This window comes from Thamnophis sirtalis, unplaced genomic scaffold, assembly GCF_051295495.1.
Source record: "Thamnophis sirtalis isolate CommonGarterSnake01/CBP01778 unplaced genomic scaffold, rThaSir2_p1.2 scaffold_2, whole genome shotgun sequence".
NCBI classification, from domain to species: domain Eukaryota; kingdom Metazoa; phylum Chordata; class Lepidosauria; order Squamata; family Natricidae; genus Thamnophis; species Thamnophis sirtalis.
This window is the reverse complement of record NW_028261382.1, coordinates 77,959,667-78,089,353: the sequence shown is the minus strand read 5'-3', so window position 1 is coordinate 78,089,353 and position 129,687 is coordinate 77,959,667. Positions and strand designations below refer to the sequence as shown.

The 129,687-nt window shown below is 43.3% G+C and overlaps 2 protein-coding genes across 5 annotated transcripts; one reads left to right on the top strand and one right to left on the bottom strand.

Moving 5' to 3' along the window:
• Nucleotides 1-34,458: 34,458 nt before the first annotated feature.
• Nucleotides 34,459-78,562, top strand: LOC106548010 (tumor necrosis factor receptor superfamily member 10B). 2 transcript variants are annotated; one of them, XM_087706180.1, is made up of 10 exons: nucleotides 34,459-34,739; nucleotides 59,624-59,753; nucleotides 61,604-61,735; nucleotides 62,919-63,033; nucleotides 65,075-65,163; nucleotides 66,895-67,011; nucleotides 68,155-68,180; nucleotides 72,099-72,275; nucleotides 74,692-74,755; nucleotides 76,041-78,562. In XM_087706180.1, exons 1-10 carry the CDS (start codon nucleotides 34,692-34,694, stop codon nucleotides 76,328-76,330), a joined length of 1,188 nt encoding a protein of 395 aa, XP_087562306.1. In that variant the 5' UTR covers nucleotides 34,459-34,691; the 3' UTR covers nucleotides 76,331-78,562. The 2 variants fall into 2 exon arrangements, with proteins under 2 accessions (XP_087562306.1, XP_087562308.1); XM_087706182.1 differs by lacking the exon at nucleotides 72,099-72,275.
• A 4,177-nt stretch (nucleotides 78,563-82,739) lies between these two features.
• On the bottom strand, nucleotides 82,740-127,733 carry RHOBTB2 (Rho related BTB domain containing 2). Of its 3 annotated transcripts, XM_087706172.1 has the most exons (11): nucleotides 127,577-127,733; nucleotides 115,092-115,172; nucleotides 96,180-96,381; nucleotides 95,269-95,372; nucleotides 93,980-94,165; nucleotides 91,692-92,689; nucleotides 88,486-88,604; nucleotides 87,133-87,283; nucleotides 86,333-86,421; nucleotides 84,420-84,525; nucleotides 82,740-84,115 (listed from the first exon to the last, which is right to left on the bottom strand). In XM_087706172.1, exons 2-11 carry the CDS (start codon nucleotides 115,145-115,147, stop codon nucleotides 83,889-83,891), a joined length of 2,238 nt encoding a protein of 745 aa, XP_087562298.1. In that variant the 5' UTR covers nucleotides 115,148-115,172; nucleotides 127,577-127,733; the 3' UTR covers nucleotides 82,740-83,888. The 3 variants fall into 3 exon arrangements, with proteins under 3 accessions (XP_087562298.1, XP_087562300.1, XP_087562301.1); XM_087706174.1 differs by lacking the exons at nucleotides 115,092-115,172; nucleotides 127,577-127,733 and adding an exon at nucleotides 107,202-107,417; XM_087706175.1 differs by lacking the exons at nucleotides 115,092-115,172; nucleotides 127,577-127,733 and adding an exon at nucleotides 102,651-103,069.
• Between the last annotated feature and the right edge of the window lie 1,954 nt (nucleotides 127,734-129,687).

Below are 129,687 nucleotides of genomic sequence, written 5' to 3'. Positions count from 1 at the left end.
GGAAAACTATTAAGCATTAACATTTATCACGTTCCGTTATACTTCTATTGCAGGCTGTGGCGATCAAAAAGGACCATGCAACAACAGCCCTGCAATGTTGATCGTTGTTAATTACTGCAGTTTTAAACATGGCAAACCATTTTTGGTCCATCCCAAATGTGCTTTTTCAAAAGGCAACTGGACTTTGTTTGTTTTTTTTCTACTTGAAGACATTTTGCTACTCATCCATACTCAGCTCTGACCTGTCGTTGGTCTAATTTTCTTTTTTTTTTTTTTGCTCCCTTTTCTATGAGGCTTTTAGTGAATGTTCTCCTTCCCCTCCCCACTTCCCACAGCTAGATAAAAGTGAAGTTTCCAAGAGTCTTGGCCACACCTAACCATGGTTTATTCAGTTAAGAATCGGAGGGGCTGCCTTTGGATTCCAGCCCTATATGTTAATCTGGGGCTGCAAGATGGACATCTGCTGCTCTCGATGTGCATGCAGACAAACCCCAACATTTATCCCCAATTTCCAGGAAAGAATTCTCATTTCAGCCTCAAAGCCAAACCCAAACAAAATGAAAGAGAAAATGGAATTCAAACTTTCTGCAACGGTCCCTACTGAACTTTCATTGCGAAAGTGAAATGTGAAAGCAGAAACAAGAACAAGAAACGTTTAAGAACAAACTGGCAGGAGGTGAGGGGCTCTGATCTAGGTCACAAAAGCACCAAGGGGAGCAGAAATCCAGCACAGTAAAGTGGAAAAATGGCCTTTTTTATTGTCCTTGGCTTCTCAAGGTCATTGAGGTAAGAGTACTTTTCCGCTTCCTCTGAACTCATGTACAGCACAGGGACCGAGGGCGAGATTCAGGTTCCTGATTTGTTTTTCTTGCAAAATAACTTACTTATTAATAACTGTGATCTGCAATGAAAACGATCTTTGAATTTTATACATCCAAGGAATCTCTGTGGATGGAGGCCTTTCATTATAGACCTCTGCAGTGCTGATCTTACCAGGGCAGTGGCTAAATTCAGAGTTTCTGCAGTCAACCAGTGACCTAAAAAATGATCTTGATCAGTTAAGATGACCCTGTATCCCTGATTCCTGTGTTATTTATATAAATAATTGATTGTTCGATAGTGAGTGGATGGAAGAGACAGAGATAGACCTGATGCAATGCTCTTTATTACTGTAGGAAGTTAAAACCCACCCCTCTCCTAGAAAAATGAAATATCCTGAGAAATATTGAAAAGGCAGAATATTATATTTCTCTGGGTAAGAAATGGAGAAACATGTTTTTAGGCAGGAAACTGACTCACCCTTAATAGCCCCCACCTTTGTCAATTGGGCATTAAAAGGCCTGAGTCAGTCTATTCTACATAACAAAGATATCCCCCGTCAGCTCCAGGGTGATGGGATTAAGGCACGATAGTATTAGCCCTTTACCCATCTCACCACAGGTAAACTGTCACCTCGCCTTTTACAGGGAGCTGTTAGCCGCTTCAGTCAATAGGAACAAACTATTTTTTCCCGCCTTTGTGGCGGACCTGAATGAAGCTTTTATTTACTGGCTTCCCTCCTTAATCTGGATACGTAACAAACCGATTTTAAATTTCTGCCCTGCCTAACCAAAAGTGTGTGGGCTTGGTTGCCCATGTGTTCCTTTTTAATTATATTCGTCTAAAAAAGATAACGGTTTTGTGAACATTGAGTGAATTAATCAGACCTTGAATGATTTGGGGAAACGTCATAGTGTTGTTGTTGTTTTAATGTTGGTCCCTGCTCCAGGGACCATCAGCTACACTTTAAGTGATCTGCGGAGATCTCCAGAACAAAGATTAGAAGCCACTGGTTTGCGTTTGGCTCTGAGACCCAAACATACGAAGAAGAAAATCAGTTAAGAAATTTTCGATAGGTACGGGAAGGCATGTTACATCTGTGTACACACATGCTCCTGGGCACAGCTTATGTCACTCACACACTCACAGCCACAATCCGTTCACTTTCAAACTTAACGCTGAGGCATAACCCAGTACAATTTTAAATAACAGCAAAATTTGACTTGTTACAATTGCTTTCCCCACACGCATTCATCCATAACTTACCCACATCTTTCTCACCCAGGCACCTCCAGGTCTGGATTCAAAGCTGAGTGAAAAAGAGTGGGTGGGCTTCAAGACTCCTTTTATCACCCTAGTTGCTTTGTTGATTCCCAAGACTGTCCACCACTGATGGGATTAGGGGAAGGGAGCTGCTATGTATTCAGGCCAGGCCTTTGTTTGATTTGGGTGACATTCTTGCATTGTTTCTTTAAGGACTTGGTTCTTTATCTGTCTCCTGAATAGACAGGACTTCTGGCTATCCCTCTTGCTTTGTCTTAGGCATAGTAGCTTCAGCCTAATTTCACACTTTCCCTCCTGGAACCAAAGCAAACAGATCTGATGAATTCAGAATGTCTCTTAGCATTTTTTTTTCTTTTTTTTTGCTGGGCTAGGCTGTCAAAGCAGTTTTTATCCATATTCAAAATCTTTATTTTTGCAACGCCTTGATTGCTAAAACCTGCTTGAGATAAACTAATAAATGACAACAGAAGCAATAGGAAAATAGTAAGGGTAATGTAAAAAATCAAATTAAAAAGTTGCATCTGAATAATTCTTATAAAAAACAGAGGGTGGAGGGAGGTGGAGTTCCCCATTTTTTAATTGTGTTATATCCCACGTTTATTATTTTTTTAATAAATAACTCAAGGTGGTGAACATATCTAATATTCCTTCCTTCTCCTATTTTTCCCTGCAACAACAGCCTTGTGAGGTAGATTGGGCTGAGAGTGACTGACTGGCTTAAAGTCACCCAGCTAGCTTTCATGCCTCAGGTAGAACTAGAACTCACTGTCCCCTGGTGATCCCCTGGTCACCCAGCTACCTTTCATGACTAAGGCAGCACTAGAAACTATCTCCTGTTGATTAGCTTAAAGTCACTCAACTGGCTTTCATGTCTCAGGCAGGACTACAACTCACCGTCTCCTGGCATTTGGGCACAAATCACTTTTCATGCCAAAAACAGTACTAGAACTCACTATCTGCTGGTTTCTAGGCCAGCACTTTAATCCCTACAACCAACTGGCCATATTCGTCATGATATATGAAGATCCTTTGTACCAGCAGTTTTAATGCATTTATTCTGAAACCAAGTTATAAGTGTTCTCAAAGAATTGCTGTCATAGATTGGTTTAGTTCACCCACAAAATGGTTGTCAGTGTGTGTGTGTGGCCAATCACAAAATAGTCATTTCCAAAAAGTGATGAAATTGCTCCACAGCATTGTCCTTAACAATCCTGTTGCCCTTTCCATTAGCCATCCAGCATGCATAATCCATTTTTGAGGGGAAACCACTAATGGCTATTTTGAGGTGAATCATAATTCAGTGGAAAGTGATGGGGAAAATAGTTCTTGTAATCCAGGCGGAGTAGGGAATGTTGGATTTTAAACAGGCAGCTCTTCTTACGGTATGGTTATCAGGATGATCGTTTTGGTGGAATCCAGAAATGTGTTAATTTTTAATGTTGAATTTTTTTCAAATGATTTAGTGTTAGGGATAAATGAGAAATATAAAAAAATATATACTTTTTTTGCTTTGGAAGAACAATGAGCTTTTTCTCCCTATAACGAACTGTCCCATCCCTTCTAAAAAAAAAAGTGTGTCTTGGTAAAACAGGGGAAAAAATGGCTGTGACTTGGTTGAATATTCCATGTGTTCGGAATTTATATTCATTCCCGAAATGTCTTTTTTTTAATCAAATTAAAATCAACAATGCCTAAGTGTACCTCAGCAGCTGAATGAATCAAGTTACTCAAGAGCAGTGATGACTAACCTTTGGTGCCCAAAGTGCGCCCGAACCCCCAAATGCAATGCGTGCGTAGCCTCTGTGAATGTGCCCTGCCTCTGCACACACGTGCATGACCCCCGCATTCACCCCACCCCACAATTGTGCACGTTGGGGGTCCCGCCCATCCCCGCCCCCCGATGCATGTGCGCAGAGACCCAAAGACCAGCTGGCTGGTGGGAGGTGCATGCGCAGTGGAGCTGAACTTGTGTGCCCACAAAGAGGGCGCTGCGTGCCACCAGGTTTGAAATCACTGTTATAGAGAGCTGAGTGTAATTAGCCTCAATGAGAGATTTACATGTGCAAATATGTTAGGCGTACCTAGAACACGTTATTCTTCATGTTCTACCTCAGTAATCAAAATGTACACACACTGCCTCCTTGATGAAGGATCAGTAGCACCTCTGCCTTCCTTGTCTAAGAGAACATGAGAGCTGGGTCCTTCCATAACTTCCAAAGTTTCAGGAGAATCAACTGAAGAAGCCAGAGGGCAGGAAACGGGCAAATGGCACTTCCAGGGTAAAAGGTCTACTGGTTGGCCAGTGTTTATCACTGAGGGATGTCGGCAGGAGGAATCCAAAGAACTGTGTTGTTGAAATGCTGAGGATTTATTTCTGGAAGTAGCCTCAGCCAAACAGGACTGACCTGTAGTACACAGCATGGACTTTGGTTGTCAGGGATCAGGGGAAATAGGCTCCTATTGGGTAGAGTTAACTCAAAGGAATGGCTCTGCAAAATTCACCCTTGATAGCAGTGGAGAAGGTTCACAGAATACAGAATAACAGAGTTGGAAGGAGCCTTGGAGGTCTTCTAGTCCAACTCAATTACTCATTTCTAATGATTTATGAATGAGATAATTTACTCATGTACTCATTTCTAAAGATCACTTCTAATGATCTAAGTGCCAGAGCTCACTGTAACAGCATTGCCAAAAAGGCATTAAGAGTTGTTAACCTAATCTTACAAAGCTTCTTCTCCAGTAATATTGTATTGTCAACTAGGGCATATAAAACCTTTGCTAGACCTATTCTCGAATACAGCTCATCTGTCTGGAACCCGCACTGCATATTGGACATTAATACAATTGAGTGAATCCAGAGATATTTCATGAGAAGAGAACTCCACTTCTCTGCTCGCAATAGAATCCCTTACGCCACCAGGCTTGAAATCTGGGGCTTAGACAACTTAGAACTACACCGCCTTCGGTATGACCTGAGCGTAGTACACAAAATTATCTGCTACAATGTCTTACCTATCAAGGATTATTTCAGCTTCAACTTCAATAACACACGGGCAAACAATAGATACAAACTCAAGGTAAACTGCTTGAAACTTGATTTACCCGCCCGAGTGTTGATTGCTGAACGAAAGTTGTGTTTTATTATTTTTCTTTGTTCACATTTTGTTGAATACTAGCGCGGGAAGTAAGATCTCCCCTTCTGATTGGTTCTCGGGCGAAGCCGGTTCAATCCTTTCCCCGATTGGCCGAGTTACTCGACGCCCCATTGGCTCATTGTTCAAACCTGGGGGTATAAATGTTTGGCGCGAACCACGCCACGTTGAATCGTAGTTACTCTGCTTTGAATAAAGGTTGCTGCTTTTACTACCTCTTGTCGCGTCCTCTTCCTTCGCTCCAAGATGCAAAACTGGCGACGAGGATGGGATAAGATTCCCGCGACCACGGAGAAGAACAAGCCAGCTTGCCTCCGCGTCTGAACCAGCACGAACAAGCTCCTCAGGTCAGGCACGTCGGCAGCGAACGCAAAAATTTTCTCTGTCTTCTTCCTCCCCCTCTCTGGCTTCGCACCACAATGGCAACAGCGCTTCCTCCTTTCGCGCCGTTTGGGTCCGCCGGAGAATCATGGGATGGCTTCATGGAGCGTTTCGAGTGTTATTTAATCGCGTCAAAGAACCGGGCACAGACCGACGAGGGGAAGTGCAGCTTTTTCCTGTCCTGCTGTGAGCCTTCCATGTTTGCTTCTGCGAGAGCCCTGGCCGCTCCGAGGCCAGCCTACAAACTTGGGTGGGACGAGCTGATGTCCAGGCTGAGGGACCATTACGCTCCCTCACCTTCTTTGATCGCACGTCGCTTCACCTTCCGCCGCCGAGTGCAGAAGCCCAACGAATCCATCAGCCAGTTCCTAGAGGCATTGCGCACAGTGGCTGCCCAGTGCGATTTTGCAGACCTGGAGGAGAACCTCGTGGAGCAGTTTGTATGCGGGGTCCGCGACGTGCAATTGCGCAGCCGTATGCTCCGGAACCACAAAATTACCTTGGTGCAGGCTGTGGAGACCGCGCGAGCAGCAGAGCTCTCCGAACAATCCACGGCCGACATGGAACGCCTCCAGCTGAAAACCCCCACGCAAACTGCTGTGGGGCCTTCCAATCAGACGAACCTCGTCGACGACCTCTCCCCCACGGAAGATGAGGAGGAGGAAACCGTCGGACAAATGAGGACGCAGCCGAAGCGGAGGCCACACCAGCAACCACCGACGCCCGCTCAGCCAGCTTCAAACGTACCTTGCCGCGGATGCGGCGGCCGCCACAGCCGCGCATCCTGTCCATTCCGTTCCGCCGTCTGCCGCCGTTGCCGAGGAGAAGGACACCTCGCCAAGGTCTGCCGGGCTCTTGTGCCTGCCCCCTCGTTCATGCAGCCCAGCGACCAGCGTCAGACACCGCAACGCCGCCAACAACCACGTCTTGCAAGGCGAGCTGAGGACTGCCATTCAACCTACCAGCTCTCCAGCGCCGACTGCGTGGTCCATCAGGCTTCCCACGTCCCTGCCGGCGGTCGCAAAATTAGCACCGCCGTTCGTCTTGAAGGTCAGCTTTGCCGAATGGAGGTGGACTCGGGGTCTTCCCATTCCCTTCTATCTTGGGCTTTGTTTTCCCGCCTTTGCCCCAGGGTTTCCCAGAGTAAATTACGCCCCGCCCGGGTCTCCCTCCTAGATTACCAGGGAAATGGGATTCCCACGGCAGGAATATTCCACATCCGGGTGGAATACGGAGATTTTAAGGGGAAACTCCCCGTTTTAATTGTTAGGAATGACCTGCCCGCTCTTCTTGGGTTAGATTGGTTTCCCGCTTTGGGCCTCACCATAGAAGGGGTGCACAGGGTAGTCCCCCGTACCGTAGATAGCGTTTTAGATGAGTTCGCAGATGTGTTCGATGGGAAATTGGGCTGTTATAAGGGCACCCCCATTTCCCTTTGCCTCGATCCCCAGGTCGCGCCTATTAGGCTGAAGGCACGTAGGGTTCCTTTCGCATTGAGAGCAAAGGTAGACGCTGAACTGGATAAGCTTATAGAGCAGGGGGTAATCGAGCCCGTAGATCACGCCCGTTGGGAAACCCCCATAGTTCTCCCGGTCAAACCCGACGGATCGGTGAGAATATGTGCCGACTATAAGTCGACCATCAACTTGGCCCTGCAGGCAAATCCATATCCCGTTCCCGTAGTGCAACATCTACTCCATTCTTTAGGGCAAGGCCGCATTTTCGCCAAGCTGGATATGGCACAGGCCTATCAGCAGCTTCCCGTAGACGATGATGCGGCTACAGCCCAGACTATTGTCACCCACCGCGGGGCTTTCCGTTGCCGCCGCCTCCAATTCGGCGTTTCGGTTGCCCCGGGGATTTTTCAGAGCCTTATGGAGCGGTTGCTCCACGGGCTCCCAGGCGTCGTTCCTTATTTTGACGACGTCCTGGTTGCAGCCCCTAGTCACTCGGAACTCCTAAAGATACTGCGGGAGGTTCTCACACGTTTTAGGGAGGCCGGATTGAAACTAAAGCGCAGCAAATGCGAAATTGCTGTTCCCCAAGTAGAGTTTTTGGGATTTCTCATCGATGCACAAGGCATCCACCCCACTCCCTCGAAAGTTGCGGCCATCAAAAACGCTCCTGCACCCACCTCTAGGGCGGAATTGCAGGCGTTCCTGGGGCTTTTAAACTTCTATGCCCCTTTTATTCCCCACAAGGCGTCGTTAGCTGAGCCGCTACACCGACTGCTTGATCGGTCAGCGGCCTGGAAATGGGGTAGCCGTGAAGCGCAGGCGTTCGCGGCTATAAAAGATATTTTAACCTCGTCGGCAGTCCTAATTCAATATAGCGATAGGATGCCCCTAGTTTTAACGTGCGACGCCTCCCCCTATGGCATAGGGGCGGTCCTGAGCCATGTTTTCCCGAACGGCTCAGAGGCCCCCATAGCTTTCTACTCCCGGACACTTTCTTCAACGGAGCGGAACTACAGCCAAATTGACAAAGAAGCCCTGGCTGCAGTGTCCGGCATTAAGCGATTCCATGACTACCTTTATGGTAGGAATTTCACCCTTGTCACGGATCACAAGCCGCTCCTAGGCCTATTGGCAGGCGATAAGCCAACCCCCCCCATTTTGTCTCCCTGCATGACACGTTGGACTGAGTTTTTAGCGGCGTATTCGTATACGCTGTTATATCGTCCGGGTAAGCAGCTAGGGCACGCAGACGCCCTGAGTCGCTGCCCCTTGCCACAGACGGACACAGCCCACGTGCCCTCTCTCTCTATTTTGTCCATTGCTGAATCCGACCTCCCCGTCTCAGCTGCGGATGTTGCAGCTTGCACAAAGGCCGACCCCGTTTTATCCCAAGTAGTTTCATGGGTGTTGAGGGGGTGGCCCGTAGAAAAGGTAGCGGAAGAATTCCGACCATTTAAGGCACGACAAGCTGAACTTGCCCTTCACGGGGGTTGCCTTGTCTGGGGGGATAGGGTAGTGATTCCCACAGCCCTGCGGGCACGAATCCTGCCCGCACTCCATAAAAACCACCCAGGCATTGCGCGAATGAAAGCCTTAGCGCGTAGCTATGTGTGGTGGCCCTTGCTAGATTCGGAAATTGCAGATTACGTAGGTCGATGCAGGATATGCCAAAATTCCAGGCCGAATCCCCCCACAGCCGCCCCTCGTGAGTGGGAAATTCCTAGAGGCCCATGGTCCCGTTTACACATTGACTTTGCCGGCCCTTTCCACGGCCGAAATTTTATGATAGTAGTCGATGCTTACTCCAAGTGGGTGGAGCTGGTAATCATGACCTCCACTACAGCAGAGAGCACAGTGAGGGCCCTTCGTAAGATGTTCGCCACACATGGGCTACCGGATGTGATAGTTTCAGATAATGGGCCCCAGTTTACCTCCACCACGTTCCAAGAATTCCTGGCCGAACAAGGAATTAGACACGCAGCTACAGCCCCTTATCATCCAGCTAGTAACGGCCGGGCGGAGCGCGCAGTTCGCTCAGCCAAAGAAGCCTTGGGCTGCATGGACCAGGGCGACTGGCAGGAAAGAGTGGCGGCTTATCTCTTGAGCCAGCACTCTATACCCTGCCCAACGACTAATAAAAGTCCTGCGGAGCTCTTGATGGGTAGGAGATTGCGAACCTCCCTAGATAGGCTCCATCCACTTTACGCAGGGGATCTGCCGAGCAACCTGGGGGCCCTCCCTTCCCACACGTTTAAGTTAGGGGATCCCGTATGGGCCCGTTCATTTTCTGGGGATCCACGGTGGGTGCCCGCAACCATCACAGCTCTGACTGGCCCCTGTTCCTTCAGGGCCGGCCTGGCCGACGGAACGCAATGGAGGCGCCACCTGGACCAGTTAAGGCGACGCCTCCCCGCGGAAACAGATGGCCCGAGCCCTTCAGACATTCGCCCTCAGCATGAGCTACCCTCGATGACTTTTTCCCCAATGGACCGTCTCCACTCGGGGAATGGGGGACAAGCCGATACGAACTTTTCGGACAGACGCGCCTCATTTGGTTATTCCTTTCCTCGAAGCCCTTATCGAGACTCTGAACCTATATCCCAACCAGATTGCACGGGTCCATTGTCGGACACTCCTGTTGTCACGGAGACGCCACCTTGGACAAATGGAGCGCCATTTCTCGGGGCTGCGTTGCAGAATCACCGTTCCGCCACGAATACGTCCCCGCCGGCGATTCCCCCCCCGACGACAACTGCCGGGGAGCTACGAAGGTCGGGACGAGAGCGTCACCGTCCCACCTACTTACAAGACTATGTCTGCCCTTCTTGAGGGTACTCTTTGACTAGGGGGGGAGGGGTGTTGAATACTAGCGCGGGAAGTAAGATCTCCCCTTCTGATTGGTTCTCGGGCGAAGCCGGTTCAATCCTTTCCCCGATTGGCCGAGTTACTCGACGCCCCATTGGCTCATTGTTCAAACCTGGGGGTATAAATGTTTGGCGCGAACCACGCCACGTTGAATCGTAGTTACTCTGCTTTGAATAAAGGTTGCTGCTTTTACTACCTCTTGTCGCGTCCTCTTCCTTCGCTCCAAGATGCAAAACATTTTGTTTTGTTTTTTGATACTGCACCCCCCTCCCTTGTGATTGTAAGCCGCCCTGAGTCCCCTCAGGGAAAAGGGCAGCCTATAAATTTTAATAAATAACTAAATGACTAAATGACTAAATGCAGAAAATACGACTTCAGCAACAGAGCGGTTAATGCCTGGACTGCACTACCTGACTCTGTTGTTACATGCTCAAACCCCTATAATTTTAACGTTAAACTGTCAACCGTGGACCTCACCACATTTCTAAGAAGTCTGTAAGGGGCGTGCCTAAGCACTCTGATGTGCCTACCATCCCTGTCCTACTGTCCCCACTTATTTGTATCCATTTTCTGTGTTCATAATTATATTTGTTATCTTATACCTGCTTGACAAAATAAATAAAATAAAATAAAATAAATAAACCCCCTGCTTAGGCATGAGACCCTCCACCACTTCAGACAAATGGTTATCCAACTTCTGAAAATCTTCCAGTGTTGCAGCATTGACAACTTCTGGAGGCAAGCTGTTCCACTGATTAATTGTTCTAAGTGTCAGGAAATTTCTCCTCAGTTCTAAGTTGCTTCTCTCTTTGATTAGTTTTCACCCATACATTTTAGCCACCCTCTTTTTATGACATTTGATCCATACCTTATTTACAAAAAGAAAAAAAGTAACCTATTTCCAGCCGTGTTCGTTTATGATTATCTTGTACATACTCACATTTATCATTTCATACACAATTCTAGTCTCCATTCTATAAATCTTGGCTCAGGCCTATTTTGGGCATTCCCTTATATATTCCAACCATCGATAAAATTTATCCCACATCTTATAATATTCTGATTCATCTTTATCTTTCATCTTTCCCACTTCAATTTGTCCGTTTCAGCACAGATCAAAATTATCCTAATTATTTTTCCCCTTCATGTGGAGTTTCCCTGTTTTTCCAATTTTGGGCAAAGGCCATTCTTGCTGCCGTGATAATACTTATAGTTAAAAAGATAACCCCCTTGTTGTGTTTCTTGTTTATAATTCCCAAGAGAAATAGTTCCGGTGTGAATTCTATTTCCTCTTCAGTTATCTCTATCAACCACTTTTGGATATTCTGTCAGTATATTTTGGCTTTTTGGCACGACCACCACATACGGTAGTACTTACCTGGTTCTTGGTCACATTTCCAGCAGTTTGGCAATGAATTTCTAAACATTTTGGTGATTCTTGCGGGTGGAAGGTGCCACCTGTAAAACATCTTATATAGGTTTTCCTTATACGGTATTGACAATGTTATTTTCCTGTTCCTTTCCCATAGTCTTGCCATCTGTCCAAATGTATATTATAACCAAAGTTTATCGCCCATGCAGCCATTGTCTCCTTGACCTGCTCTTCTTCCATATTGTATTCCAATAAGAATTTGTAAATCTTCTTTATCAATTTATCATTTGTCTCCAAAAGAATCTTGTCTATTGCCACCAACTCCCCACTAATACCCCACTCTCTCATATCTTTTGAGTAGCATGATTGGATTTGGAGGTAAGACCACCATTCCAGATCTATCCCCTGTTCTTTTAAATCTTGCCTCAATCTTAATCTCCCTTCTTTATCTAGTATATCTTTATAGGTGACCTATTTTTCCTGATCAATAAGATTGGGATGCACTACTGCTTCTAGTGTTGATAGCCAAATGGGTACCTTGCCATAAATTTTCCTCTTAAATTTATTCCATGTCTCTAATAATGCCTGTCCTTGGAAATATTGATGTGCTATCTGTTTCCTGTACCACAGGAAGGCATGCCATCCTAGATGCAAATCATGGCCCTCAAGTGTTAACAATCTATTATTTTTTAAATCGATCCATTCTTTTACCCAGGTTAGCGTTGCTACTTCATGGTTTAATTCCCATTCTGTTCCACCGAATCCTCCTCTTTTCTTTACGTCTTGCAAAAGTTTAAACTTAATCCCGGGTTTCTTCCCTTGCCAAATGTATTCTATGTTATTTTGTTCAGATTTGCGACGTAATTTTTATCTAATTTTATGGGGAAGTTTTGAAACAGAAACAATAATTTCAAAAACATACTTAGCAGGAAATGCTTTCTACTCTCTTAAACAATAGAAGTCGTATGATGGCCGATAAAATTTGTTGAATAAGCTGAGTCATTGCTGTTTGAAAAAAATGTCTGAGAGTTTTGTTTTTTTCCGGTCCTGTGAAAACATTGAACATTTCTTATTTAGTTTACTTTACTTTATTATCATTGCACCACATACAATAAAATTAAATCTTCAGTGTATATCCTGAAGATCAGAATCCCAGCTAATCGGGAGGAAATGGGAATTTTGCAGTAAACTTTCCCTGCCACTCCCACAGAACCAGTAGTTAAAAAAATATTGAATCCCACCACTAGTATAGGCATACATTTGTATTTATTTATTTATTTATTTATTTTGTCATGTGTATGTAGCGTATATTGGAGGGGGTGTCCCTTTGAGAGCTTGTATGCAAGGAAATTTCATTTTAATATGCATTCCGATTAGTGTACATTCAGAGTGACAATAAAGTTATTCTAAGTCTAAAGTTACAATGGCACTGAAAGCAATTCTTGAGGATTGTTTTTCACACTTATGACAGCATCCCCTGCTGCTAGATAATCCTATAATGTCCTGGAGGGGTCATATCTTAATCCCATCACCCTGGAGCTGAAGGTCTTTTGTCTTGTAGATAGGTTGGGCCAGTCCTGCTGGAGCTATTAAGAAAGGTGGGGGCTTCTTTCCAAGAGCATGTTTCTCCTTTAGGGAAATATAATATTCTGCCTGTTAGAATAGAATAGAATTCTTTCTTAAGTGTGATTGGGGACACAAGGAATTTGTCTTTGGTGCATGTGCATGTGCTCTCAGTGTAAGTAAGGAGAATAAAATATATTCATCAAGAAATAAAAGATACAACACTTAGTGATAGTCAGGGTTACTAATAACCTATCAAATCATACTAGGAAACAATATAAATTGTAAACATACAAGCAACATGGTTATAGTCATAAGTGTGGAGAGATAGATACTAGAAAAGACAAAAATAATAGTAATACACTTAGTAAATTATCGACAGTGTTGTGGGAATTAGTTGTTAAGCAGGGTGATGACATTTGGGAAAAAACCTGTCCTTGTGCCTAGTTGTTCTGTTGTGCAGTGCTCAGTCTATAGCATCGTTTTGAGGGTAGGAGTTGAGACAGTTTATGTCCAGAATTTGAGGGGTCTGTAGATATTTTCACAGCCCTCTTTTTGACTTGTGCAGTATACAGGTCCTCAATGGAAGGCAGGTTGGCAGCAATTGTTTTTTTTTGCAGTTCTAATTATCCTCTGTCTTGTTGGGTTGCAGAGCCAAACCAGACAGTTATGGAGGTGCAGATGACAGGCTTTTATAATATTTCCCAAAATATTTCATTCTTTTAGGAGAGGGGTAGGTGCTGCTAACTTTCTACACAGCACACCGTGGAGGACAGGGGAGCCTCGTGACCCGTCAAAAGCGCGGACGACAAAAGCGTGATCGACAAAATCGCGCCTTTGACGTCATCACAGCGCGACGAAAAAGATCGAAAAATTCAAATAAAAATTAATAAAAATTAAATTAAAGCAAGCCGATTCACATAAAGGTAAGGGTTAGGTTTAGGGTTAGGGTTAGGGTTAGGTTAAGGGTTAGGGTTAGCTTTAGAGCGTTAGCGTTAGCGTTAGGGTTAGGTTAAGGGTTAGCGTTAGGTTTTTCGTTACTTTAACGGTTAGGTTTAGGGTTAGGTTAAGGGTTAGGTTTAGGGTTAGGTTTAGGGTTAGGTTTGGGGGGCTTAGGGTAAGGTTTTCGCTTTATTTTTACATTTTTCGAACTTTTTCGTCGCGCTGTGATGACGTCACAGCACGCTTTTGTCGAGCGCGATTTTGTCCTACGCGCTTTTGTGGTGGAACCGGGGAGCCTAGCATGCTATTATCCAGGGGGTTGCAGAGTCAGACACAACTTAGCAACTAAACAACATTATTCACTGGTAATAAATTTACTGGTGGCTGCAGACTCTGTCGCTTTAGTTGCAAACATTTGACAAAGGCAATTCCCCAGAAATAAGATTCTTTGTAGTTTTGCTATTATTTATATTTAGTATCCAGAACTTTGATTCTTCTCCCATCCCCAACAGAAGAGTCTCTCTCAGAACCGTGTGTGTTGCTAACACTAATACTCCTACCCAGGGGTGGGTTCCGCTACTGCCGGTTCGCTCAGGGACGCGTCACCCACCTGCGTGCATGCGCAGTACAACAAAAATTGCTCTGCGCACACGCAGAAGCAAAAAGGCGCCACTGGGAGAACCGGTTTGGGGGCATAGCAGGGCTGGGTCACTGCCGGTTCCAGCGACCCAGGCCACCAAGCTACTACTGGTTCAGCTGAACCAGTCAGAACCGGTAGAAACCCACTTCTGTTCCTATGTCCTTGGGAAACTGAAATTAGGGTATCGAGCAGGCTTACCTTGAAAACATAGAACTGGGTGCAGTGAGATTTGTTTTTGAGTCAGTGCAGAGACATGTTGACTATTACAAATCATTTCCTGGGCTCCACATAATAGAAAAGGAACTTTTCTAAGGCCTCTGGAGTTGAGCAGCTAATCTTAGGTGTGGTTGCTCATACTGTATCTACCTTCAGCAAAGTTTATATGAGCAATTTCTCAAGGCCAGTTTGGGGTTGTTGTTTTTTTAAGTTCTGTGGCAAATTTATCCCCAGCTGTGCTTCTGACATCAGGGTAGTCCTTTTTTTAGTTGTTATTAAAAAGTTTAGTTCTACTCTCAAAATGACACTGCACACCAAAACAACGAGACAAAAGAACAGTTTTCCCCCCGAATGCTATCACTCAGCTAAATAACTAATCCCCACAACACTGCCAAATTATCTACTAAGTCTGTATTCCATCCTTCTTAGTACCTATCTCTTTCCACTTATGACTGCAACCATGTTGCTTGTATCTTTAAAAATTATATTGTTTTATTTGTTTCCCAATATAATTTGATTGCTTATTAGTAACCTATGAGTATCACTAAGTGTTGTATTTTATGATTATTGATGAATGTATTTTATTTTTCTTTATGTACACTGAGAGCATATGCACCAAAGACAAATTCCTTGTGTGTCCAATCGCACTTGGCCAATAAAGAATGCTATTCTATTATAAAAAGATTGTGTTCGTCATAAGAAATTCATTCAAAGAAAAAAAATATAGTACATGTGATAAAGAAAAACAGAAGAGATAAAGAAAAAAGATTTAAAAAGATCAGGAAATGTGTCTATACACACACAAAACCCCAAAGATATTTTTTAAAAACCACAAAATGCCTGTGTGTATGCGTTTTCCATTCTTGTTTTACACGTTCATATTCTGTTCTCTTCCGTTGTATTATATCCTTTTTTCTTTATTGCTTGTTTTTTCTTTATCCTGTACTCTGTTTTTTCTTTGAAAAAATGTATTTCTTATGTGGATAAGCTTTTTTTTTCAGGTCCATAATCATCATCTTTTCTTTTCTCTCTCTTTTCCTTTATCTCTTCCTGTCTTTTATAAACAAATTTCTACAAAATTATTCTTCCTAACCCTCAAGACTGTAAGTCACAAAATCATTTTACCTTTTTTACCCAGAAAAGTCACATCTCAGTAACATATCAATAACAGCCTTTCTCTAATTAAGTCAGTTTGGCCATCTTAGCAAATTCCATCAACCTCCCCAGCCATTCCTCCATGATGGGTAATGCTAATTTTTTCCATATTTGCACATTTGCAGGATTCCACATTCATTAGCCAAGGGACTTCTATTTGCATAGCCTCTGGAGTTTAGCAGCTGGTTTTAGGTGTGGCTCTTCATATCTTTACCTCCTTCTCTGCCAAGTTTATATGGTTTGTCAAGCCAAGATTTTTCTAAATTGTATAGGAAGTTTCTCTCCATATTACCCTTCTCATATACTTGTCCTCCACTTATCTTTCATTGTAATTTCTCCCTCCCTAAATTTGGTTAGTTGATGGATCTTCTTTTTTTTAGAAGCCACATCGTTTTTAATAATTTATAATATAAAGTACAAAAATACTAAAGGAAATAGTGGTACAATAAGAGAGGGAGAAGGGAAGGGAAAGGTCTACGGCAAAGGGAAAAAAAGGGAGTGATGTGCCAGTCATGTGAATGGGTGGGCGTAGTCAACTTGTAAAATGTGGTGAAACTCACTTAATAATGCTCTTGCTTAGCAAACAAAATGTTGGCTCGGAAACTCTGGCATTTGAAGCACACAAGTCTTAAAGCTGTCAAGTTACAAGACCCTTGCACCCCTAACCCTTTAGAAAAAAAAACCTGACAGCTTTAAGATTTGTGGACTTCAACTCCCAGAATTCCTCCTCCAGTCATGTTGGCTCAGGAACTCTGGCATTGAAGTGTGCAAGTCTTAAAGCTGTCAAGTTACAAGACCCTCGCACCCATAACCCTTTAGGAAAAAAAAAACCCAGGGGTGTTCAAACTTGACAGCTTTAAGACTTTAAGGTTTAGATAGGACTCTTAGAGGTGGGCGGGGTGATTGGTGAGCCAGCCAATCAGTGAGCGGCAGGCGGGGCAAGCGTGGTACGGGCGGGCGGGAGAGGGAGTTGGAACCGGTTCTAAACGGCACGGTAGATTTGTGGAACCTCTTCTATAGAAAAGGTTAGAACTGGCAGGAACTCACCCCTGCTCCTATTCCGATATTTCTTTGCTTTATCACATGCCCACCATAAATGATAGAAAGATCCTTTCTTTACATTTGCATTTCCAACTTTCATTTGCAACACTTTTATGCATTCTTGATAGCTTATCTGGTGTTAAATACAATGATGCATCTTATAATAATTCCATTTTGAATTACAATTTAGTTGAAATTCTAAATCTTTCATTCCGCTGTTCAAGCATTATATCATATACAAATGTTAATTGATGGAGCTTCTGTAGAGCAGCTAAAGAAGGGGAAACTGGTGTCTTGCTTTAAAATTAGTGCTACCAAGGTAGCTTAATTGATATACGACTTTAGTGATTATTTCCTTCTCTGCAATCTTCTAATCTTTTGATGTTACGTGTTTATGTTTAGAGGGATAAGTCATGTATGCTACTTAATCATAATATGATATTTGCGGCTTTCTCTTGTTTTTCCGAATGAGCCAGCCAGTTGTAATCAAATAAATCAGATAAATAAATCTTGATTTCTTATATCTGTCAGGGGAAAAAAAGCAAGGATTAAACTGAAAGTATTACAGAACAGCAAATAAAAAGGAGGCCTAGCGCTCCCAGATTGGGAATTGTAGTATCAGGCAGCAGCGCTAACGTGGGCCAAAGATTGGATAGAGCTAAAAAAACAAGAGAATCTTGATATTAGAAGGCCATGACCTCCAGGTAGAATGGCATCATTCATCTATAGTAGTAACTGTGAGAGAGTCCTAATGGATAACCATTTAAATAGGAGCCAGCCATGTGCAGCAGCTGCCAAAAAAGCCAACACAGTTCTAGGCTACATAAACAGACGGATAGAATCCAGATCATGTTAATACCACTTTATAAGGTCTTGGTAAGGCCATACTTAGAATACAGCATTCAGTTTTGGTTGTCACGATGTAGAAAAGATGTGGAGACTCTAGAAAGAGTGCAGAGAAGAGCAACAAAGATGATTAGGGCACTGGAGACTAAAACATATGAAGAACGGTTACAGGAACTGGGTATGTCTAGTTTAATGTAAAGAAGGACTAGGGGAGACATGATAGCAGTGTTCCAATATCTCAGGGGTTGCCACAAAGAAGAAGGAGTCAAATTATTCTCCAAGGCACCTGAGGGTAGAAGAAGAAGCAATGGGTGGAAACTAATCAAGGAGAGAAGCAACTTTGAACTGAGGAGAAATTTCCTGACAATTAGAACAATTAATCAGTGGAACAGCTTGCCTCCAGAAGTTGTGAATGCCCCAACACTGGAAGTCTTTAAGAAGATGTTGGATAGCCATTTGTCTGAAACAGTATAGGGTTTCAGGGGGTTGGACTAGAAGACCTCCAAGGTCCCTTCCAACTCTGCTATTGTATTGTATTGAATGTTGATCTGGGATGAAAAAAATAGATCTCACAAATACTTCCAAAGACATTTGATTAGGAATGTGCTATTACAGGTCTGGCAAAAAAAATAAAAATAAAATCATTATACTAAAATACCAAATTGGTTATCCACAATAGAAGCACCGAAACACCCAAATTATATGGATATGGACAAACTATTAAGATATAAGATTTAATAAAAGAACAGAGTAATTTGAAAACCAAACAAGAATTAAAAGACCAGGGCATAAATATAGATTTGTTCACTTACACACAAATTCAGAGCAGATAGGCCTCCTCCAAATTCCATCCGCCAGCCAGTGTCAACTGGTGACTACCCGGAGGAGAGCCTTCTCTGTGGCTGCTCCGACCCTCTGGAACGAACTCCCCGTGGAGATTCGTACCCTCACCACCCTCCAGGCCTTCCGCATAGCCCTTAAAACCTGGCTGTTCCGACAGGCCTGGGGCTAAAGACTCGCTGCCCCATTTCGAATGGTACGATTGTTGTGTTTTTAACTATGTATGGTTTTTGTGTTCTTGTTACTTTGTTTGTATTTTCCCCTCCCTTTTTGAGTTGTGAGCCGCCCTGAGTCCCTTCAGGGAAAAGGGCGGCATACAAATAAATTAAACAACAATTAAACAATATAACAGGGATATTAAAATGTATAAGTTTCAGAAGGAGCAGCAGGAATTAGACAAAATACTGCAAGGCACACACAAAAAATTGAGTAGGAAAATATATAAATTCTTGCTGAGATATAAAATGGAAGATGACGTCAGAGAAACAGTGATTAGGTGGGCAAAATTTTTTGATATAGTATAGATCTGGAAAAATGGGAAAAACTCTGGGAAACAAATTTGAAACTGACTATGTCTGCGGCATACAAGGAAAACCAATACAAGATGTTCTACAGATGGCATCTTCCCCCAGCGAGGCTCTCAAAGATGTTCCCAAAGATATCACCGATTTGTTGAAGGTGCAAAAAATCATATGGGACATTTATGGTGGACATGCGAAATGGAGAAAAATTACTGGACCAAAATTAAAAAGTGGCTCGAAGAAATAACGGGAAATTATATAGATTGGAAACCAGACCTATTTTTATTGGGTATTATTACACACACAAAAAATACAGTAGAGAAATACAATACCTAATCCTTTATATTATAACTTCAGCCAGAATATATACCCAAAATTGAAAAAACAAGGTAGTACCAAAGGAAGATGAGGTGATAAGAAAAATTTTAGAGTGTGCAGAGATGGACAAACTGACAAAAGAAATACAAGGAAAGGAAGAATCAGAATATGGAATAATTGGTATAAATGGTTAGAAGAGAGAAATGAGAAATAAGGAAATATAAAATAGCGACATTGTAGAAATGTTAAGTAACTAAACGATAGCAGATATATAATGTACAGTATAACGATAGCAGATATATAATGTACAGTATATGTAAAGTGATATTCTGATATAAACAGTTGAGTATAAACAAATATGGAATAATATGCACAAATCAGTAAAGACTACGAATGTAAGATATGAATGTGTAGGGGTGAAAACGCAAACTGTAAAGACATACTGATATGAACTGCTGTATGATGGAATTATTTTGTTGTTGTTGTTTTAATCTATGTCTTGCTTCATTTATGTGTCTAAAATAAAATTTCTAAACCTAGCTATTTGAAAATTCTAAATTTACCTGACTTGAACATTCTGATTCTACAAAAAAACCACCCTACTTGGAACAGCTTATATCCTCCGACGTTACCTTAAGAGTTCCTAGGTCCTTGGTTAGGACTTGAACTGTTGAGCTGCCAACCAGCCCTAAAGGCTGTGAATCTCACCAAAGATTAACCACATCTGTGCTAGTGAAGGCATGCTAAATCAGTACAGGCTGGGAGGGGTCGTGTTTGAAACATGGCCATACATAAACAGGAGAGAATTAGCAGCAGAAAAGTCCGTTTCAGTCTCTCTCCCCCTCCCTTCAATTTCTTACTGCCTCCTAGATCAAAATATTTTTTCCTGATTTATTTTTCTTTTTGCTCATTGAATCCATTAATCTGGAGCAGGATGAGAAAATCAAACCCTGGAATGGTTAAACCTGGAGGTTTAACTGATGATTGGTTTCACTGCTTTAGAAAGAGAGCAAGGGTCCATCTGATTGTTTCTAATAGTGAATCATATTTTGGACCCCTCCACAAAGTTAGGATCACTGCCTGACCTCCTCATAAAGGCTTCGCTTGACCTTTATTTGATCATCTTCTAAGATGCGGCAAACCAGAATAACAGAATAACAGGTTGCAGGTTGCAGAATTACAGAATAACAGATGTGAAAGGGATTTTGGAGGCCTTCTAATCCAACCCCCTGCTTAATCAGGAGACTCTAAACCATTCCAGACAAATGACTGTCCAAACTCTTCTTAAAAACCTCCATTGATGGAGCACCCACAACTTCTGGAGGCGAGCCGCTTCACTGATTATGGTAACTGTTCTCACTGTTAGGAAATTTCTCCTTAGTTCTTGGTTGCTTCTCTCCTTGATTAATTTCCATTCATTGCTTCTTGTCCTGCTGTTAGGTGTTTCGGAGAATGGATTGACACCCCCCCTCCCTTCTGTGGCAGCCCCTCAAATATTGGAAGACAGCTATCATGTCACCCCTTCTCTTTGTTAGACTAGGCATTCCCAGTTCTCACAACCATTCATCCTGTGGTTTAGTCTCTAGACTCCTAACCCTCTTTGTTGCTCTTCTCTGCTTTTCTCAAGCTTTAAATAGCAGTGGAAAGAGAAATGAGTGAGCCTGCTCTGGAGAGATAAAGTTTAAGAAGGAAAATGGCATATTTTCAGGGACGTTCTCAAGATTATGCATAAATTTGTTTGGAAAGTCCCAGGTTAAAGGATGGCTCACTCAACCACAACATGGATGTAGCAATCCCTCATAAAAAGGTTGAATTAAAAGGTTTACTACACAAACATACAGACTTAATTTAACTCACACTGCCCAGAACAGAGGTGGGCGGATCAAGTAGAGGTTCTCCTGGGATCAATTGCATTCAAGTAGACCACACTTCCGTTTACAGTTTATAGAAACATCATAATCATAACACCCCACCCCCATTTTGCCTTGCTAATGTAACATTTTAGCTTCCTCTTCTTCAGACTGCAATTTTTTAAAAAGTTATCATGACAAATGCCATGTGTCACCTATGTTTCACTGCACTCTACAGAAAACCCATCTGACTTTTGACTTTTGATGTGGTCATGCTGCACTTCCAGAAAAGAGTGAAATGTTGAACTCACGTTTTGGTCTCACTGTCAGTCGATGTTTTCTCAGGAAATGGTTTCAGTTCTTTCTGCTTAAAGCAGTTAGTTGTCATAGCAAAATCATTCTCCCCCAGCCCGATTTCTTGAGTATTCTAATTCTGATGCCTTTGGTTCTGCTTGATTAATTAAGTAATAATTAATTTAATAAGTATACTTGGTCCTTAACACCAATAAGACCAAGGAGCTTATAGTGGGCTGTAGAAGGAATAGATCAGACATCCAGCCCTTGCCTAACAATGGAGACCGAGTAGAGCAAGTGGCCAGTTTTAAGTTTCTGGGTGTTATCATAAAAGAGGATCTGATTTGGGGCGCTCACATTGCAGCACTGGTCAAAAGGGCCCAGCAGAGATTATACTACCTGACGCTTCTCAGGAAACAACTGAATGAAAAAACTGCTGGTGACCTTCTACCGCTGCATCATAGAGAGTATTTTAACTTAGTGCACCTGTGTATGGCTTGCCAATTGCACAGCTGCAGATAGGACAGTGCTCCAGAGGGTTAACATCATTGCCCAGAGAATCATTGGTTGCCCTCTCCCCTCTTTGCAAGAGCTTTATAGCTCCCGCTGCCTTAAGAAAGTTCAAAACATCCTTAAAGATCCATCTCATCTTGGGCACCCCCCTTTTTTTTTTTTTGAACTATTACCATCTGCCAGATGGTACAGAACAATAAAAATGAACACAAATAGGCTGGAAAACATCTATCTATCCCAGAGCAGTAGCTATATTGAATTGTACTGTGTAGTGCAATATTAATGCAATATCAGGAGTTTTCAATTCAATTGTATAGAATGTGAAGGGTGAGTGCTTGTGTTTTTATTTTTATAGTTTTCTTATGTATGATGTACACCAAAGATGGCATTTAATTTTGTTATACAAGGTGCAATGACCATAAACTAAAGATAGGTAGGTAGGTAGGTAGGTAGGTAGGTAGGTAGGTAGATGATAGATAGATAGATAGATAGATAGATAGATAGATAGATAGATAGATAGATAGATAGATAGATAGATAGATAGATAGATGTTTATGACTGTTCTATATGTTTCTCATATGTTTCTTCTCATATGTTTCTTCATTTTTGCATTATTTTATATTTGGAAAGTTTCAACCAACAGCAGGTCAAGCAAAATCTTTGGGAATGTCAGATCCATCTGATTCAGTCCTTTCAGCCCAATCTGGTGGGTATTTTCCAGCTGCTTGGTGACATTGTAAAGCAAAAGGGGCAGCATTTTTTAAATTTATTTTTAATACTCCTTTATTATAGTTCTAAATAACTCAGGGTGGCCAATATACCTTCTTCCTTCCCCCACAACATCCTGTGAAGTAAGTTGGGCTGAGAGAGAAGAACTGGCCCAGAGTCACCCAGCTGGCTTTCATGCCCAAGGCAGGACTAGAACTCACAATCACCTGCTGATTGGCCCAAAGTCAGCCAGCTTTCGTGCCTTACAGTTTCCTGTTGATTGGCTCAAAGTCATGCAGTTAGCTTTCATGCCTATGGCAAGACCCTTGGTGATTGGTCCAAAGTCAGCCAGCTGGCATTCATGCTTAAGATGAGACTAGAAGTCACAGTCTCCTAGTTTCTAGCCTGGTGCCTCCACCACTATATCCAAACTGTCACCATGCCTATAGTGACCAAGGCTGGCATAAATTAGGCCTTGCTTTTTAGCAGGCATTCACAACCAAGTAGGATAAGAATATTTAGGATGGGATAGGAATAGGATAGGATATTGATATGGAAAGGACCTTGGAGATCTTCTACTCCAGCCCCCTGCTCAAGCAGGAGAACTTATACCATTTCAGACAAATGGCTGTCCACTCTCTTCTTAAAAGCCTCCAGTGAGGGAGCTCCCAAACCTCTGAAGGGCAGCCATTCCACTGGTTAATTGTCCGCACTGTTAGAAAGTTTCTCCTTAATTCCAGGTTGCTTCTCTCTTTGATTATCCAAATTGCTTCTTTTTGATGAGACAGTTATTTTTACAATGGCATTGTTTTGTGTTGACCCAAGAAAGAATTGGACAGTAAGTTTATTCATTCCCAGGCATATGTTCTGGGTTTATACTACCGACAAAGAGCAAGTAACCGCAACTTGAAGGTAGTCAATGCCACTCTCAGAAATGATTACTCATAGATTTCTAGGACATTCCTCCATTTCTCCTTTGGTATGCCGCCTGAGTCACTGATGATCATTAGTTCTTACACACACACACACACACACACACACACACACACACACACACACACACACAAAATATTAATCAAACCTAACAGATGGTTTTGCTCAAAATACAGGTAGTCCTTGACTTACAGCCATAACAGAGCCCAATTTTTTTGTTGCTAAGTGAGACAATGGTTCAGGGAGCTTTGCCCCATTTTGCAACATTTCTTGCTAAGTCAATCCCTGCAGTTATTAAATTAGTAACACGGTTGTTAAGTGAGTCTGCCTTCCCCATGGACTTTGCTGGTCAGAAGGTCGCAAAATGGGATCATGCAACCCCGGGACACTGCGACCATCGTAAATATGAACCAATGGTCAAGCATCTTAATTTTGATCCCATGCTGCAACGTTTGTGTGAAAAACGGTCACAAGATCTTTATTACGGTCAAAGACCAGCAATATACATTTGTCTTTACACTATATTAAAAATACTACGGTCACAAGTCGATTTTTCAGTGCTGTTGCAAATTTGAACAGTCACTAAATGAACTGTTGTAAGTCGAGGACTACCTGTACAGCATTCTGAGGAGCATTTCACATTTCTTTCCAAACTTCCCGTTCAATAGGACTCTTTTCCCGTGAAGTATTCAAAGGACGATAGACCAGCCGATTATTTTTTTTAGCAAGTCTTTTAAAATAAACAAACGGCCAGTGACTTAGTGAGTGGCATTTGTTTACTGCTATATTTTACCGCAAGTGTTTCTACATTTTCGGGCTTCAGGGTGTAACCCCACTGTGGGAGGCCTTTTCCAGGCACACGGGAATTATCTTAAGGAAATGCATGTTCCTGTGCACAAGCCAATAGGACGCTAGGTTTTTCCGTAAGTGAGGAAAATAAAATAGGCTGGGCCTTTCAAACAAAGGCCTAAAGGACATGAAAAAAACATTTACTGGTAATATTAAGTCATGTAGATCAGTGTTTCTCAACCTTGGCAACTTGAAGATGTCCGGACTTCAACTCCCAGAATTCCCCAGCCAGCGAATGCTGGCTGGGGAATTCTGGGAGTTGAAGTCCGGACATCTTCAAGTTGCCAAGGTTGAGAAACACTGATGTAGATCGTGAGCCTGTTTGTGGTTTGTTGGAAGTGAGTCTGAACTCAGTAGGTTTTTCCAAGGATAGATTTGCCCCAAAACAGAGAAATGCCTAGAAAAGGGGACAAGAAATGGCATTCTGGAATAAAATCCTGTTGATATCGGGATGAAGTATCTCAGTTCAAATCATGCATAGAGTTTGTCGTTGTTCAGTTGCTTCCCTGTACATCGTGGGTAAAGTTATTTACATATCAAGTGACTACCATATTTTTCGGAGTATGAGACGCACCGGAGTATAAGACGCAGCAAGGTTTTGAAAAGGAAATTTTTTTAAAGAAAGTTTTTGCACTCTGCAAACATACCCAAAATGGCCCGTTTTTGGTGAAAACGGGCCTGTTTTTTTTTTTTTTTTCAAAAAAAGGGCATGAATAGCCCTTAGGGGGCTTGTAGAGTGCTCCTGGGGAGGTGGAGGGGGCCAAAAACGAACAAAAAATGGCCCTTTTTTTGCAAAAACAGCCCTTTTTTTGCATGGATAGCCTTTAGGAAGCTGATAGAGTGCTGCTCGGGGCTGGGGGGTACAAAATGGGCTGTTTTCCCCTCAATTCTGCTCTCCACAACCCCCAGGAGCTCTCTGAAAACCTCCTAAAGGCTATGCACAGCCATTTTGGTAAAGGGGGCAGAGTTTCAGGAGGCAAAAAATGCTGTATTCAATCTATACAGATTTTCAGTCTCTTTTGAGGGAAAAACATGCGTCTTATACTCTGAAAAATACGGTAATTTTAATGGTTAATAATTGTATGCAGTTCATTAAAAACATTGGCTAAAGTGACAGGGAAATCAGGAGAGGTTCATAGAGAGCAATGGAACCGAAGTTGCCTTCAGAAGTTGTAGGGGCTTCATCACTGGAAGCTTTCAAGAAGAGACTGGATTGCCATCTGTCAGAAATGGGGTAGAGCAGGGGTGAAATCCAGCAGGTTCTGGCAGGTTCTGGAGAACCAGTAGCGGAAATTGTGAGTAGTTTGGAAAACCAGAAAATGCCACCTCGGCTGGCCCCAGAGTGGGGTGGGAATGGAGATTTTGCAGTATCCTTCCCTTGCCACGCTCACCAAGCCACGCCCACCAAGCCACACCACCACCACCCCAAACCACGCCCACAGAGTTGGTAGTAAAAAAAATTGAATTTCAACACTGGGTAGGGTCTCCTACCTGGGCAGGGGGTTGGACTAGATGACCTACAAGGTCACTTCCAACTCTGTTAATCTGTTAAATCTGGTGGCTTCCTGCTTTTGTTTTATCGCTTCTGCTTTTATTCACGTTTTAATAAATGAGATACCGAGTAAAGAGAACTGTGCAAAGCAAATAGCTACAGCTATTTCTTAATCTCCGCAGCTTGAACAATGGTGAACTTCTGGCTGTGGAATTCTAGGAATTGAAGTTCGCCCATCTTAAAAATTGCCAAGGTTGAGAAACATTGAGCTAAAATAAAATGAACCGTGAGTCACTGGCTGTTGTCGGTTTAAACCTGGACGAATAAAATAAAATGAAACTTTAGTCACTGGCTGTTGTCGGTTTAAACCTGGACGAATAAAATAAAATGAAACTTTGGTCACTGGCTGTTGTCGGTTTAAACCTGGACAGAAAATCATTCAGAGATCAAAGTGTTTTTTGAGATCAGTGGAAACTGAATTCAGTGTCAAGGCTGCCTGCTTGAAGCATCTGTGGAGAAAATGATCAGAGCAGTGAAGAGGTTGCTGAACCCATGCAACTGGAGCAATGTTTTTACACATTTTGTGACTCACACACACAAAGAGCAGGGATTACATTGTGGCGTTCCAATCCTTATTGTGACTTTTTTATTTGTTGTTGTCACCTGTCCTTTCCCAAACAGAGATTATAGAGATGCTTTTTGCTTTAAAAGTCCTTATTCTTATCACAGAGGCTAAGACCAAGTATGGTTATTACACAATTGTGTTATTTTAAGAGAGGTTTGTGGAACATCACCAAAAGTTCATTTCTCAAATTAGGGATGTGGCTAGAGACCGAGAAATAGTTTCTTCACTTCAAAATGTTTGCGTGGCTGGTTTCTACCCATGGCCTGTGAATTGTTTGCACAGAAACTTACTGATCGATTGGTTTTATAGAAATGACTAGTTTATACTATTATGTAAAAGTAAAAAGTTGAGGTTTGACGTTAATGCCTTATTCTACTGAACCAAAGGGTGTTAGGAGTCAGTGCCCTTTTTTTTCTTTTCCCCCTTTTCTTTCCCTCACTTTTCTCTTCCCTATTTTCCCTATTATTTACTTTTGTATTTTCTTTGTATGCTATATTATAAATAAAAACTGTTTACCAAAAAAAAACCACATACTGACCCATTGTGACCTAATATGATGCCTGAACTCTAGAATAAGGTAGGCCAGAATAGTATAGTATAGTATAGTATAGTACAAGACAAGACAAGACATGATACCAGGTGGATAAAAATCGATGATTTTTTAAAAAAAATAAAAAATGGATTTTTAAATTTTAAATCAGATTTTTTTATTTAAATTGTTTTTTTATTTTTATCAAATTTATTTTAATAAAATGTTTTTTGAGTACAAATCTATCTAAATAGAGTTTTCTATTTACGACACATTAATAATTTAGTTTATTCAGCATGAAATGGAGCTTAGTTATATAACGTGAGGCTGTATAGTCTGCAATATTGGGACTGTCGGTGAGTCAACAGTGGGTTAGAGGAGGAGTTACTGTGGGACGGAGAAGACAGTTGCTCTCTAAAAATTATGACTTAAATCGAGTTGATTTAAATCAAGCCTTTTTGGACTTGCACAGAAGCTAAAAGGTATTGGACTAAAATCCACATGTGGTTGGAAAAAATGACACAGAAATGCCATAGAACCAGAGACTTTTTTATTAGGTATTATACCAGATACATACAATAAAGACTTGAAATATTCGATCGTAAATATTTTAACGGCAGCCAGAATTATATTTGCAATAAACTGGAAAAATGAGAAAATACCAACGCAGGAGGAAGTTATTCAAAAAACAATGGAATGTGCTGAAATGAGTAAATTGACATTTGAAAGCAGAGAACAAGAGGATGAACAATGTTATAAGATTTGGGACTTGTTTTATCAATGGATACAATTACCATAATCTTGAATTGTAATAATAGAATATGATAGGAGGTATTATAAAGACATATTACTTTTATATAGATTTTATAGATTTATAACAATGTAATGGAATATTGGTATATATAGTTACTTAATATCAGTCAAATTATTCTCCAAGGCACCTGAGTATAGAATAAGAAGCAGTGGGTGAAACTAATCAAGGAGAGAAGCAACTAAGAACTGAAGAGAAATTTCCTGAAAGTTAGAACAATTAATCAGTGGAACAGCTTGCCTCCAGAAGTTGTGAATGCCCTAACACTGGAAGTCTTTAAGAAGATGTTGGGTAGCCATTTGTGTGAAACGGTATAGGGTTTCCTGCCTAGGTAGGGGGTTGGACTAGAAGACCTCCAAGGTCCCTTCCAACTCTGCTATTGTATTGTATTGTACACTTATACTTAAAATGGTAACTAATCTGAATATTCAATGTATACAATACAGATTCATTCACAGTTCATTTAATGACCATTCAAAGTTAAATCGACTTGATTTAAATCCAATCCATCCTGATAAATGATAGGATATAATACATTAGGCTAAAATCAATCCTGACTGTTCTTTGGAAGGACAGATACTGAAGCTGAAGCTCAAATACTTTGGCCACCAAATGAGAAAAGAGGACTCCATGGAGAAGACTCCTGATGTTGGGGAAGATGGAAGGCAATAGGAGAAGGGGAGAGCAGAGGATGAGATGGTTAGATAGTGTCATTGATGCAACAAATATGAGTTTGGGCAAAGTCAAGGAGACAGTGGAGGACCGGGGGGAGGGGGGGTGGTATGCTGTGGTCCATTGGGGGGGGGGGGGTCACAAAAAGTCAGACAGCAACAAAGAACATGATCTTTTATATGCAGTGCGTTATATGGACATGGGCACTCAGGCTATGAGTCAGCCTTCCATCCTTCCGAGGTGGGTAAAATGAGGATCCAGATTGTTGGGGACAATATGCTGACTCTGCAAACCTCTTAGAACAGAGGGGCCCAACCTTTTCTATGCTCTGCACCCCTAGAACGCTTCTGATATATTCTCGCACCCCTTACAAAAATAAATAATTATATACATATAATTATGCATAGACACTATAATTTTGAAACTTCTAAACCCAGGTTTTCACACCGCTGAGCCATTTCTGAGGACACATGAGGCGTCGCCCTGTCAGCTCCAGCGTGCATGTGCATCCTGGCCAGCTGATTTTCGGCCTTGATTTTCAGCTGTTTTTTGCCCTCCGGAGGGGAAAAAACGGCCCAAAGAGCAACCCGGAAATCCGTTCCTGAACTTCCAGTTTTTGTGCTGAGCTGTTTTTCGCCTTCCCCAGGCTCCTACAAAGCCTCTAGAGCCTGGAGAGGGTAAAAAATGGACCTACTGGGCCCATGGGAAGTCGGGAGACGGGCCGTTTCTGGCCTCCGGAGGGCCTCCAGGAGAGTGAGGGAGGCTATTTTCGCCCTCCCCGGGCTGCAAGAAAGCCCTGTATGCATGCACAGGGCAGCCGGGGGTGGGGTGGGTGTTCCACACGTGCATGCGCAGGAGGCATGGTGTGGGGGGGCATTAAATTATGGAGGTGGGTACACAAGTGCTTTTGCCACCCGAAGCGAAAAAGGTTCACCATCACTGGTCTAGGTGCTATTGCTATGTTGTATGTCAAAACCATTGCTTATGGGAGATAGAGTTTGCACCTGGAGAACTACTTTTTTTTTAAAAATTCAGAGGTGATGCTAGAGTTGAAGAGGATGTGGCTAAAGCTTTGTGTGACGATATTTACTGAATAACACTTGATAACACGTTTGATAACCACAAACATCTGCCCTGCACATTAAAAGGCTGAAACGGTCAGCTTTTCCTTCCTATCAGCCTGTGCAGTTCATCGGTGACTACGGGCTGGGTTCATGCAATATGCGAAACTAAAATATGCCTAGATTGTTGGACAAACTCAATCAGTTAATTGTTTCACAGATTACTATGATATGAGCCCAATCAATAGAGTTACATCAGTAAACAATGTAAATCATGGGTAAATCATGGGTCAGCTTGCTGTACTAACATTGCTAGGTGGGCAAGAGTTGACTTGAGTTGACTGGCTATTTTCCAAGGCACCCGAAGGCCAAATAAGGAATAATGGCTGGAAACTGATCAAGGAGAGATTCAGCCTGGAAATAAGGAGAATTTTTCTGACAGTGAGAACAATCAACCCATGGAACAGAAGTTGCCTTCAGAAGTTGTGGGAGCTTCATCATTGGAAGCTTTCAAGAAGAAACCGGACAGCCATCTGTCAGAAACGGTGTAGGGTCTTCTGCTCGCGTGGGTAGTGTTGGTGTTGGACTAGATAACCTACAAAAGGTCTCTTCCAAATCTGTTAATCTGAGTTAACTAATTTTAGCCTTGGCTAAACTGAAAGCCCTTCCAGCAGATGTTACTGAAGGGAGACACCTAAAGATAACAATGTGGTGGAGAAACTGGAACACATTGTTTTGTTCCCTCTGTGCAGGTGCTCAGGAATTATCTTCATTTTTCAGTAAACATTCTTGCCATTCTGCCTCTTTCTCTCCTCAATTGTTACTATCTAACCACAGTACTTGGCTGTGATCAACCAAATAAAATCACTTTATTTTGTTGACCACAGCCAGGTTCTGCTCTATGGCTTGTAGAGTACATCAGAGTAACTCCTCCAACTTTTCTTAAGTAATGAAGAATTTTTATGCACTTCTCTATTTTATCTGGTGACTTTTGTTTGGTTTGATGGTCTGCGGCCAAATAAAAATCAATTGCTTTATTGATACATTGCAATAACTGCTAAATAGGTTTTTTCCCCCCCTTTGTACGTGTGTCATTCAAGATACTGTGGTATGAACAGTAACCCAAATATTACAAATTTGTGATGTAAAAGAAATACGGAACTCGATCAGGTTTGATTTCATTTAAAAATTGAGTGAGAAAGAAAAAAATTGGCAATATGTTTCATACTGACGATTCTTTGAAGATGCAAACTTTGCGTCCATAGAATGCAGATCGAAAAGAATAGAGTAAAATAGGATAGGATAGGATAGGATAGGATAGGATAGGATAGGATAGGATAGGATAGGATAGGATAGGATAGGATAGGATAGGATAGAAAAGGAATTCTGTATTGGCCAAGTGGGATTGGACACACAAGGAATTTGTTTTTGGTGCAGATGCTCTCAGTGTACAATAAAAAGAAAAGATACATTCATCAAGAATCATAAGGTACAACACTTAATGATAGTCATAGGGTACAAATAAGCAATCAGGAAACAATCAATATCAATATAAATCGTAAGGATACAAGCAACAAAGTTAAAGTCCTGCAGTCATAGGTGGGAGGAGGTGGCTGATAGGAATGATGAGAAGACTAATAGTAATAGTAATGCAGACTTAGTAAATAGTCTGACAGTGGTGAGGGAATTATTTGTTTAGCAGCGTGATGGTGTTTGGGAAAACTTTTTCTTATGTCTAGTTGTCTTGGTGTACACTGCTCTATAGCGTTGTTTTGAGGGCACAAGTTTGAGATGCGGATTTAATTGGATTACACCAGTGGTGAAATTCAATTTTTTTTTACTACCAGTTCTCTGGGCATGGCTTGGTAGGCATGGTATGGCTTGGTGGGCATTGCTTGCGTGGCATGGCAGGGACATGGTACTGCAAAATATCATTCCCACCTCACTCTGGGGCCAACCAGAGGTGACATTTGCTCATTCTCCAAACTACTCAAAATTTTTGCTACCGGTTCTCCAGAAGCTGTCAGAACCTGCTGGATTTCACCTCTGGATTAAGCTGTTATGGATAAAATACAAATCCTGGGTTTGTGGAACAAAGGGACAACTAATGGTCAACTCCCTCGGAGAATGCAAAACCCAGAAGTTACTGAAATCTGTATTCAATATATCTCAGAGATATCTTTTTTTGCCAGTCAAGCAAGAAAGGGGGGAAATTACATCACGGTAATGAATTGTTGCTTCTAGTACTTGTATTTTCAGGTTGCTGGGAAGGAGTCAGCTTTTCTTCTTGTTCTAGAAAGTCTCGGAAGAACTTGAAAAATCTCCATTTAATCAAAGTTATCCCTGTACATACAGTCAATATTCTCTAATAAAGGAGAATATTTGTAGATCAGGGTTGATATGAGGGGGTCCTTGGTGCTCTGCTTGTGTTCTTGCAGACGTTTCATTATTCCAAACTACTGTATTTTTCAGAGTATAAGATGCACCAAGATTTTGAAGAGGTACATTAAAAAAAAAGTTTTTGCACTCTGCAGGCCTCCCAAACCCTTTGCACACCTTGTTTTTTTTTGTGAGAGTTTGAGAGGCTTGCAAAGTGCTCCTGGGGGCTGCAAGGGGAAAAAATGAGCAAAAAATGGCATGTTTTTCACAAAAACGGGTCCATTTTTTTTTTTTTTTTTGCAAGAAAACGGCATTTATAGGCTTTGGGAGGCTTGTGGAGTGCTCCTGGAGGCTGGGGGGGGAGGCCCATTTTTTGCTAGTTTTTGCCCTCCCCAGTCCCCAGGAGCACTTTGCAGGCCTGCCGAACCCTCTGGATGTCCATTTTTGCAAAGGGGGCGGGGTTTTGGGTGGCCAAAAATGCTGTATTCCGTATATAAGACGCACCCAGATTTTCACCCTCTTTTGGGGGAAAAAGGTGCATCTTATACTCCAAAAAATACAGTAGGTAACATAAGTGCTATTCCATTAATTACTAGCACTGATGATGTTACCTAGTTTGGGTAATGAGATGTCTGCAAGAAAAGAAGCAAGCTCAGAGAGCTCCAAGGGCCCTTAATAGGCTCTAATTTCCCTCCTTTCCATTGAAGCAAGCAGGTTTTCCTATGTTACCCAGAACATTTTTCTCTCCCTTCTCCCCAATTTATTTTGCTAACCTGGATTGACCGAATGGCCATCAGAGATAAAACTGGAAAACTTGGCTCGCTCACCACCCTTATTGTTTAGAGCCCAATATTTTACAAAACAGGTTATCTGAATAAACAACGATCCAATCCAACCAAAGGATAACTTCCCAAAAGGTGCTTTTTCAAGAGGCCATTGGACTTTCTGGTTTCTCTTTGAATACATTTCATTTCTCATCCAAGAAGCTTCCTCAGCTCTGACCAGATGAGAAGCGAAATGCTTTCAAAGAAAAAAAAAACAAGAAAGTCCAGTTGCCTTTTGAAAAAGCCCCTTTGGGACAACCATGACCTGGATGACGGAGAATCTCTACAGACTTAGCTATACAATTTGGGATTGACACCCTTTGAATCGGGCATGAAATTCAGCACGTTCTGACAAGTTTTGGAGAACCGGTAGCAGAAACTTTGCGTAGTTTGGAGAACCGGCAACATGGGTTAACACCAATTAGTATAGGGCCCCTATGCCCGTGGGACCCACAGGCAAGTGCCCATCAGGTCCAGGCAAGACAGCCCGAAGATGCCAAAAAGGGGGGTTTGGAAGGCGGGAGCGGGGAACCTGGGCAAATGCCACCACTGGCTGGCCCCCGAGAGGGGTAGGAATGGAGATTTTGCAGTATCCTTCCCTTGCCACACCCACCAAATTTGAATTTCACCACTGCTTTTGAATGGTATGGGAGTAGGAATGGATTTCCAGAGGGGGGGGGGAATTGCAGACTACGGGACCCATTAGCACTACTCTAGGACACAGATAAATCTCCAAGTGCTTCAAGGACCCTCTAAAGGGATGCAAAGGACCACCTGTCTGCAAGGACTATAAAGCCTTCCATTCCCCATCATCCAGTGAGAGTGGAAGAAGCTTCTTGGATGAGAAGTGAAACATCTTCAAAGAAAAAATCCAGAAAGTCCAGTTGCCTCTTGAAAAAGCACTTTTGGGACAATCATGACCTGGATTACTGGGAATCTCCATAGACATTCAAAGCAGGGGTGAGATCCAGCAGGTTCTGACAGGTTCTGGAGAACCGGTAGCGGTTCGGAGAAACAGCAAATACCATCTCTGGCTGGCCCCAGAGTGGGGTGGGAATGGAGATTTTGCAGTATCCTTCCCCTGCCACGCTCACAGAACTGGTAGTAAAAATAAAAATAAAAATGAATTTTACCACTGAGTTAAAAGATAGCTTGTGGCGAGGCAGGAGTGGATAAGTGAGTAGAGAAGGTCTTCCAAGCCTTCTACCCGAGTCATAACAGGCCTGGAGAAGCACAAACCAAACAGCCACGCATTAACCTGGTTTGTCGCACTGATTCAGTGTTTAAAGAAGCTTCCAGCAAACGTGCATTCTTATCCTTCCAACAGGTAGCCAGAGTTGGCGGGGTTTCAACCCTAGGAAAGCCCCAGATGGGAGGGGGGGGGGAGAAAATTCTTCCCGCGGATCGAACACGCCAGGAGGAGGGACCTGCCTAACTCCTCCTAGCTCCTCTTTAAAAGCTGGCGCCGGAAACTTCAAAAGCTTAATCGTTGCGCAGCTGTGCAGCTACCAGCCGTCTCGCGACCAACTTTCGCCTACTTAAGCCCACTTTCTCCGCTCTCGATTTTAAAGCGCGGTGCGCGGTGCGGCAGCCTCGGACCATTTTACTTTGCGGAGTCAGCAGCCGCTTCCCGCTTTCGCCCTTCCCGAGAGCCGTTTCTCCATCCGGGAGCGCAGACACCAACCTCCGTCCGTCCGCCGCCAAGACACCGCGGACCGCGTTCCATTTTCCGCGTCGCCATGCGAGCCCAATTCCTTCTGACGCTCTGTATCGTTGCTTCCCTGCGGGTGAGTGAGGGCCAGCCTTCCCCCAGCGGCGCCGGCGCTTCGGGCTTGCCTACCTGCGGGAAGGTGCCTACCTATTTCCCCTCCGCCCACTCGCGAAAAAGTGTCTTACTTTTTTCTGTATTCCACGGATCTCCCGGCGTTTGGAAGGTGCGCGTCCAGATCCACGCGCGTCCCTTCCCCTCCCCGGGAGGAGTCCCCGGGAGAAGGAGGCGACGCGGTGGCCTTAGGAAAACTGGGTGGGGGGGGGCGTCTTAACAGCATTATGGGCCCCGGGCAAAGAGGTATAACTGGGGGGGGGGGGCTACGATCACTAGTCGCAGGAATAAAAATGTAAATAGTCGGTAAAATGAAACTATAGTTATTTTATTGCTTGAGTGAGTGAGTGAGTGAGTGAGTGAGTGAGTTAGTTAGTTAGTTTGCCACTCATGTACAAGATAACAGGAATAAGGATAAACATGAACAAGAAGGAAGGAAATAGGGACAAATAAATGGGGGACAGTAGGACAGGGACGTTAAGCACGCCGGTGCGCTTATCAGTGTTAATTTCTATTAATGCACGTTAGTATTGATGGGAAAAAAATGCAATAATATGCCATAAATATGTCGTTGTATTTCTATGAAATAGCACAAGGTGCATTGAAGGGTTAATTGAAGGATTAGTATAGGGCCCCTTTGCCCGTGGAGCCCACGGGAAGGACCCATCAGGCCCAGCAATTGAGACAGCCCTGAAGGGAGGGATCGGGGGAGGGGCGCTCTAAAACTTGTACGGGGATGTCTCCGGCCGTGTTTTTGTTTTTGTTTGTGTGTGTGTGTGTGTGTGTGTGTGTGTGTGTGAGAGAGAGAGAGAGAGAGAGAGGCGGGGGTGGGTGGGAGAGGTGGTCGGGTCGATCGCCCTGTAGGGGAAAGACCCTCGCTTCGATGCCGAACATGTCCGGGCAAGTACCTTTTCCTTCCAGAAGCGCGACTGCTTCGCTGGCATTGCAATTGTAACCCGGCGCGATTGACGTTTCCGTGGACTTCGTGTATTGTACTGTAGCCGGGCTGTTTCCTGTCGCGCGCGTGGATTTGGGATGGTGCGAGTTACGGGCGTCCGACCCGCAAGATGGGAAAGTTTTGGTGCTCCAAAGCAAAGACCGGGTGTTCACACGTGACTTTGAAAGCCTGCAAGGCGAAGCAAAACCTCGGCTGGACTATGAAGCAAAGGAAGGGATCGTCCCCGCATTTTTCCCAACCTTCCCTTAACGAACGGTGTTCTCAAGTGACTCAATGTTAAGGCAGGAACGACATTCCTGCACTTTTCCCACTCCTGGGTGTCCCAAAGACAACTGGACTTGGGATGATGGTGATTATACTTTGAGTCATTAAACATGAAACTCAAATCAACTGAACATTTAAAAATGTATCACAAATATAATTTACTGGCATTGATGGTTGATACAGGCTGCTGCCAGCATCCTAGGTATCAACTTGTTATTATATACTTTATTCATTAAACATGAATCACAGCCAACTGAACATTCAAAAATGCATCACAAATACCAGTAACTGGTGCTAATGGTTGATACAGTTTGCTGACAGCATCCTAGGTATCAACCAAGGACCTTCTTAAAATATAAGACCTTCCGAGTAGCGCAGTTTTTTGCAGTTCCGCTGGTGTTATTGCAGGAAGCTGCAATTTGTGGGTGTATCTTGTAAAATTCTTGGACATGGTGCCAAGTGTCCTGATGACAATGGGTATCACTGTTACGTGCTTCATCCATAGCCGGTAGTTTCGATGGCCAGGTCATGATATTTCATGATTTTTTCTAGTTCTTTTTCTTCGAATGGCATCTCCAGGAATAGCAATATTAATAAACTGTACACTTTGGCCCTCCACAACCCTGATATCTTGTGTGTTGTGCTCCAAATGACGATACGTTTGTATCCCACAAGATCTTCACCTTCTCATTTTCGATAACTTTTTCCACTTTATGTTCCCATGACTTTCTGGATATAGGTAAATCATATTTTTTACATAATGACCAGTGGATTAATTTAGCAACTCGGTCATCTCTAGCTTTGTAATCAGTTTGTGTGATTTTGCTGCATTCACATATTAAATGTGAAATAGTTTCATCTTTGTTATTGCAAAGTCGCCAGTTTGGGTTGTCAGTGGATTATTGTATCTTTGCTTCCATGGCATTAGTAGTAGTAGTAGTAGTAGTAGTAGTAGTAGTAGTAGTAGTAGTAGTAGTAGTATTGTATCTTCACTTCCATGGCATTATTATTATTAGTAGTAGTAGTATTGTATCTTCGCTTCCATGGCAGTAGTAGTAGTAGTAGTAGTAGTAGTAGTAGTAGTAGTAGTAGTAGTAGTTGTTGTTGTTGTTGTTGTTAAAGACTTTCAGACCTGAAGAACCTTCTTGCACCAAAGGTGAAAAGTTATTTTTTTAAAGAAAAAAAACCCAAGAAAGTCCAGTTGCCTTTTGGGGGGGGGGGGAAGCACCCTTGGGACAACCATGACCTGGATTATTGAGGATCTCCATAGACCTACTCCTAGGATGTTTTGGGAGAAGGACATCTGGGTTGATAAGAACCGGCTAACAGAGGCCTAATCCAGGGTGTTTGAAGAGGCTTAGGAAAAGGGGGTGTATCCAGGTGCTGCAAGAGCCTTGCAGGAACCTGTTAGTCTGAGAGTGTTAACAGTGCCTCAAGAATGCAATTCTGTCCTGCATAAAAATTCCTGGCCTGCACTTTCATTGTTTGCAAACACATTCAACTAAAGTGAAAGGAGAGACGCCCACGCGATGGCTTTTTTTTTTTCCTGGATACCCAAATCCAGAAGAAAATTTGCTCCCCTCCCCCTTCTGACTGGAGAGACAACCCCCCCCCCCAACTGATTTGTGGTGCTGGGCTAAGTTAGAAGCCGTGTGAACGAACTTCACATTGTAGGGGCAAACAATGCAAACCGTGAGGGCTGACAGCAGATTTGCTGCCTGGGATTTTGGAAACTCCAAGATGGAAAGCCCCCTGATTCTGGATCCTCCCTTGAAGCCTCTCTTCATCCCAGACCTGGCTGCTGGGAACCTCCCCTTTCTCTCCTTTATGATGCAACGGCAAGCAATACTGCACTCCTGAGTGCAGACGATATTTGCTAACGCACGTTTTTTCTCCTTTTTTACTTGCCAGGTTTTAACTGAAAGCTGCAATCTTGTATATATTTGTACTGGGTAACAGTGAATCGGCTTCCACCGCTGAACTACACCAAAAATAATTACAGTTCAGTCGTGTTTGCAGTGAAGTCCCATTAGAATTGCTGCTTTTGAGAGCATTGATATACAATTATAAACCGTGACTTATAATTTTCTCCATGGAACTTTCACCTACATTTTCTTTTCTTTTCCTTGCCTCATCATCCTCATCCTTAAATCCTAAATCAATTAGGACCCTTCCAGATGTCTGATGCAGTGAGTGACAGCTTAGTAAAGTTTGTGCCTTATATTAATATGTGTTTTGTGCTAATCTTAAAAGATGCTACTAAACTTTTTAAATTTTGGATGCCTTCAGTTTGCACTTGGATATTTTGCTTTCCAGATTGTTAGAATGTTTATCGATTATTTATGGTCACCTGGATTGCTAGGGAAAATTTCAGTATTGATTATTAGCTGTTGAAAGTGATAGTTTTTAGGGACAAAATCAGTGGATCACTTTTACATTGAAACTTCACTGAAAAGAAATATGGATCTGCTTAACATTAGGGCTTAAGATGGCGGGCAAGCAGATTTAATAAATATCATTCTGGTTAACAGCAGATGGAAATCTTAGAAATCAGTTGATTTGCTTCAATCACCCAGCAACGCATTCAGTTGGGTTTTGCTAATTATGTAGGTTTGTTATAGTAATAGATAATATATTTATATGTGTAAAAGTTGAAGTTTTACGTTATTCTCCTGCATCAAAAGGAGTTGGAAGTCAATGGTGTTTTTTTCATTCCCCCCTTATTTTACACTTTTTTCTCTTTCCTTTTTATTTTCCCCTTATTTTCATTTTTCTTTGTCCTTCTGTATTTTATATTTCAATAAACTAATAAAATATTTGAATTCAAAAGCAATGCATTCAGTAAGCTAAGCAGTGATTAAATTGGTGCTGAATCAAATTTATTGGTGATGGATTTCAGATTATTACTTTTATGCCAGTTTTTTGGAGGACTAATTTCTGAATAATTTAGAACGTGGATTTTATCAATTTGGTTTTGACTCGCTAGGTTCATGTAACAAAGCTCAACTAAATAAATCCTAGTTTCATGAAATAACTGAATTCCCAGGTAAACTATAGAATTATGTACTGTACTCTTGTTTTCCTGACGTGCTATTTATGACTCTCCTGTGGTTTGCAGAATTAACCCAGTTATCTAGAATTGAATATGTGGGTGAAGCTGCTTGGCTTTAACTGATGTACAGATTTTAGGATGGTGTCTCTGTGTTCACTCAAGAAATTTCCTGACAGTTAGAACAATTAACCATGGAACAACTTGCCTCCAGAAGTTGTGAATTCTCCAACAGTGGAAGTTTTTAAGAAGATGTTGGATAACCATTTTTCTGAAATGGTAGAGCAAGGTTTGCTGCCTGAGCAGGGGGTTGGACTAGAAGACCTCCAAGGTCCCTTCCAACTCTGTTATTCTATTCTAAGTTAAATTCTGATCCCACACCTAGATTTCACAAAGCATTCCCAGACTCAAATTGCAGTTTGTTTAGTTTAAATTGTGTGTGCCTGTAAATTTGCTCATACTCATACTTGTTTAGAATGTTGCGGGTAGTTTGTGTCTTGGGAAACTGAATTACACTACCTTTTGGTAACATACAAATGAAATAGACAATTGTTTGACGGTTTTATGTACAATCTAATTGGAGAAGGAAGTAGATGCAACTATGCTAGTGATTTATTTCATTGTTGTGCTGGCTCAAAGTAATAGGCAAGGCTCAAATGGGAATGGCCCAAGGCAGTCTAAATGCTTGCTGATTGATTCCTTTTAAGGGACTCTACTAAAAGAGCCTTGAATTTCTGCAGCCAGACTTTCTGTTAAAATTTAACAAGGTAGAGCAGCGTGATTTGATGCCCTCCTTGTTTTACACAATCAGGTGCTCTCCAGGAAGCAGCTAGGATTCCATCACATGCACAACAGCAAAGGGCTTGGCATGGTTAGGGTCACGACCCTGCTAGATAATTAGTGGCTTCATTTATTTGCTCATCAGTCATCTAAGATCGGTGGTGGTCAGTAAAGAACGTAAGGAAATACATTGGGGTTTTTTTCTCCACACTTATCTGACAAACATAAAGTCTCCCTTGAGTTTAAAATTGGAAAGTGTTTGGTTTCATATTAACACAATTCATTAAAAGGTGTGAGCTTTTGTGAACAGTGGTTTATTTCATTAGATGCGTGGGTGGTTTTAACTGATGTAAGATCTAAATAGTAAGATAAGCAGGGAATAAGGGAAGATTACGCACGTTACAAGTTTACAGATACTTCATCAGTGAGCAATTATACTTGACTCCTAGTGACTAATTCACTCTTTCCTTTTAAGATTTTTTTTTTTTGTCAGTTTCTCAATTTAGTCCACAGACCTGTAAACTCACCAGCACTGGGAGTTAAACTTCGCACACCTTAAAGTTGCCAAGGTTGAGAAACATTGCTATAGAGCCATGATGGCAAACCTATGGCATGCGTACCACAGGTGGCACGCAGAGGCCTCTGCGGGCACGCAAGCCATTGCTCCAGCTCAGTTCCACTGTGCATGTGCGCACACCTTCCGCTGGCCAGCTAATTTTTAGGTCTCTGCTGCGCATGTGTGTGTGGGGCACATGTGGGAGATATGCATGGGGGAGGGGGGTCATGTCCATGCGTGAAGGAAAGGGGGGAGTGCAGGGGCACGCCCCCCCTCCACTGCATCCTGTTTTTGCTCCCAGGGGGCTGTAGGGAGGCTTTCTAGGCCCAAAATGGGTGGTGGGCAGTTGCAAGGGCATGTGCGGGGAGAGTGTGGGGAGGTCATACATGCATGCGCAGGGGATGGTGCACAGGAGGTGTCACGCGCACATTGCATTATGGGTGCAGGCACACACGTTTTTGGCACGCAACGACAAAAAGTTTAGCCATCACTGCTATAGAGCATGGTTTCAGACCATGCATTCTTCAGCATATTTGTAAATGACTTGGATAAGGTGTTAGAAAGTAAGCAGATAAAACAAAGATGGGATATAACAAGGGCCTGAGAGGATGTGGGATCAAGCTAAGAGGAGAGTTTTGAGAAGAAAGAGTGCAGGGGAAGAGCAACCAAGAGGATTAGGGGACTGGAGGCTAAAACATATGAAGAACGGTTGCAGGAACTGGGCATGGCTAGTTTAATGAAAAGAAGGACTAAGGGAGACATGATAGCAGTCTTCCAATATCTCAGGGGTTGCCACAAAGAAGAGGGAGTTAAACTATTCTCCAAAGTACCTGAGGGCAGAACAAGAAGCAATGGGTGGAAACTAATCAAGGAGAGAAGCAACTTAGAACTGAGGAGAAATTTCCTGACAGAACAATTAATCAGTGGAACAACTTGCCTCCAGAAGTTGTGAATGCCCCAACACTGGAAGTCTTTAAGAAGATGTTGGATAGACATTTGTCAGAAACGGTATAGGGTTTCCTGCCTAGGCAGGGGGTTGGACTTTGTAGTCTGAGGGTCCCCAATGAGGATCACATGATCCCTGGGCACTGCAACCATCATAAATACGAGTCAGTTGCCAAACCTCTGAATTTTGATCATGTAGCAAAGGAGGAGGCTGCAATTGTTGCTGTAAATGTGAAAAATGGTCATAAGACACTTTTTTCCAGTACTGTTGTAACTTGGAATAGTCACTGAGAGAATTGTTATAAGTTTTGGACTTGAAGACAGCTAAAATCCTCTCATCACTTCTCCAGGCTAAACAAAACCCCACACCCGAACGTGTTTTTCTTCCCAAGTTGCTTATTTTCTATTAACAAGATATCAGTTAATCAGTGGAACAACTTGCCTCCAGATGTTGTAAATGCTCCAACACTGGAGGTTTTTAAGAAGATGTTGGATAGCCATTTTTCTGAAGTAGTGGAAAGTTTCCTGCCTAAGCAGGGGGTTGGACTAGAAGACCTCTAAGGTTCCTTCCAACTCTGTTATTCTAGTCCATTCCATTCTATATTCTGTTCTCCTCTGACACATTCTGATTTATTAAGTCTGGCCAACTTAGAAAAAAAGAGCAAAATTGTTCAAAGCGATTCCAGAAAGTCCCAAAGGTGCTTTTTCCAAAGGCAACTGGACTTTGTTTTTCCTTGAAGATGTTTCGCTTCTCATCCAAGAAGCTTCTACAGTTCTGACTGAATGGTGGTGAACTAAAAGAAGGTTCTTGGATGAGAAGCGAAACATCTTCAAGGAAAACCAAAATCTAGCTACTTTTGGAAAAAGTACCTTTGGGACAACCATGATCTTGGATGACTGAGAGTCTCCATAGACATTCTTCTAGAAAGTCTATTTAAGGGAAGTAGGCTGCTTTTGGCCCTTCCTTCCTTGAGTCGGAGTTAAAAACTAACATCTTGTAAAAATGGGGGAGATTCCTTATTGCAGAGTTGATCCTCTGCATAGCTTCCTAATCCTCTAGTAAACGTTGAGAAAGGGACAGTGCTTTTTTTTACGTCTGACTTGTTTGCCATGAAGGGCTTCCTGCTTACTTGACAATCTTTTTCAAAACGGTTCGGCTTGTTTTTATTTGTCAAAGCGCTAATGCCTGTCGAGTGGTGGGTTCCGGATCCCGTTCCAACCAGTACGGTTGAAACGGGCCCGGTGTCGCCCACATGGACGTGTGTGGCCCGCACGTACACACATCGTACCTGCTTGCGACATCATGAGAGCCATGCGCGGAAGTGCCAAAGGGTTAAAGCAGTGTTTCTCAACCTTGGCAACTTGAAGATGTCCGGACTTCAACTCCCAGAATTCCCCAGCCAGCATTCGCTGGCTGGGGAATTCTGGGAGTTGAAGTCCGGACATCTTCAAGTTGCCAAGGTTGAGAAACACTGGGTTAAAGGACAGGTAAGGAGCTCAGGTGGGCCCTCTGGAGGACCGTACCGGAACGGTACCCGGTACTTCGGGCAGGCTCTGGTACACCCATACTGGGGTGTACCGCCTGCAACCCACCACTGTGGCTGTCGCTCTTTTGTTGTGTGACTGTGTGTGATGTACACACCTTACCCGGGTTGTGAAATACATCGATATGTTTGTTTTCTTCTCACTTTCACTTTGACATGAATATTTTCCACTTCATGGTGTTTTTTCCTGTGCTGCTACTCTGCAGCTGTGTTTGATTTCTTAGAGTATTTAAAGAAAAGGCCACGCTGACATCCTTCAACAGCTCCCCTTAAGTGTCCTCCGTGTTTTTATTTGTGTTGAATTTCATCCCCCCCCCCCGAGTTTCATTAAATGACCGTTTTCTTATCCTTATCTCCTTGTCCCATGCCATACCCGAACTGCGTTGGCATTAACTGAAGAAGATTCCTCTGTCTTAGAGTAGGTTATCTCCCCCCAAGCTGTTCTCCTTGTGTTAGGATTAAAGATAATGGTTCCCCATACACATATGTGCTAGTCATTCCCGACTCTAGAGGGCGGTACTCATCTCTGTTTCAAAGCCGAAGAGACATTTCCATGGTCATGTGGCCAGCATGACTAAACGCCGAAGGTGCACGGAACGCTGTTACCTTCCCAACAAAGGTGGTCCCTATTTTTCTACTTGCATTTTTTACATGCTTTCGAATTGCTAGGTTGGCAGAAGCTGGGACAAGTAACGGGAGCTCATTCTGTTACGCATCACTAGGGATTCGAACCACCGAACTGCCGACCTTTCTGATTGACAAGTTCAGCATCTTAACCACTGAGCCACCCTGTGTTGAGATTACATCTCCTATAATTCCTAGACAGCATGGTTAACATCAATATTAGTGGCTAAGGTCCACTTTTCTGTATTGCCAAATGTCTACAGAGATTCTCAATCACCCAGGTCCTGATTGTCCCAAAGGTGCTTTTTCCAAAAGGTAGTTGGAATTTCTGGGAGTTGGAATCCGTGCAGCTAAAAGTGACTGAGGTTGGGAAACACTTTTAATATATAATATATAACAACAGAGTTGGAAGGGACCTTGGAGGTCTTCTAGTCCAACCTCCTGCTTAGGCAGGAAACCCTACACCACTTCAGACAAATGGTTATCCAACATCTTCTTAAAAACTTCCAGTGTTGGAGCATTTACAGCTTCTGGAGGCAAGTTGTTCCACTGATTAATTCTTCTAACTGTCAGGAAATTTCTCCTTAGTTCTAAGTTGCTTCTCTCTTTGATTAGTTTCCACTAATCACTGGAAATCCACTGTCTTACCCTCAGGTGCTTTGGAGAATAGCTTGACTCCCTCTTCTTTGTGGCAGCCTCTCAGTCTTTAGTCTGCCTGTACTAAATCTCATAAAACAGGTGTGTTGACGAAGCTACAATTAGTTGGGTTCACATAGAATGCTGAATGGTACTATAACTTCCCTGGCCAGTAGAATCCCCATGCAGCATTTTGTAAAAGGAAAGCAGGCTTATTTAGCCAGTTACGATTCACTTTGAAGCAATCCCAAGCACAAAGGGGTGAAGTTTGCTCCTGAACAGTTAGCAACAATTTTAATATGTTTATCTTTGAGGCAAACGTTCGCTGGCCTTTTATCTTTTTTTGCCTTTCTGTGCAAGGGAAGAGGAGCTGACTTCTGCATAACAACTGAAGGGCAAAGATAAAGAGAGGGTGATGTCATCCTTTTTTCTGCAGGGAGGCAAAGGCAGGAAACGGGATTGCATCAGCAAAGCTCTGCAAGTGTGTGATTCCTCCCCCCCCCCTTCTTTAACATTTACTCTAAGACAGGGGTGACAACTTTAAGACATGTCTTCTTCAGAATTCCCCAACTGGGAATTCCCCAACTGGGAGAATCAAGTTGCAAAGAATAGAATAGAATAACAGAGTTGGAAGGGACCTTGGAGGTCTTCTAGCCCAACCCCCTGTTCAGACAGGAAACCCTACACCACTTCAGACAAATGGTTATCCAACATCATCTTAAAAACTTCCAGGGTTGGAGCATTCACAACTTCTGGAGGCAAGCTGTTCCACTGATTAATTGTTCTCATTGTCAGAAAATTTCTCATTAGTTCTAAGTTGCTTCTCTCCTTGATTAATTTCCACCCATTGTTCTTGTCCTGAACTCTGGTGCTTTGGAGAATAGCTTGACTGCCTCTTCTTTGTGGCAACCTCTGAGATATTGGAAGATTGTTATCATGTCTCCCCTAGTCCTTCTTTTCATTAAACTAGATATGCAACCGTTCTTCATATGTTTTAGGCTCCAGTCCCCCAATCATCTTTGTTGCTCTTCTCTGCACTCTTTCTAGAGGCTCTACATCTTTTTTTACATCGTGGTAACCGAAACTGAACACAATATTCCAACTGTGGCCTTACCAAGGCATTATAAAGTAGAATTAATTAAAGGTTGCTCTGAGAAGTAGAGGAAGGTGGGGAGATGGAATGACATCATTATATTTTTTCTCCTGCTCCAAGGAACTTCTTTATGCTGAGCGCAAGGCTTGTGGCTTTCGAGGTGTCCTTAAGATTAGGTTATCTCAAAGGGAGTTGATTCAAGGTCTCTTTGCATTCTGTGGTTGATTAAGTTTAGAAACCCATCTCTCCTGCACTGAGAAACTCTGGGTGGTGTAGAGATAAAATGTTAAAATAATCAACCTCATAATTATATGCACAATACTGGAAAAATGCAGAAACCCTACAGGTTGTATAAGGGGGTGAGAGATAGGCATCTTGGTCCATATACCATATGAATGACCCATTGGGATTCCCATATCAAAGCAACTTACTTTATGTGCAGCCAGAACTGGGAAGTAACATTTAACACAGCACAAGTACTTAAACAAAATGGTTCGGTCGAGATCTGCATACGTGGGACTGATTGGGGTAGATTGTAAGGGTGACACTGAAATATAATTTTATCATATTCTGTCTATATCTTAAATTATTTTATTCTATTCCAATTCCATTTTAAATCGTATTTTATTCCAATTCCATTTTAAATTGTATTTTATCCAATTCCATTTTATATTGCTTTTATCAAATTTTGGTAATAATTTGTTCCTGGAACTTTACACTTTGACATGGCCCAAGGGCTAATCTATAAAGACTCGATGTCAAACCCCTACAGATGATAATATAATAAAAAAAAATATGGAATGTACAGAAAAGGATAAGTTAACCTTAAAAATCAAAGAAAAAGAAGATTCAGAATATTTTGTGACATGGGAACCTTTCTGCAAATGGTTAGCTGACAGATACAGAGGTTAGATGAGTAGATTTATGTGAAATAAGGACTGCATGAGAAAGAAGAAAAATTCTTAGTACATATTTTGATGGTTACATAATTGATATTTTTAATGGAAGATAGTATACTTTTCAATAACACATATATGTCTATATGTACATGATTATAATGATTATGATGTTTATATTTTAACATGTTGGACACTTAGAAACACACTGTTCAATATAGAAATGGAATGTGTGATATAAAACAATAAAAATATACCCTGTTTCCCTGAAAATAAGACCTCCCCAGATAATAAGGCCAATCAGGCTTTTGAGCGCATGTGCTAAAATAAGCCCTCTCCTTCCGGTCCTGGTGATTTGAACTCGTCTAGGGTAGACAGGTGCTCACTTACCATTTTCTTCCCTATTTCAATTTGTGTTCCTAATCTGATTTTTGTGGTGCTGTTTTTGATAGGTTGGACTGTTTTATCCCTTTGTGTAAAGACAGATGCAAAAAATGAGTTAAATAGTTCTGCTTTCTCCCTGTTTCTTGTCACCTTCTTGCCACTTTCTCCCAGCAATGGATCACTTGTTTCCTTAACCTTTTTCTTGTTTTTAACATGTTAGAAGAAGCTTTTTTGGTTATTTTTTACTTTTGGGGCAAGCCTTTCTTCATTGTGAGCCTTAGCTTTCCTTACTTCATCTTTACAGGCTCGGGCTATTTGCTGATATTCTGCCTTAGTTATGTCCCCCTCTTTCCACTTTTTATACTTAACTTTTTTGCCTTTCAATTTTTCAGAGAGTTCTTTATGCAGCCATGCTGGTTTCTTTTGGGAGCTGTTATTTTTCTTCTTCATTGGTATTGTATTAGACTGAGCTTTTGTAATCTCATTTTCAAAATTTCCCAAGCTTCTTGAGTTGTTTTCCCCTTGAGGATTTTCATCCATGAAATCCTTCCCAAGTTCTCTCTAAGTTTATTGAAATTAGCTTTCTTAAAATCCAAGACTCTAGTTTGACTTTGTTCTACTACTTGTGTTTGCATAATGTTGAATTCCAATATTGCATGGTCACCTGCCCCCAGGGTTCCTATGGCTTCAACACCTTCTATCATTTCCTCTCTGTTAGTGAGAATTAAGTCTAATATGGTCGGTCCCCTTGTTCCCTTCTCTACTTTTTGGGAAACAAAGTTGTCTGCTAGGTTCATTAGAATCTGTTGGATCTTCACTTGGTGCAGAGTTTGTTTCCCAGTTGATGTCAGGGTAGTTAAAATCCCCCATTACTATTGTGGTGTGTTTCCTACATACCTTAGTTAGCTGACTAGCAAAAAGTTTATCTACTTCCTCTGCTTGGTTGGGTGGCCTGTAGTATAGACCTGTGACAATGTCATCCCCCCCCAACCTTTAATATTGAACCAAATGCATTCAAGATAGTTCTCATCATTGTTGTGCACTATTTCTGTAGAGATGTAGTTATTTCTTATATATACTGCAACTCCACATCCTCTTTTATTTGGTCTATTTCTTTTAAATAATTGAAATCCTTCTAGCTATATGTTCCATTTGTGGGTTTCATCCCACCAAGTTTCTGTAATGGCAACAATATCATATCTGCCCTCATCTACTTGAATTTCTAATTCACCCTGTTTATTCCTCATACTCTGTGCATTGGTGTATAGACATTTGAATCCATTTTGATTGACCCTGTGTTTACTGTCTACTGCCTGACTGCCCCTATTTTCTTGCCACTTGTATGATTCATGCACATGGTATGGCACTCCTATTAAATGCTTGGTTTTGCTTGACAGCAGGAGTGATAGTAAGATTATCACTCCTGCTGTCAAGCAAAACCAAGCATTTAATAGTGAGTGCCATACCATCTTACCCGCACAGACATCTATGTTACATGCACTGATAACCCTATGAGTTTTAGATTGCTGGGGACAGAAATGTTCTGTATCAATTAATTCTCTGTCCCCGCTGTTCAGTTTAAATGTTTATCCAGAAAATCTGTGAATTTAATGCCAAGTAACTCAGTCCCTTGCTTTGGATGGGTGCAAACCATCTCTGGTTTCTGGTTGTGGTGTGCATGTGTGTCTTGGGGAGGTCTGGGGTGCTTGGTTGGGGTTGTGTTCCTCTGAGATGGAGGCGGGACCTCTGCAGACCCCCTGATATTTGTTGTAATTCTTCAGCTTCTAGGACAGTAGTTCTCAACCTATGGTCCATAGACCCTTGAGGAGATGCGATGTCATCCCAGGGGTTTCGCGAAGGCTTGAAGAAATGTTATGCTTTAAATCTTGAGTCAAGTCTTGAGGGTCCGTGGCCACAAAGGGTATTTAAAGGGGGGGGTCCATGGTGAATACAACTGTTCTAGGATACCCAAAGGTGCTTTTTTGGGACTTTTTTTTTTTTGCAGACATTTCGCATCTCATTCAAGAATCTTCTTCAGTTCTGACAGGAAAATGGAGAACGGAAGGATTTATATTCAGCTGTCAGCAAGGAGTACAAATCCTTCTATTTTTTTGCTATCCAGTCAGAGCTGAAGAGGCTTCTTGGATGACAAGCGAAACATCTTCAAAGAAAAATGAGAAAGTCCAGTTGCCTCTTGAGGGGAAAAAAAGCATCTTTGCTTTTCTCTACAGATCTCTTGTTCTAGGATACATATTTTCTTTGGGAAAGAATTGTCTCATAATGGTAATTTCAAGCCATGAGTAATTTCACCAGAAGTAGACTTGCTAATGTTGTCAAGTTCTACTGTTGTTTTACAGTGACAGACAAAATGGCTGTTCCCCGGGAAACTCTGCCAAATACATTCGCTGGACACTACCTTTTATCGTTTCAGAAGATTCAGGGTTAAGCTGGAATGCAGGGGAGTGTCTTGGCTTAAGGAGCATATCATTATAATTATCCACTTGGCTTTTTGATAGCGTCTGGTAGCATTGATAGCTGAAAGCTGAAATGTTTTCTTCTTAAAATGAGAAGTCCTCAGATGTACAACCAAAATTGAGCCCAAAATTTATGTTGCTAAATAGGTTTGCCCCAGCGATGGGCTTCACATTTTATTGCAACTGGTTCGCTGCGCACTTTCCCGCTTGCTTCGCCTCTGCGTGCTCACTTCACTGGCGCATGCACCCCTTCCACACATGTGCCCAGCCTTCCATGCATGCGCCCAGCCTAAAAAATGTGCCTAAATAGGACGGCATCGAGCCGGGTGGATGGGTGGCTCACCCCCCACGATAGCAAACCGATCTGAACCAGCTGAATACCACCTCTGGTTTGCCCTATTACATGACCTTTTCTTGCCACAGTTATTAAACAAATCATGGCAGCCATTAAATTAGTTACACGGTTATAATGTGAATCTGACTTCCCCATTGACTTTGCGTGCCAGAAGGTCACAAAAGGGGATCACATCAGAGGTGGGATTCAGCAGGTTCTGGCCTGTTCTGGAGAACCAGTAGTGGAAATTTTGGGTATTTCAGAGAACTGGTAAATGCCACCTCTGGCTGGCCCCGCCCCAGGGGTGGGTTCCTACCGGTTTGGACCGGTTCGGCCAAACCGGTAGAGTTTTGGTGGCCTGGGTCGCTGGAACTGGCAGCGACCCAGGCCTGCCACGTCCCTGAATCAGTTCTCATCTTGTTTTTTGCTTCTGCACATGCGCAAAGCAATTTTATTGTACTGCGATGTGTGCACAATGCACATCATGCACGCGTGTGGTGCGGCCACGAGCGAACCAGCAGTAGTGAACCTGCCGCAACCGCATCTCTTCTCTGCTTCCCAAGTCCCAGCTGATCAGGAGAGAATGGGGATTTTGCAGCATCCTTCCCCTGCCACGCCCACCAAGCCACGCCTACAGAACCGATAATAAAAAACTTTGAATCCTACCACTGGATCGCATGGGCCACAGGACGCTGCAACTGTCGTAAATATGAGTCAGTTGCCAAGCGTCTGAATCTTGGTCACGTGATCAAAGGTGTTTCTGCAATGGTCATAAATGTGAAGAACAGTTATAGCTCACTTTTTCCAGTTCCATTGTAACTTCGTCACTAAATGAATGATTTTTAAGTCAAGGGCTACCTGTTTATGCAGGCATTTTGTCAAAATATATTACTGTAGCAATCTGAAATAATATGATTGCTTCTTCTGTATACATTATTACGGTACTCTTGAGTTCGGCAACAGTAATTGCATTAACTGGTTTTTGTGGCAAGAGATGTGAAGTAATCCCATCTTTCTTAATATATTAACCTGGATTAATATCAAAGGCTTGTCTTGTAGGGTTATTTTGAGGAGTGCGTTTAAAAAAAAGGATGTCCTTTGCCAATGAAAATAATCGCTATCTGGACTATCTGATAAAGGCCGGTAAACGACTAAAAACTGTGTTTCTGTGTGTGTGTGTGTGTGTGTGTGTGTGTGTTCTGAATAAATAGCTTTGATTGCATTATCTTTGGCACCATCATTCTTGCCAAACACAAAAATCAAGTCGTGGAATTTAAGGCAATTTCTTTTTTTTATTATTATTATTTTAAAATTTTAATTTAAAACAAATACAACATCCTTCTTTACATGCTATAGAAAGTGTATCAGTTGGTTACAAATAGACTTTTGTGCATCTCTTCCACAGTCAACAAATATAATTCATGTTAACTCAAGCATTTAAACTCAAATATTCATACATGTCACCATCATCATATATCCATTTTCATTTGACTATAATTGTTATTAAAAAAATAATAATAATAATTTTTGTTACTTAAACACTTTACTTAACACAATTACTTAAGGCAATTTCTAATGCATTTGAGAATCTGGTTTGAATATCTACAATATCTGTCAGAGGAATTAAAATATGAGTCTAGGGCTGAGAATAGATATTCCATAACCCGTGCTATTTCTATCAACCTGTTTTATATTTTATTTAAAATCAAGTTTGGAATGTAAGGATTGAGGTAACTTCTAATGTAATTGACAATCCGGTTTGAATATCTAGAATATCTATCAGGGGAAAATAATATAAATCTAGGGCTGAGGGTAGATATTCCATTGTGTTGTTAGTTGCAAAGTGGTATCCGACCCATTGCAACCCCATGGACAATGTTCCTCCAGGCCTTCCTGTCCTCTAAAAATCTCTAGAGTCCATTTAAACTCACGCATATTGCTTCCAGTACTCCATCCAGCCACCTCATTCTCTGTCGTCCCGTTCTTTTGCCCTCCATTGTTTCCAGCATGAGGCTCTTCTCCAGCGTGGCACGACATAACCGCGAAAGTCAAAAGCGCGCCGACAACACCGCGGTGCTAAAACCGCGATGTCAAAAGCGTGCGACAACAGCGCGCCGACAGAAGCGCGATTTAACTTAAGGTAAGGTTTAGGGTTAGGTTTAGGGTTAGGTTTAGTTAGGTTTAGGGTTAGGTTTAGGGTTATTTTTAGGGTTATGTTACAGTGCGCTTCTGTCGGCGCGCTGTTCTCAGCGCGCTGTTGTCGCGCGGTTTTGACGGCGCGGTTTTGTCACCGCGCTTTAGTGACACGCGCTTTAGTCGACCGCGGTTTTGTGGTGGAACCCTTCTCCAGTCAGCCCTTCCTTCTCATTAGGTGGCCAAAATATTTGCGTTTCATCTTCAGGGAGTTGAAGTTCACAAGCCTTAAAGTTGCCAAGTTTGGGGACCCCTGATCTAAGACTACTAAGTCTTAAGAACCTTGGCTGAGAGTTTTCTGCTGTGACACTTGTTGCTGTTTTTTTTTTAATGCTATGATCTTTTGGAAGAAATGTCCACCAGGCTTCAGTTCCAAGTGGGAACAATCAACTAATGGAACAGAAGTTGCCTTTGGAAGTCGTGGGAGCTTCATCACTTGAGACTTTCAAGAAGAGATTGGACTGCCATTTGTCAGAAATGGAGTAGGGTCTCCTGCTTGGGCAGGGAGCAGGGGTTGGACTAGATGACCTATAAGGTCCCTTCCAACTCTGTTAATCTGTTAAAGATCTGTTAAAGGCAAGGTGCATGTTTGAGAAGGCAGAGTTTTAACTTCAATAATCTTGATTACTGGCAGCTTTGGTGACTCATGCAGGAAATATCTTCCAAGAGAAGAAAGGAAAGGGGCAGGAAGGAGCGGCACAGAAGTGCTGCTGAATCTGACTAGTGAGTTGGGAGTAGGAGAGAAAAATTAGAAGCCAGTGGAACACTTTGGTGTTTGAATGAAGAAGGGCTCCCCCTTGGGACAGTTCTTTGGGGTGGGGGCTTTCAGTCCCAAGAGCCAAGGATGTAATGACACCTGTCTTTTCTCACCTGCAGGAAGACTAATAAGTCTTCAGGGCATCCCTAAGAACAGGAAGCCAGCATGTGGTTTGTTTGGCATTATTGCTGGATGGCAGCAGTTCAAATGTAGATTACATAGCTCAATAGGCAACCTTGAGACAACCACTATTTATCAGCCCAGCTGATAAAGACTCTAGTTTTTAATAACTCTACGGGGAGTTATCAGCTAGATGAGAATGAGGGCTGCTCCCTTCTTTTCCCCCACGGCATGTAAGCTGTCCCAGAGAAGAGGCATGAAATGTACATAAGTAACAAATAATGCCAAAGGTTGAGACTGCAGCTGGGCCTGTATGCAAGCATTAGGACCGCAGCTTCCTGTGAAAGTCCCTCCCAAGTTATTTGTTTTTAAATTGATGTATGGGTGATTTCCACAGAGCACAAGAGCACTGGAACAGATGAAACAATGAATTTAAAGGAGCCTGGGAGCTTAAACCCCGTTCCCTATACTTCTTCCTCTTATGTTCAGGTGGCAGAGATGGCTTCACCCATTCTTATCCTCATGACAATCCAAGGATCAAAGATAGTGGCTGGCTAAAGCCACAGTGCTCTAATCTCCCATAGCAATGGCAAAAGCACTTAGACTTATATACCGCTTTACCATGCTTTACAGCCCCCTCTAAGTGGTTTACAGAGTCAGCCTCTTGCCCCCAACAATCTGGGTCCTCATTTTACCCACCTTGGAAGGATGAATCAACCTTGAGCTTTGAACTGCCAAATTGCAGGCAGCCGGCAGTCAACAGAAGTAGCCTGCAGTACTGCACTCCAACCACTGCGCCACCAAGGCCCATAATCCACGGTTATTGGTTATGTTGGCTATAATAAGTATACAGCCAGCATGAACCACTAACTGGAGTCTACAACATGTGAGATGAGTAGTATTAAGCAAGCTTAAAAATACAGAACCATCTACCACTTAAAGGGTACAGAATGTATTATACTTTGCAGCCTGTGATTTCCTGACAATGAGAACAATTATTCAGCAGAACGACGTACCTCCATAAGTTGTGAATGCTACAGCACTGGAAGTTTTTAAGAAGATACTGGATAAGCATTTGTCATTTCAGACAGGCAGTTATAGGATTTCCTGCTTGAGCAGGGTATATGTGTATCATGTGGGTTGGTCTCGGTTTGGCCGGATCGGCTGAACCAGTAGTAGCGGTGGCAGGAAGCTCCGCCCACCCACCCAGAGGCTTCTGCACATGTGTAGATGTGTCGCACGCACACGAGAGCGCGCCCGAACCGTTAGTAAAAAAATTGGCAACCCACCTCTGATGTGTATGTTAGACAAGAAGAAGTCCAAGATCCCTTCCAACTTTGTTATTCTAATATTCGGTTAGGATCACTACTGTTGTACACTCTTGAAACAGTCTCTCTTTTATTTCATTTTATTCTTTTGTGTTTTATACCCGGGAATAAAAAGGCAAGTTGTAAAGTAGTAGTAATAAACATTATTCAATTCAAAAGAAAAAAAACACATTTCTGAACAAGTAAAAAACCATAACAATAATTATAAAACTAGTGCAATGCATGGCCTACTTTACGAACAGCAAATCAACATTAACTACATTTAGAGAAATAAAATTACATTGGTTTAATTGAAATTGATTTATTGTTGGAGAAATATTAGCTGTAGTCACCCTGCTTTATCCTAAGGCCATTATAATACAAGATAGGTTAATTTTCAGGAACTCTTTCACTACAGGGACAAAAATCTTTGTTCATATGGGTTACCCTCTAATTTCCTCTCAAACAGATGTTGAGATAAAATCTCAGCAGGGTTAATGTTTCCCTCAGCTTGAAAACTTTGTGTGGCTTAGCTATCTGGTTGGTTTGGGGGAAAAAAGTCATATGCCAAATAGCATATCTTTGGATAAGGCTGCCAGAAATTGTAATAATTAACCAAGAAATACAGTGATGCTCGTCATTAAGTGTTTCCAGGTGGTATGATAAGTACTTAAACCAATTTTACCCATAAAAGGAATAGCATAGTGAGTCACAAGGCAGCTGACATGAGTTCTAACTTATGCATTACCTACCAAACAAATGATAAGTACCGGGACAACATTTTCATGTCGAAATAGGTTGACGAGAACAAATTCAATGAGTTTCAAAGCAGTTGAGTACCAAGGTACTACTGTAAAAATAATTTTAATGTTGGTTTTATTTTATTTCTTTTTGTTATTGAGTCATTTTGTTGTTATAGCATTTAATTGAGTCACGCAGATGAGATGGGCGGATTGATTGATGATTATGAATGAATGAATGGATGGATGGATGAATGAATGAATGAGCTGGCTTTACCTTTGTTTGGGTGACGATACAAATAGTCCAGAGACCTTCTGTTGGCAAGGAGTGTTCATGCTGAGTGAGCTCCCATGGGGTTCATCTGTGTGGAGATCCCTGCAGGTTGTAAATAGATTTGTCAGGAGCAGAAGTGAGTGTGGACAATCCTTTTCCTCCCTCCCTGATTTCTTTCCTCCCACCTTTTCCTTCTCTCTTTCTTCCGCTGTCCCACTGCTGCAGGAGTTAGGCAGGGCGGGGGTGGATACAGTGCTTTTCAGAAGTTAATGGCTGGCATTCCATTGCCCCTTCCCCTGTTTTTCTAAGCTCCCCCTGACGCATTTGCAAACAAAAGCCGTGTTGACATAGAGCTGATCACTGTTACGCCAATATAGAGGACCTAAAGGCGTGGCAGAGACTTCTACTGGCCACATGAATTCAATCATGCAGTTTCTTGGCAGTTCTTTAGAAAGTGCTTGGTGCATAGCAGTATTCCAGTATTTGAGAGGCTGCCACAAAGAAGAGGGAAGTCAATTTATTTTCCAAAGCACCAGCGGGCAGGACAAGAAAGAATGGATGGAAACTAATCAAGGAGAGCAGCAACCTGGAATTAAGGAGAAACTTCCTAACAGTGAGGACAATTAACTAGTGGAACAGAAGTTGCCTTCAGAAATTGTGGGCGCTCCATCACTGGAGGTTTTTAAGAAGAGACTGGACAGTCATTTATCTAAAATGGTATAAGGTCTCCTGCTTGAGCAGGGGGCTGGACTAGAAGACCTCCAAGGTCCCTTCCAGCTCTATTCTGATTAGTCATTACAACTTATGACCACAACTGAGCCCAACATTTTGATTGCTAAGTGAGACATTTAAGTGAGTTTTGCCCATTTTTACGACTCTTTTCGCCACATTTGTTAAATGAGTCACCGCAGTTGGTACATCAGTCACACGGTTGCTAAGCGAAACTGGCTTCTCCATTGACTTTGCTTGTCAGAACGTCGCAAAAGGGATCGCATGACCCCAGGACATTGAAAGCATCCTAAATACGAGCCAGTTGCCAAGCATCTGAATTTTGATCACGTGACCATGGAGCAGTGGTGGATTATGGCTGGTACGCTCCAGTATGGGCATACCGGTCCTGCTGGGAGCTCCGGTACGGTGCTCCAGAGGACCCGCCCACTGTCCTTACCTGTATTTGACCCAACCAGGCCATTTGGGCATGCGCACTGAGTGTACGGCACCTGCATGATGCTCCGCCAAGCAACTGGAGTGTCACGGGCAATGGGTACGCATGTGTGCTGCGCTCACGGCACTCCAGCTGCTTGGCGGGGTGTTGCGCAGGCGCCGTATGCTCTGTGCGCATGTGCAAATGGCCCTGTGGTAGATGCACGTGGTGGACGCCCGGTCCCGTCGCAGCGTACCAGTTGCAAACGGGATCCAGAATAGTCATGTGATCAAAATCCAGACGCTTGGCAACTGAGTCCTATTTAGGATGGTGGCTGTGTCCTGGGGTCACAGGATTCCTCTTTTGTGACCTTCTGACAAGCCAAGTCAATGGGGAAGCCAGCTTCACTGAAGATCCATATTACTAACTTAAGCAGTGATTCATTTAACAACCGTGGCAAGAACAGTGGTAAAATGAGGCAAAATTGAACTGGCGAATACCACCTCTGGCTGGCCCCGCCCCCATCTATTCTCTGCCTCCCAAGTCCCAGCTGATCAGGAGAAAATGGAGATTTTTGCATTAATCTTCCCCTTGCCACAGCCACCAAACCACATCCGCAAAACCCCACCACTGACTCAATTTTGCTAATTGTACTAATTTGGGCTAATTCAAGGACTACCTGTAGCTCATTAATGAACAATTGCAATATGTGAAACTGGCATCCTTGTTTGAACTGCTCTGAGGTTGGTTTCTAATTGATTCTGGGGGTTGATTCCAAACCACTTGAGATTCTCCTTATGATGTCTGGTAATCAGTGTTAAAATGCCGTGAGGAACTGCTCTTTGCATATTTATCAGCACACTCATGAAAGTCCTTATCAGCTAACCATAATTACCTTTGAAAAAGATAAGCCTGCTCATCAGACCTTGTAGGGAGACCACAAGTGACCACAAATTGAATAAAGCAGCTCTGTAAGCTAATTGGGACGTTGAGAGTAACATTTTGGAAGAAGATAATGGAAATGTCCTCCCATATCATGCCAAAACAAACCTGCATGTATATACCTGAAGTCAGCAGGAGTTGAGCTTAATCTAAGGGAAACTTGACTCCTTTTTTATTAGGGCGACACAGAAGAAATGAGGAGAAGGAAGAGAAAGGAGGGAGGGAGGGGAGGAGAGAGAGCAAGCAAGTATTGTTTCCTAATTGTTTCCTAAAAGACTAAAACAGACTTCACGCATGAATAAAGTTATATTTCTAGAAGGTTATTATCAGCGCCACTCATGGTAATTGGGAGTTAGAATCTGCAAAATGGAACAGTTTAAGCTCATTATATTTAACTGGGACTGGGTTTAAAGGCATCCATCTGTGAGGTTTTGTTTTGTTTTTCTAAAACGGGATAAGCCTATTGTAGTGTTTGAACTACAGCATAGGGTGCGTGTTTTGAAACTTATTGTTTCCCATAATCAAATGATGGTTACTGTTGTTTTTTTAGTAATTGTGGCTTTCAAAAACTGCAAAGAAAAAAAAAATTGGAGACCAAATCTAGCCTTAAACTTCATTCATGCTATAGCTTTAGCTCCATTAATCATAGGTTTTTTTTTCCACCTTTATTTTATTTTTATTTTATTTGTTTTTATTTTATTTAGTTTGTCAAACATGTAAAAGATAACAGGTAAAGGTATTGTGTTTCCCCCAAAATAAGACAGGGTCTTATTTTCTTTTGACCCTTGAAATAAGCGCTTGGCCTTGTTTTCAGGGAGTTCTTATTATTTTTGAGGTGCAGGAGGCAGCGAGCGGGATCACCTCATAGTTGATAGTAAAGTGGGTTTACTGATGAAGCACATGGGTGATTCTGGGCAGCTGACCACATGGAGTTGAGAGTGGGGTTTTTTTTATACCTCCTCTTGAGCTTTGCACTTGAGCTTCCTGTTTCTGTGCAAGAACATGTATTCTATTGACTGTGATCAGATTCCCATGGGGCTATATGGGGGTTATGTAGGGGCCATAGTTGGCTCTATAGGCAAAATAGAAAAACAAAAGTTTCTGAGGGTGATGGAATGAAGGGACTTACGTTCTGAAAGAGTGTTGGGTAATTCCCATTGTGGTTTAATGTCTTTTGCCTGTGAGATCATGGGTGAGGATATTTGCTTATGAATAGAGCTATCTTTTTCTTTACCTCTTAAGCGTTGACATCTGCTGTGGTCTGTTAAGAAAAGGTGGGGGCTGCTTTCTCCCTCTTAAAAAAAAACATGTTTCTCCATTTCCTATCCAGGAAAATACAATATTCTGCCTTTTTAATATTTCATTCTTCTCGGACAGGGGTTGGCAAACGTAAACACTCAAAGAGCCATTTGGACCTGTTTCCCACAGAAAAGAAAACACAAATGTCCTAACTGGAAGCCCCCTGTTCAATTCTGGAGTTGACCGGAAGTTCAGTTCCCCCACCATAGAGTCTCCTCCTAGTGCAGCGTACTTTTTCCTCTACCTGTCATAACCGAAAGCCCTATCAATTGTGGAGACAACTGGAAAACCCTCCCATTGCCATAGAGTTTTCTCCTGGCGCACTGTGCTTCTCTCCCCCACCCCTTTGGAAGCTCCTCTCAAAATTGTGGCGCCAACCGGTGACGGAGCCGCAGCAGAGGGAGGAAAGAGCCACATGCTGCTCCACAGCCGCAGTTTGCTGACCCCTGTTCTAGGAGAAGGGTGGGTGCTCACTTTCTCCAGAGGGATATACAACATGAATTGATTTCTACCAGGTGAATCTCACTAGATCTTCATTGACCTCCAGCACATTCTCTAAAACATTGGGCAAAAGATTTCATCACCTGCTAGATAGCATTTCTTCTACAGGTAGTCCTCATCTTATAACAGTTTGTTTAGTGGCCATTCAAAGTTACAACGGCACTGAAAAATGTGACTTATGACCATTTTCCTCACTTACGACCATTGCAGCAACCCCATGGCCACCTGACCAAAACTCAGATGCTTGGCAACTGACTCATATTTATGACGGTTGCAGTGTCCCAGGGTCATGGGATTCCCCTTGTGCAACTTTCTGACCAGCAGAGTCAACGGGAAAGCCCGATTCCCTCAACAACCATGTTGCTAACTGAACAACTGCAGTGATTCACTTAAGAATTGTGGCCAGAAAGGTCATAAAATGAGGCAAAATTCACTTAGCAACTAAGAAGGCATCCTTACAGCTGTAGCATAAGAACAATAATCCTTCGGCAATGTTGTTGTTAGTTGCAAAGTCACATCTGACCCATTGCGTGGACAACGTTTCACCAGGCCTTCCTGTCCTCTACCATCCTCTGGAGTCCATTTAAGCTCACGCCGATTGCTTCGGTTACTCCATCCAGCCACCTCCTTCTCTGTCGTCGTCTTCTTCTTTTGCCCTCCATCTTTCTCAACATTGCGCTCTTCTCCAGTGAGTCTTTCCTTCTCATTAGGTGGGCAAAGTACTTGAGTTTCCTCTTCAGGATCTGGCCTTCTAAAGAGCAATCAGGGTTGATCTCCTCTAGGACTGACTGGTTGGATCGCCTTGCAGTCCAAGGGACTCGCAGGAGTCTTCTCCAGCACCAGAGTTCAGGGGCCTCCATGCTTTGGCGCTCAGCCTTCCTTATAGTTCAACCTTCACAGCCATCCATTGCAACTGGGAAAACCATCGCCTTGACTATACACACTTTCGTTTTGGCAGTAGAAGTCTTTATTTATGCTTTCTTTCCAGAGAGGCGCAGGCTAAAATTATCCTCTATTTCTCCTCTTTGTTTCCAGCATGAAGCCGCCACGGGAAGACTTCCTCGAATGCAGTATCCAAAGGTTACTGCCCCCGTGATACCAGATGTTGATGACACCAAGGAGTTTTACGCTGCTGTGAACCATGAGTGCAAGAAATGTCCGCCAGGTATCCCATGATCATCAGTTCGACCTGAGCCTTTGTAGTAAGGCTCATAGTCAAGACATGTACACAACCTGCTCCTTTTTTGAGAAAGATAAACTGGACATTTCTTTCTCGACAACCCCATGGGGCAATCGTTTCATAAGACCACGCCAAATAATGATTTTCGCACCATTGTTCTTAGTTCTAAGAAATGTGCACGAGTGGAGGCAAGTGGTGGTTGGAACAGTGAAAAAAACTGCACAGAAAATGAACTGTGCTAGAAGTCATTGGAAGGAGTAGATAACAGCAGAAGCCAATTTTATGGAAGAGGGGGGGGAAATACCGCATTAGTCATTTCCCCAGAAATTCAATAAAAAATTGAACAAGGAGAGCCAGATGTGTGTGTGTGTATGGGGGAGGGGGGGAATAATTTGAAAAGTTAAAACATGTATTCCAGGACACCCACATAACATGACCATAAGGAAGATGATATTTTTAATATGGGTGCAACTTTCTGGATAGTCACCACTTTTCTTCTAGGAAACTAGAAAAAAGAAAGATTGCCATGGCATTCATTTTATTGTAGCTAAGGAGATGATTCAGAGGAATCAGAAGTTCGTTCCGCTGTTTAAAAAAATGTGTGGGTTTCTCCCCCCCTTCCAATGAATAGGCACATGCTTCTTCTGATTGACTTTCTGTTGGTTGTTCCTAGGGGTGGGTTTCAAAAATTTAGCAAGGGGTTCTCTGCCTGGTTGCTGGGTGGGCGTGGCCTAGTTGGCCTCCTGCACAATGGCGGAGGACGGGCTTTTTGCCCTTCCTGGGCTCCAGAGGCACTCTGGAGGGCTTTCCGGCCTTCTAGAACTTTCAGTAGACCTGTTTTTCACCCTCCCCAGGCCTCTGTGTGCCCCCTGCTCTTACTTGTATCCAAAATTGGCCACATGGGGACTCTTGGGAGGGGAAGGGAGGGGTTGGCGTGGTGGCTCTCTGCTGCGCATGCACGGGGGCAGGACGCATGCATAGAAGGGTGGGGTGCATGCACAGGGGGAACTTGTGTTGCACTTTGAGGCCTCGCACAGTGCCCCCGTGCCCCGTTTGGTGCAAGAGACCTTTCAGGCCCAAAACGGAGTGCACGAGGGCTCCCCCGCATGTGCAGAGGCAGGACACGTGTGTGGGGCAGGGTGCATGGAGGGGGTTTCACTTGCATATTGCATTGTGGGTCGGGCATGCGAGCACATTTTTGACACGCTACGACAAAAAGGTTAGCTATCACTGGTCTAGATACCACTGGGGAGAGAACAGTGCTAACTACTTACTCTAGCTGTATATTCAATTTATTTTCTGCCTTTCATTGATGCAACATGGACATCCATTGTATACCTACATCAGCAGTTCCTAGAGAATTCCTGTCTTTTATTTCAGAGTTCCCCAACCCCCAGGTCCGTGGATCAGGACCATTTTGCAGCCTGTTGAGAACCGGGCTGCGCAAGCAGTTGTCAGCGTTCCAAATAGCATCCAAAAGTAAATTTTGTTATGGCTACATAGTATGTAACTCCTTACAATCCCCCCTCCAAATCTCCCACAATAGAAAGTGCATAGTAGAATAATAGAAAGTATGGCAGGCCAAAGATCCAAAAGAAAAGTGGGCTGCAGGCCTGACAGGCGGCCTCTCCTCAGAAGAGAAGTGTACCCCTTGCAGCAGACATGCACACATGTGCAGGATTAGGTTGCACACACAAAACCAACCCCCTCCCCCATGCCACTCTCACTGCTGCCCCTGCCACTCTACTGAGCCAGAAAAGTTGGGGGTCCACTGTTTTCATATGTACTTACTTTTAATATGTACTTACTTTTTATATCTTTTTGCTTTTTTCCAGGAACATTTGTCCATAAACAATGCACTGTCCCCAGAACTGAAGGGATTTGTCAACCCTGTGAAAACAACACCTATTCCAAACTGTCCAATTCCTTTGATATCTGCTTTGGATGCAGAGCCTGCAGGATTTTAGGTATTAAGGATGGAGACAATTTTATTTACTTAGCTTCTTAGATTTTTTTATCCCATACTTTATAGGTAACTCAAGGCAGCAAACATGCGTAATACTCTTTCCTCTCTTTTTTCTTTTTCATTTCCACCCCATAGCAACCATCTTCCGAGGTGGGATGGACTGAGAGAGTGACTGGCCCAAAGTCATTCAAACAGGTTTTCATGCCTAAGGTGGGACTAGAACTCACTATGTCCCAGTGATCGGCCAAAGTCACCCAGCCAGCTTTCATGTCTAAGGCAGGATTAGAACTCACCATCTCCTGGTGATCGGCCAAAGTCACCCAGCCAGCTTTCATGTCTAAGATGGGACTAGAACTCACCATCTCCTGGTGATCGGCCAAAGTCACCCAGCCAGCTTTCATGTCTAAGGCAGGATTAAAACTCACCATCTCCTGGTGATCAGCCAAAGTCACCCAGCCAGCTTTCATGTCTAAGGCAGGATTAGAACTCACCATCTCCTGGTGATCAGCCAAAGTCACCCAGCCAGCTTTCATGTCTAAGGCAGGATTAGAACTCACCATCTCCTGGTGATCGGCCAAAGTCACCCAGCCAGCTTTCATGTCTAAGACGGGACTAGAACTCCCCATATCTCGGTGATCGGCCAAAGTCACCCAGCCAGCTTTCATGTCTAAGACGGGACTAGAACTCACCATCTCCTAGTGATCGGCCAAAGTCACCCAGCCAGCTTTCATGTCTAAGACAGGACTAGAACTCCTCATGTCCCGGTGATTGGCCAAAGTCACCTAGCCAGCTTTCATGTCTAAGGCGGGACTAGAACTCATTACCTCCCAGTTTCTAGCCTCATGACATAACTACTCAACCAAATTGGCTTGCATCTTATATTTGAAGTAATATGTTTAAGTAATAAGTTTTATAAATGCAATGAATTGAAGAAATGAAATGAAACCTGAGGCCCACCAATGCCTTTTGTGAAAGGTTTCATCCATTGCATTCTAAGGAGGAGTTTGCATGTCACACTAAGTTGAAATGTATTTGCCTTTGGTCATTCAACCACCTGTGCTTTTCTCAAGAAATCGTGGTTAAGGATATCTTGGGCAAACATGCAATTTGGTCTTAGCCTGAGTCTTTTTTCCTACCCAGAACTGCTGTTATGGTTCTAAATTTGTGATTTATTCTCTTTCCAGATGAGGTCGAAATAAAAAAGTGTACTGCAACCACAAATACCGAGTGTGCCTGCAAGAATGGTACCTTCTGCTCACCTGGCCAGCCATGTGAAACTTGCACTAAATGTATGACAAGGTCAGCATGATTCAACACTGCTTAAAATGCTTTAGAACTAATTTGGCATTCTGTAAAAAAAATTTGGGAAAGGTTTGGAGAAGGTGCCCTGGATGAAGATCTTTGTGGGAAGGAAGAGCAGGCCAGGGGGCGGAGGGGGGGGGGACACAGGAGATTCTGCTACCACAACCTTTTAATTTCCAAGCTTTGAGCAATCTCTGATGATGCATTCACATCCCTGCAGAGACGTGGTTCAACTGCTTTGATGCCACTTTGCAGTGACCGGTTGAAAATAAGTTTAGTTTTGTTGACCATCTCGTCATAAGTAGATTTGCCCTGGATCAGTATGGAGATTCCTCAGGCAGCTACACTGAGCTTTTAAGATTCTGAGTGACACTTTGTGAAGCAGTGGTTGTGCACAGATTTACGTTTTGGAGGCCTTATGAAAAAGAGGAAGGAGAAGGAGAAGATTGTATCTACTCTGGAAAGATGGCCTTAACATATAAGAGAATTCTCTGCTTCAAGAAATTGGTATCATTAGCCTTGTTGACAGCTTCCTGAATACATAACTTCTCCAGAGTGGTGAAATTGGCCTGTCCATCACCAGGTGGCAGCTTCCTGTTGTCAGTCTATCACAGTAGCATAATGGAAGGTATATCTAAAAAGAACAATTCCAGTGACTGCCACAGTACAACCCAATACCACAGCAGCTCTGACCCCCCCCCCCCTCTGTGGTGAGCCATGCCGACACAAGATTACTGCTAGACAATTTATTCACAGTAAATTAACACACCGACAAGACTTTGGCAGCAACCCAGACTTCCACAGATAAGAAATACACACCAGAGCTTCTCCAGCTTTAGTAGAATAGTTGAATCCTGCAAACAGCCTCCTCCCAAAGTCTCTTCTTATATACCCTCTTGGGAGGAGCCTAATCACAACCACCTCGGTCCAATTATCTCCTTTGTCTCCGTAATTGCTGCCGGCGCTTATCCGCCCGTCTCTGTCGGGCATCCGGGACCAATTCCCTCTGCATCTCATCACTGCTCAAGGGCCTGACGTCTTCACCACTGCTCCATGGCCTGATGTCAGGGACACACTCCCTTTGGCTTTCCCCGCTGCTCCATGCCTCAGGCGCCTCCTGGTGGCCAACCAGCTTCTCTGGTCCCTGCTTGGAATCTGAACCCTGTCCAGGGTCGTCCACATCTTCCAGAGATGACTCATAGGGTCCTCGCTATTGGAGTCTTTTTGCAGCTCCAACGGCTCTTGTTGGGCCACAACACTTACTTGTGCTTATTTTGTTGATACATGGTATGTATATTTCTACAGCTTCGAAATGTTATAGATTGCCAAATAACCTAGAATCTTAGGATGGGTTATTATCCCAAAGATACTGGGACATTCTGGTTTTTCTTTGAAGACATTTTGCTTCTGATCCAAGAAGCTTCTTCAACTACTCTGGAGGTTCTTGGATGAGAAGCGAAACGTCTTCAAAGAAAAACCAGGAAGTCCAGTTGCCTCTTGGAAAAAAAGCACCTTTGGGACAACCAGGGCCTGGATGACTGAGAATCTCCATAGACATTTAGGATAGGTTACCGTTGGTTAAAGAGATGCGGTGGCTCAGTAGCTAGGACGATGAGTTTGTCAATCAGAAAGGTCGGCAATTCGGTGGTTCGAATCCCTAGCACCGTGTAATGGAGTGAGTTACTTGTCCCAGCTTCTGCCAATCTAGCAGTTCGAAAGCAGGTAAAAAATGCAAGTAAAAAAAATAGGAACCATTTTTGGTGGGAAGGTAACAGCGCTCCGTGCACCTTTGGCATTGAGTCATGCAGCCACATGACCATGGAGCTATCTTTGGACAGCGCTGGCTCTTCGGCTTTGAAGGGAGCACTGCCCCCTAGAGTCGGGAACGACTAGCACATATGTGTGAGGGGAACCTTTACCTTTACCATAGGTTAGCTGCTGCTTCTAATGGTTCAATATTCAGTAATTCGAATTGATTCTTGTTCAGTCTGAGAGGTGACCCAAATCCTTCAATGTCTGTTTCTTTCTGGGTCTGTAGCTGTGGTCCTGGAGAAAAGAAGGTGCAGGATTGCACACCTACAAGTGACCTGCAATGTGTTCCTGATACTACCTCATTACCTCCAACAAGTAAGTTCCTTGCATCCTGGTGGACCAGTATTAATGAATGTGAGATTATGGTGCTAGTCCTAAAATAAATGGTCATAAAGAAAAAGAAGGAAGTGTAACAAAACATGACAAAGATGACAGCTCTTATAGAGACCTCTGTTAAGCTTCAATGGGATGCAATATTTGATGTGCAGATAACAGATTAACAGAGTTGGAAGGGACCTTGTAGGTCATCTAGTCCAACACCCCTCCCGCCCAAGCAGGAGACCCTATCATATTTCTGACGGATGGCAGTCCATTCTCTTCTTGAAAGTCTCAAGCGATAAAGCTCCCACAACTTCCGAAGGCAACTTCTGTTCCATGGGTTGATTGTTCTCCCTGTCAGAAAATTTCTTCTTATTTCTAGATTGAATCTCACCTTGATCAGTTTCCATCCATTATTCCTTGTCTGGCCTTCAGGTGCTTTGGAGAATAGCTTGACCCCCTCCTCTCTGTGGCAGCCCCTCAAATATTGGAAGACTGCTATCCTTCTCTTCACTAGACTAGCCATGCCAAGTTCCTGCAACCATTCATCGTAGGTTTTATCCCCCAGTCCCCTAACCATCCTGGTTGCTCTTCTCTGCACTTTTTCTAGAGTCTCTCAGCATCTTTTTTTTTATAGTGTGGTGACCAAAACTGGATGCAGTATTCTAGGTGTGGTCTTACTAAGGCTTTATAAAGTGGTATTAGTACCTCTCTTGATCTTGATTGAATCCCTCTGTTAATGCAATTTAGGATTGCATTGGCTCTTGGTTAGAATGCTTCCTAACCAAAGTCACTTTGGTTAGAAGTCACTTTCTGACTTCTGACTTAGTTAGACTTCCTGCCTTGGTTAGAAGTCACCCTGACCAGAGGGAACAGGAATCAAATAATCAAAGATTATCTGTTTCCTCTGGCTTTTGAATCTGTAGGCAGAAGTTCCTACCGATTAGATTTTGATTGTTAAAGAGGGGGATAAGTGGGACATAGATTAAATAGAAAAGGAGATTTGTATGGTTATGTTGTTAGGTATTTTTGCTGGTTTTTACTGGACCTTTGCTGATTCCTAAGGAGAATTGAAGATTTAGAGATGAACTATAGAAAATGGGATGAGGCTTGGACTGAAGATGCATCTGATTCTATTTTAAGGCACAGTGCTATGTTGTGAATGGTGAGGTCCTTGGTGCTCCCTAAGTTTGGTTGTTTCCTTGCAGACATTTTATTACCAAACTAGGTAACATCATCAGTGGTAGTAGGGAGCGGAGTTTTATATACTGGTAGCTTGCCTGTCAGTGTTGGTAGGAGTCATCTTGGTGGTTCTTTGACTGGCTGTTGTTTTCTGTTAGATTGTTTGTTTGGGTTAGTAGCTCCTTAATCGGGGTATTGTTTGCATCTTGGTTGTTAGTCTATAGTAGTGTTAATCTTGGTGTTAATCTCTGCTTTAGATCAAGCAAGCAAACAATACCACAATCAAGGAACTTCCAAAGACAAACAACCTAACAGTAAACAGCAGCCCAATCAAGGAATGACCAAAACCACTTTCGTCTCCAGCCTTGGCTTTTATCAGTTTCTCGAGGGATGGGGCCCGATTGCAGAAAAGAGTTTGTAGATTAAAGTCATTACATCAAATGTTATGGCAAGCCCACAGAAGCCAGGATAGGACTCGGTTTGAAGAAGCATAACGTCCAAATGATCAGCCTCTCTACCTGCCTTTTTTTCTCTTTTCATTTTAAGACTCCCCTGGACAAGGAGATAGTGGATTGGTCTGGCTTCTTGTGCTTCCTGTAGCGTTGGTGATTGCAGCATTGATTCTGGGCATGTGTTGGAAAAAAAACACAAACTTCAGAAATGGTAAGAATAATCTTTTTGTTTTTTTGCTTTCCCCGAGACTCAAAATGGCCAAGATGTTTAGCATAGCCCTTGCTAAGACTGTTGATATGCAAAGAACTTTTTATCATGGGGGGAAAAAAAACCAAAAACAAAGAAGGGAGCCTCTACAGTATTTAGAAGTTATAGAGTCTAGAATTCTGCCATCCTGCTCTGCATAATACGGAGTTTCTCAACCTTGGCAACTTGAAGATGTGTGGACTTCAAGTCCCAGAATTCTGGAATTGATGCATAGCTCTTGATCATGGCCAATGTCTTCCCTTCCTTCTTTCCTTCCCCATAATGATTGCTACTGATGTCCCAATGTATTTTTCCCTTGTTTTTAACATTTTTTATCTGCAACTTCCAAAGTCACTGAGAATTGAGTGACAGAATAATAATAATAATATCCCACTAGCATCCTGACTCCAAATCTTTCCTCCCCTCTTGTCCCTTTCCCTTCCATGCCCTCCCCTCCATCTCCATCCCTTCCCTCCCATCACCTTCCCTACCCTCTTGTTCCCTTCCCTCTCATCTCCTTCCCTTCCATCTCTTTCCCTTCCATCTCCTTCCCTCCCATCTCCTTCCTTTCCATCTCCTTTCCTTTCCTCCCTTCCCCTTTCTTCCCACCTCCTTCCCTCTCATCCCCTTCCATCAGATCTCCTTCCATTCCCCCTTGTCCCCTTCCCTCCCATCCCCTTCCTTCTCATCCCCTTCCCTTCCCTCCCATCCCCCTTCCTTCCCTCCCATCTCTTTCCCTCTCCTTCCCTCCCATTCCTTTCCTTCCCCTCTTATCCCCTTTCCTCCCCTCCAATCTCCTCCCCTCCCATCTCCTTCCCTTCCCTCCAAATAGCCTTTCAGCTTGGGCTTTTTTCCATTCTTGCCAGCTTTATACCCTCAAATCCTTCTCCATCTGGAGCAAAGCAGTCCTAGTTTGTTCTGTATTTTATAATAAATGTGCATATTCCAGTTTGGACATGAGCTATCTCAAAACAGCTGTTCCATGCCTGTAACAGTTAGTGCATGAATCATTTAGCAGGTCCCCACTTAAATGTCTTTATAATGTCTCCATATGTGGTCACTGCTCTGCTGGCTAATTTCTCTATATCATCCTCTTTTCTCTTACAGCTTGCAGAGGTTTCTGGAGCAGCAAGGTAAGAACCATTTCCTCCTCTGGAGATGGGAAAAGTAAAATTGGGTGAAGGGATTTTGTTTCAATCTCCAAATTTTGTATGAGAAGTGATCTTATAACATTGGAAGTCGGTTCATGCTGCTCATTTTTGCCTATCTCTTTCCAGTCTGTTAAGTATGATTCTTTTTTCAGTCTTCCCTCCTTAGACATAGAATGCAGGATATTTTGAGTGGGGTGTGGTGGCTCAAGGGCTAAGACGCTGAGCTTATCAATCAGAAAGTTCAGCAGTTCGAATCCCTAGCGCCGTATAACGGAGTGAGCTCCCCTTACTTGTCCCAGCTTCTGCCAACCTAATAGTTCGAAAGCATGTAAAAATGCAAGTAGAAAAATAGGAACCACCTTTGGTTGGAAGGGAACAGCGTTCCCTACACCTTCAATGTTTAGTCATGCCGGCCACATGACCACGGAGACGGAGATGAGCACCACCCCTAGAGTCAGGAATGACTAGCACATATGTGCGAGGGGAACCTTTACCTTATAGGATATTTTGCATACATAAAATAGATTATGACATTACTCTCTGCATGTTGTAAGGTCATTACTGTGACTTGAAGATTGAATAAAAGGATGCTGCCACTAGAAGAACATTATGATTTTATCATTCTTGAGTACTGGGGCACATTTTCTCAGCAGTAAGGGCTTTACCAGTCTCAGAAGGATGGAAGGCTGTGTCAACCTTGAGCTGGATCGAACTGCTGGCAGTAGGCAGAGTTAGCCTGCAATATTGCATTTTAACCATTTCACTGTGGAGCTGCCTTGAGGACCATTCAGAAGGTGCAGCTAGTCCAGAATGTGGCAGTGCAGGCATTGGTGGGCATGTTATACCCATGGGACCCCACCTCTCCACAAGATGCACTGCTTATCGATAAGCTTCTGAGTACTATTCAAAGTGTTGGTTGTCTCCTTTAACCCCCTTCATGTATCTCACTCATTGTCATACTTCTTGTTGATTCATTGCACCAGCCATGGTGGTGCAGTGTAGTGGTTAGAATACAGTACTGCACGCTAATTCTGCCAGCTGTTGACAATTCAGCAGTTCGATTCTCCCCAGCTCAAGGTTGACTAGCCTTCCATTCCTTCCAAGGTCAGTAAAATGAGGACCCAGATTGTTGGGGGCAATAGGCTGACTCTGTAAACTGCTTAGAGAGGGCTGTAAAGCACTGGGAAGTTGTGTATAAGTAAAATTGCTATTGCTATTGCTAGTCATGACAATATAAGTCTACATTATTTGTGGGATTGTCTGTCTCCAGCTATTTCTGTCCATTCAGTGAGATTGCACAGAGTCAGTGTGCTTTGGATTGCAACAACTAAACAACATAGTCTAGCAGGACCCTAGAAATGTGTCTTTTTTATTGTGTGTTCTGACCCAGCTATCTGAACACAACAAACGCTCTGTAGTTAAATCAATGATTCCTTTATAAGCAGCGCCAACAGCCCTGGCAAAAAAGTTTCTCTCTCACATGGCAAATCTGTCCAGCAGGGAGATGAATAGTCTGCCATACCTATTCATCTGCGCCTTCTGCCTTTTATCCCCAGAGGTAGGGGCTTCACTAGCAGCAGCAGCTCTTCTGTCCCAACGACCGGCCCATAGATTTCCACTGCTCTCCTCTCCTCTGCGTTCTGTGCATCCGCATGTCAGGCAGTGGACACAGCTGTTCCTCCTCTTCCTCATCAGTGACCTCCAGACCTGGGGGCTGTTGACACTCTTTTGGAGGGCTGACGGACGGCCTAGGCTCCGCCTCTGCCTCTCTCTCTCTCTGCCAGCTCCATTCGCTCTTCCCCCTCAGAGCTCTCAGGTTGCCTTGGTGCTGACCCTGTTTCCCACACCTCCTCCTCTGATTCGGCTGCTGGAGGCCAATGGGCTACACACTTGCTCCTTGGCCTCTGGAATAATATCCATCTCCCTGAGTACAGGTTCCCCGCAGAGCTGCATCTTGAGTCTGCTACTGTTCACCTTGATGACCAAGGACTGCTGGGCCAAATCTGCTACGAATCATATTGTGAAGTATGCAGATGACACGGCAGTGGTGGGTCTTATCCAGGAAAACAATGAAGATGCTTGTAGGGAAGAGGCGAAGGCTCTGGTGGAGTGATGCAATAAAAGTGACCTGGTTCTAAATGTGAATAAAGCAAAGGAGATCATTGTAGATATTAGAAAGAGCCGGCATGGTCACACTCCACTCAGTATCAAGGATGCAGCTGCAGAGGTGGTCAACAACATTAAGTATCTGGGGGTGCAGATAACTAATAATGTGAACTGGTCTCTCCACACATCATCCTTATTGAAGTGTGCAAACAGCATCTGCATTTCTTGTATCGGATGAGGAGAGCACATCTTTCTCCTTTTCTCATGGCCACTTTTTACAGAGGCACGATTGAGACCGTTTTAACAAACTGCATCCCTGTTTGGTTTGGTGGCAGCAGCGCCACAGATAGAAAGTCCATAAAGAGAGTGGTGAGGACAGCCGAGAAGATTATCGGAAGCTCACTTCCCTTTATTCAGGATACTGCTTATAAGTGCTATGTGCTTAGAGCTCAAAACATTGTTAGAGACCCCGCACACCCACTTCACGGTCTGTTTCTGTTGCTCCCCTCTGGGAGAAGGTTTTGAAGTATTTCTAGTGGGACTTCCAGATTCTGTAACAGCTTTGTTCCCAATGCCATCCGTCTGGTATTCTTGCAAGATTAGTTTTTCTCGCCATTTACATGTATACACCCGAACTGTTGTTTCCCTGTGTCATATAGTATATGTGGGTATATGAATAATTGTAGATAGATAGATAGATAGATAGATAGATAGATAGATAGACAGACAGACAGACAGACAGACAGACAGACAGACAGACAGACAGACACACACACACACAAACACAAAATATATGCATATATTTTATGTTGTTCATTCCTTATGCTTTTTTGAAATATTTTGAAAATTTTCTTCAAGGGGAACTGATTAGTCAAGTATCCTAATCATCTACAAATCTGGTTGTCTTTCTTTACCCATATCAGTCTTATCTGAATAGTTTGATAAAATATCTCTTAATATGCTGTTCTTACTAGCATTAAGTAAATTTAGCATTAATTAATCAAGCAAGCAAGCAGTTTAGCAATTAAGCTGCTAACAATTAAGCAATTAAATTAATTTTCCTAGCATTTGTTAAATTAATTCAGTATTAATTTAACGAGAAATTAATCTTAACAGTAAAATGATTTTGCTGAAGAAATCCCAATGGCTAACAATTCTCCACTCAACTTGGGTTGTTTTATTAACTCTAACTTTGGTGAATATTGCTACTCATTGTATCCTGTGGATACTGTGAATAGTAGCCTATCTAAATAATAGCTAAAATGGCATCTTCTGTTAAATGGGAAAGATTGAATATTTGGGATGTCATTTAATTCAGTAAGAGGTACGTGGTGGCTCAGTGGCTAAGACGCTGAGCTTGTTGATCAGAAAGGTCAGCAGTTTGGCAGTTTGAATCCCTAGCACCATGTGACAGAGTGAGCTCCCATTACTTGTCCCAGCTTCTGCTAGCAGTTCGAAAGCACGCAAAAATGCAAGTAGAAAAATAGGGACCATCTTTGGTGGGAAGGAAACAGCGTTTTGTGCGCCTTCGGCATTTAGTCAGGCTGACCACATGACCATGGAGACGTCTTCAGACAGCGCTGGCTCTTTGGCTTTGAAACAGAGATGAGCACTGCCCCCTAGAGTTGGGAACAACTAGCACATATGTGCGAGGGGAAACTTTACCTTTACCTTAATTCAGTAAGACTTTCTTTTTATACCTAAAGGGATTTGTGCACTCTTAAAATCCAGAAACAAAGTCATGTTTTATTTTTTTAGAGCTAGTAAATACACCGTATCTTTGTTTTTTGCAAGCGTACCCAATTCCTCCAATATCTGCAGAAGAGGTCCAGTCCAGAGCCAAGGGAAGTACGGGACAACATGTCGAACAACCAAAGGGAGGAATCCCAAATTCTTTCGCCCAGTTGTAGCACTGCCAATGGACAAGCACTGGAAATAAGGATTCCGTTAAGAGATTCCCCACCAGAGGAGGTAACCAAAATGTAAAAATGTTGTGATTGTAAGTCACACCCATTTGTACGACTATTTATTTATTGTCCGTTCAAAATTACGATACTCCTGAAAAAAGTCCTGTTCTTGCAATTACAACCATTGTAACTCCCATGGTCACACAATTACTATTAACCCACTTGGTAATTGGCTTACATTTACAACCATTTGCAATGTCCTAGGATAGCAATAGCATTTAAGCTTATATACCGCTCCACAGTGTCTTTATGCCACTCTCTGGGTGGTTTATGATGTAAGCATATTGCCCCCAACAATATGGTGTCCTTGTTTTATTGACTTTGGAAGGATGGAAGATTGAGTCAATCTTGAACCAGTCAGGATCCAACTCCGGACTGTGGGCAGAGTTTGCTTGCAATAAAGCATTCCATCTGCACATGCGGTATACCATGTGATTGTAGCTTTTGATCTTTTTATTCCAGCTTCTGGTAGAAGCACCCAAGCCGAACAATGGGTTTGCACTTAAACAATTTGCTTAACAACCATCATAAAAATGATGGTCATAAAATTGGGTCCAAGTTGACCTATACTTAGCAATAGCACTTAGACTTATTGGTATTGGTATTGGTATTTTATTATTTGTATGCCGCCCTTCTCCGGGAGGACTCAGGGCGGCGAACAATTCAAAGGGGAAAAAAAGGGGGAACATAAAAGACAAAATACAAATAATAAAAGTAGACAACAGTCGCACAGCCATACATGTCGAGAGGGGAGGGAACTCATCATCCCCAGGCCTGCCGGCAAAGCCAGGTTTTGACGGCTTTTTGGAAGGCCTGGAGAGAGGTGAGGGTCCGAATCCCTGCGGGGAGTTCATTCCAGAGGGCCGGAGCTGCCACAGAGAAGGCCCTCCCCCGGGTAATAGCCAGGTGGCATTGGCTGGTAGATGGCACCCGGAGGAGGCCAACCCTGTGAGATCTAATGGGTCTGTGGGAGGTAATTGGCAGCAGGTCAAGTACCCAGATCCAATACCATGAAGGGCTTTATAAGTTACGACTAGCACCTTGAAGCGTATCCGGAGACTGATCGGTAACCAGTGCAGCTCGCGGAGGATAGGTGTAACGTGGGTGTACCGAGGTGCACCCCCAATATATATCACTTTAATGTGCTTTACAGCCCTCTCTAAGCGGTTTACAGTCAGCCTCTTGCCCCCAACAATCTGGGTCCTCATTTTATCTATCTCGGAAATATAGAAGGCTGAGTCAACCTTGAGCCAGTCATGATTGAACTGTTGGCAGTGGGCAGAGGGAAGGATGGAAGGAAAGTACAATAGCAATAGCACTTAGATTTATACACCACTTCTCAGTGCTTTACAGCCCTTTACAGCAGTTTACAGAGTCAGCATATTTCCCGCTAATAATCTGGGTCCTCATTTTACCCACCTCAAAAGGATGGAAGGCTAAGTCAACCTTGAGCCTGGTGAGATTCGAACTGCCAAATTGCAGGAAGCCAGCAGTCAGCAGAAGTAGCCTGCAGTACTGCGCTCTAACCACTGCACCACCATGGCTCTTACGATGGAAATCCCAATCTGAATTATGGTTGTAAGTCAGTGGTGGGTTTCAATATTTTTTACTACTGGTTCACTCGTGCGCTATGCGCAGAAGTATCCAAGCGGGTAGGCGGAGCCTCCCACCGCCACCACTACCAGTTCACCCAATCCAGGCTGAACTGGGAGCAACCCACCTCTGTTGTAAGTTGAAGACAACCGTCTTAATTTTCACGAATGCAATTGAGTTCTTTTTTTTTTCCAGCAGCCGTGATGGCTCAGCTGTCAAAGACGCTGAGTTTGTCAGCTGGAAAGCTGACAGGCCGGGTTCAAGGCCCGAGTGCCGCATGATAGGGTGAGCTCCCATTACTTGCCTCACCTGCTGCCTACATAGCAGTTTGAAAGCATGCAAATGCAAGTAGATAAATAGGTACCACTTCAGAGGTGGGTTGCTGCCAGTTCAGCCCGCTTTGGTTGAACTGGTAGTGGAATGCAGGCCTGGTTCGCAGGCCTGCCATGCCCCCAAACTGGTTCCTTCATGGCCATTTGGCCACTGTCATTTTGGATTTCAATGACTGCCCATGCGCAGTTCACTGTAAATTATTCTGTGCATGCGTGGGAGAACAATTTACATTGAAGAGCGCATGCAGGCATAGTGTGCATCTGGCACAAGGGTTGCAAACCAACAGTAATGCCAGCAGCAACCCACTACCACTAGTGTGAAAGTAATACCATTCCGTGCACCTTAGTGTACAGAGATGCTAGCCACATGTCAATGGAAATGTCTTCAGAGAACACCGGCTCTCCTGCTAAGAAACTGAGGTGAGCACCACCCCCTGGAGTCAGACACAATTGGACAGGAGAAACCTTTGCATTTTCTCTTCTTTCTCATTATAGGAGGGTCGAGAATATGCAGAAATGAGAACATTGGTTCCTGTGAATTGCAGAAACTCAGCAGAAGGTAAGTGCTTTTTCAACTAGGCCTTTTCTCCGTTATTCAAAGCGCCTCATACCAGAAGTGATAAAAGCCACCTTGCTAAATTTGCAGGCTGGTTTTTCTGGTTCCTGTGAATATAAAAAGCTATCACTGTCAGAATCTGTTCTGACTTGAAAACACTAGTGCAGTGTTTCTCAGCCTTGGCAACTTGAAGATGTCCGGACTTCAACTCCCAGAATTCCCCAGCCATCTGGCTGGGGAATTCTGGGAGTTGAAGCCCGGACATCTTCAAGTTGCCAAGGTTGAGAAACACTGCACTAGTGTGAGGTGAACTTTGGTTGCAGACATGGCTAGTTTTGTCTCACTCAGTCTCCACAATCATCTTTATGGTTTTGTTTTTATTTTTATGAAAAATTTTGTTTTCCTCTCATTTATTTATTTATCTGTCTGTTTTTTATTCTATTGACTTTTGGGTGGGGGGGTTGCATTTCGAGAGAGAGAGAGAGAGGAGCAAGCAGCTGTAAAAATCTCTACGTCCTACCAAAGGCTGTCTTACTTCATCCCCATGGCTGACATTTACCAACGGTTATTTATGCAATTTTGAAAAATGTAGCTACACTTTTATAAGGGCAAGCAACTGAGTTATGGAACACTTGATGTCCTTCCAAGGGCCCCAGAACTTCCCCATAGCAACCCATGCAACTGGGAAATCAGAAGCAGCTGTTTAATTCTCCTCTTTCTCTTCCTCTTTCTTCTCCTCCTCCTCCTCCGCCTTGTGGTCATCCTTGTCCTCCACCTTGTTCTTGTCCTCCTCCTCTTTCTCCTCTTCCTCCTGCTCTTGCTCCTCCTCCTCATGGTTGTCCTTGTCCTCCTCCTTCTTAACCTCCTCCTCCTCCTGCTCATGGTTGTCCTTGTCCTCCTCCTTCGCCCCCTCTCCTCCTCCTCCTCCTCCTCCCTATGGTCATTCTTATCCTCCACCTTGTTCTTGTCCTCCTCCTCTTTCTCCTCCTCCTGCTCCGTGTGGTTATTCTTGTCCTCCTCCTCTCTTCCCTGTGGTTGTTCTTGTCCTCCACCTTCTTGTCCTCCTTTCCTCTTCTTCCTCTCTGTGGACATTCTTGTCCTCTTTCTCGTCCTCTTTCCCTTCCTCCTGCTCTGCCTCCTCGTGGTTGTCCTTGTCGTCGTCGTCATCGTCCTCCTCCTCCTCCCTGTTGTCATTCTTTCCTCCTCCTTGTTCTTGTCCTCCTCTTTCTTCTCCACTTTTTCCTCCTGCTCCATTCATCTAACTCAAATTCATCCTATTCCTTTCCAGCTCTGAGACGATCTTTTGACGTCTTCGTCAGCAAGGTGCCCCAAAAGTACTGGAAGAGATTCATGAGGCTCCTCCAGTTGACGGAAAACGAAATTGACTGTGCAGAAAGGTCTTCCCATTATATGTACGATCAGCATTATCAAATGCTACGGACCTGGCTGGACAAGAACGGCCAAGTGGCCACTTTGAGCATTCTTCTAGAGGTCCTCAGTGGCATGGACTTAAAGGGTATTGTGGAAGAAGTTAAATCCGCTGTCATTGCTCAAGGTTTGTACGTCTACGAAGAGTAGGCTCTTAGCCAGGTGGTCCTATCTCTGGCCACCTGGCAAAGTGGTAAGAAGAAGATGTTGTGTTACTAGCTTCTTCTCACTAAGCTTTATATATTGTTTACATTTTAAAATAATTAAAGCCAGCACAAGCTGCCTTCCCAAGAGGGCTTTTTAAAAAATGTTGGTAGCTAAGACTGTGCTGGACTTTAGACCCAAAGTCCAAATTATACTTTCAGAGTGGATGTGGATTATGCCAGCCACAATTGTTTCCCTGTCCTTAGAGAAATGGTGTCCTTTCAACACACTTTGCCAGGTTACCAGTTAAATCTCAGGAAAATAACACCCTGGAGTTAAGGAAATGCCAGCAGCATGCTGTGTTTGGCTCATAGCAGTTGCTTGGACTCTGTGCTTAGGTCCCACTTGACGCTTCCTTTTCTTTAGTCCGCCTGGGTTTTCTAAGGATGGCACAACTGCTCTTTAACCCCCACGCAAAGAAAATACCCATTTCTTTAAAGAGATGCCAGGTGAATTTGGTTTTTCAGAAATTACCAAGTATTACTTGAGAAGTATTACTACACCGGTGTTAATTTGAAAGCTGTTCCATTTTTTTTTTCAGGACAAATGATGTTTCCCCCCATAAAAGTTATTTTTGGTGGCCAAATGGATCCTTTTCAATTACCAATATAAATTCTTCTTTTGATGTGAACAAAAGATGATTAAGGGAAAACATCTTTGTACATGATGCGATGGCTCAGTGGCTAAGACGCTGAGCTTGTCGATCAGAAAGTTTGGCGGTTTGAATATCTAGCGCCACATAACGGAGTGAGCTCCCGTTACTTGTTCCACCTTCTGCTAACCTAGCAGTTCGAAAGCGGGTCAAAAATGCAAATAGAAAAATAGAGACCCCCTTTGGTGGGAAGGTAACAGCGTTCCGTGCACCTTCGGCGTCTAGTCATGCTGGCCACATGACTACGGAGACGTCTTCAGACAGTGCTGGCTCTTCGGCTTTGAAACGGAGATGAGCACTGCCCTCTGCAGTCAGGAATGACTAGCACATATGTGCAAGGGGAACCTTTACCTTTATAAAGTGTTTCATTGTAAATTCTGCTGCTATTCAGCAATAAAAGGAACCTCCACAAATAAGAACAATCCCTTCAATTGATAGGCTAGTATTTGCCATTCTGTTGATGCTGTGAATTTAATTCTCCTGGATAGAGGATGTTCAAAAGCTGATTTCTTATATCTATATCTCTGGAGTGCTGGATGTGCAGGGGAGAAATACTCCCTCCCTTAATCCAATATAGCACGGGTCCACAACCATTGGGCCACCACCCTCTACCGGGACATGTCCTATTTGTGAGTGGCGTGCCAGGGGAAAGGTTGTGGTACTCGGCAATATAATTATATTCACGAGCTCTCCTTGAGAGAGAATTTCTTCTGCAAGGACTAGAAAGATTTTCTCTTCTTTCTAATTCAGTGAAAATGAAGTATCTGAAGAAATGCAATGCTATGCCTGAAATTACTTGACATCTCAATTTTTAGACAAGGGATTGTTCTTAAATGCACTTTGGAGGTCTCTAGGAATCTCTTTTCATCAGGAAGTTTGAGAAGAGAGGACAGAAGGATTTTCCAATTACTTGTTCACAATTTAGCATTAATTTATATTCTACAGAGCAAGATCCAGATCCCCAGCAAGAGAATATCTCCAGTATGTTGATGAAATCAGCCCCGAGTTAATTTATCTTTTTAAAATATCCTCTTAATTTGAGTTCCTTAAAAAATATGTGTGTGTATATTTGCTGCTAAAAGGTCAAAATGGGAGCAGAAAAAAAGAAATGTACTAAAACTAAAATTTAAACTAGTTTACTAAAACTAAAATGTTATCAAAAAAAAAATCTCCAGTAACCGAAGTTGTTTACTTGCAAGATTAATTGACTTGCAGTAAACGTGACAAGGGTTTTACTTACGGCAATTTTAAAAACAAGCTTATGAATATTTTAATTTGTGAATTGTTAATCTGGGCCATGAGAAGGAGGTGATTTGGCCTATCGCACTCCGCGTATTTACGAGTAATTGTTTGAGGTTGTAAATTGTGGAGCTCTGTTCTCGTTGTGCCTGTAAGGGTGCTGTAGTCTCCGTTCTCTTGGTCTCACCCACCATGCTGAAGAGGACAATTTCCACCCATTCTTCTTCCTGGAGCTAATTAAAAATGCAAGAGAATCATCCGAGGAAGGACGTGTCCCCACCCACCCACCCACCCACACACCCCCGCTCCCATTTTCTTCTCCCTGATGAAATTCTCTGGGGAAAAAAATCTTTATTATTCTCAAGGTATTGAGCAGATATGTAAGCGATGATTCTAAATTTGAGTTTGGAAGCGATATGAGCAGTACGGTGGCCTAGAGGTTGAGCTCTTGCCTCACAATCAGGAGCTTGTGAGTTCGATCCTAGGTAGAGGCAGATATTTCTCTCTTTGGGCACAATGAGAATTTATCTGCTGAATAAAACTCCGCATTGGCAACAGGAAGAGCATCTGACTAGTAAACACTCTGCTCCATTCAGTTGCTCAGACTCCACCCCACTAGGGATTATGGGGTCACTAAAAGGAGATTAATCTTCTTGGCCTTCATTGAGACAACTTGCTGGCAATCATCAATCTCCTGGCCTATGTAAGCATTCCATCAGATCCCGCTGTACTACATTGGGCAGGTTCCTGGCACTTTGTCCCCATTTCTAGGGACTTGATGGAAGGGCACTCATACGACACTTCCAAATAAGAGGACGAGAAGCAGATATAGATTGATCTCCAACTTACTTTTATGTGAAACCTCACTTGTTGGAATTTTTTTCTTTTAGAATGGTCCTCTTTGTTCCATTAAAAATTATTTTTTAAATAAAGCCCTCCCCGCCCCATAGATTTACAGATATGAGTATTCATCTCCCCACCACCACCACCACTTTTGTGCTCGCAAAAAATAATAATAAATAAATCAGGACCAAAGCGACTTTCAAGAGTGAGACCGTAGCAACATGAGCAGATTTTAAAAAATCTCCCCAAAAGCTACAATTTGGGGCCTGCTTCCACTGAGCCTGCTAATCGGTCCACCAGGATTTAACCTTTTGGATTAAATTGAAATGGCAAGAAAAGTTCAGTTGACCTTGTCTTCACTGAGATCTCGCAACATCTTGATTTTTCCACCCCTTTTATCTGTGATATCAGCGCTCTCCTTGCCGTCTGTTGCGGGTCAGCGCATTCAGATCCCTCTTACAGGGTCCAAGGTGGCCCCAAGGTTGTGTAGAGCACTGGCCTTTGTGCACTACCTTCCTTTCAGTGTTGAATTCACTGCTTTTGACATGCCACATTTAATTCTGGATAAAGACAAGTGGCTAAGACGCTGAGCTTGTCGATCAGAAAGGTCAGCAGTTCGGCGGTTCGAATATCTAGCGCCGCGTAACGGAATGAGCTCCCGTGACTTTTCCCAGCTTCTGCCAACCTAGCAGTTCGAAAGCATGTAAAAATGCAAGTAGAAAAATAGGAAGGTGGGAAGGTAACAGCATTCCTTCAGCGTTTAGTCATGCTGCCCACATGACCACGGAGACGTTTTTGGACAGCGCTGGCTCTTCGGCTTTGGAAGGGAGATGAGAACCACCCCCTAGAGTTGGGAACGACTAGCGCATATGTGCGAGGGGAACCTTTACATTTACTTTTTAAAGACTATTCGTGTTTGGTGGATTCCATTTCCTCTGTCCCATGTCATGGCATTGCTGTTTTGGCTAGCTTATTGTGCTTGCCATGTTCCTTGATCTCAGACAATAGTTGAATGACAGTGTTAGCACAAGAAGAATTCGGTGGAGCAGTTTCTGCCCATAACTTTCTGTAGTCAACAATTTAATTCAAGAGGGGTGGTGGGTAGAAGGGAAGCAGAGAGATTGCAAGGTTGAGTGGCAGGGCCATCTTTCCATTCCCCGCAAGGAACTGTCCAACACCCAGCTTCTTGGGTGGACAACTTTTCTGGATGAACCTCAATATCCAGATCACTCAGCTGTGACTTCACACCCTGTCTTACTGTTTTGAGTGAAAATAACATTTTTAAAATCCGGATGAATTTGAACTTGCCTTACTCTCTGGCGTTTCCAGAGGCCAGTAAAAATGCGAGGGGGGCACGAGGATTTTTATTCGGTATGGAAAGCAGGAAGTCCCTGCAGCATTAAAGAGAAGAGGGTAATTATAGACCCTGGTCCAGTTTTAAAAATCTTAAGTCTACTGCGTGCATTTTGCATGGGTACGTGATGGAAGCCTTGATGACCAAGTCCATCTAATTAGATTTTTATGGATTTGGAAAACCGGATCCTCTGTAAATCTTTGAGATGCAACATATTTCTATCCGATGCATTGGGTGACACCACAGGGTGATAACAAGCCCAGATCTGCTTCCTTAGCAGCTGGGATCTGGATCTTGCCAAAGGTAGAATGCCATGTTTGGAAACATCTACTGGAAGGGAATTGACAATTGTGGAACAAAATTAACGATGTAAATAGTTACCCTTCAAATTGAAGTTGGTTTCAAAATTGTATCTTTTTTTGATATTTAAGGTGGTGGCATGTTTTTTGTTTCCGTTTTCTCTTCTATTTGAATGTTAAATTTATGTAGAAATGTTAACTTAAATATTTTAGATAATGAGACTCATTGAAAAAAAATATGAGTTTAAGTTTGTGTAAGTTCTTGTTTAATTTACAATCTTGCTTTTTGGTACTTGTTGGTGAAGCTATTTAAAGTTCCGTTTTGAAATAAATAAAGCCAACATTAAAAACTGCTCACTGTTGTACAGTCTATTAAGATGTATTTCTTATGTTAAGCAAACAGAAGAAATGATCTTTTCTGGTTTTTGATATTAACTTTTCTCCCTGGCTTTTTGTGTTCTCCCCATTGAAAAACCCACAAGAGCCCTCCCTCAATGGGGAGGAAAAAGACAGTGGGAGTCCAATCTTCACTGGATTCAAATTTACCATACTACTTCTGGTTTGTTTGTGTGTTTGTTTGTTTTTTTAAAAAAATGGGGGTGAGTTTTACTCTCTCTATACTCTCTTTGAAGTCTACCTTGTATCTACATGACTCAATCAAAAATTTCAGGATAGGAATGTATAAGCAAGTGAGCTTTGTGTTTCAATCCTGAAGTCAACTCCAAATTTGGGACATAGGGACTAGGCAGGGCACCCTTAACATGAACCCAGTAGGAAGTATGAGACCAACTATTTACCCTTAATAGCAATAGCAATAGCACTTTGACTTATATACCACTTCACAGTGCTTTATACAGTCCTCTCTAAGCGGTTTACAGAGTCAGCCCCTTTCCCCCAATCATCTGGGTCTTAATTTCACCCACCTCGGAAGGATGGAAGGCTGAGTCAACCTTGAGCCTGGTGAGATTTGATCTGCCAAATTACTGGCAGCCGGCAGTCAGCAGAAGTAGCCTGCAGTACTGTACTCTAACCAGTAACCAGTTCTCTGCCCTAATGACCAGCTGGGTAGGCATGGCTCAGTGGTCATGTGACCATGTGGGAGTGGCCAACTCAATGTCACTCACATCGATGGGCGCTTCGCCTTAGCTGTTACTATGTAATAAGGGTTACAATAAGCAGGGCAATAAAGATTAGGCAATACCAGAATATTTCCTTCCTGTCTTCCTTACAGGATTAGCCCTGTAAAGTGGGAAAGAACCAAAAGGAGATTTCTTCCAACAACCCATTCTCCGAACTGCCTAGAAAGTTAACAACTGGTTCTCCCTGAATAGGTGCGAACTGGCTGAATCCCACCACTGACTAACCATTGCACCACCGTGTAGGAGTTAGGCTACAATTTTCAGAATTTCCAATTGACATTATTTCTTGAGTCACTGTTAATTAATTTACTTTTGCGATTCACTACAAGACATAGTGCTAGCCACCAGTTTGGATGGCTTAAAAAATAGTTGGATCAGTTCATTGGAGTCAATCAGTGGTTGGACATCAGTGAGACAGAAGAACAGCTGGAGCCTGTTCCTAGTGTGCGCATGCACAGAGTTGCCAGACGAAGGGAACAACTAAAGAACAGGGGTAGACTTGGGAGTAAGCCACAGGTGGAAGATGAATGGTCCCTCCCAGAGGAAATAAAAGAGGAGCGAAAGGGGAGTGGATTTTGCAGGAGACAATTAGTTCGCTTCATTGGTTTGTGACTCTCCGAGACTCCTTGCCAAGTTTTGCAGATATCGGCCTGGCAGCTCTCCAAGCCAGATAAGGTCTGTGACTGTAAATCCTCCCTTGGAAGACTTTGCTGGATGTGAATGAGCAGAATTCACAGGAAATTAATAAAAGGGGTTTTTGTCGGGACCAGGAGTTTGCTTCAGGCTCTTGGGAAGCCTGGGACAGAACACAGACAAGTTCACAGCCATCTGTTTAAAATACCATTTATTACAACAGAACGTTCCACACTAAAATCCAAGATGTGTATTGGTTGGTGTTTTATTTTCATTAAAACAGCACATTAACTGCTGGGGTGTGGATGGGTTTATACTCTTTCATACAAGTGCATCTTCAAGCATTATGGCCCAAATTGGGCAGTGCGTCATTCTCTTCCTCCCATTTTTCTCTTAATCTGCCCACATTTGTCCAGTCTTAAAGATTGTGTTGCAAACTACTGACAAAATTAAGGGGAAAAAGTGGGGGTGGAGGGGAACAGCAGCTTTCCAGCCTTGCCAAGCTGGGTTTTTTTTTCTATTCTAGGGTCATTTCCCCCCACCCTTTCGCCCTTGAAACCCATGGAGGATCTGTGCTTCTCTTGGCCAGCGTCTCCTTCATAGGGGCGTCCACCATTTCAGGCAGCAGAGGGGCCCCAGCCATTGGCTGGCAGGATACATGCCTTGCTCAAAGCAAAACATCTAGAGATAAGTGCCTGGGTAGTAAGTTAAGTGCAACCTAAATAAAGTGGCCCTTTTGGGAAGGAACCCCAGAAGGGGAAACGAAAGTTCTTGGAACACGCAGCATCTGTAGCAGCTTGAAATGTGAAGGTGCAGAGAATGGTCGACGTGAGGTACGTAATACTTTTTTCTCTTTATAAGAAAACTTTTTTTTTGCGCGAAAGGGAAAAGAAAGAATAATAAGAATAATAATACAGAATGGCTCCATCTTTCTCGGAGTTGTCGTTTTCCCCCCAATTTTTTTTTTTTAAAAAAAAAAAACAAATTCCCTCCTCCAGCATTTTTTGCAAAAAGGGAGATCAGTCCCGCTGGATGAGTGGAGCCTCTTGGGAAGGAAAGAGCACTGCCTTCTGTCCCACCGGTGGTGGCCTTCATCTTCTGTGCTTCTAGACTAGCCAAGGCAGGGACGGAGACCACCCAGAGCTCTGGATGAGATGTTGGATATTTGGGCTCCTGAGTTGCTCTCCTCCAGCTTTCTCCTCCTCAGCCTCTCAGGGAGATTCATGCTGATTTTCTCCCCTGAGGGCCTCAGCCTGTGGCATCTCTCGCCACGCCTTCGGAATGCCAGGCACCAGTAGGCTCCCTCCGTCTTCTAAGAGCCATTGAAGCGTAGGCAGTGCAGCCCTCAAACCACAGCAGAGGAAGAGGAGGAGGAAGAAGAGGAGGAGGAAGCTGTGGCTGCCGAGGAGGAAGGGGAAGAGGCGTTCCAGAAGAGCCACCGTCTCTTCGGCTGCCGCTTCTGATGGAGGTAGTCTTCCTTCTCGCGCTCTTTCCTGGCCCTCTGGAAGTGATCTTCTTCCTTCAGGTACCAAACAGGGGGCCATCGATGCTTCTCAAAGTAATCCTGGTTTTCTGCAGAGAAAAATGAAGAGGAGTTAAGAACCTCAGCCCGGTGTTAAGAGTTCTTCTGTTTATTGCTTCTGAAATACTCATACAAATTCATCTTTTTTTTTACAACCGGTTGCAATGTAAGTAGCAAAAGTACTTAGACTTCTATACCACTTCACAGTGCTTTACAGCCCTCTCTAAGCAGTTTATAGAGTCAGTCTCTTGCCCCCAACAATCTGGGTCCTCATTTGACCCACCAAGGATAGAAGTACGCAACTCCCATGCCTGAAAGGAAAGCAGTTCCATCATTCTACAAATTCACACCCACCTGCTGACATTGCTTTCATTTCCCGAGGAAACTTGCGACAGATATTGTTGTAGTTGGTGCAGATATGGTGGAGGCACCAATCGGCAAGCTGGTAGGCACCATGGAACTGGGGAAGAGAAAAGACAAGCGGGCATGAGTCACCAATATATTTGAATTTAGCCAGGAAAGCTATACAGGCAATCCGTTGATTTAAAAACATTCATTTAATGACTCAACGCTATAACAACATTGAAAAAAGTGACTTATGATAGTTTTTCACACTTAATGACACATCATCCTCATGGTCATATGTGTTCTGACTGATGCTTCCCAAGAGCATGAAGCAAACTCCTTGTCCTGACAAAAACCCCTTTTATTAATTTACTGTGAATTCTGCTTATTCACATCTACAAAGTCTTTCAAGGGAGGATTTATAATCACAGACCTTATCTGGCTTGGAGAGCTGCCAGACCGAATATCTGAAAAACTTGGAAAGGAGTCTCAGAGAGTCACGAACCAATTGTCTCCTGCAAACTCCACTCCCCTTTCGCTCCTCTTTTATTTCCTCTGGGAGAGGCCATTCATTGTCCACTTGTGACCTTACTCCCAAGTCGACCCTTGTTCTTTAGCTGTTCCCATCATCTGGCAACTCTGTGCATGTGCACATTGGGAACAGGCTATAGCTGTTCGTCTGCCTCACTGATGTCTGACTCTGAAGGCAGCTGCTAACTGGCATACAGCCCTGGCCCCCTCTCTGCCTCTGACACAGAGCCCTCATCAGAGCCTTCCCCAGATTCCAGACTGGCCCAGGTTCCTCCCCACTGTCTGAATCTGCTGCCATCTCTGCTGGCTGCTGATGGGCTACAACAATATGGGCAAAATTTGGACTCTTAGCAACTGGCATATATTTAGAATTTTCTGTAGACCTTTTGAGTCAACTCTTCCTTTGGAAAGGAAGAGGGAATCAGTTTGATCTAATGCAAGGGTGGGCATCTATGGTAGCTTTATGAACTCTGAGCCATGCTGGCTCAGGAATTCTGGGGGATGAAGTCCACAGATCAAAAGTTGCCATAGTTGGCATTCTCCACCAAAGCAAGAATCTGTTGAGTTCTAGTCCTGCCTTAGTCACGAAAACTAGCTGGTCCCTCTTTCTCTCAGCCCAATTCACCTCTCAGGATTGTTGTGGGAAAAATAGGAGGAGGAAGGAGTGTTGGATATGCTCGCCGCCTTGCACTATTTTAAAAAATAATAAAGGCGGGATATAAATACCTATATGAAAATAAATAAATAAAAAGAAGTCTCTCATCCAAGTCAATGCAGAAGCATTGAGCTTCACAGAACATATCATCAGATGAGTATCAGATTATGGCCAGCAAGATTCCAAAACAAGGACAGTCAAATAATGCCAAAACAACTAGACACAAAGAGTGTTTTCCCCCTGTGTCATCACTCTGCTGAATGCCTAATTCCCACAGCATTGTCAAATACCTAAACACATTCACTCCTGGGCTATATTGCTATTGTCCTTCTCATCTTTCCTACTACCGTCTCCTATTGGTATCTTATGATTTATCACTTGTTGTTTGTATCTTATGATTTATTATTGTTATGATATATGATCTCATGACTTTGTTTGTCTGTACTGAGAGCTTATGCACCGGAGAGAAATTCCTTTTGTGTCCAATCATACTTGGCCAATAAAGAATATTCCTATATATTCCTAATCATCTACAGAGATTCCCAGTCATCCAAGTTGTGGTTGTCCCAAAGGTGCTTTTTCAAGAAGCAACTGGACTTTTTAGGTTTTCTTTGAAGACATTTCGCTTCACACCCAAGAAGCTCCTTCAGCTCTAATGGAATATATTCTTATTCCTATGCAACAATAATCCAAAACGAGGACAATTTTGGATTGACTCTAAGTAGGTTGTTCATACCTGAGCCAGCTCCAGGAACAAAAGGACATCGCCATCGATATCCACTAACATCTGCGTTGCTTCCATCAAACCAGACACGGTGAACTGTTCTGCAAGGCAATAAAAATATAAAACACAATCAGTTGGTTCATTACGTGGCCTGCAAACAAGATTTAAATCTCTGCCTTGACAATAACCAGCTTACTGAATTATTGGTGGTCTCAAAATAATAATCTGAGAAATGGTACTGTATTTTTTTTTAAACAGTCCTATTCACTGAAAATAGTGACGTGGTGGCTCAATGGCTAAAACGCTGAGCTTGTCAATTGAAAGATCGGCAGTTCGGTGGTTCGAATCCCTAGCACTGTGGAATGGCGTGAGCTCCCGTTACTTGTCCCAGCTTCTGCCAACCTACCGGTTCAAAAGCACATAAAAATGCAAGTAGAAAAATAGGGACCACCTTTGGTGGGAAGGTAACAACGCTTTTGGTGTTGGGTCATGCCGGCCACATGACCACGGACACATCTTCAGACAGCGCTGGCCCTTCGGCTTTGAAACGGAGATGAGCACCGCTCCCTAGAGTCAGGAACGACTAGCACATATGTGCAAGGGGAACCTTTACCTTATTCACTGAAAACTGAGATGAATGTAAGGGCAAATAGAAACTTGACACACATAGAGTGTGTCCAAAATGGACAATCAAAAATAAATATGATGTTTATTTCCTATATTTGACGGTTATTTCCTACGTTTGGCATTTGAAATGGCTCATCATTTCATGGGTGGTAAAAGAGAAAGCGCAACATGGTTTTTATAATTACCTGTGAGTGCAACCAGGTGTGGCAGACACAAGCGGTTGGCCAAGATGATGAGCTTCATGTAATCAAGGTCTGAAGAAGAATAAAACTGGCCAGTATACAGGTATTCAAGCACTGCTCGCATGCAACTCTTACTGGTGTATGGTAGCACTACCTGCAATGATGAAGATACCAACGGGTTAAATCTGGACCATTTTCAGGTGCAAAATTAAAATAAATATAATATAAAATCTTTCTATATATAAGTGTGTGTGTGTGTGTGTGTGTGTGTGTGTGTGTGTGTGTATTCCAGCATAACTCTGGAACTCCTTGAGCAATTTCAACCAAACTTGGCACACAAATGACTTACTCTCTGGAGAAAAATACTGTGTGTGGGGGGGGGGTAAGACGCCCCTAACAACCCTCGGGATATGTGTTCTGTTAAGATACAGCCTATTGTGCCTTAAAATGGCTTCTACTGTACTGCAGTAGAATGGCTTCTACTGTACAGTGCAGTGGAGTTGCCATGGTAACGGCTTCACAGTACTCCACAAGGGGGCTCCCTTTGGTAAGGGGAAAATCCAACATTAGAAATTATGTTTGGTCTGGACATTTCCCCCTTATAAATAGATACCCAGGCAACACCGGGTTATTGACTAGTAATAAAATAAAAGAAAAAACAGAAAAGAAAAAAAACAAAGGAAAACTATACAATACAATGCAATGCAATACAATCTCCACATTTTCTTCAAACATACAGAGTCCATTTTACAGTATATCTTTCTCCAGCTGCTGTGTTCTTTCAAAGCAGCATTCAAAATAGCATTTGGTGCATTTTGCACAGGGAACATGACGTGGGAAGGACTGTGTTGTATACAGACTGTTGTGAAGAACTAATGTTTGTTGAAAGAGGTGAATAGGGCCGTGTACAAAAAGCTTCTTTTCACTTAGGGACTTAGGAAAAAAAAGAGTGTCAATTTGGTTAAGGCACCAGGTGGCTAGAAACCAGGCGACTAGGAGTTCTAGTCTCACATGAAAGTTAGCTGAATGACTTTGGGCCAACTACCAAGAGACTGTGAGTTCTAGTTCTGCCTTAGGCATGAAAGCCGGCTGGGCGACTTTGAGCCAATCACCAGGAGATGGTGAGTTCTAGTCCTGCTTTGGCCATGAAAGCTGTCTGGGTGACTTTGGGCCGGTGGTTCTCAGCCCAACTCACCTCACAGGATTATTGTTGTGGGGGGAAAGAGGAGAAAGAGGAGTATTATGTACTGTATGTTTGCCACCCTGAGTTATGTATAAACTAATAAAGGTGGGAAAATAAATACATAAATGATATAAATTAATGTATTTCTCAGTCCATGCTCAAGGTTGCCTCACCTCCTGAGTTGAGCTCTCAACAAAAGGACCCCCAAACATGGCAGCCATCCAGTCACAACTGGAGATCAGCAAGGGCTTGTGGGCACTGATAGCACCATCATCCAGTATAAACGTAACATCTGTGAAGAAGGAGAACATGCTAAGCACATTGGTTAAATAAGAGCTACCCATCCCGTCACGCTGGAAACGGATGACTAGATTATTCCTATTTCAAAAAAACTTGAGTCTGGCTTAAGAATAGCAAAGCCTAGCTTTATAATTATTAAGCCTGACTTAAGAATGGCAAAGAGGTTTTTGTCCATTCAAATATGGCTAGCCGAAATTTCTGCAGGCTGTAATTTCCCAGCCCTGGAAGTTTAGGCCAGCAAACCAACAAGCCATCAATACAAACCCATCTGTGGTGACAATGTTATACTCCAATTTAAACTACAGTTCCAGATTGGTGCCCCTTCTATCAACTCTATGATTTTAAACTGTCATGCAGCCCAGTCAGAGTGTGGTACACTCACTTCATTGTTTTACACCAAGGCAGGAGACCTGGTCCTTAGACCAAAACTACCTTCAGGTGGTCTCCGACTTATGACCACAATGAGCACAACATTTCCACTGCTAAGCAAGACAGTTGTTAAGTGAGCTTTGCCTCATTTTACAACCACGGAAGTCCTGAGGATCAATGGCTATTAGCCACTGATAACTATGTGATCTTTTTTAAAGGCCATCTGGTGAGGAACCAGTGAACTTCCTTTTCCACTTGGGTGGCCACTGAGAAGACAGACTGTGGGGCCAGGAGAGCCAGGGGTTCTTCACTAATGTTTTTATGTTACAGTCTTACATTCTTATCCCTAAAGCAGGGAACAACAACCCATGGCTCTGGAGCCGCATGTGGCTCTTTCATTCCTCTGCTGCGGCTCCCTGTCGCTAATTGACAGTCATCAAGACGATCATATTTGGCAACAGCTGGATACATAGGATAAAAATAGCATGCTGCAAAATAATTTTATCAACTCCAGGTGCCACTTTAATACCGCTCTTAAACCAGCGCCCACCGAGATGCCTGGAGTGCCCTGTTTCCCCTGAAAATAAGAGCTCCCTGGATAATAAGCACAATTGGGCTTTTGAGCATATGTGCTAAAATAAACCCTCCCCTGAAAATAAGCCCTCCCCAAAAATATTGCAACATAGAAGCAGCCATGAGTTGACCACGCTCGCCACCTCCTGCACCTCAAAAATAATACGTGCTTATTTCGGAGATCAAAAGAAAGTAAGACCCTGTCTTATTTTTGGGGAAACACAGTAGATGTCAAAAATGAAATAACTATGTTTGGAAGAATCATCACATATCTATGTAAATCCAGATGAAAGAGAATGGGATGGCAGAACTGGGGGTGGTGGTGGAATGAAAAGTGGGATCAGCCTAGAATCTCTATGTAGCCACAAGGGAATGAATTCTGACTCCCTCTGAGTGCCATTGACCCGTATCTAACTCTAAGCAGATGCCAGAGGTGGATTTCTACTGTTTCACACCAGTTTGGGTGAACCAGTAGTGGTAATTTGGCCTGGGTCACAGAACTGGCAGCAACCCAGGCTGGCCACACCCCCGAACCAGTTCGCCGGTCTCCACTGCCATTGCCAGCATGTTTTTTTATTAGTTTTTCATGATCTTCACACACGTGCAGAACAATTTACAGTGAACTGCGCACGCGAAGCGAACCGGTACCAACACCAGTAAGGAACCCATCCCTGATAGATGCCAACCCTTAGCTGAGAAGATTCCTGTGCATAGGCTTTTAGCAATAAATCAGTTTAACTGAACTTTCCTGTACGTGCTTGGTCTTTTGTGCCTGACACCAGAATAGCAAAGCGAAGATTTTAAAGTAATTGTATCCCTAGCGAGTAAGATCTTTTAAATGCAGGGTACGTTTTCACCACGGAACATGCAGAATGTTGGCACACGGAAAAGCCAGAATTGATTCCCCAGAAAACAGCCAAGTCTTTTTTTGTGGGGAAGAGCACCGATCACCAATGAACGCACGTACAGGAAACAACAGAATCCAAAATTTCTATTCACTTATTTGACCTCACTTGGACTGTAACTCAACAGACAAGACACCTTGCGATACAACATTCATGCCCAGAATAAGGCAGGTTTCCCCTGAAATCAATGCTCAGTAGATTGTAGGATCCAGTCGGAGTTGGTCACCAGGACCAAAGGTTTATTCTTCCATGTTTTCGGGCTCAAGTTTGAGCCCATCCTCAGGAAACTTAGAAGCCTAGGGCTTGGCAGCAAAAGGAAAGAACTAATGACTTAATAGCCAGCCATCAACTTCCTAATTAACAACTAAAAGCCACACACAACCAGACAACATATAAATACAATGCTTAGAACGGCCCACTGCACACATTCTGGAGAGAGAGAGGGTGGGAGAGGGAGGAGAGTGAGAGGGGGGAGAGAGAGGGGGGGAGGGAGAGAGGGAGGAAGAAGGGGGAGAGAGAGGAAGGGGGAGAGAGAGGGAGAGAAAAGGAGAGGGAGGGAGGGAGAAAAGGGAAAGGAAGAGGGAGAGAGTGGGAAGGAGGGAGAATAAGGGAGGGAGAAAGAGGGAGAGAGGGGGAGGAAGAGGGGGAGAGGGAGAGGGAGAGAGAGGGAGAAATAGGGAGGGGAAGAGGGAGAGAGAAAGGGAGGGAGGGGGAGAGAGAAGGAGGGAGGGTGAAAGGGAGGGAGGTGGGAGAGAGAAGAAGGGAGTGAGGGGAGAGAAGGAGGGAAGGAGAAAGAGAGGAAGGGAGGGAGAGAGAGAGGGGAAGAGGGAGAGGGGAGAAAGAGAGGGGGGAGAAGAGGGAGAGAGAGAGGGAGGGGAAGAGGGTGAGAGAGAAAGGGAGAAAGGGGGAAAGAGAAGGAGGGAGGGAGGAAGAAAGAGGGGGAGGGAGAGAGAGAGAGATAGGGAGCGAGAGAGATAGGGAGCGAGAGCGAGAGTGTGAGATAGATAGATAGAAGTTCCCCGAGAATGGGCTCCAGCATGAGCCCCAAAACCTGGAAGACTAAACCTTTGGTCCTGGCGACCAGCTCAGATTGGATCCTGCAACAATATCTTGGGACACATGTATTTGCCTTTATTTGACAGTAGGTTGTCCTGCCGGGATCTCAAAACTACGTCTCCATTGAATTGAGACGCCTGGCTTTAGAGCACTGCAAATCCCGCCTTCCAACCTACCAGAGAAAGTCCCCTTGGCCAGACATTCTTTCACCCGGTTGGTTCTCCTGACGTGGAAGGCTTTGGTGATCTCCTGGTTCATGAACGCCTCGTTGTTGAGGATGTTCGCCACCATCATCCTGAGGTCGAAGACTTCGAGCAGTTCGGCAATGTGGGCGATGTGCATGAGATCCCTCTCATTCTCGTCCAGCTCCCCCGTGTAGAGATATTTGAGCACGGCCCTGAAGGGTCCCAGCTGGATGGAGGGATCCATCTTCACCACCACCATTAGCCGGGGTTTGTAGGTCACGGGGTCCTCCGCCATCTCCTCCTGGATGCTGACAAAGGCACGGCTCCACGAAGAGAGGATTCTGCCCCGCTTTAGCCCTCGTTCCCCGTAGTTCTTGCCCCGCAAAATCCCATCGCTGGTGGAGGCTCTAAGGCACGGTTTTTGCTGGCTGGAGCCAGCTTCTTCGGTACTCTCACAGATGTCGAAACTAGCGGCCCTCAAGAGGAATTCCCGCCCGTGGTGATGGCGCTCCTGAGGAGCCGCACCCATCCTGATGCTGCTTCCCGCCATCCCCTCATGGCCCTCCTCGTCCAGGTCCATCAGGAACAGGTCATAGAACTTGGAGGAGGCGGTGGAGAGGTAGATCTTGTGCGCGTAGATTTTGATTCTCTCTTGCAGCACCAGGATAACGTCCGCACACAAAGGATCTTCCAGCAGATGGGCCGGGCGCTCTTCATTGTTGGAAGGAGGGTCGGGGACGACGATAATGGGGGGAGGAGGCTTGGGGGGCAAGAAGGGGGCCTGGAGCAAGGGCCTTTGGACGTTACGGAGGTGGGATTTCCAGAACTGGAGATGCCGCCGGGAGATGAGGGCAGCTCGGATGGCATTGTCGAAGACATCCTTGATGCCAAATTGGGCTACTACACTGGTCTCATAGTAAGGGATGCCCAGCTCTTTGGCGACCTCTCGTCCCTTCTCCGGGGGCAGAATTTCATTTGGTTTAATTGGCCTGGAAGAAAAAGAAAACACCCACAGGCCTGATGTTAGCCAAGCAATGAAAACTCAAAATTATCGGGTGGAAAAAAAGGATGATTATCTTACTGGAAAAATAGCAATTCATCCCAAAAACTATACAGCTATCAGGGTGATCAGCCTAAGAATACAGTTCAGACTACCGTTACATAGTCAGTAATACTTAGAATGAGATTTGCTAGAGAAAGTCTGAAGAAGTACAGGTAGTCCTTGACTTAAGACCCACAATGGCGCTGAAAATTTCCATCGCTAAGCGAGACAGGTATAAAGTGAGTTTTGTCCCATTTTATGACTTTTTTTGGGCCACAATTGTTAAACGAATCACTGCAGTTGATTAAGCTGGTCAGACGGTCGTTAAGTGAATCTGGCTTCCCCACTGACTTTGCTTGTCAGAAAGTTGCAAAAGGGGACCACGTGACTCCTGGATGCTGCACCCCTTATAAATAGGAATCCATTGCCCAGTGTCTCAGTTTTGATCACGTGACCCTGGGGATGTTACAACGAACAGTCCTAAAGTCCTGTTCTGTTCTGTTCTGTTCTGTTCTATTTCTATTCTGTATTCTGTATTCTGTATTCTGTATTCTGTATTCTGTATTCTGTATTCTGTATTCTATATTCTATATTCTATATTCTATATTCTATATTCTATATTCTATATTCTATATTCTATATTCTATATTCTATATTCTATATTCTATATTCTATATCCTATATTCTATATTCTATCCTATGTTCTATATTCTATATTCTATATTCTATGTTCTATGTTCTATGTTCTATGTTCTATGTTCTATCCTATTCTATGTTCTATGTTCTATGTTCTATCCTATGTTCTATGTTCTATGTTCTATGTTCTATATTCTATATTCTATATTCTATATTCTATATTCTATATTCTATATTCTATATTCTATATTCTATATTCTATATTCTATATTCTATATTCTATATTCTATATTCTATATTCTATATTCTGTTCTATTCTATTCTATTCTATATTCTATCCTATGTTCTGTTCTGTTCTGTTCTCTTGTATTGTATTCTCTATTCTATTCTATTCTATTCTATTCTACTCTACACTCTACTCTACTCATCCAACATGTGAACACATGACCATGGAGAGGAAGTGCGAGTGTTGTATCTTTGGAAACAGACTGTAGGTAAGTACGCTTTGGGTGGTCTGTCATGTTGTCAAATGGTTATAAGTCAGAGACTACCTTGCGAGCTTCTCCCGCCCAAGGAAGAAAAACGAAACCCAAAGTCTTACCTGGCTAAAGGTCTCCTGGCTCGGTTCACTGCTTCTAGATCAGCATAGCGAAGGTCGAGCTGGCAGCCTACCAAGATGACAGGTGCCCTGGGACAGAAGTGCTTAATCTCAGGGTACCACATGGTCTTCACATGGTGGAGGGAGTTCGGATTAGCAATGGAGAAACATAATACTACGACATCAGACCTGTGGGAAGGAAGGAAGCAGGAATCAGTGACCAAGGACCGTGTAAGAGTTTGCCCTGAAGGATGGCCTTCTGATGACCCTCTCACAATATATGCACGGTAGTAAATGTGCACATTTAACCCACATCCTGGAACCAACCCAGATTGCTTTTCGTAGATGGTCTCCTTACTTTCCTTGCCTTAATAACACTACTTGAATTACTATAGGTAAAGGTAAAAGAGAAATGGGGGTGGGGGAAATGGAGCTATTTGAAGTCAATAATTAATTTGATAACTTAAAGTTGACTGTCGCTTACAAGAGCTTGTCAAGTTCTTTTTTTAATCGTAATTCAAAAAGATGCTACTGCATAAAAAAGTAAGGGAAAGGTTCCCCTTGCACATATGTGCTAGTCGTTCCAGACTCTAGGGGACAGTGCTCATCTCTGTTTCAAAGCCAAAGAGCCAGCGCTGTCCGAAGACGTCTCCGTGGTCATGTGGCCGGTATGACTAAACATCAAAGGCACACAGAACGCTGTTACCTTCCCACCAAAGGTGGTTCCTATTTTTCTACCTGCATTTTTTAACATGCTTTTGAACTGCTAGGTTGGCAGAAGCTGGGACAAGTAATGGGAGCTCACCCTGTTACATGGTGCTAGGGATTCAAACCACTGAACTGCTGACCTTTCTGATCGACAAGCTCAGTGTCTTGACGACTGAGCCACCGTGTCCCCAAATTAGTATAATAACCCGCAAAATGCCCTTTGAGATCTTGAGAGGTGTGCTTAGAGGGAGCATCAGTGAGCAGAGTAAGACCATTTTCTCCACCTGTATCTTCCAGACACAGGGACTTCCGACTTCCAAAAGGCCTTGCTACTGGCCACCATTATTTCCTGCAACTCTGAATTTCGCAGCGGACCTCTCTGCACGACGAAAAAGTTATGTTTTTGGGTTCTAGTATCCGCTCTCAGGATAGCTTCTTTTTCTTTCTTAGATTTCTTCATTTCTCATTCCCCTTCTCCACCCCCACTACTTTTCTATTTACTTTGTATTTTATATTTTATAATACTTTATTATAACTCAGTAAAAATGTTAATGGGAGTTCCATATTCGCTTTTCAAGACCTACCTTCCATAAGCAAAGCGCCTGTCTTTGTGATGGTCCCCGAAGGTATCCCAAAGCCTTAAGGAAACGCTCACATCATCTACAACATCTCGGGAACGTTCCAGTACCTGGGAGAAATATTTTAAAGAGGTTATCTTCAGACCAAAGGGACGATGAGAGAGAGGCAGTGTAGTGCAGAGCTGAAGCAGAGGTGGGATTCAGACAGTTATTTATTTTCCAAAAATCTGCACATCGCTCTTTTATTGTTTTACACACACACACACACACACACAATATAGTGCCTTCATTTTGAACTATGCCATCTACATTCCAACCCGAGCTTAGTGCACAAAATAATCTGCCATAACGTCCTACCTGTTAATGACTACTTTTACTTCAACTGCAATAACACGAGGGCTATCAATAGATACAAACTTAATGCAATCCGTTCGAATCTTGATTGCAGGAAAAACAATTTCAGCCAGAGTAGTAAATGTGTGGAACACCCTACCCGACCCTGTTGTTAGTTCCTCTAAACCTCCCCCCCCCCAATACCTTTACCTTCAGCTGTCCTCCGTGGACCTTACGTATTTCTTAAGAGGTCCCTAAGGGGGCGTGCATAAGTGCACCAGCGTGCCTACCGTCCCTGTCCTACTGTCCCGATTTATATGTACTCTTTTTATGTGTTTATGGCTATGTTTTGCTTATTTATATCCATTTATTTGTGCCATTTTTTTCATACTTGTTTCCTTGTACTTGTTGACAAATAAAAAAATAAATTTTTGTAAGAGTTTGCCGTGACAATGAAGTTTTATGTAGAGATTCAGGGAGTTGTATAAGCCAAATTAAATTTAAAACGCAGGCTACCCACTGCACTTTTTAGAGTCTCAAAGCAAGCATTTCTTGATCTACCCATCAGTGAAAATGCCACTCACCTCTTGGCAAACTCGGTACTGATCAATGGCCCAAACGGTGGGCACATGGGTAGCAAGGAGTTGATACTGAGTCAAGGTGGCATTACATGCACGGGCACAAATGAGCCGAGTCTTGCCCACTGCGTTGTCCCCAACCACAACACACTTGATGGTTTCTACGTTTGGCCTTTCATAATCCATGTCAGAATCCATTAATTGGGACCTGCATCAAGAGAGAGGGGGGGGGGAAGAAAACAGAAAAGGTGCATCAGACAAGTGTTCTTTCTTTTCAGTTGGAGCTAAAGAACATCTTCCACAAGCCACACCACAATGGAAGCAATCAATATTAGTAGAATACAATAGGATGAATGAGCTGGAAGAAACCTTGGAGGACTTCTAGTCCAGTTCCCTGCTCAAGCAGGAGACCTTATACTATTTCAGACAAGTAACTTCTTCTGATGAGGGCTCTGTGTCGGAGGCAGAGAGGCGACCAGAGCCGTATGCCAGTTATCAGTTGCCTTCAGAGTCAGACATCAGTGAGGCAGATGAGCCTGTTCCCAGTATGCGCATGCTCAGAGTGGCCAGACGAAGGGAACAGCTAAGGAACAAGGGTTGACTTGGGAGTAAGGCCACAGGTGGACAACGAATGGTCCCTCCAAGAGGAAATAAAAGAGGAGCAAAAGGGGAGTGGAGTTTGCAGGAGACAATTAGTTTGTTTAATTGGCTTGAGACTCCTTTCCAGGTTTTGCAGATATCGGCTTGGCAGCTCTCCAAACCAGATAAGGTCTTTGACTGTAAATCCTCCCTTGAAAGACTTTTCTTGATGTGAATGAGCAGAATTCACAGTAAATTAATAAAAGAGGTTTTTGTCTTCATGCTCTTGGGAAGCCTAGGTTAGAATACCATTCCTCTGCCTCACGGCTTCCCATGCTTCATCCCACCCCCATCTTCCTTTCTTCCTCTCTTCTTGTATACACACATCCAAATGCATCACACCAGCAGCCCCTGGGACTTAATAATTAAAGAAGAAGCAGCAATGCAGGCTTCAGGCTGCTTGTTTAGCAAAAAGGAACCACTGATACTTGGGATAATGGAATTTACAGGATTTGCTGCTGACTCGGAATAAAACAAAGGCCTGGCTCCCTGCTTGGTTTTTTAAAAAAATACCACACTTGTTTTCCTTGGTAGGAAAGTTTATAATAAGAGTGTCGCAACTGGCATCTGAATGGGAAAACCGTGCAGTTAGAAAGACGCTGAAGGAAGTAAGGGTGCATTCGATGTGGCTGAATATTTAGAATAGAATAACAGAGTTGGAAGGGACCTCGTAAGTCTTCTAGCCCAACCCCCTGCTTAGGCAGGAAACCCTACACTACTTCAGACAAATGGTTATCCAACATCTTCTTTAAAACATCTAGTGTTGCAGCATTCACAACTTCTGGAGGGCAAGATGTTCCGTTGATTAATTGTTCTAACTGTCAGGAAATTTCTCCTTAGTTCTAGGTTGTTTCTCTCCTTGATTAGTTTCCATCCATTGCTTCTTGTCCTACCCTCAGAAGCTCTGGAGAATAGCTTGACTCCCTCTTCTTTGTGGCAGCCCCTGAAATATTAGAATACTGCTATCATGTCTCCATTAGTCCTTCTTTTCATTAAACTAGACATAACCAGTTCCTGCAACCGTTCTTCATATGTCCAGTCCCCTAATCATCTTTGTTGCTCTTCTCTGCGCTCTTTCTAGAGTCTCAACATCAACATTTGCCCTCAAGTGAAATTGAAGGAAGTTTGTGTCCTCTTATCTTCTATGCTGGGATCTGGATCAGGTCATAGCAAGCAACCCAGCAACCTGTAGCTGATCTAATCTAATCGTAGGAGTTCAGGAAGGAAGCTAACTCAAAGTCTTCAGGCAAAGATTGCTTCCATGTTCCCCATTTCTCCGTACTTCTATGTTCCATGTGAGCTTTACTTCATTCAAGGTGACAAATATAATAGAATACAATTCCTTCTTAAAAACCTCCAGTAATGGAGTGTGTGCAACTCCTGAAGATAAACTGTTTCACTGATTAATTGTCCTCACTGTCAGGAAATTTGTCCTTAGTTCTAGGTTGCTTCTCTCCTTGATTAGTTCCCACCCATTGCTACTTGTCCTACCCTCAGAAGCTCCGGAGAATAGCTTGACTCTCTCTTTGATAAGCTTCCATATGTTACTTCTTGTCTGCCCTCGGATGCTTCGGAGAGTGTCAACACCCTCTACTCTGTCACACCAGCCCTTCTCTTCATTAAACTAGACATACCTCGTTCCCACAACCACTGATTGTATGCTTTGGCTTCCAGACCCCTTATCATCTCTGTTGCTCTTCTTTGCACTCTTTCTATAATCCCTATCACAATCATTTCAGCAAGTGTTAAGGAGATCTTATGGCTGCCTGCATGTAACATGCTACGCTTACTTCATTTTACATTGAGCAAAAGGCTTGTTGGTGGAACTCAACAAGTTTACGAACTCAACAGATTCAAAATTTGGGTTTTTTAATCATAAATGAAAAAAGGTCAATTCGATAACTCAGTTAACCATGTTATGCAAATCCGCCCAGGTCACGCAGCTTATCAGCACGGAGATTAAACCACGCTCACTCAGTGCTACTCACGGAAGTTGGTGATTGTATAACATAGAATTCCATGTGAACAAGGCAATATAGACTTGAGTCCCGAGTGCTTTTTCATAGCAAAAGGGCAAATTTGGTGAAAGACATTTAAATAAATATGCAATGATGGATACAGGTGGCAAAGAAGCCCATTACGATGGTGGTCTAAAATAATAAACCTCCTTATCATTAAAAAATGTATCCAGTGGATAAAAGAAAAGCAAAATAAAAGAATTACACAGGAAAGAAAAAAACACCCTCAGTTTCTCAGTGCACAGGTTTTGAAAAGCTGAGTGTGATTCATTCATCCCAAAATAGGTCTAAAGTGTCAGGTATCCACTGTTCTTATAAAAATGGTTTTTGTGATTAAAAATAAGACCACACACCATTTGAGGGAGGAAGAAAGGTGTATTATTAGCTTTCTTCTTTATTGTTCCCAATGCATGACACTAACACCCAGAAGAGTTTGATAAGAATAACGAATTTCTTTAAAAAAAAGAGAGAGACTTTGAAACTGCAATTCTATTTATGTTCTCTTTAAGAAGCAATCATATATATATAGCATGCATCTCACCTTAGCAGGTAGCATTGTCCCAAAGCAATTCAAACATATTTCTATAGGATTTCACATTGATTTGCACAACCACACCTCCCCAGGAGTGGGAGGATGAAGGAGTAAGTATAATGCTAATACTCAGTATAAAGTACAATATAATATGTAGAAGTAGAACTATTGAAAACCAAGCTTAAATTCCCACTGAGCCACAAAAGGTTGCAAGGTAATTGTAGGCTACTGTGCTATATGACATGATTCACACAGTACATACTACTGAAAATATAGTTTATGTGACCAATGTGTATTGAATAAACCACAGTCTGTAAAGCATCATATATAACCCCACCATTGATGGGTTCACACAATATACTAAGCCAGAACTGAAAAAGCCAAGTTGTGTGAACTGAGACAATTCAACCAGCTCTACCTCTCAGATCTATTCTGAGGATAAAATAGCGGAAGTTAGAATGGCATGTTTATAATCCTGAGTAATACAGTATACAATAGAGAGACCATTAAGAACTATTTGCTTGCATTAAGCATTAATTCAGGGGCAGTAAACAAGCAATCACCAGTTTGGTGTAGTGGTTAAAGCATCAAGCTAGGAATCAGGGATGGTGAGTTCTAGTCCCACCTTCGGTACAAACCCAGCTGGATAACCTTTCGCCAGTCACTCTTTCTCTGCCCAGGGAAGGAGGCAATGGCAAACCTCTTACAAAAACCTTGCAAGGAAACTGCAGGGACTTCTCCAGGTGGGCACCAAGGAATCAAGACAGATTCAAAGGCACAAAAGAGGAGGGAGGAAACCCACAAGTCATTCATATCTAGGGGATGAATACAGCCTGAAATCTTTGCATAATGGCGTATCATGATTTCATAGTGGCACGGTGGATGCTTGCATCTGTCTGAATCCCTTGGTAGACTTTTGCTCCAAACTTTTCTTTTTAGCACCAAAGCTAAAGGAAAGCCCCAAACCATTTGGCCAAAGTAACAGCACCGAGTTTGTAATTTCTGTTACATGGGGTTGCAAGAGTTAAGGAGAACTCACTCCAAAGGTACAAGAGGCAGAGGCAACCGGGGATGGAAACAAGAGAGGGTCAAGCTATTTTCCAAAGCACCAGAAGGCAGGCACCAAGAAGCAACTGCTGGAAACTAATCAAGGAGAGAAGCAACTTGGCACTAAGAAGTAATTTCCTAACAGTGAGGACAATTAAACCAGCCGAACGGCCGTTTTGTGGCTGCTCCAGTCACTGGAGGCGTTTAAGTAGAAAACTGGACAGCCGTTTGATTGAAATGGTATGAAGTCTCCCGCTTGGACAGAGGGGTTGGACTAGAGGACCTCCAAGATCCCTTCCAGCTCTGTTATTCTATTTAAGTTGTCGGAAAGAAAACAAAAGGAAGAAAAGTTCCAGGCGGAATTCCACCACCACCACCAGCAGCAAAAGAAGACTGGCTCCATTAGAGCCACGTGTTATTTAAAAAAAGAGACAACCAATTCAATGCACAGACCAAAGCTACCACCTCTGGGTCATCCCCTCCCGGCAAGGGTTCATCAGATATACTTTCTTCGCACACACTGTATCTGCAAAGCGTCTCAGGATTGCAGAGAGAGGGCAGATAATCAAAGCCATCCTTCTGCTCTTCCCTTTCAACCCTATTGAGTGTCTATTTTAGTAGCTCTTTTGTCCCAGAGCAGCAAATTCATTATCAGATTCATTATCTGCCTTGTTCTCCAGGATCTGTCATCATGACACTCAGATGCTCCAGTTCCCCCACCCCCCCTGGCCTTGCCTTAGCCTTAACCCTTCTCCTTTTCAGACTCAAGTTTGCGGCTTGCTGCTCTTGTTTGCGCCTTCTCTGTAATTCCAGCATCTGTCCCTGCTTGTCACTCCCTGCTTCCCTCGGTGACGTCCTCAGTGCTCTGCTTACTAGAATTCTAGCCCTCCAATCTGCCTCTGCTATCTCTTAAAGAGAAAAGTCCCCGTGTTCCCGCAAGCTGCCCCAGTCTTCTGTTGCCAAGGAGACAGGAGAATCACCAGGGGAGCCTAACCCGTTTCCTAGCAACTGGAAGAGCTAAAAAAAAAAAATCCCCTCCCATCATTTTACAGGAATGTATTATTTTTTACAGAAATGTATATCCCCTGTATAACAATTTGTGTTAAGAACTAGTAAGAACAACATTGAGTCCAAACAGGATTTGGATTCTTCTGCTAAGGGCATCGTGGATGGGGCAAACATCTCATGTTCTGAACATCCCACCCAGGTTGCAAGGAAGAAACCAGGGCCAAAGAAATCTGCAAAATTTCTGGCCAAGGCTTGGCTTGATTATTATGATAACAAACACCAAGCAGACTTGGGGGGGGGGGGGGGGAAGCAACCCATTTTGCAAAACAAGGAGAAAGGCGTGCGTGTTTGTGCGTGTACACACACACACACACACACACACACACACACACTGCTCTCAAAGTGTCTGCACATTTCTTCTTCCACTCCAAGCACCTCAAACTTGCAATCTGGAAGGCGGCACCTAATTCAGACAGATTCCCACCACCACCACACACATGCACAGACACACTTCCAGGGCAAAGAAAGAACTGCCCGGGCGAAGCACAAGTTTCTTTCTTTCTTTCTTTCTTTCTTTCTTTCTTTCTTTCTTTCTTTCTTTCTTTCTTTCTTTCTTTCTTTCTTTCTTTCTTTCCTTCCTTCCTTCCTTCCTTCCTTCCTTCCTTCCTCCTTCCTTCCTTCTTTCTTTTTTGCAACGATTGTCCGGAGATGCGCCTCGTGGGGGGGGGGGGACTCTCGCCTGGTTTTGTAAACAACTTTCACCATCCCGCGTCCCCTTCCACCCCACCCCCCACCTCTCTATCCCCAGGGCGCCGATCTCTTTCCCTTGAGGGCATTTAAGTGCACACACATGCCAGTGTGCACGCCACTCTCGGCGGGTGCCTGCCAGGCACGGGAGCGCTCAAAGGGTTGCGTCTCCCTTCCCTTCCCTTCCCTTCCCCCGAGAGGACCGTTCCACTCCAGCAGTGCGGGGCGCCGGAGGGCAGGAAAAAACAGAGCTGGCACCGAGTGGCGCCAGGACGCGCGCGGGGCGCGCGCGCAGAGTGACAGGGCTGGGCTCCAAAGGGAGACTTCCCACCCCCCCACCCCATCCTGTCCTTTTTTCTCTCTCTCTTTCTCTCTCTCTTTCTCTGCCCCCCCCTCCATGGACTGTCAATCAACCTTCGGTTCAAGAACTCTGGCTAAGCGGAATGGCTCGGCTCGACTCTCCGGTTAGAAGAAGCCTTTACTTACACCGACACATCTGAATGGGCAATTGGCGGCGGGAAGACGAGCCCAGCTCTTCCCTGGAGACATGGTGCTGATGGCGATCACGAGCGCTGGGCTCGGCCTCCTTCTTCTTCTCCTCCTCCTTTTTCTTCTTCGCCTTCTTCTTCGCCGCTGTAAGGTGGCTCAGACACCCCGACTCAGATTCCGCGACGGCTTGGGAGAGGTCGGAGGCGCCCTTTGCCAAGCTCCGCCGGGCAGCATCTTTTCCTGCCGGTGCCCCGCTGCTGCACGCGGGGATGCTCGGCTCCTCCACTCCGCCTGGCTTCAACCCCTCTCACCTCAGCTTGGCTTCACACTCTCTCTTCTCCCCCGCCTCCAACCCTTCCTTTCCTGACCCAGCGAGGCGTCTCCTCTGCCTCCCTCCCTGGCCTGGAGTTGCGGAGCAACTGAACGGCGGGCGGGCGGGCGCGAGCTGCAGTCCTCGGCTGGGACGCGCCCAGTGCTTATTTTCATTCACAAAAAAAAGAAGAAGAGGAGGAGGGATGGAGGAGGGGGGAGGAGGAACACCCAGGAGCGCAGTGGTAAAAGCTCCGCCTTGCATCCCCCCGGTGGCTGCCGATTGGCTGAGATCGAGCAAAGCCAAGTGAAAGTGGATTGGGGGGGGAGGGCGCAGAGCGAGCGAAGCCGGGTCTTCCTGGGCCAAGAGAGGCGGCGATGCTTCTCCGCGGAAGATTCCGATAAGCATCAACGCTCACGGGCTGGGCAGGTTGGAGGGATCTTTCTAAAGGATGGTTTTACCTGGAGGATGGGGGGGGGGTGGCTATAATCTATGGGTGAGAGGAAGTGGGAGGGAAGAGGGGCGGAAAGTGGCCTTTTTTAAAGGACACTAAAAAAGTAAAGGTAAAAAAGCACATATATGCTAGTGGTTCTCGACTCTAGGACGTGGTGCTCATCTCTGTTTTGAAGCTGAAGAGCCAGCGCTGTCCAAAGACGTCTCTGTGATCATGTGGCCGGCATGACTAAACACTGAAAGGCGCACGGAACGCTGCTACCTTCCCACCAAAGGTGGTCCCTATTTTTCTACTTGCATTTTGACATGCTTTCGAACTGCTAGGTTGGCAGAAGCTGGGACGAGTAACGGGAGCTCACTCTGTTAAGCGGCGCTAGAGATTCGAACTGCCAAACTGCCAACTGCTTGTCATCGACAAGCGCAATGTCTTAGCCGCTGAGCTATACGTCCTCCCCTTTTTTTAAGGATACTAAAGGGGCTGATTTTCCTCCTGTTTCCATCCAGGAAGCATTGGGAAAGGGTCGGCAAGGTTTTAAACTGTCATTCTGTAAGGTGGGCTCGGTTCCTACTACAGGTAATTCTTGGCTTACAACAGCGTGACCATTCAAAGTTACAACCAGGCTGCAACAAGGGACTTGTGACTGTTTTTCCACACTTAACGGTCGTTGCGGCCCCTCTGTGGCTGCTGGTTCAAAATCCAAACCCTTGGCCATTGATTCACATTTATGACAGTTGGGGTGTCCCAGGGTTTAGCAACTTTTGGAGAAGCCAAGTCAATGGGGAAACCAGAGTCAATCAACCACCATGTTCCTCACTTGACAGCTGCAGTGATTCACCTAACAATGGCAAGAGAGGAGTAAAATGGGGGGAAATCTCACTTAACCAAGGTTTCACTTAGCGACAGAAAGTTTGGGGCTCAATTGTGATCATAAATCAAGGACTACCTGTACTATCCAGCCCTTTGGTCTGAGGCAGGTCATTCTTCCAAGTTTATCCTAGGACTCCTGCCTTGTAGCTGAGGTACTTGAGATCAAAACGCTGGAGCTGGAGAGCTAAGCTTGGCCAACAGAAAGGAGTCCCAGAGGAATGGCTATTGCAGGGCTCAGCGATTCACGGCTCTGGAGCTGCATGTGGCTCTTCCATCCCTCTGCTGTGGCTCCCTGGCACCGGTCAGCGCAATTGATAGGGCTTTTGGTTAGCACAGGTAGAGGAAAAAGGATGCTGTGCTAGGAGGAGACTGTATGGTGGGGGAACCGGACTTCCAGTCGGCTCTAGAATGGAATGGGGGGGGGGCTTCTGGTTAGGACCTTTGTGGCTCTTTGAGTGTTTAAAGTTGCTGACCCCTGGGCTATTGACTGCCCATGTTTTTGAATAGATGAAGAAACCCCTAGGATTGGCTAACCCTCTGTCCTAAATAAATAAATAAAATCCTGAAATCCCGAGTAACATCTTGGAACTGCACTCGCTCCTCTCTGGCAGGAACAAAGGCTCCCAGTTAAAAACAACAACAACAGCGAACAGTGCGTGTAGACAGTTACATAACCCGTGCCAGCCTTGCAGTATGACTCCCCTGAAGAAAAGCTGAGTACATTTGAACCAAGTTCCTTGTCCCGAGGTTCTGATTGAGTTATCAAAACAAAACAAAAACGTCCTGTGGAATTTCTTTGGAAAATGGTTCATCCGATCCCAAAGGAAGGAGCCAGACCTACCCCTTAGAACCATCTCCTGCACTGAACCAGGAGGAGGCCAACCCTGTAACAAAATGAAGAAAAGAGCTGCAATTTAGCTCCAGGCCTCCTGTGCAAAAGCAGCTATGGTCACCCTTGCTGGGAACAATCCTTAGGGCAGTGTTTCCCAAACTTGGCAACTTTAAGACTTGTGGACTTCAACTCCCAGAGTTCTCCAGCCAGAAGAGCTAGCTGGAGAATTCTGGGAGTTGAAGTCCACAAGCCTTAAAGTTGCCAAGTTTGGGAACCACTGCCTTAGGGGGTCTCCACTGTCAGATCCTGTCCATCTGGAACCTCTTTCTAAAGCTGTGGATCCTCTTTGGGGTTCACTGGGCTTCTGTAGGCCAGGGATCTCCAACCTTAGCAACTTTAAGTCTGGCAGACTTCAACTCCCAGAATTCCCCAGCCAGCAAAGCTTTAAGCCTGGAGGACTTCAACTCTCAGAATTCCCCAGCCAGCAAAGTTTTAAGCCTGGAGGACTTCAACTCCCAGAATTCCCCAGCCAACAAAGTTTTAAGCCTGGAGGACTTCGACTCCCAGAATTCCCCAGCCAGCAAAGTTTTAAGCCTGGAGGACTTCAACTCCCAGAATTCCCCAGCCAACAAAGTTTTAAGCCTGGAGGACTTCAACTCCCAGAATTCTCCACCCAGCTATGCTGGCTGGAGAATTCTGGGAGTTGAAATCCACCAGGCTTACAGCTGCCAAGGTTGGAGACCCCTGCACTAGGACACTTAGATCCCTCTCTGACCCCTGCACTAGGACACTTAGTTCCCTCTCTGGCTGGGGAATTCTGGGAGTTGAAGTCCACATCTTTTAAAACTGCCAAGGTAGCAGTAGCACTTAGCAACAGCACTTTGAGCAAAGCTGTCTGGGGAATTCTGGGAGTTGAAGCCTGCCAGGCTTAAAGTTGCCAAGGTTGAAGAATCCTGCTGTAGGACTACAAAGCCCTTTGCTTTTCTGCAACTGACCCATCGCTCTTGCCTCAACTACTGTGCAGCCCTGCCAGTTGCTTTCTTCTGAGCCCATCCCCCCTTCCAATAATCCATGCCATGGTTAACTTTGCTGTGTTCTCATCCCCACCCACATCGTCCCTCCTTTTTGCAATCTCAGTGCAGAAAATCCCAAAACTTTCAGCCATCCCTAAAGCCCTTAAGGCAGTGGTGAAATTCAATTTTTTTACTACCGGTACTGTGGGCGTGGCTTGGTGGGCGTGGCAGGGGAAGGATACTGTAAAATCTCCATTCCCCCCTCCCACTCCTGGGAGAAGAATATTGCAAAATCCCCATTCCTTTCCCACTCCAGGGGAAGGATACTGCAAAATCCCCATTCCCTCCCCACTCCTGTGGGAGGGATACTGCAAAATCTCCATTCCCTTCCCACTCCAGGGGAAGGATACTGCAAAATCCCCATTCCCACTCCACTCCAGGGGAAGGATACTGCAAAATCCCCTCCTGATCAGCTGGGACTCAGGAGGCAGAGAATAGATGGGGGCGGGGCCAGCCAGAGGTGGTATTTGCCGGTTCTCTGAACTACTCCAAATCTCCGCTACCCCTTCTCCAGAACCGGTCAGAACCTGCTGAATTTTTCACCCCTGCCTTGAGGCGAATCGGGACCCAAGCAGGACAGGCTGGCTCTTTGGCAGCCTGCCTCAGCTGCTGTGACCCAGCACATCCAGATCACATGACTCCCCTCTTGTCCTCACGGAGGCTTATTTGCAAAAAAAAAAAAAAAAAAAAAACCCTCTCCTCATGCATAACCCAAAATAAGCTTGTTCCTGCTCTCTCTTCCTGTAAGGATCAGCAATCCCTTTGAGCTGCTCGGCGGGCCCGGCCGCTGATGCAATGCAGCGTCAGCCAGCGTCAGAGCAGCCGCATCTACATCACTGCACACCTTTTGCAATCCAATCACAGAGGCCGGCATGTCCCCCCCCCTCTGGCTTTCAGCAGCACCCCTTCCCCCCTCTCCCTCCCTCCTTTCTTTCCTCCCCCCCTCCCATGGCCAGCTCCGCTCCCAAGCTGCATTCTGCAACACCCCCCTCCCATCTTCTCCCTTTCTCACCTAATTCGCAAGACAGGGATCTCTCTCTCCATAGCAGAAGGATCCTTGGATTACTCGACCGAGGAGAGGGGATCCTCCAGTTCGGAGGGGTCTTTTTTTGGGGAGAGGGGGTGTTTAAAGTTTGGGCTTGGCTTTCCGAGGCCACCGGCTCCCTTGCCAAGGTGTCCAAAGAGCTTTTGAGTCAGCCACCCAGGCAAGCTAACTGCTGTTGTCCTCCTCCTGCATTGAGCCGGAATGAAAGCTTGCAGGCACAGGCGGCTGAGTTATAGGCTTCTGAACTTCCTTGTGGGAAAGGGTCACCGAAGGGGGAGAAGGAGAAGAGGAAGAAAAAAAAAACCTCTCACGTAAATCCGGCTTTGCCACTTGCATGATTTGGCTGATTTGCTCCTTGGAGCAGGTGCTTAACTGTGGTATGAAAAGTTCCTTGGCGGCTTTTAACTTTTAGTCTGGAGTCTTGAATGGAAGCATAATTGTGACATAGGTCAAAATGATTCTTAAGTAACATGGATGGTGGCTGTTTTTTTCCAAGCCAAAGGCCTGTTTTTGTCAGGCACGGAGGCCTCGGAGAGAACAAGGCACAGGGAGAAATGAAGACAGGGTAATAAGCTAGGAGGCTGCTACTACTCTCCACCCATTATCCTCTAACCTGATGCAATAAATCATTAAGGGGATTTTTGGTCTCTCTGAGCTTGGGTGGTTTTGCTCGTAGACATTTCATCACCCAACTAGGTAACATCATCAGTGTTGGAAGGGAGCCTAACAAAATCGTGGTTTTTGTTTTGTTCCTCTAATCAAGGAACCATCAAGAACATTCTCAACAACACTGGCAAATGCAATCCATTGTATGAAAACAGAGAGCAAACCCCACTCCCTTCTAGCACTGATGATGTTACCTAGTTGGGTAATGAGACATGTGCAAGAAAACCACCAAGCTCAGAAAGCACCAAAGACAGACACTCTCACACACACACACACACACCATTCAACCCTGAGCAACAAATATTCTTTTCGATCAATAAATCACTAGGTTTGACAGAGGGATAACCTAAACCTAGACTTACCAAAGAGTTATGCGTCAATTACAAAGTATGGAACATGTAAAGACGCCACACATTATCAAGAACCTATACATCTGTGAAATGGCTACATGTTTCTTACTTCATTTTAAAAGGCAGTCAAGGGGGAAAACCTGTATAAATTTCTTGCACACCACCCGGAGTCTCTCTGTGAGCCAATGGGTGGTTTCTAACTCAGATAAATAAATAAACACTTGGAATGTACTTGTGCAATTTAATTCTCTAAATATTTCTGCATAAGGTAAAGGTTCCCCTTGCACATATGTGCTAGTCGTTCCAGACTCTAGGGGATGGTGCTCATCTCCATTTCAAAGCCGAAGAGCCAACACTGTCCGAAGACATCTCCGTGGTCATGTGGCCGGCATGAATAAATGCCAAAGGTGCACAGAACGTTGTTACCTTCCAAAGGTGGTTCCTATTTTTCTGTTTGCATTTTTACGTGCTTTCGAACTGCTAGGTTGGCAGAAGCTGGGACAAGTAATGGGAGCTCACTCGGTTACGCATCGCTAGGGATTCGAACCGCCAAACCGCTGACCTTCTGATCGACAAGCTCAGCGTCTTAGCCAGAAATTCAACTAAATCCACTGGTTGTATTCACATGACATTCTGAATTAGAAAATGGCCTGTGTTTGACTATCTTAGCATGCTATATGAACCTATCTTAAGTGAGATGAACAACTGTGCAGCGCTGGGTCAATTGAATGAGCTCTAATAATATTCTGATCACATATTTTAGAGGTTAGGTATTTATTCTGCTCAGGCACACTAAATTCAATTGAAGGAAGAGTTGCTAATAGGGAAAGGGCTTTTTGAGTAAAACAAAATTATTTCTTGGGCCAGATAAGCTTTGTATGCTGTGTAAATAAACCTTCTCTAAGCTCTTATTCTCCAGCTTTGGAGCCAAATATTTATTTTCTATATGATACTTAAGTCATAATAGAGTTGCTTTGTTTTAACTTAGTCTAGTGTTAGAAAACTCACCATGGAGAAAATCTTTCCATTATGGTGATTAAGAGTTGACAGCAATTGATGGCACATATAATCAATTGTGAGAAGACAGCCCCAGTCAACCTGCAATTAATCAAACTATGGTTTGGGGTGGGCAACTTAAGCATGAAATGCTTTTTATAGCTACCACCTGGAGCCAAATTAGCTCAAATTTTACTGTTAGATAACAGGAATCTTTCTGAAATAATCCTCAGATAACTCAAATAGGAGATTAGTGGTGTCTGTTATCATCTTGACTGTGGTCCTTGATTAACGACTACAATGGGGACTGGAATTTCAGTCGCTAAGCAATGCAGTCATTAAAACAAGTCCTCATGGACCAGACCCAATTTTATAACCATTTTAACACCGTCGTTAAGCAAATTACCACATCGTTAAGCCAATCTGATTTCTCCAATTGGGGAAAGGTGGCAAAACGTGATTCGGCCACAGTCATGGCTTTAAGGCACAGGTGTCAAACATGCAGTGTCATGTTGCTGTCACGTGATGTTTCGTGACGTTTCCCTCCCCCTCCCCCTATCGTGGAGCTGGGGTGGGCATGGCCTGCAAGTGACGCCACCAGTTTGATGCCCCTGCTTGAAGGACAGCTCATAAAGCGTGTTTTTCAAGGCTGTTCTAACTTCAAATGATAGTTAAACAGTCATAGCCTGAGGACTAGCTGTTATTTATTTATTTATTTATTTATTTATTGCTATTGGATATGGTTTGTTTTTAAAGGGAAGCAAATTGTGATCAGCTGATCGTAATTTGTGACATTCCCCGATTGTAGAAAATCAGATTGGCTTAACAACATGGTCATTTGCTTAACGATGGCGTTAAGAAATGATTGTGAAATTGGGTCTGGTCCCATGTGGACTTGCTTAACGGCTGCATTGCTTAGCGACTGAAATCCCAGTCCCCATTGTAGCCGCCGGTTAAGGATTACCAAAAAAGAGCAGGCGTTGCCATCTCCTATTTGGGTTATCTGAGGATTACTTCAGAAAAGATTCCTGTTATCTAACAGTAAAATCACAACATTTGAAACAGAAGGAAGTCTGCTTTCCAATGTCTTACATAACTCAGAAATATTTCAGCTGGTACAGACAATAGTCGACGGAGGCTGCTAACAGAAATTAAAACACAGGAAGTCAGCAGCAAAAAGTCTATTGCTCTTTATGCTGCCCTCAAAACAGACCTGCTACAAATGGCAGAGAGATGGAAAGAGAGATAACAAACCAACAAAATAAATATTGTCCTTCAGGAATGGCAAAACTGCCTGCCTGCTTACAATTGGTTTGTTGTGCAGCTGCCAGTCAGGAAGGACGAAAGGGTGCAACCCTAATTTAATTAAAATACACTATCCCCTACCTTAAAGGAAAAACTGTAACCAACGTATCTAAATTCAGCCTAGAAATAAGGGGGAATTTTCTGACAGGGAGAACAATCAACCCATGGAACAGAAGTTGCCTTCAGAAGTCATGGGAGCTTCATCCCTGGAGGCTTTCAAGAAGAGACTGGGCTGCCATCTGTCAGAAACAATATAGGATCTCCTGCTTGGGTGCGGGGCTAGACTAGATGACCTACAAGGTCCCTTGCAACTCTTAATCTGTTCAATTGCTCAGGTTGTAAAGCATGGATGATCAATTTCTACGCAGATAATCCTTGATTTATGACCACCATTGCGAAGTAGAATGTCCAATGCGAAGCTAGGCGGTTGTGAATTAAGTTGCCCTCGATTTTACAACGGCTTTGGATCCTGGTTGTTAAGCAAACTGCTGCAATTGTTAAGTGAATTGTATGGTCATTAAGGGAATCTGGCTTCCTTCGTTGCCTTTGCTTGTCCAGCACTCTGGAAGCCTCCTAAAGGCTTTGCACAGCCATTTTTGCAAAGGGGGCAGGGTTTTGCGAGGCCAAAAATGCTGAATTCAGTGTATAAGACAAACCCAGGTTTTCACCCTATTTTTTGAGGGGAAAGGGTGCATCTTATACTCCGAAAAATATGGTAATATGAATCACTCAGTTGTGAGATGGGTTGCCTACAGATTTAATAAATAAAATAAGAAAGACCTGACTTACCTCTCTAGCATTGGGATAAGGGACTATACGATTTATTGCTTTTTACATTTAAATGTGCATAATGTTGTAGCTTTTTTAATTCAATTTATCGCAATCAAAGACCAGCATGTGCTTAGTTTTATAGCTTTATTATGGTTTTTTACTTTTGATAGGGAGCCACCCAGAATTGTTTATACGGTGAGTGGCTACATAAAGATTTCAAATATGTAAATAACTAAATAAGCCCTTCTCATTAAGGCACCCCTGGAAATAAGGTGTGACAATGATGAGTGAGTCTAGTTAGTGCCATCTTGCCATGCTCTGAAGCTGGGCGGGTAGATAACTGGGCTATGAAATGTGTCCTCTCCCAAATTCTGGCATAGCCTATACAGTAGCATAAGTGGCTCAGTGGCTAAGACGCTGAGCTTGTTGATCAGAAGGTCGGCAGTTCAGCGGTTCAAATCCCTAGGGCCACATAACGGAGTGAGCTCCCGTTACTTGTCCCAGCTTCTGCCAACCTAGCAGTTCAAAAGCATGTAAAAAATGCAAGTGGAAAAAATAGGGACCACCTTTGGTGGGAAGGTAACAGCGTTCCGTGCCCCTTTGGCATTTAATCATGCCTGCCACATGACCACGGAGACGTCTTTGGACAGCACTGGCTCTTCCGCTTTGAAACGGAGATGTGCACTGCCCCCTAGAGTCGGGAATGATGGCACATACTGTATGTGTGAGGGGAACCTTTACCTTTACCTTTTTATGCAGTAGCATCTTTTTGAATTACGATTTTAAAAAGAACTTGGCGGGCTCTAGTAAGCGACAGTCAACTTTAATTTAGCAAATTAATTATTGACTTCAAATAGCTTCATTTCCCCCCCCTCCATTTCTTTCTTAATTTCTTTCATTATTGTTGGTTCTGATACATTAGCTAATTTCATAGCGGTGCAGTGTCCCTGACCACAGACTGAAAGACGGGGTATAGTTTCCCAACGGACAAATAAAGACAAATAAAACATCTATTCTATGAAGTAAGTCTGTTTCATTCACAAGTTTCCCAAAAAAGGCAAGAGATGTCTACCTCAAAACCAGCAACCGTTTCTTAGTGCTCTAATGCCCTGGTAGTCAGAATCTTTTTTAGGAAATCCTACCTTCTAGCACAATAGTCTACAAGGGAATATTCAACATGGAAAAACATATATTTATAACCTGCTGTCTACTATTTTGATCCCATCGCTATAGATCTGTTTTGTCATTAGTGGCTATAAATAGTTACCAGCAAACTTGCCTAAGTTCTAATGACCTCTTCCCATTATCTCCAAGGGCAGTAATATGGTTGCTTGTAAGGAACCAGAAAAAGACCCAACTAAGTTTAGTAAATATCTGGAGAAACTGATGTGCGTTATCTAGATGATACGTTAGTGACGTAACAGGCAATCTGAGTCATTCTTTAGGGGCAAGGGTCAAATTTTATTTATGAAGGATTGAGAACTGGCTTGGCAGGAAGGTAAACATTTTTTTTCCAACTGGCTCCTTCTAGTTCGGACTATAGGGAAACCCACAGGGAAAACTGGAAGAGAATCAATCATAAAACAGGGCACAGAGTTGGACGATGGCTGGAGAGAACCAGATGGATCACTTCCTTGAGCCCAAAACTCACTTACTGGCTTTGGTGAGGTCAGTCCATCTCAGCCTAACTTTCTTACGGGATTGGTGGTAGTGTTCTGACTTAGGCTTCCCCAGCAGCACGAAGCCAAGTCCTCGTCCTGATAAACCCCTTTTATTTAATTTACAGTGAATTCCTCTCCAGCAAAGCCCCATCCCACAGTCTTTCAAGATAGTTCACAATTACCGACCTTTCTCAGGCTTGGATAGTGGCCAGGCTGATATCTTTCAGACGCCGCGATACTAGACAAGAATGCAGGAATGAACTAATTTTCTCCTGCAGACTCCACTCCCCTTTCGCTCCTCTTTTATTCCCTATGGGAGGGCCCATTCATTCACCGTCCACTGGTGGCTTTACTCCCAAGTTGACCCCTGTTCTTTAGCTGTTCCCTTCATCTGGCAACTCTGCGCATGAACACATTGGGAACAGGCTCCAGCTGTTCATCTGCCTCACTGATGTCTGACTCCGAAGGCAGTTGATGACTCCCAGATGACCCTGGCCCCATTGTTGCCTCCGACGCAGAGCCCTCATCAAAGCCTTCCCCAGACTTCAGGACTGGCCCATGTTCCTCCCCAACCTCCTCACAGTCTGAATCTGTTGCCAGCTCTGCTGGCCGCTGGCAGGCCACAACTGGTAGGGATTAAACTTAATTTATTGCTAGTTAAACAGTTTGAAGATTGCTATTTACAAAACACCAGGTTATTCCATGTGGAAGCTTATTAGTCAAACAAACTTATTTAGCATTGAAATACTTTGCAATGTCCTTTCCCATTTCTAAATGTCATGCTAACATACTGGACTGCAGAAATCTGGATGCCCACTAGATGGAAAGAAAGAGGTACAGGAAAACCAACTCTTTGCTCTAAGATCTGAATCTTAGAGAATAGAGAAGCCAAATAAGACTATTTTCCAATTTAGGCTCCCATTGTAGAAATATGTATTTTGTGTCAGTCAATGGAGAAGCACTTTTAACATATTGGGGTTTTTTGGATCAGTTTTGAATCTATCATAATATACAGGTAGTCCTCGACATACAACAGTTCATTTACTGACTGTTTGAACTTACAATGGCACTGAAAAGGTGACTTTTGACCATTTCCCACATTTATGACGATTGCAGCATCCCCACAGTCATGTGATTAAAATTCAGACATATGACAACTGATTTATAGATATTGACTTTAGTCCTTCAGATCTATGATGATTTCGATGTCTTGAGATCATGTGATCCCCTTATGCAACCTCCCAACAAGCCAGGTCAATGGGGAAGTCAAATTCATTTAGCAACCCTGCTAACTAATTTAACAACTGCAGTGATTCTCTTAACAAGAAGAAGCAAGAAAAGTTGCAGAATGGAGGAAAAACTCACTTGACAAATGTTTCACTTAGTAACAGATGTTTTGGGATTAATTGTGGTCGTAAATCGAAGACTACCTGTACTTTGTGGAATGAGACTACAAAGAGAAGGGATTAGGTTCTTTAACCTAATCCCTAATAGAATCAAGAGCACATGAAGGGTTAATATCATTTTATAATGCCTTGGTAAGGCCACACTTGGAATACTGCTTTGGTCGCCATGATGTAAAAAAGATGTGGAGACTCTAGAAAGAGTGCAGAGAAGAGCAACAAAGATGATGATGGGACTGGAGGCTAAAACATATGCAGAACGGTTGCAGGAACTGGGTATGTCTAGTTTAATGAAAAGAAGGACTAAGGGAGACATGATAGCAGTGTTCCAATATCTCAGGGGTTGCCACAAAGAAAAGGGAGTCAAACTGCTCTCCAAGGCACCTGAGGGCAGGACAAGAAGCAATGGGTAGAAACTAATGAAGGAGAGAAGCAACTTAGAACTGAGGAGAAATTTCCTGACAGTGAGAACAATTAATTAGTGAAACAACTTGCCTCCAGAAGTTCTGAATGCTCCAACACTGGAAGTTTTTAAGAAGATGTTGGATAACCATTTGTCTGAAGTAGAGTAGGGTTTCCTGCCTAAGCAGGAGGTTGGACTAGAAGACCTCCAAGGTCCCTTCCAACTCTGTTCTTGTATTCTAACCCAAACGTGAGCCATCTTTTAGCAAGGCCAAGAGAACAAAAAGTATTGTGTATACTCACAGTGAACGGTTCATCTTAGCTTTCCGTTTGTCAGCACTTTTGTTTCTGGCTGCCATATCTCTTCTTTGTCTCCTCAAGAATCTGAAAACAGAAAGACACATACAGATGACATGGATGCCCACTAATCTCTACCTGTTCAGCCTTTGGAAGGTTGGTATTTCTTCCCCAGTACAACTGATGACCCTCTGATTTCGCCAGTGGGATGGAAGACTCTAAACCATTTGGGTTGTTTCCTGTCAGTCTCAGCTTCTGCCTTTCCCCAGGATCCGAGAGAAGTAAATAAATAAAGCGAACAAACTGTGTGTGGTATGCTCATAAATGAGACACCGGCGTGATGGTAGATTTGCTGAGTTTCCAAACACAGCATTTCTGCCCATTGCTTAATTTGCATTAACAAATCCTCGCTTACTCCTCTACTTGTTCCAAAATGCTAACTTCTCAGCAGTTCTGCATCCAGTGAACGGTGGATGAAAAAGCCTGTTATTAAAACAAATTGGTAATTGGCGCACACACAGAGAGAGAAGTCACTCAAGACTCTTTATAGTAAGGCTTATAGTTGCTGTAAAACAACTGAGCTTGGTTACTGCATGAAAACATCTCTGCGGTTTTCGTGAAAACAAGTCAGAACTGGTTTACTATTACCGTATCTTCTTTCAGGATGTATTTTTTTAACCTGTCTACAGTTCTGATGTCTCCTATTGATTACTCATCCAGGCCCAACTTCCCTTAGCTTCTAAACTCAAATAGGGCCCAAACAAAGCTCTATGAGCTACAGTTTTGGCTCCGCTTAACTTGTCTTCCAATCCTGGTGTTGTTCAAAAGCATTCTGACAATAGTATTTCTCAGTATTCCTAACCAGGGTGGGATTTATCTGTGATAAATATTTAACTTAATTGAGTTTATAAACTGTTTCAGAATGGGCATAGATGTGCCCCCCCCTTTAAGATGGCCACAATTGTGCAGTTAAAAGTCTCCGTGATAGAATGTAGTAAGGACATGGGTTTCCAGGGGGCATAGGATGCATTCCACAGAGATAAGAGGCAACTCACTCCTGACATTATATGTTTCAGTCCTAATATTATATGTGGGACAAAGAGGAAATAATTCACACATGCAGATAGTAGAGTCCTCACTCTGGCAAGATTTTGACTCTACCCTCTTTCCCTGAAAATAAGATCGAAAATAAGTCATTTAAAGTCATAAAATAAGGCACAAAACTCACTTGACAAATTTCTCACTTAGCAACATAAATGCTGGGCTCAATTCTGGTTGTATGCCAAGGACTTCCTGCTCCAGCCCTTTAACCACTATCTTATAATGGCTACCTATCAAATCTGAAACCTTAGAATAGGTTTGAAAATTAGGCCTAGTTTGTTGAGAAGCAGGATTAGGATTTAGAATTAAGACTTACCCTGTTTCCCTGAAAATAAGACCTCCCCGGATAATAAGCCCAATCGGGCTTTTGAATGCATGTGTTAAAATAAGCCCTCCCTTGAAAATAAGCCCTCCCCCAAAAATATTGCAACACAGTAGCAGCCATGAGGTGACCACACTCGCTGCCTCCTACATCTCAAAAATATTAAGACCTCCCCTAAAATAAGGCCAAGTGCTTATTTTGGGGGGGAGGAAATAAGATCCTGTCTTATTTTGGGGGGAACACAGTAGATGTCAAAAATGAAATAAATAAGTTTGGAAGAACCGCCACATATCATTCTTGGTTTTAGTTCTGACATTCTAGCAGTATTTTACGTGCATTGTAAAAAAAATAGAGCTTCAACCACGCTATTGGCTGCCATCTTGATTTTTTTTTTTAACTACCCTCTGTAGCCTTCCCTATACTGAGAGGATTCCTGGTTTATCTTCTCTCCAGTAAGAAAATGTAAAGTCCGCAAAACTCCACAAACACTTAACAGGTTGGTTTGTAAGTTCTGGGAACTACAATCATCTTTGGAGAGCAACAGATGTGAGAAGGCTGAACTATGGATGTGTTATGAAGTCTGAACTAACTAAATATAGCTACGGTGATGCAGTGATTGCAGAAAGCACTTGGGGACTGGATTGGAAGAGCAAAACAAACAAGCAGCTCTAAACTCTGGTTTGTCCCCATCTCCGCAAACCGTAAAACATGGCTAGATCCACGAAAGAGTAGCTTCATCTGATATCTCTGGCAGATGAGTCTGAACTACAGCTCTTTCCAATTGAAGCAAAGGAAGAGGAATAGATTTCAAAAGCAGACCAAAGCTTGCTTCCCAAGTGATCTGTCACAGGATAGCACAAGATTTTCTTCTTCACCTCTCCAGTTGTCCTGGCAACCGTTTCTAAGCTATCCAGCACTAGGGATGACTGTCAGATGAGTCCCCCACACCTGATACAGAGAAGCAGTGGTTGACATCATCCAAGGTTTCCATTTTGAAGATTGTTGGCTTTTTTTAATTAAAAAAATCCTTTTATTTGGCTAAGCTTTGAACAATTCCTGGAATAGAATTTTGAAGGGGGCTGCTGCTTAATTTTTAAGGAACTTTGATTTACGTGCCACAGCAAATGTACAGATAGGCTTTCTCCAACTGCAAACCTCTGCATAGCTTACCAAAGCTAAAATTCCAGGAGGCAGAAATTAAAGAGATTTGAGTCAATGAAGATTCTCAGTTATCCAGGTAAAACTGTCTGAAGGTTGAGTCATGGCAACTGGACTTATTTTCTTGTTAGTTTTGAGATCTTTTGCTGCTCATCCAAGCAGGTTCATCAGTTGGAGCAAGTTAGTTAGGCAGAGAGTCATTGGAATGTACCAACTCTTCCCGCACCAACCTCAGGGGTTTCTTCCCCAAAGTTGGAGACTTCAAAGTAACTTAAGCCTCTTATCCTTAAATCTTCCAACAAAGTTGGCCACTTGAGGATAACATCCACAATTCAAAAATCTCAGTTGGGGAAATCCTTGTAAGGATCAAATACGGAATGGGACAACTCACTACGGCCAACTCACTGCGGAACAATTCAACAATTCGATTTAATTATTTCAAGTAATTCAACAATTATTTCCATTTTTGTCATTCACATTTCATTCTTTCTTTAATGATTCTATTCTACCATTTCTTTGATATCAGTCTAACTCTTGTACCACGGTGAGTTACACTATGGCGAGTTGGTGGTGGCGAGTTGTCCCACAGTGAGTTGACCATGGCAAGTTGTCTGTGGCAGGTTGGCCAGTCAGTTGGCCATGCGAGTTGGCCATGTTGGGTTGGCTGCAGAGAGCTGTCCTAGACCCCTCCAAGCAGCCCAATGGAGATAGATTGCATTCCTTAGTCTTGTAAAGCTAAGTAACTGAAGGAGGAAAAGATTGATCCCACGTAAAGGAAATGATCTGAGAGTAACTTTGCCTCAGGCTACTTCCACTCTGCAGCTTCTCTCTCTCCCCTCCCCCCTCTCTGCATTTGATGGACAGGTTGAGATTGCATGCCTTTCTACGGCTATTTGAAAAGGTTTTTCTTCCTTTTAAGTTGGAGATTTCGAAGCAATAGAGGATTGGTGCTTGAAATCCCAGTAGGTTGCTTGGTTGGCAGTTCCACAGAGTTTGCACAAAGCTCTCAAAGTAAGTAAGGAGAATGTTGTATCAATTCATAAAACAGACCAATATCAGGACTGGGTCAGAGGTGGTATTCAGCCAGTTCTGACATGTTCTGGAGAACCGGTAGCGGAAATTTTTGAGTAGTTTGGAGAACCGGCAAATACCACCTCTGGCTGGCCCTGCCCCCATCTATTTGCTGCCTTCCAAGTTCCAGATGATCAGCTGGGTCTTCTTTTGTTGCTCTGTACAAGAGAACAGAGCTGGAAAGCCAGTTAGTAAGGGTGGGAAGGGAATGGGGATTTTGCAGTATCCTTTCCCCTGCCACGCCCACCAAGCCACACCCACCAAGCCACACCCCCAGAACTGGTAGTAAAATAATGTGAATTCCACCACTTGACTGTGTGTCTTATCTAGATGGTAACCAATCTAGAAGATTTGGTTTAGACTGCCACTGTGTAAGTTTAAGCATGTCTGTGTGGACTAGTCTTACCTTCTGAAGACTTCTGAGGGGAAAAAACCCTCAAAACAACTCCTTTCAGAGTGCTTTTGAGGAAAGAAAATGGCACAGAGCAGGGAAAAGCAGCTCATTAACCCTGTTAATGTTCACATTCACTCCACAAATCTCAGGCTAAAGAAGATTATATCATGGGATTTATTTACATGTTTGCTTGGTTGATGTAATCTGTGGCTAAGAATATAAAAGGGACTGCAGCCAGCCTTAGGAAAAGAAACAATGTGAGGGTCACCACTCAAGTCAGAGAGATGTTGATCATGACCCCTAGTTGTCAAGCACAAATACACCTTTAATTCCTTATAAGCATATCTCAAAATACAGGGCACCTGAAATAACGCTGATTACATAATCCAGAAATGCCACTGTATTTGTTCTTCTCAGTTTTCTGCATTGCCCTAGCTCAACACAGTTACATAATTTGGAGAGTGTTTTTTTTTAAGGAATCCTTGCTAGGATCCTACTTCAGTATTTAAATGGCTGATCAGCTTAATGTTAGGAACAGTTTTCCTAACAGTTAGGGATAGTTATAGGTTGCATTGGAGATGGAAGGAGAACCTCAATGTACAATGTACTCCTCTAAGCACCAAATCTGAGGAATGTATTTAAAACATGAAGCAAGAAAACAAAGTCCCTTAACAAGAGAGGAAAAATATGTCATTATTAGGTTAATCTTCTCCCAACTGAACCTGCCCCTCAGGGTTCCCAGCCAACATAATTTTGCCATCAGATTTCACCCTTTCATAGACCCTCTGTCAGCACGTCTGAAAAGGAGATGATTCAATGGTCACGTCCAGCCCTGTTTTTCAACCTTGGTAACTTGAATGCCTTGGGACTTCAATTCCCAGAGTTCCCCAGCCAGCAGGGGAATCAGGCTGGGAATTCTGGGAGCTGAAGTCCAGAAACCTTCAGAGTTGCTAATATTGGGAAACACTGATCTAGAGGTTGATGATCCCCCTCTTCACATTTTGCTTCTGAGTTATCAAAATGGAAAGATCTTGCAGGATTATATGCCAGATCTTAGATTCTAATGAATTCAGTGCCGGGTTTTATACCACAATGTAATCTGTGTTAACAAAACCCAACTGCTAACATGCACTTTCCAAAGAAATAAATCACAAGGTAGTTTCAGGTAATACTCTATGTTCCTAGAACATACCCAGCCACTGGCAGGGACCAAAATACCATTTTTACCTAGTTTAGCATCTTATACCAACTCAGCCAATAGTTCCAGCAAAGAATTCTCTAGATTAGGAAGTTATTGGCCAGAAGGTTGTATTTGAACTGTGGCTGCATCTGGCATGGCAGTCTTTGTGTACTTAACTTGACTTTTTTTAAAAAATGGTCATAGTCCTTAAACATTTGTTATTACTGGATTATCACCTCCAAAACCTTATGATGCCTTCCCTAATCTGAGACCTTTGAGATGCCACCCACCAAATGAGACTGAGAAGATGGGAAAGGAACCAGGCTGGAGAAGTCTTTGAATCATTGCTGGAGGAAGCTGCAGTTCTTCCTATTTCATTATCCAACTTAGAAAGAAGACAGCTGCCTAAGAAAATTTTTGTCAATGATTATACTAGAGCCTAGAAGAATAGAATTGGAAGGGATTTTGAAGACCTTCTAATCTTGTAGTTCAACCCCCTGTTCAAGCAGGAAACCTGTACCATTCTGGACTAATGGCTGTCCAAAAACCTTCAATGATGGAGTACCCACTACTTCTGAAGGCAAGCGGTTCCACTGATTAATTGTTCTCACTGTCAGGAAATTTCTCCTTAGTTCCAGGGTGGATCTCTCTTTAATGATCTTCCACCCATTACTTCTCGTCCTGCCCTCAGGTGCTTTGGAGAATAGATGACCCCTCTTTTCTCTGTGAGAGCACCTCAAGTGCTGGATGACTACTATCATGTCACCACTAGTCCTGCTCTTCCTTAGACTAGACATACCTAGTTCCCTCAATCTTTCATCATATGGTTTAACACGTAGGCCAGAGGTCAGCAACCGTAAACACTCAAAGAGCCATTTGGACTCATTTCCCACAGAAAAGAAAACACCGGGAGCCACACCGGGAGCTTCCCGTGCCTATTTCCTGAGCGCTCACAAAACTAGCATATGTAGTTGAATTAAAGGTTCTGTTTTCTTCTGAAACTATTCTTTTCTTGGATTTATCCATGGTTAGCCTACCGGGGGTCGAAAAACTTAATAAATCGCATGCTGGTGGGTGTAGCACATTGGCGGTTGTGACCCCTATTTTGAGCGACAGGGAGCCGCACCAGAGGGAGGAAAGAGCCACATGCAGCTCCAGAGCCACGGGTTGCTGACCCCTGCTCTAACCATTCTGCGCAGCTTTTCAGCCATCGTCCCTGATTTCAGGGCACATATGAAAGCAAACAGATGCGGAATCCTGGCTGATGGCTGTAGCGATTGGCATGAAACTGTTATAGGCCTGGCTTCCCGCTGTACCAGAGCTTCATACAATATTCACAGCCTCATACAGTATTAAGAGTCGCTGGTGCTACATGGAAAAAAAGAAAAACAAAGTGGGGGAAAATATTCTGTATGGACACAGGGTTGCTTTTAATAGCACATCCTCGTTGTTTCACACTGGCCTCCTGCTGTTTTTCTCTCTTAGTTTGCTCCTTTATTAGCAAGGAAAGTTGCATAAAAATAGGACCATATTACCACAATACTTCGCACTTTTCATCTTTCAAGTGGCTCTCCATGCATTCATTTTCACCATGCATTCATAAAGAAGTTAAGTGTTATCAATGGCCTCATTTCTCTCCCCCCCCCATTTTTCCAGTGGAGAATACTGCACTGCAGATAAGCTAAAAGCTTCTTTTTTTAAAAATCACAGCTTGACTTTAAAAAATATCTATACCCCTGTGAGTTCTAAGACAGCCACTCTTCCTCCTGGTTTTTCATCTAATTCCAAAGAGAATCATAACAGGGTTTCCTTGCTCCTTTTTCTCTTTAATGAGCTCTTTTAATATTTGTTGTTTATCATGGGAAGCATTTGGTATATAATATGCTGCAAGATATCCTAGAGCAGGGAAGAACATTGTAAGCATATTTGATTTGGAACAGCAAAGAATTATGGCAGAGTTATGGGAATTCACATGCTTTGAACAACCAGCTTTTTACTCTGCTCTTATGTCTGGCTAGAACGTGTCTCTGAACAATGCCTAACTTTCCACAACCTGACCTTACGTGAAACAGGTAAGTAAAAGGGGAATTACCCAGGGGTGAAATTCAGCAGGTTCTGTCCGGTTCTGGAGAACAGGTAGCAGAAATTGTGAGTAGTTTGGAGAACTGGCAAATGCCACCTCTGGCTGGTCCCAGAGTGGGGTGGGAATGGGGATTTTGCAGTATCCTTCCCCTGCCATGCCCGCCAAGCCACACCCACAGAACTGATAGTAAAAAAATGTGAATTTCACCACTGGAATTACTTGATAGTACGTGATAAGTTAATTGGAGATCACTTTCTTTTTTAAAAAAGAATAGTTCAGTAAGCTTTGGAAAAAGGCCCTGATTTTTTTTCTTAGGCAAAAAGGGACGTTATCTTTGTCTCCTACAGATGTTTAAAATCTCAGTTGATCTTTTCCCTAAGTAGCTTGGGCAAGGGGTTCTTGGAGATGTAGCTCAGAAATTCTGAAGTAAATCACTTTTGCTTGACTTTGATATATGTCCTGATATATAGGCGGGAATTATAGAATAGAGTTGGAAGGGACCTTGGAGGACTTCTAGTTCAATCCCCTGCTGTAGGAAAACCTACACCACTTCAGACAAATGGTTATCCAACATCTTTTTAAAAACTTCCAGTGTTGGAGCATTTACAACTTCTAGAGGCAAGTTGTTATACTGATTAATTGTTCTAACTGTCAGGAAATTTCTCCTTAGTTCTAAGTTGCTTCTCTCCTTGATTAGTTTCCACCCATTGCTTCTTGTCCTGCCCTCAGTTGCTTTGGAGAATAATTTGACCCCCTCTTCTTTGTGGCAGCCCCTAAGTATTGGAACATTGCTATGATGTCTCCGCTAGTTCTTCTTTTAATTAAACTAGACCTACCCAATTCTTGCAACCGTTCTTCATATGTTTTAGTCTCCAGTTCCCTAATCATCTTTGTTGTTCTTCTCTGCACTCTTTCTAAAGTCTCAACAACTTTTTTACATTGTGGCAACCAAAACTGGATGCAGTATTCCAAGTGTGGCCTTACCAAGCATTATAAAGTGGTAGTAACACTTCACGTGATCTTGATTCTATCCCTCTGTTTATGTAGCCTAGAACTGTGTTGGCTTTTTTTGGCAGCTGCTGTACACTGCTGGCTCCTATTTAAATGGTTGTCCACTAGGACCCCAAGATCCCTCTCACAGTTACTACTATTGAGCAAGGTACCATCTACACTGTACCTGTGCATTTCGTTTTCTTGCCTAAATGTAGAACCTTACTCTTTTCACCATTGAATTTCATTTTGTTAGACAGCGCCCAAAGTTTAAGTCTGTCAAGATCCTTCTGTATCTTAAGCCTTGTTATTAACCCATGGTTGTGCCCTCTCTTGTCTCTGACACATACATCTATGCTGTCTTTCAGCCTGTTCTAAACTTCCTTGGTGACTGTTTTTATCTCAATCTTTCCTTGGAAAGTATCTCCATGAAGTGCTGTAGTAGAACTTCAGCCATCAGCAGATACATAAAAATAAACACCATTTATACATCATTCAAAAGAGATAATAAAAAAAGTTAAGAAAGAAACAACGACCAGAAGAGATTTTCTCCAGCAACCAATACCCAGAGCAGCAGGGATTAACACCAGACAAACTATCATAGAAAATAATCAAGGCACTACCAAAAAGAAAGCAACACCCCACCAACACTGGCAGTGCAACTGTATAGAAATAAGGAACAAACCCCACACTCACCAGTACTGAAGATGTGACCTATGCAGATAGAGAAACATCTGCAAACAAGCAACCAAGCTGAGAGAACAACAAGGACAGCACAACTTCTCTAGACTGGATGTTCTACTCCAAAAGCTTGCAAAAGCATTGAATTAGAGACATCCAGTCTTCCTGATATGAATTTTCATCAGAAAGTTATTTCCAGGACAAATTGCTGAGCTCTTGGGACATATAAATAAACATTGCAACCAATGGAAACTTTTTTCAGTCTCACAAGTAGACTTTGTTTTTCCATGCTGACGGTTGAGTCAGAAAGCAAGACTTGACCAACTGAGTGGTAGTTCTAAGATGCCAGGGATGGTTTGGCAAGAGGAAAAGAGAGGCTAAAATTCCTGGAGACTGCCTGATGTGGCAAGAGTTCGAGATGGGGAGGGCAAAAGAGAGAGCTCGAAACAACACCAGTTTCTACAAGATTACAAAATGAACATTGCTCTTCCCAACCGCTGCTTTGATGCTGTTGGAGGCGGTGCATTTCTACAGAATTATTTTCCCTACTCCGTGGTATTAGGAGAGAGCTCAGGTCTTATGACTTGGCATAATTTTTACGGAGCCAGAGTTTCAACGCCTGGGATATCAGCCCAGAGTTGCGAGCTTGAAGAACACTAATTACAGTTTTTATATCCAGTCCTTTCTGGAAACTGTAAACAGTTCAGCATGGGGAAGCATAAGGCCCTGGGGAAATAGAATTACTAGAAGTGTGTTTTGTTGAGCAATCATTTCTCAGTCTTTGCATCATAGTTGTTTGTGCCTTCTTGTCTCTTGCTTCTACATCACTGCAATTGCCCTCCCGTTCATACCCAAAAGAGCTGAGAAGTTTAGAGACACTGGAACACTTTGGAAAGAAGGAAGCAAACCATTCTAGTCTGGAAATGTAACCATCTAAGACAGTGGTCTTCAACCTTGGGGACTTTCCAACTTGTGGACTTTTAACTCCCAGCATGCGCTAGCTGAGGAATTCTGGGAGTTGAAGTCCACAAGTCATAAAGTTGTCAAGGTTGGAGACCCCTGATTTAAGAGGTACTGTGGCTGTTTCAGAAATGAACTCGAGGGACACTTATTTCTCCTATCGCAGGGAGGTTCAATCTTGGGCAACTTTAAGACTTGTGGACTTCAACCCCCAGAATTCTGGGAGTTGAAGTCCACAAATCTTGAAGTTGTAAGGGTTGGACAGCCCTGTCCTATGGGATATTGCTTTTATTAACATGGCGGCCTTCCTGATCATTACATAAGAACTTACATGAATTCATATTTTTGCAGTTTTCTCTACATATTTTGAAAAATGGCTGTAGTCAGCCACAGTCTGGACCTCCAGCTAGAAATTCTACAATATGGACACCATGGACCATGGAGGTGTTTTATGGAATTTACTATAATCTGATATTCTGCAAATGAGTTGAGACTGTAATTGTCAAATTTGTTCGTTTCTGTGCCTAGTTGTGAGAATTGCAGCCTAAAACTTGTGGTTGTTTGGTCAAAGGAAGCAGATCTAGTAGACCTTAGTGTCCCTGAGGTAGCACTTTCCAAAGGTGTAAGTCACCTAGAGCGCTGGGGACAATGGTAATTGTAGTCCAGCATTTCTACAGAGATCAGATTGGAAGATTGCTCAGAAATTAAATCTACCAATTCTCTCACTGATTGAGTCTCAGGTGCCTTCTTCATTAAGCAAATTTTAAACCACTATTTATTAGATTAGCACAATAGATTCAATCAAATGCCAAGAGATTCTTACAAAAGCCAAATATATACCGATACATTATGTCTAACAGGTAAATTATGCAACAGTGTCAGATTCTATTTCATCTCTTTACAAACATTGAAATCACGGCTGTTTTATGCATAACGAAGAATTTTTCATCAAAAGCAATCAACAATAAAATGTTTTTAGGCAATAAGATTTACATATAATATGAAATATGGACAACCTGCAGCAGTTTTATATTCTGTGTAAGCTGACAAAGTCAAGGATTGCAAAAAAATGGAAAATGAATGAATGAATAAATAAGAACAGAATAGAATTTTGACGCCATTGTCTAAATTAATGGCCTATTGCTTAAACAGGACAATAGGTTATTAATTTGACGTTAGGCACCTATATTGATACCTGATTTATTAACCATACAGATAGACCTAGAGTTACAAAACATTTTTTCAAAGTTTCAATGACACAGAAATTGAGTTATAACCATCCTCGCACTTATGATCATCACAGTATTCCAATTGTCACAGATCAAAATTCAGGTGCTTTACACCTGCATGTATTTATAATGGTTACAGCATCCTGGGATCACATGATAATGATTTGGGACCCTTCCAGCCAGCTTCCAATTCACTTAACAACCACACAATTCACTTAATGACTGCAGTGATCTGCTTAACAACTGCAGCAAAAAAGGTCATAAGATCAGGTGCAATGGATTGCTTTTCAAATGGAAATTCCAGCCCCAACTGTGGTCGTAAGTCGAGAACTATCTGTATGGGGGAATCAGTCACTATCTTGTTCCCAGGCAACTAGAGGACATAATAAGGATAAACTGGAACAGATGATAAAGTTTAGGAAGACAATAATAGACTGAGTGACGGATCATTTAGTCCAGCTTCTAGCTCAGGGATGGCGAACCTCTGGCACACGTGCCAGATGTGGCATGCAGAGCCCTCTCTGTGGGCACATGCGCCCTCGCCAGCTGTTCTTCTGGTTTTGGGGGCACACTTGCATGCCAGCCAGCTGGGCTTGTGGACACTGGAGCACCAAAAAACGGCCCCCCAAAACAGCCACAAAGAGGCCAGTTTTGGGTGTTTTCAGGCCAGTTTTGGACTGTTTTCAAGCTATTTTTCAGCCTGTTTTTGTCCTGAAAAATGGCCCCAAACAGCTGGAAAATGGCCCGGAAAATGGCCTGAAAACCATCTGAAAACAGCCATAGAACCAGCCAAAAATGACCAAAAAACCAGGCACATGTGTGCAGGCTGGCTGGTCTTCGTGTTTTCAGTGCTCTGGGATACGCACATGCATGCATGTTCCGGTTTGGGCACTTGCTGCCAAAAAGGTTCACCATCACTGTTCTAGTTGAAGCAGAGAACCAATTCCTGAAACTTTAAAAAAAAGACCGGTCCTGGGGGGGAGGTGGGGAGGAAATATGCAATTTTCTTTGTCAGGGTTAGCGTCTATTGGGAAATATCCCATAGGCCAAAGTCTTCCAGACCCTCCAGACCACAGTTCCCATCGTTGCCATCAGCATGACAAGGGCTCCCCTCCAACGGAGGAAGATATCGCCACGCAGCTGTTCCAAACCCGTTTCCAGCATCCTAGCCTGAGGTTGCTTCAAATTGTGTGCCTCAATGTTCCCCATGCACACACGTACAAAAAAAGCACGCCTCGGGTAGCTATAATTCCGGCAATTTTTGTTTCCTACCCGGGGAAACCCCGAGAGATTTGCTGCGAAAGCCACAGGTGTTACCTTACCCTGGAGTGCTGGGAGGCACGGACAATGCCTTGTTCCTCTCTCCTGGATCTGTCTCAGTGACTCGGAGGCCCAAGCTCCTGGAAGATCTTGGAAGTTCTAACTGGTGTGAGCAGGTTAGCGTAATTTATATGTACTCCATTCACCCATGTGATCTGAGCAGATGCCATCGGGCTGAGAATTTTTTTTTTTCCCAGGAGACGGGAAGGAGAAAAAAAACCCGGCTGGGAACTAAAACCTGTTCAACCACAGTTGTGGCTTATGCTCAATAGAAAGGAATTTTCCACTAATAGGACTACACATGTATGTGCAACCTGTCCGGCTGTCTGAACAGATGATGGCAGACAGGATTCAAGGTTAGGCAGAGAAAAGGAGGAACAATGTTCCACTTTGTTAGGTGTAATTTTTTTAAAAAAAAATTTTTAAATTTTTTATTACAACTTTTAAAATCTTTTGTACACGAAGTGTTGTCCCGGTTTTTCCCTTTAACATCCTCTCATATACATAATTCATTTTACATCATAATTCTATTTCCAATTTCAGGCATATTATTTTCTTTCCATATTTTTCATCTTCAACTTATTTTTTTCTTCATACATAAACAGTATCAGTTAAACCAAATTATCATTTCATATTCCATCGGTTAGTCTATTTTACTAGAAGTAGCATACATCCTCAAATTCAGGTTTTACATAATAAGCATTTAATTTAATTAGCATTTAATTAATTATCCACAATTAATACTGTTAATATAATTCCCTTATATCTTAGTTACCTACATACCATTAACAATATTAACACATTTAACTTTAATCTACTAATATATCCCTTCTTTCCCTTCCTCCTTCTCTAACCATGTTCTCCTGGTCTCTCAAAATGTTTGTTAGGTGTAATGTTTGAATGCAGCTTCCTGAGCATTTCTGTTGCCATGAAAGCATTTATTTCTGGTGCTTGCCGATGGGCGCACAAAGCTGAATAGACAACAATTGTCGAGGCGTTCTTTGTGTCAAATGAAAGATGCAAAAAATAATGCAATGCTCTCCATATTTTGCATTTGGTGAAGTCTTTATCTGGGAAATGTTCTCCCATATACAACCTGCACAGTTGTAATATACAATTTTTCCTCCACTCGGTGCAGGATATTTTTTTACCCTTTCTTAGCACAAGGTTTACAGGTAGTCCTTGAATTATGGCCCTTGGTTTTGCAATGGTTCAAAGTTACAACAGCACTGGAAAAAGTGACTTACAACCAGTCCTTGCACATACAACCATCACAGCGTCTCCCTAGTCGCACGATCAAAATTCGTGGACTTGCTAATGGCAATGAAGTTACAATGGCTGCAGCATCCTGGAAGACATTTGATTACCATTTGTGACCTTCCAAGCTATGTCTGATAATCAATCAAGGAAAGGAAGCCAGATTCATTTAATGACAATGTGTTTAACAAACTTTGGTGATTCACTTAGCAACCCTGGAGAAAAAAGGACCTAAAATAAATTGTGTGACTCACCTAACAACTGCCTTGCTTAGCAATGAAAATTCTGGTTCCAGTTGTAAGGCAAGGACCACCTTTGGAATTCCACCCTTGGAATACCACATCCAGTTTTGGTTGCCACGATGTTAAAAAGATGTTGAGACTCTAGAAGAGTGTTGGTGAACTTTTTTTTGCATCGAGTGCCGAAAAAGGAGCACACGTGTTTCAAGTTTCGAGTTTCGAGTTTAATAAAATTTGTATGCTGCCCACTCCCATTGGGACTCTGGGCGGCTCGCAGCAAGACAAAAGAAACATTTAAAATTTAAGAATAAAAAATACAATTAAAAGTCCACATCATCCATTCCATCTAAGCGGGGCTGAATATCAATCAACAGCCCCAGGCCTGCCGGAACAGCCAGGTCTTGACGGCTTTAGGGAAGGCCGGGAGAGTAGTAAGGGTCCGGATCTCTATGGGTAGATCATTCCACAGGGCCGGCGCAGCAACAGAGAAGGTCCTCCCCCGTGGGGCCGCCAGCCGGCATTGTCCGGTTGACGGCACCCGGAGGAGGCCCAACCTGTGCGATCTTGCTGGTCGTTGGGAGGTAAGTGGCAGGAGGCAGTCTCTCAGGTAGCCAGAT

What these genes read in the sequence shown, in the direction of transcription:
- RHOBTB2 (XM_087706172.1), bottom strand. Translation starts at nt 115,147, where the DNA reads ATGGCAGCCAGAAACAAAAGTGCTGACAAACGGAAAGCTAAGATGAAC. An exon ending in AGGCGCTTTGCTTATGGAAG is followed by an intron (nt 94,166 to 95,268) that starts GTAGGTCTTGAA and finishes TCCTTCCCACAG; the next exon opens with GTCTGATGTCGTAGTATTAT. An exon ending in ACACCTGGTTGCACTCACAG is followed by an intron (nt 86,422 to 87,132) that starts GTAATTATAAAA and finishes ATTGCCTTGCAG; the next exon opens with AACAGTTCACCGTGTCTGGT.
- LOC106548010 (XM_087706180.1), top strand. Translation starts at nt 34,692, where the DNA reads ATGCGAGCCCAATTCCTTCTGACGCTCTGTATCGTTGCTTCCCTGCGG. An exon ending in GTATCGTTGCTTCCCTGCGG is followed by an intron (nt 34,740 to 59,623) that starts GTGAGTGAGGGC and finishes CTTTGTTTCCAG; the next exon opens with CATGAAGCCGCCACGGGAAG. An exon ending in GTGCAAGAAATGTCCGCCAG is followed by an intron (nt 59,754 to 61,603) that starts GTATCCCATGAT and finishes GCTTTTTTCCAG; the next exon opens with GAACATTTGTCCATAAACAA.